We start from the raw sequence: 144,179 nt of genomic DNA, 5'->3' as shown, positions 1-144,179 counted from the left end.
AAAGAAATGAAATAAAAAGTGCAAAAAAAACAAAGCAAAAATATTTATACTTACACGCTGGTGACCGCCGCGTTGCTGTCGCCGACGACCCTGGGAGGCACTGCGAGGACCTCTTGGCCGAGCACCAGATTGGGAAGACTAGAGAAGAAAACAAAAAATGTTATGTCTTTGGATGTAGGCATTTGTTTGCTGTGTGTGGTCTGCAGAACATTGTTTTCAATGTGTTGTGTGTAGTGTGATGTTGTGTTTCTGCGTTTGATGCAAAAAACTTACCAATTGTGAGCCCACTCCAAGTGTCTGTCCACCCCTTCCTTCTTCTTCTGGGAGCTCCTCTTCATCTTGTGATTCCTGTTTTGAAATAAAAGGCAATGAATACACATATATTACAGAGATGATGGATTTTGGAAATAAAAACTTACCGTCAAACGCTGATGATGCGAGGGAGGGCTCCCAGAAGATGTGCTGTCTTCCTCATGGCCAGACTCCATGGCTGTGGGTGGTGTTTCTGCTGCTGCCATTGCTGCTGCTGCTGCTGCATCTATTGGGCGGCTGTTGAATAAAGAGAAACAAAGGGCCAATGAATATCTTGATATTCCATAGCCCTAGTTTTGAGGAATGGGGGATTTGATAATTACCGTCTCTCATCTGCTGCTGGACTCCCCTCCCGTTGTTCAGCATGCTGCTCCATTTGGGGTGGTGCTGATGGTGCTGCTGCTGCAGATGTCTGCTGCCTTCTCCTGCTCCTGGTTCTTGGCTTGGGTGGCATGTTGGGTGTGGCTGAGGGTCCCATTGTCTTGCTTTTATATATGTCCTGTGGGCAGAGCTACTGAGCATGCTCAGACCAAAGAAACCGGATCCGGCCGTCGCCGGATCCGGCGCATTGCAGCGCTCATAGGCTTTCATTGTATGAAAAAGCCGGACACGCCGGATCCGGCGTGTCCGGCTTTTTCGACGGATACAAAAAACGTTACAGTCACCGTTTTTTCCAGACGCCGGATCGCGACACATTGCCGGATCCGGCGAAAATCGGATGAAACGCATGGCCATCCGGCTCGATCCGGCTCTAATGCAAGTCAATGGGGGGGAAACCGGATCCGGCATTGCATTTCGACGGATCCGGTTTTAGTCAAAAGCGCCGGATCGCGCCTGAAGCAGAAAACCTGATGTGTGAAAGAGGCCTTAGACTGCCCTGCCATTATGATTCTCCAGGTCATTACAGGTTCATAGACACCAAACAGGTCTCAGTTCTTTTGTATTTAAGTGGTAAAAAAAATCCAAAAATTATTGGAAAAAAATTGCTCCATTTTCGTGATTTGGGGTTGGGTGAGGGCTTATTGTTTGTGTGCCCAGCTGATATTTTTATTGATACCATTTTGGTGCAGATACGATTTTTTGATCATCCGTTATTACATTTTAATGCAATGTAGCGGCGACAAAAAAACCTTAATTCTGGCATTTTGCCTTTTTTTCTCACTACGCCGTCTAGTGATCGGGTTGTTCCTTTCTTTATTGATAGATTGGGCGATTCTGAACGCGGCGATACCAAACTTGTGTATGTTTTATTTTTCTTTTGTTTTATTTTGAATGGTGCGAAAGGGGTGGGATCTGAACTGTTATTTTTTTTATTTTTTTTATATTTTTAAAAACTTTTTTTTAACTTTTGGCCTGCTTCAATAGTTTCCATAACTTTGCAAAGGAATACGTGGATTTCGTCCGCGCTGCCCAATTGATGACATTCCAGAAGGGTAATAAAGTTTGACAGTGGTTTATTCTACGCATTTCAAGGTTTTTTGAACCTCTTCTACAGGAAATACCACATGAAGCATACACAGGTGGTGCATTAAGTACACACAGATTTAAAAAAATGAGCTCCAGTCAGATGACAGATGTCAAAGTTCATAGTTAGCAGACAGTATAAATATCCATGGTAAGAGTTAGAAGCTGTTCTTATATTCACATGTCTATTATAATTTCACAGGTGGTGAACAAAAGGAAAAAAATAAGGAAAATTAAAAAACACATATATACTGAGCAAGAAAAGCAAATCTCGGACACGAACTCCTAGAGATCTGCCTCAGCTTCCTCCAGCTCTGCCGCCCGACAATCAGACCACTCGGATATACTAACAAGCTCCTGCAAGCGGATCCAATGTGGAAGAGACATAGGATGAAATAAACCATTAGATAGAAATTAAATTGTAAGGATCTAAATTTTAATCAATTAAAAATAAATGTTTTATTAATAAAAAAATAATATACATTTTTTTTAAATCTCAGGTTTGGCTTATTATAAAAAAAAAGGGAATCACTCATCTGCCAAAGCTCAGTGGCAGAGTGGGAAGGACGATGTGCTCCACACCCGCAATATTACACTCAGGATCGCACCGCAGGAGGAGCACACGGCGCTTCTCCCAATACCACACGGCTGTTACATCTCCCGCACAGAGTCATATTATACAGCGACTGGTGTAAGTCACATCCCAAAGTTTAAAAACTCACTCCTTCAGCAGTGTTATTAACACCTCCTGAGGATAGCAAATCATGTCAGGGGATGATTTCTTTAGGACAAAGGAATGATTGGTTCTATATAAATATTTCTGAGAGGAATATTAACAAACTTAGAAAAATATATATATATACCAGTAATCATTTTTATAATTGTACTGGGGTCCACAGACAGTCCGGAAAGAGGAGAGGGTTAATGCTCTGTAGAACTACTATTTCTCTGAGTGGAGATAGAGTAGAAAAAATTGATAAAACAGTGTTTCGGGCTTTCCCTTACCCGCTCTGCGGGAAAAAGAGAGAGTGACGCTCTATATGTAATTATGGTGTAAAATGTATCAGGAAGGACCAAGAACACCTAACAAGGGGGACAAATACTTACTTGGCGTTACTCATCCCATTTTCTAACCGCAGCACCATCGGTTTAATCCTATTACTGTGGAGCGCTTATAGTTAATAAGTCTCTAAATTTAAAGGGCTTACTAGTCATAAAGGAGTATGATGGAAATAATTATATTAAAAACACATTAAAAATACTTCCCTTATAAAACATGAATAAGATCTTTTATAACAATTAAATAATCATCAGGTATTTCATGGTGAAATTCCTTATAAACTCCCATTGAAAAATAAATATCAAAGGGCATCCATAAATGTCAAAAAAATATAAATAAATGCATATAACAACCTCCATTAGTAAATTAAATAAAAACCTCTGTGATCTCATGAAGACCCTGTGGTTTGAGGCTTCTTAATTTATAGATCCAATACACCTGTTTCCTGTTTAATTTCAGAATCCTATTTGGAATATGAGTAGGGATATGATCAATAGGAATAATTTGTAACTTATTAAAATCTTTATTATGAACTAAGGTATAATGTCTCGTAAGACCATGGGTAAGAAGTAGAGATGAGCGACTTTGCCTTTTTTCAGGTCGAGTCGGGTTTCACGAAACCCGACTTTCGCAAAAGTCGGGTCGAACGAAATCGGCCGATTATTGTGAAAAATCGAAGGCCGACTGAAACACGAAACCCAATGTAAGTCAATGGGGAAGAAAAGTCGGCAAGGAGTGGAGGACAGGAAACACACCTACAGTGCCCATTTTAATGCCAAAAGCATCAATTCTTATTCCTTAAGCTTGTGAACCTTAATTTACTTTATAATAATAGTTAGGCACTGAAAACTGGGGGTTATTTGGCTAAAGTTGTGGGGGGGTAGTGCTGGCTCCAGATTTTCATGGGCCCAGGGCCAAAGAGTGTCACTGGGCTCCTTTAACACATGCCACAATTCATGATCCTTTGACACGGCAGAGAAATAGCGGTACAGTACAATGAAAAATACTTCACTTCTTACATCACATGACTGATATCCATTTTAAATTCTCCAATAGCTCCAAAAACAGACAATATATTCCTCCATACAGTATTATGGCCACCGCATAGTCCCTCATACAGAGTAATGAGGCCCATATATTTCTCCATACAGAATCATTGGTCCCATATAATGTTCGATACAGTATATCATGAGCTCCACATAATGCTACAGTATATGTTGTTCACCATGGATGAAGCTCCAGTGTCTTATGGGCCCAAATAATGCTCCATATATAATGGGCCCCATTTCTAATGCTCCAGTGTATAATGGGCCCTGTAAATGCTGCTCCAGTGACTGATGTCCACCTTTGGAATGCTCCAGTGTATGGTGGGCCCCAGATATCATTCTCCAGAGTATCGTGCTCTCCAAAAATTGCTCCCAACCTTTAAAACAATTAAATAAGTCTCCTCGCTAGGGAATCCCTGTACTCTGGACTCCTCGTCGCCCCATCTTCCATCTCTCTGCACTTGGACTTTTTAGGTAGAGGGCGTACAGACGTGATGTCATCGCGCTCTTTGACCAGAATGTCACTGTCAGGAAAAGTGTTTGGTTTCCGGGGGCAGTATGGTTGCAAAGCTGAACCTTAAAGGAATGTCCAGAAGGGCACCACCAGGAGTGGAGCCTGCGGCTTAATTGGACTCAACATGGGCAACCTCAACCATGCCATCCACAAAAAAGCTGCACAGATTGCAAGCTTAATTCCGTTAACAAACAAGACTCAGGCATGCCCCCGCGGTCCGCGTCCAGCTTACTAGAGGGACACGCAAGGCTCTGGCATGCGAGATCGGCCAATAACAGGTCTGTCATGCCCTTACATGTCTGGGGCTGCACACGTGCTACAATGAAAGGACCAGCGTGTATCGCTTACAGGTGCGGATAACACGCTGAACCCCGTTAGTGATGGGGATCTGGGATTACAAGCATTTCCCAGTAAGTGCAGGTCAACCGTAATTCAGGAATTAGGCCTAAACGGCAATCCAGAAAGAATGTGAAAAAACTAAGTGCCCAAACCACAGGTGCTGTAGCTTGCTTAACAGCTGGGCTCCTCTGCTGAGTAGCACACAGTTCTTACATAAACAGGCGGCATAGCTTGGTTCACGGGTGCCCAACTCTGCTGAGTAGCGTACACAGTTACTAGGCCCAAAGTATTAAGTGGTGTAAATGCAGTCAAAAACTGGTTCTTTCATAAACAGGCGGCATAGCTCGGTTCACGGGTGGGCTCCTCTTCTGAGTAGCAGACACAGTTACTAGGCCCAAAGGGATTTTCAGGACAATATTAAAAAATTATTAGAAACACACACAGTGTAGCTCCTTCACAGGTGTAGTACACCGCTGGCTACCAGACACCGCTACTATGCCCTAAAACTGTCTATTATCATTGAAAACCATTATTAATGTGAAAAAAAAGATACACTTTTGTTTAACGAAACGTTCTCGAACGGAAACTCGAACAGCCGAATTTTAATCAAAGTGTTGTAGTTCGACGAACGGATCTAACACCGCCCAAAACAGCTAGAATTTGAACTTGGCCAACAGTTCCACTCAAACACCACTCATCTGTAATCAGGAGGCAGACTCAGATGGTCTCAGGCACAGTATGGATTCGACAAGATTGCAGAAAGTTGAGAAAGGGTACAGTATCTCCGGATAACAGGTATATATAGAATAGTTTAAACATTTAAAATCTCCGTGTTCTCAGTATGGATTAGACAACAATCTAAAAAGCAGAAAAAAGGAAATGTTTTTGAAGCATACACCAGTATACACTGTTGGGGTATTTTTAAATCTTCATGTATATTTCTGTCTCAGTAAGACAGTCCAGACTCTCCGCAAGAGGAAACGAGATGGATAAAAGTACAGACATAAAGTCGAGTGATTGCAGAAATTTAGGAATTACTAATCACGGGAAAAACTCCCAGGAGAATTCTCAGAGGCGATGCTGACCCTCAATTACTTTGTGTGTGGAGACAGCGAAAACAGTTCTTTGTGAAGAAAGTGTTGCTGTATCGCAGTACCGCTGATCCCATCAGCGTTACTCATCTCCATCAAATTTTGATCACAAGGAGAGATGTAGACATGGTCCTCACTGCCTATCATGATCTGTCAGGTAACTTTGGAGTGCAAAAGACACAAGCCACAGGCTGTAGACGATTCTATTGGATTGGCATGAGAGGGCACATTTAAAAATGTGGGCAGGAATGTCACACGTCTGTGAGTAGGAAAACTGTGAAAGCTGATGATAAACCAGCACTGCATCTCATTGTGAGTCGACGTCCATAACAAATGGAAGCCATTGATCATCTGAAGAAAGAGCCCAGCAGGACAGGGCATAGCTACGTCTTAACCATCATCTATCAGTTCACCAAATTTGTAGTGGCAGTCCCAGTGAAGGATTTAACAGCCCAGACTACACAGTGGTGGAGCAGGGAGAGGTAAGTATTGCAAGTGCTGGGGCCCTGAGCCAGCAGGGGGGGCCCACTCGTGAGCGGCGGTACTGGCACAGGGCCCCACATAGTATGCCGGTGTGTCTGACGGCGGGTGTGCACCCCCACCATCAGAGACACTTGATTGTACTATGAGGGAACCTGTGCCAGTGCCGTCGCCCAAGAGTGTGCCCACCCACCTGTCCAGGGCAACGGCACTCACATGGGTGTGTGCGCCAGGTGGTGACCCCGGCCCTGTGGGGGGAGGCAGCCCAGTTAGGGAGGTGGAAAAAATGGCATATGTTGATGTTGGACACTCAGCAGCTGCAAATGGAGGAATTGGAGAAGTCCGAGGAAGAGGAGGACAAAAGCGAGCCATTTTTCTGGCAACCTATGTGTCAGCAGGGGAAGGTGGGACAAAATCCTTTGAAACCCATGCATGGTTCATTTTAATGAAGGTTAGATCATCAACATTTTCGGTCGACAGACGGGTCCTTTTTTCTGTCAGGATTGATCCAGCAGCACTGAAGACTCTTTCGGATAGCACACTAGCAGCAGGGCAAGCGAGCTCCAGTAAGGCATATTGTGCCAATTCAGGCCAGGTGTCCAGTTTACAGGCCCAATAGTCAAAGGGGAATGACCTGTGAGGGAGAACATCGATATGGGAGTAGTTTGTAACCATAGATGACAACTGCTGTCTCCTGTCACTTTCAATCGATGCAGTATTATCAGTCGTGTGAGCGGTACTTGAAAAACCAGTCCACAACATGGTCATGAAACCCCTGTCTCCAACGCCACTTCGGATGTGTGCACCACGAACACCTCTTCCATGTTGCACCCTACGGCTCGTGTGAGAACCATCACCGCTGCTGTGCACTGGGAATGCCTTAAACAAACGGTTTACCAGAGTTGCTTGTTTGTTAGCCAATATTAGCTCTAGGTTCTCCTGTGGCATGATGTTTTGGAATTTGCCTTTATAGCGCGGATCCAGGATGCTGGCCAACCAGTAGTCGTCATCGTTCATCATTTTGGCAATGCGGGAGTCCCTTTTTAGGATCTGCAAGGCATAATCACACATGTGGGCCAATGTTCCAGGTGTCAATGATGCACTGCGAGTGCTGGGTGGAGGAGCACTTTCTGGCAAATCCACTTCCCTCCAGTCATGCACAAACCCTGTACCTGACCTTGCCACGCCAACATTTTCTCTTGCCCCCTGAGAAGCATCCTCCTCCCCTAAATAATCATCCCCATCATCCTCGTCCTCCTTCTCTTCCTCTTCTTCCTCCACCTCATCCAGGAGAGTTCCCTGAGCAGACAATGGCTGACTGTCATCAAGGCTTCACCCTTCCTCTTCCTCCTCGGCTGCAGACGCCTGCTCCTTAATGTGCGTCAAAGTTTGCATGAGCAGACGCATAAGTGGGATGCTCATGCTTATGATGGCGTCATCTGCGCTTACCAGCCATGTGCATTTCTCAGAACACTGAAGGACTTTACAGAAGTCTTTCAGCTTCGACCACTGCACATCAGACAACTCCATGTCTGCCCTCAAACTGCCTGCCCGTGTATCCTCCCACAAATGCATTACAGCCTGCCTCTGTTCGCAAAGCCTCTCAACCATGTGCAGGGTTGAGTTCCACCTTGTTGCAACATCGATAATTAAGCGGTGCTTGGGAAGGTGGAGAAATCGCTGCAGCTTCTGCATACGACTGGAGTGTACGGGCGACCGGCGGATGTGCGAGAACAGTCTTCGCACCTTATGGAGCAGGGCTGTTAACGCCGGATAATTATTGAGGAAGCACTGCACCACCAGGTTCAAGGTGTGAGCCAGGGCTATGGCTGCCACAAAATTCTGGCCTTTATCACTAACTACCTTGCCTGCCTCAAGATGTAGACTGCCCAGCCATGACTAAGTTTGTCGCTGCAAGTAGTCAGCCAGTACCACTGCGGTGTGTCTGTTGTCGCCCAAACACATCATCTTCAACACAGCCTGCTGACGCTTACCACTAGCTGATCGATAGTGGGACACCTCGGGTGCAACACTGGCAGCTGCGGATGGAGTGCTCGTGCGACTGCGCTCTGTGGATGACCTTTCGCTTCTGGAGGAGGAGGAGGAGGAGGGTTGAACGCCTACAGCCAACTGTTTACTATACCGTGGGCTAGGCAGCACTGTCCCACCGCCGCTGTCCCCTGTGGACCCTGCATCCACCACATTAACCCAGTGCGCAGTGATGGACACGTAATGGCCCTGGCCATGCCTACTAGACCATGCATCTGTTGTGAGGTGCACCTTTCCACTCACTGATTGCTTGAGTGCATGGACAATGCGGTCTTCCAAATGCAGGTGGAGGGCTGGGATGGCTTTTCGAGAAAAGAAATGTTGACTGGGTAGATCATAGCGTGGTACTGCGTAGGCCATGAGCTCGCGGAAAGCTTCACTTTCAACCAACTGGCAGGGCATCATCTCTAACGAGATTAGTTTGACAATGTGGGCGTTCAAACACAGTGTACGCGGATGAGAGGATGAGTACTTTCTTGTCCTACTCAGAGTCTCTGGTAGGGTGAGCTGGACTTGAGAGCTGCAAATGGTGGAACTAGCGGTGGACATGGCGTACTGAGAGAGGGTTGGTGATGGTGATGGTGTTAGTGGTCTTGCTGATGGCCTAGATTCAGTCTTTTGTAGCAATAACATTGTGATTCCCTGACTGCTTTGGCCTTGCGACGACACCTCAACATTTGCTGCTGGTGGTGTGCTAACCGGTGGGCTTACAGTGGGGGCAGCGATGTAGCATTGCTGACTACCTTCATTTGGAGCAGGTGCACATGTGGTACGTGAAGTTTGGTAGTCCATCCACGCTTACAAGTGCATGGTGGTTAAATGTCTAAGCATGCAACTGGTATTCAAATTTCTCAGATTTTTCCCTCGGCTAAAGGTCTTTGCGCACTTCTTACAGATAACCTTTGCCTGATCATTAGGATTTTGTTCAAAAAAGTGCCACACTGCACTCTTCCTACTGTGGAAGACTTTGTGAAGCCTTGCACGCTGTGCTAATTTGACCGTCTGGCCAAGCTGTCCTGCAACTCTTTTGGTTTTTGTAACCCATTTTTGGACTGCTACGGGCCTGCCAGATAACAGCTGTTGCAATGTCGATGCCTGCTGCGGATCCTCCTCCTCTTCTGAGCTATTGGCAGCGGCACCCTCTTCCCCCAATGGATGCCAATCTGGGTCAACAACTGGGTCATCCATCACCTCCTCTTCAATTGCATGTGCACCTTCCTCTGTGTCACCGTGTAAGGTGGTATAGTATGCGGGAAGGGGCACCTGAGTCTCATCAGGGTCAGATTCTGGCTCAGTACACTGCGAGGACAATGTAGTGTTCTGAGTGAATGTACCAGCAGAAAAATCTAGCAGTGGCTGTGCATCAGTGCACTCCATGTCAGATTCATCCTGGACTGGGGAATTCACGATTTGACTTGATAACCCAGGCATGGTATGTGAAAAGAGCTCCATGGAGAAATCTGTAGTGTGGCCTGCCGCATCCTTCACTTTTGGTAGGGGTGAAGGACACAAGGAAAGGTGTTGTTCCTGACCAGGAGCCTCCACTGACGACTCAGTGCTTTTATTTTTTGAAACTTCAGAAGAGGAGGCGATAGAGCTGGAGGCTGTGTCAGCAATGTTAGCCAAAACTTGTTCCTGAAGCTCCGGCTTTAAAAGCGGTTTACCTACTCCCAGAAAAGGGAGCCTTTGAGGCCTTGTGGAGCCAGACGATGACGCAGGCTCAACACCTCCTGCCTTAGGTGCTATTGTGCTTTTGCCACTACCAGCAGATGCAGCACCACCACCACCATCAGTACCAGCTGGCCACCCCCGCCCACGTTCACGGCCTCTTCCACCATACTTCCTCATTTTTGGGAAAATGTACCCAAAATACCACCAGCTATATGGTACTGTAAAACAAGGTACAAGGTGTATATAGTATTGGGGAGAATTTGAATCTCCCTACAGATGTTAATGAGGCTGACAATGATGCTCTCAGTCCAAGTATGGCGGCAGGCAGCCTAATAAGCAGGACTGCTGCACACAAATGTGTGGAAAAATGAACGCTTGGTAACTGTGCAGAAAAGAGGATGAAAAGTATTTTTGCTTTTAAAAAAGCAGTTTGCACAGCAGTGTGCAAACAGCAATGCAGCTATCAGGGAGCCTTATAAGGCAGCCTAATAACCAAGAAAGCTGATGCACAAAAATATAGCCTCCCCTGTCACTGCACACAGTGTTGTGTTGTAAGTGGAAATCGCTACCAGCAGAAGCAGTTTTTGGTTTGTTCTTCCCTGCCTAACGCTCTCCCTTATTCAGAATCAGCAGCAGCAACCTCTCCCTCCCTATGCTAAGATCGGCAGAAGTAAGATGGCGGTTGACGTGCACGCCCTTTTATAGCCCCTGTGATGCCACACAAAGCCAGCCAATCACTTGCATGCCCTTCTCAAAGATGGTGGTGACCGCTGCCCATGTCATCGCGTTGCCCACAGTGTGCGTCCTCCATCATTGGCTGAAAAAGGGTGCTGGAAGCATCATTTGAAATGCGACTTTGGCGCTCTGGTCGCCGACCTCATGGCCGACCTCACGCTATGGTCGGGTTTCGTTTCATGAAACCCGACTTTAGCAAAAGTCGGCGACTTATGAACTTGACCGACCCGTTTCGCTCAACTCTACCTATCGCATTATATTATGGGGGAGCATTATACCCCTATGGGGGAGCATTATACCCCTATGAGGGAGCATTATGGGGGTGCATAATACCCCTATGGGTTATATTATACCCCTATGGGGGTGCATTATACTGCTATATATGACTATGGGATGCATTATACAATTAGGGATGACTATGGGACAATATGCAGAGACATGAGGCAGAATGCGTGGACACGTGGGGTCCAGAATGTGGGATATTATTACTATAGGGGCTAATTAAAGGATATTATTTTTGAGGTTACTGTTTTCAGTGTGGGGGAGGAGAGGTCCTGTCACTATGCATGGTGACATGGTCGCTTTTTTCATCTGGCGTAGTATAGAAGTTGGGCAAAAATAGGGGAATGTACTATAGATTACTGTGTTATTTTATGCAGAGATGAGTCCTGGCTGGAAGAAGTGATCGTGGTCTGAACTGGATGAAGAAGAGAAGCGAAGATGAAGGACTTTAACTAGAGATGTCACCGGTGAGTCAGTGTGTTACCTGTACACTGACACTATGTAATGTATACTATATACATAGCTCCTGTGCATAATGTCACTAGTGATCACAGTATTACCTGTACACTGACACTATATACAGAGCTCCTGTGTATAATGTCACAGGTGATCACTGTATTACCTGTACACGGACACTGTATACTAAGTACAGATCCCCTGTGTATAATGGCATTAGTACTATGTTTTTATTTTATTAATGATCAGTATTGTAATATTCAATCACTATGTGGTGGTAATATGTGATCTGGTCATGATGTGGTGGCATTTGTTCCTTGTATGTGCTATTATTCGGTAACTATGTGGTGGTTATATGTGGTCAGGTCATGGTGTGGCAGTATTTCTTCCTTATATGTGCTATTATTCGGTCACTGTGGTGGTAATATATTGTCTAGTTATATTTTGGTGGTATTTATTCCCTGTATGTGGTAATATTTGGTCACTATGTGGTGGTAATATGTGATCTGGTCATGGTGCGGTGGTATTTTTCCCTTGTATGTGATGCTAATGGTCATTTTAAAAAGGGGGGAAGAAAGTAACAAAGTGATGAGACCACTGGAAAATTAGTGCAAGATGTGCCATTAATGAGGAAAGACTGCTATCTGCTGGCCAGCCAAAATCAAGCGGAACCAAAGTGCGCTAGAAGATTTGCAGGATTAAGGACCTTGCAGGGCCAGACTGGCCATCTTGCAATTCTGGCAAATGGCAGAAGTGCCTGTCTGGTTGTGGGCTGCCTTATCTGCTATGTTGCTAACAGAATCGGCTTCCTCAAGATGCGCATACTTTTAACAGTTGTGACGGAGCACAAAGTCACTGGCTTCGTCACTTACCCCAGCCAGCTGTGGGCGTCCCTTCTATCTTCGGCCTGCTGGAGTCCAGCACTAAGCAAGGAACATTGTCGGTGCAAAGATCCATTGCGAGAATGGCTAGAAGAAGAGACAGTCACTGCGGAGGATGAGGAATCTCGATTAGGTGAGTATAGGGATTATTTTTTCTTTTTTGGGAGCTCTGGGGTACAATCGCACTATATAGGGTGCTGAGAGTTGGACCATCATAGTATATAAGGGGCTGTATGATTCATCCATGAGGTCGAGACTGGGGACAAGGTCTATGTGAATGCCGGGTCCATTAGTTTTGACGGTCCTTTTCAGGAATGGGACCGAGTGACATTTATTAAAGAACAAGGGCCCCGTGGACAGTATGCTGTGGCGGTAAAAATGGTCTCCAGCATCAAAGAGAGACAGGCACAGGAAGCGCAGTATTGTGTGTAGCCGTCTGCAATGATCGTAGTCCCTACAGAAAGTCAGAGGCGCCCTTAAAGGAAGCGGTGGCCACAATTGGGTCACGGGAGCAGGAAGCTCCAGGTACCATGAATCTGCCGCTGACAGAGGAAAGGAGCAGGAGAAAGAGCGGAGAGTCCTCCTCCAGCGGGTCTTCGGGCAACACGTTTATAATAATTCAGGACCAGAATGCGGCCCATTATTCCAGTCGCAAGGAGAGCAAGGAGTGAAGGCAGCCCCTAAAATGAACTGGATGTGCTAGTTGCATGGATTGACGTGCAGGAGAGACTGTTCCGTATCTGTGAAAGGGTAGTGAGCCCTGGACAGGACCAGGACTTGGTGTCAGTGGTGGCCAGTATGGTCACAGTTGAAGGACTGTTTGTTTTTCTTCTACCCCATATCCAAGTTTATTTGTGCACGTTTGCACACCCCCTGCTGGATTACGGGACTAAAACCTGAAGGGGTTAATCACCCTTGGAAACAGTAATGGACTGTGTGTGGCTGCTTTATGTACTGGACTGTTTTAACCCTGAACTTTTCCTGTTTTAACCCTGTACTGTCCTCTGATAAAAGCAGCCCACTTGTTTTGTTAAGGGTCCGTACTCTGCTAAAGGAGGAAGGGGGGAAAATCTGAACAGGAGGACCCGAGGAGCAAGTCAGGTCAGGACTATATGTACTGTTGTTGTTAAAGGGAACCTGTCACCCCCCCAGGGCGTTTTTCACTTAAAGAGCCACCTTCAGCAGCACTAAGGCTGCATTCTGTGAAGGTGGCTCTTCTTTCTCTGATCCCCAGTAATGCCAAAATATTGACTTTTATAATTAGCTCCTCATACCTGTAATGTGTCCCACAGGTATGATGTGTCCCCCATATCAGTCGCCTACCATCCGTCAACCATGCCTGTGCGGCGCCTCGGCGCCGCCCACCATCTGTCCATCATGATGCCCTGTGTATCGCTGCCTCCTCTGGATTTGAATCCCGGCGCCTGCGCTGTGACAAGTGTTCTTGGGCATGCGCAGTGCGGGCTGCCTGAGAACGACATCAGGCTATTGCGTCTGCGCGTTGTGGAGGCTCCAGCCACGCAGTGTGAATATGTCATAACACATTGCAGGGCGGGATCTGGGGCCTCCACAACGCGTAGGCGCAATAGCCTGATATCGGTTCTAGGGCAGCGCGCACTACGCATACCCGAGAATGCTTGTCACAGCGCAGGCACCAGGATTCAAATCAAGAGGAGGTAGCGACGCATGAGGCATCATGATGGACAGATGGTGGGTGGCGCTGAGGCCCTGCTCAGGCATGATTGACGGATGGTAGGCAGCTGATATGGGGGACACATCATACCTATGGGACACATTACAGGTAAGAAGAGCTAATTATAAAAGTCAATATTTTGGCATTACTGGGGGTCAGAAAAAGAAGAGCCACCTTCACAGAATGCATCCTTAGTGCTGCTGAAGGTGGCTCTTTAACTGAAAAATGCCCCTGGGGGGGTGACAGGTTCCCTTTAAGATGAGTCCCAGGAGACCGAGGTCAGTCGGACCCACACTAAAGGAACTTGAATTCATTTCTTGGTGGGCTCTAACCAAGTGGAGCCAGGGTCACGATTGACCCTCAGCAGCATTGGACATAGGCTGTACCAACTGTATATATGTTTAAAAAAAAATTCTAACAGTTTTAAGCTTACAGGTACCGCCATGTTCAGGCATGACCATATTTTAGGAGGGAGGAGTGTAAGGAGGTGGCGGGGACCCTCACATTCCTCCTCTTCGCTGGACGCTGTTCTCATGGTTACATGTGGCACCTCATTGTTCACTAACATTATTTTACTTGTTATGTACTGTAATGTGATGTATGTGTCATGTACAATGTATAGGCTTAGGGCCAGGATAGGATCTTTGATAGTATAGGACCGTAGGGGGATTAGAATAGAGGGGGTCATCATAGAGAAAAGGAATAGAATAAAATAGATTAGGAGTGTTAGTTAGGTACAGTTAGCATAGAGGTTTGTCAGTAGGGTGGAGTCAGAGTTGAGCAGGGCAGAGCATAGGGATATAGTCAGGACACTTCCTGGATAGGCAGCAGAGCCCGGGCAGCCTTGCCTAGGGCAAGGTGCAAGGAGCAGTGAAAGAGACAGTCTGCCGGCTGTGGAGGTACAGCTGCTACAGCAGGAAGGGGTCCCAGGCTGAGGATCGTGCAGGTGGGCACCAGCTTAAGGACTGTCTCAAGAAGGATCCGGGGTCTACGACCGAGGCAGGAGTAGCTGAGATGTCTTTCCTAGAACCTTTCCGTATTGGAACCGGACAAGGGAATGGCAGGGAGTTGGTGACACTGAAGGCATTGGATAACACCCGAGCATGCTTGGATCAGACGTTATCAGAGCATGTTCGCTCAACACTAAAAACCATATACAGTGATTGACTTACAAGTTTAATTCGTTCCGTGGCCGAGCTCTTAACTCAATTTGCTTGTATATCAAATTTAATGTCCCCATTAAAATGAAATGAAATTAATCCGTTCTTCCAGCCCCCCAAAAACCACACCAATTATTTTATTAGGAGTTTTTAAAAAAGATTCATTAACAGCAAAATTAACAGAAGAATGAACCAAAAAATAACCATTATCCTATGAACAGCCCCATGTCAAATACATGCAGCATGCAGTGCTTAAAATAGAGTCCACCTGAGGAAAATGGCAACGTTGGTAATACCAAAAACCTGTGTGCAGCAAAAGATGGTAAGGTCCTGAATCACAAGAACAGGTAAAAAGAACTGACAGGGCAACTCACTTTTTTAGGACCCATAGTTGAAGAATGAAGCAATGACAGAGGTGCTTGCACGGCAGGGTAACCACGAGGTGAGTGGTGTAAGCTCGCTCGCTTGTAACTCAGATCTCGGCTCACATCATAAAGCAAAAATGGACGTGACGGCTCGCATCTCGCAAAATTCATAAGTAGATGCACTCGTTAGTCAAGGTATTACTATAATGTACTGCTTTTTATAAATTTTATAGAAAACAGAAACTGCTTCTGTCATTTAGCCTTAACCCAGAGGCAGGTCTAGGGGAGGGCAGGAGGGGTATCTTCCCCAGGTTCAGCTGGCAAGGGAACACTGTTGAGCTGACTCATCCGGCGGTCCGAGGAGATTTCCCGGAGGTTGCATTATGGGCCAGGCAGACTATGAGTCGGCTGTTCTCTGAGGCGGATGTCAAGCTCAGAGAAGATGAAGTGCGCCGGATCCCAGTGATCAATTGTACTTGCATTTTTCAGACGGACTAAGCACAATTGAAGTCCTGACCACCGGGATATGGCGATGTCAGCAACGTGATCAAGTCATGTGATCACCCTGTTGACGTCATTCGACGGCGCCTCAGAGGCGCAAACAGCATCGGTGCTAAGTGCTCCAATGGAACTGAAGAAACTGACGATTTATTGTAATGGGGTTGGGGAAGATTTGAATACACAGCTTGGGGGGCAAGGAAGAGATGTATGCGTATACAATATGGGGAGAGGGAAAAATCTGAGACAGCAAATAAACCCTAACTAAAGTCTACTAAAATATAACCTTTATTGAAAAATTATATAATAATAAGATTAAAGTGCAATTAGAAATACAATAGTTGCTGACAGTAGAGGGATAAATTTAGCCAGACCATTAGCCAGCAGGATAGGTATACTGTATAAAGCAGTAGAGCTATCACTACTGGGATACAATTTCCCAGGTCCTGGAATATAAGGTATTTATCTGGCCAATGGGACACAATTATCCAGATTTAGAGACAATGTATCAGTGACCATTCACTTACAGGATATAACTACACAGATTTAAGAGACAGAGGACTAAATAATAGTGTTAATAACAAGTCTCTACAGGGATACAGTTACCCAGGACAAAGCTCAACCTCTCTCTGTAGTGTTGTATATTGGTAATCGATGGTAATTGGTAATGCCGACTTGTCAGTAGTTATGTGCGGAGACTGATCGGAATACTGACGGGCATGTTGTAGCTCGTATTCAACTACTGCCCTCTGCTGCTCACAAACACTTGCCAACATATGTAATGTGGGGTTCCAGAGTATGGTCACGTCGCACACCAGTGTGTGAACTGGCACTTGCAAGAGCTGCTGAAGCACTGCTAGATCAGCGGCAGCTGTAGCTGTCTTGTGGAAATGTGCGCACACGAGGCGTTCCTTCACAAGTCGCTCAGGCATATCGGGGTGTTATGCCTGTGTGGTAACTCACTTGGGAAAATAGGTTATACAAAAAATAGCTGCAACTGACCCTGACGGTTCTTGTACAGAATAGATCTCTTGGCACCGCAGTCCCTAGTGGTGCCTACTGGGCAGAGCTAGCCTAACCACAGACTAGGAGATGGCAACTTGGACCTATCTGCCTAAAAGGCTCTCAAATTGCTTCATGTTCCTTCTAAAGAACTGGAGGGCAGAGCAGAATGTGAATTCAAGTAGTTATTCCTTCCAGATTAAATATTAGAACATCCATGGTACAAGATTAAAAACATGTTCATTCTGACGCGTTTCTGGCTGAAGACCTTAGTCGTAAAATAATCTTGTACCATGAATGTTCTAATTTTTAACCTGGATGGAATAAAAGTGACTTGAATTGTATATTCTTCTGTGATGCGCTTCCTTCTTTTCTTATGTATCTGTCACCAGTAGTCAACAGTTACTGGATTTAGTCATAACTGACTGACGAAGCGACGATACGCGTGGGGCCTCTTCCCACTCTCCCTTCTTGTCCCCCTCGGGACTTCTTGCCGCCCCCATGTCAGTGTCTGGCTTTCTCATTTTGGGTGATCATACTTTTATTTCATTATAGCATTCTCAGTCAGTTATGCCCATTTTTTGACGTCATCTGTATTGTTACAACTATTTTAGGGTGACTTCTTTGCATACATGCTTTGGTATATGTGGGAGTCTCTGTTTTCTGACTGTTTATACCTGTGCAATGGCAAATGATGTTGATTAGTTGCATCCTGCATGTACCATCACCCATTCTGTCTATATTTGTATTTATAGGTTCATTTATCATTATCACCGTATGACACATGTATTTTCTTTCTGCATATGCTGGGGGCTGCCATTCACCCATTACATGGGTTGTATTTAAGGCTTATGGGCCTTTTGGGGAGTTTTGGGCTATTGGCTTGTTGTGTATTTTAAATGTTTTTAAAGTTTCCATGTCCATGATGAAATAAAGGTTTTCTCACTTTTGTATATACGGAGGTGTATACCGTGTTATTTGCCCTTTCTTTTTCTCTGTGTCTTTTGGCTTCATTAGTTTATAGGCTAGGTGCTGCATTCTATTTGGGATCATTATTGACATTAGTGTACCCTTTTTTTGGTTAGCGTTGGTCTCATACTATATACAAAGCGCTATGTGAGGGCTGATATTGAATATAGAGAGGATATGTGGGGGGCTCATACTATATATAGAGAGGCTAGGTGGGTTCTTACAATGTATGTGGAGGGGCTATGTAAGGGCTCATACTGTATGTAGGAAGCTAGGTGTGAGCTCTTACAGTATATAGAGGTATAAAGGGGGCTGTATATGGGTTCACATGGTATGTAGGGGGTGTCAGCATATTTAATTCTACTCAATATTAAGTTATACAATTATTATTATTATAAAGTAATAATAGTAATTAATATGTTATGGTCTCTCATATAGCCCCTTGGGAAAATTAATAGCCCAATCCTGGTATATAGTAACATTGTCTATAGTGTCCTCCTCTATTTACTGGCCATTTATCCTACAGCAGCATGTCCACCTCCACATCCAACCATCCATATAATCTAATCTTCTGTAATACTGGGATATATGGGTTATTATTGTTGATTTATCACTGTTCACATCAGTGGAAACTACTCCGGAATTACAATGTATGGTAATAATGACATTGTGGCATTTTTTGAAAGTTTTAAGAGGTCAAGATGGATAATTAGAGTCAATTTCATTTATATGGTAATGAATGGGTTGTATGGCCTGCTCTGGTCTCTTTAAATAACTGCTGCTCCTGCTGCTGATGTCACGGAATGTTGAGGTTTCTGACTCCGCCCCCTTGCCTTATGACATCACACACATTGTGTATGGAGCTGCAGAGCCAACATTCCGTCTGACAGTTGCAGACGGTGGAGAGAGCGGTAAGTCGGCTCTATGTCATCTCGTGTTGTGTCCTTCATTCTCTTCTATCATCTATTTCTCATGTATTTTTTATTCATTATGGAGTCTTTATTCTATATAATACAAGCAGGTCCAAAATAATTAGTGAACCCCTCAGATTAGGAGCTGTCCAAGCATTACAGCTCTTCCACCAATAGTAAAGGGAGATATATAGGATGTGACGGGATTTATCTTCAAGCCCAGAAATGACAGCGATTTACCGATTATCCATCACATGATTCTGGCTTCTGACTTTCTTGCTCATCAGCTCCATAGATTAGTTATAATTGAGAGAATCCCCTCAGCCAGAACTGGAACATGACGACTTCTCGATTTTTAGGCCATGTATTGTTAGAGAATCATCCAAATCTGGGAGATTAAAGTTATATCCTGTAAAGGGAACACTTGTAACATGAAGATAACTATGTAATTGTCGGATGTTATTGAGACATATAGTAATATACAGTCCAGATCAAAAATATAAATCCAACCAATATTGGGAAATCCTTGCACAACACCGATGTATATACATATTAGCTCCATATGCAGTGAAGCTAGTCAGATCTTCCCCCACATTGGAGGATTCATAGCGTTTGATCTCTAGTATATTGGGCAATGTACTTCAATGGAAGGGAGGTTCTTGGCTCCGCCCACATTAGCTCTTATTTGTCATTTCACGGACTGTTTTGGTGGTTAGTTTTGCCCCCATAAGCTGCTACTTGTGATGTCACCAAATGTTTTGGTTGTTGGCGTCACCTCCATTAGCTTCTACTTGTGATGTCACTAATGAGGATAGTAGCCCTTCAGAAGACAATGGCGCTTGTCTGCCTGTTAGCAGGTGAAGGGGGCACTTGCGTTGTTATAGGTGAGCAATGCTGCTCCTAGAAGATGCACATGATTCAATAATGGATAAAGTAAAGGAGCTGCAGCAAAAAGCTGGAGATATATCCAAGGAGGGATGGAATCCCTTTTTCTGGATGGGGTCTATCAGAGTTGGGTTAAACAATTTACTCTCAACTTTTCAAAAGCCCACACAGGATTGGTAGTGATAGGATTGATTGTATTGAGCTTGATTGCCTGGAAATTATTAATGTGATGTGATTCTCACTGCAGGAAATTAATTATATATTGGAGCCACTGTTAGACACAGGTGGAAGAGGGACACTGTGCATGAACAATATATGGATACTTTGCAGCCCAATAACTCATCATAGCGCCCAATTTCATCTGCTTTGGAGGTGGAAATGGGTCGCCTTACCTCTTGGCCCGTGGGCAGTTGCACAATTTGCACCAATAACATGTCCAACCCTGTCCACCCCTGAATGGAACCACAGCTACAGAGGTGACCGTCTGATAGCCTAGCTCGACTACCCACCTCTCCTGAAGACCCTTTCAGCTTTTTGAGACTTGGGTGGAGGACATCATCTCTGAAAATAGGGTCCCACAGCTGCACCCCAACAGTTTGAGCAGACACTCCTAAATGAGTAAATAGCCTGAGATCAGAAGGGGGTGCTGTTAAATATTAATAATCCGTTAATTTCTTATAAGACCCAGTTCTGTAGAATGCTTTAGCTTACATGACATAGGCTATTTTTAAGCTTGGCTCATGGTAGAAAGACAGCTCCATATATGTAGAGACCACGTGCTTTAGGAGACGTATATAATTCATGGCTAACTGTAGAGGTCGCTCCTCTTCTTCCCTCACCATCATGAGAGACAGACGCAAGATGACATGACATAACAGCTGGTATATTACTTGACGGCGATGTGAGAAGCCGAACTGAGACACAGCAGCCATTTGCTATTCAGGATCTCGGAGAGAAGAAGAATACATGTTGCTTTTGCCATGTGGGATCTCAGAACATGATCTAATGGACAATTTCTCTTTCACCTATTTTTATTCACCTGTTTTTCTGTAATAACCTTTCTTTGATGGAAGAAACCAAATAAACCACTATATTTTTATCTGGTAACTAGTCCTGAGTATTTTACAGGATATGCATTATTTTACATTGGAGAGCCAGCCAGATCTGAATTTTTGTACTTTTTTGCGGATTTCCCTCAACTTGCACACACGGGGGATTGGACTTTGCTAACGTCAAATCATATGTGCAAGTTATCGGGAATTCCACTACTTACAAGAATCACATAGAACCTAGAAGTAAGAAGTACCAGATAGATTGAGAAGTACTACAAGTGCCAAAAGTACCAGACGTAAGCCAGACGTGTAAAGACAGGAACCCAGCGTTGTCCATCAAAGGGAACAAGCTGAGACATTTCAAGGTAAGAGAAATGGATGTCATTAATTGTCTTGCTAAGCAGAGTAAATTGAAATTTAAGTCTTTAGACAATTCTAATTCAGAAGTTTTATGGTTAAGTTTATATGCCGAGTGTGAACTCGAGAATCAGAGGTTAGATTCTAAGTTTTTCAATAGAGAAAGAGAGAGATTAAAAAATATTCTACAGATGGTAGATATATTTCATAGATCTGTGTCAGAGAAATCTAAAAATGATTGTGTAGAGGATAGTGATATTCCCGAGATTCACTGTAATGTGTAGAAACAGTTACAAGTAGTAGCAGCTATTGAAGGTGACCTTGCAGACGTGGAACAAGATGGAGAAGTAGGAGGAGACTTCAGAACTGACGTAGAGGACGTACAAGGGAAAGACGTACCACTAAAAATAGAAGACTCACAGGCCCAAATCCGAAGTAGCGTGAGGAAGAATTTGATAAAAATATGCCAAATAATTCCTGCTTATGACAACAAAATAGATGTTTATAGAAACTCTGAGATCTTTGAAAGTTGTTCTGGAAAATTTGATTTATCTAACGAGGAGAAGAATCAGTTGTTCAAAATGTGGATCCCTGTAAATTTTGCTAGGAGATTGTCTTTAAAGTTATCTGGTGAGACACATGAGAATTTAACTGATAAGGACAGATTAAAAATTCTCATTTTTTGTTCATCAAATGAAAATCATCCAGATATTGATATTCTTCAAAAATTAAGGATTGGTCGGAAGGAATGTATTTTTACGTTCATGTCCATATATGAACGTTTGTATAGAATGCTGAGTGAGAATGTCAAAACACCGTCCCTCATAAGGAGTTTTGTAAGCAAATGTTGGTTTCTAAATCCTGCATCTCGTGTTATTGCGTCACAAAAAGATTCTTTGTTTGAATGTGCGCAATCCCTTGATTTTGCCAGAAAACACGAGAATCGTGAGAGGAAAGTAAATTGTGCTAATTTTGTAAAGACAGGCAGAGTAAAATCTTATCAGAAGCCTGTATTAGCAAAGCCTTCTAAAATGAGATTTCCCCAAAATCAAATCTACGAAGAAAGAAAAAGAAAATCACATGTTTGTTATAAACCATATGGAATGATGCAAAAAAACACCGAAAAGACACAAATTGAATTAAGAAAAATGATGAGTTCTGATTTTCTTTCTGTAACAAAGATGGCCGAATTTAACAGACAGAAACAGGTGGTGAGTGACATCATGGCCTGTAAACTGAATACTCTGCTCCAAGAATCTATCAGCTTTAAAATGGCAAGAACCTTTCAGGATATTTTTTGCAGAGAAATAAGTATGGGTGTAGGAATTGGCTAGGAAAAAAGTAATATATATTGTGTAACAGTGTTATACAATTAGTGAGTTATAGAGTATAATCCTGTAGTTTTATGGTTTGTGGATATATACATAGTCATACAGTATATATAGAGTGTTTGTAGAAGTAGAAATAGTAGAACTGTATTTTTTAATGAAAATCAAAATCTACATCAGTAATAATATTTAGAATTATATGATATTAACCTTATTTTTTATGTTTCCTTAGAATTTTCATTTCAAAGCAGGACTTAATCGAGAAAAATTCTCTTCCAAGGATTTATGCCTTTATTTACACAGGAAGTTGCAATATTGCATGATTTTATATATCTAACCCTTAAAAGGAAATAACCAATTGCTTTTTAAAATGTTCTGGGTGTGTGCTTTTTTACTGCATGGTTTGAATGACAACCACAGCAGGGGAATTTGAACCTTGTTCTAATAATACAAGTATACCAGTATACTATGTCCCTGTTCCTTAGGAAAAGAATTTTAAAGGGGGTCTCAACTTTTGCAAAGCAATGGAATTTTTTTTCCAGGCCTAAATGTCAAGTATAGCTATACATATATATTTATGTCATGTGTATTTGGGGAATATTCAAAGAAATATTAAGAGACTAAATTGAAATAGTTTACAATGCATTGATAATTAGGATAATTTGGGTTAAAATACGTGTATTCATCACACCTTCATATGTGAGGTATTTGGTTTAAAGTTAATATGTGACACAGTCTGAGTGACAGTGACTGAGTGTATGAGCAGCTGCTGAGCGAGTAATGTGATATGTTTGTGAGACCTCAGGATTCTATAAGAGAGAAAAAAAAAAAAACCCCAAAAGCTTTTATCTTTAGGAGGAAATATGCAGATCAGTTAAATTATTAGAATATTAAGATACATAATGAAATATTATCTATACAACATATATTTCTATATTTCTATAGTAATTATTTCTTGATTTAGTTAATTGTGGATAAGTGCAATCGCACAACAAAATAGAAAATAGTTTAGGAAGAAAATCTATTCTTTCCTTATCAGCTTTAGCTCTTTTAAACAGGCACCAGCACAGAGCCTGGTATTCACCAGCTGCATCTGGGAATAGTGGACCTTCCTTCTCTGTCCAAGTGTGTTAATCTTAAACTACATTTAAATTAATTTTTCCAAAGGATAATTTTATGATATTCAAATTAATTTTGATGGTTACACATCTTCAGACAAATAATGGTATAAGCAAGTATAAATTCACATAATTTATACATTAATTATTTTTAATTTTGGTTTTGATAAATGAATTATTTCATGAAACAATATTTTTTGGTATTAAGGGGGAAATATGTTTTTTATCCTGACTACATAATCACATTTGATTAATACCTCTTCTTCACACATTTTAATAGGAAAAAAAAATATTAATAAGGTACAATGGTATAAGTATTGGGTATAATAACAAGTATTATAAAGAGTCATTTCTTTACACTAAGAGGAATTACATGCAAAGTTGCATAATTTGAATATTTTGGTAACACAAGTTTATGACAATTCTTTTATTAAATAATCCAGATCATGGAAATATTAAGGGTATATGTTACTGAAGACATAACTACTCTGCATCAACATAAAGGCCTTATTCTTATTCTTATTTTTCATTCTTATTTTTCATTATTTTTAATTTTTTCACCAATATTTAGTAAAGTAATATCTATTGAGAATATTGCTTCATTAAATATAGCAATTATATGGTTCTATTACTAAGGAAAATGTTTCACTTCTGAGTTATATGCAACAATTCTTTTATTCATTCATTCGCTCACTCATATATTCTTATTTTGGTTCATGGCTATACATTCCTACATATTATTAGTATAATAAATATATTCCTTATTAATAAAGATGATAACACTGGTTACATAAAACACAGTGACACCTATGGGTTGAAAAAGGTAATTACACCTATGACATAAAAAATGTTCTATCACATGAAAAATGCGGATAATAATGTATTATCACTTATTATTGGTTTATTATTTCAAATATTGAAATCCATATATGGTACAAATTCTGATAATAATTATATGGATATTACTGATTGCTATGGTACGCTGTGATATTATGGGATAGGGAAATTACCAGATTTGGTATAGAATAGGGAATGAAGACTTCAAGCAAGATACTGAAATTATGTTAATAAAGACTTTTCACATTTCTAAACTTCATTGATTTTTATCAGTTGCAAGAAGAAGAATGCCGCGATCCAGAAGTCCCAGAAGGTAACAAAGCTATGATTACTGAGTAATAGACTGTTAATTACAAATGCAGTATCCACCACTGACAGTCACAAGTGCAGTATCCACCACTGACAGTCACAAGTGCAGTATCCACCACCGACAGTCACAATTAAAGTGTCTAACCTGACAACCAGAGGACGATGATCCTATGATGCTGAGATGAACGGTGTTATCACGTTCTTATCAAGTTCCAGAGGTTTTCAATCACCTGAAAAGCTTCGATGAAAGCTGGTGAACAATGAAGGTAATTATCAGGAAGCTACAACCCTGACATATGTCCTGTGCATTAGGACAAGGACTGGTTATGGTGCTATGTTTAGCAAGGAAGAGTCATTTTAACCCTTGCTTTGCTGACCAAAGACGTCACACCTGTTCAAAGACCAGTACCGATGGAGGATTCCAGAATATCCAAGGCGAGCCAATGTAAGCCCAGGTTTTTAAAGATGACACTGCACAGATATTAAAGCTGCATTTCATCTATAGACTTTGTTTCTTATCAACATTTGAATTTATGGACTTTGATTTGATACACCACACAATTCCTACAACATCTATATGCTATAAGAAAACTGTATTTTTAAAAGAACCAAGAAGAAGACAGAAGACATCAAAATGAAGACCAGATGACACCAGATGATGATGACTGGACCTGAGATGCTTCAATTTAGACTTAGGGAAGTATAATTATACATATTTTATATGAATATTGTTCACGGCTTACCATAACATGAATTCACATCAATTATGTCATTGAGTACTTATAACGGTAATCTAATATTATTATTATTATTATTATTATTATTGATATTAAATTATTTTGTCAAAGAAGAAGAAAAGAAGAAAAAAGATCGTTATATTTGAGGGTTCCAATTAATGTCTGTCTCCCTCAAAAGGGGGAATTGTTAAATATTAATAATCCGTTAATTTCTTATAAGACCCAGTTCTGTAGAATGCTTTAGCTTACATGACATAGGCTATTTTTAAGCTTGGCTCATGGTAGAAAGACAGCTCCATATATGTAGAGACCACGTGCTTTAGGAGACGTATATAATTCATGGCTAACTGTAGAGGTCGCTCCTCTTCTTCCCTCACCATCATGAGAGACAGACGCAAGATGACATGACATAACAGCTGGTATATTACTTGACGGCGATGTGAGAAGCCGAACTGAGACACAGCAGCCATTTGCTATTCAGGATCTCGGAGAGAAGAAGAATACATGTTGCTTTTGCCATGTGGGATCTCAGAGCATGATCTAATGGACAATATCTCTTTCACTTATTTTTATTCACCTGTTTTTCTGTAATAACCTTTCTTTGATGGAAGTAAGCAAATAAACCACTATATTTTTATCTGGTAACTAGTCCTGAGTATTTTACAGGATATGCATTATTTTACAGCAACCTCAACCATCCAGCAACAAAAAAGATGCACACATTGCAAGCTTAATTCTGTTAACGAACGAGACTCCGTCATGCCCCGCGGTCCGAGTCCGGCTTACTAGAGGGACACACGAGGCTCTGGCACATGAGATTGGCCAATAACTGGTGTGTCATGCCCTTACATGTCCGTGGCTGCATGTGCGCTACACTGAAAGGGCCAGCGTTTGTCGCTTACAGGTGCAGATAACCCGCTGAACACCGTTAGTGATGAGGATCTGGGATTACAATTATTACCCGCGAACGATGATTTCCCAGTAAGTGCAGGTCAACCGCAGTTCCGGAATTAGGCCTAACCGTCATTCCTAAAAAAATGAAAAACTTAAGTGTGCAAACCACAGGTGCTGTAGCTTGCTTAACAGCTCGCCAGCTGTTCTCAGGCCCAGTATGGATTACACGTGATTGCACAAAGGTGAGAAAGGGTACCGTATCACCGGATAACATGTATGGATAGCATAGTGTACACATTCAAAATATATGTCTATAGATCAGGAGGCAGGCTCAGACGGTGTCAGGCCTAGTATGGATTACACGTGATTGCACAAAGGTGAGAAAGGGTACCGTATCCCCGGATAAAATGTATGAATAGCTTAGTGTACACATTCAAAATATATGTCTATAGATCAGGAGGCAGGCTCAGACGGTGTCAGGCCCAGCATGGATTACACGTGATTGCACAAAGATGAGAGAGGGTACCGTATCACCGGATAAAATGTATGGATAGCATTGTGTACACATTCAAAATATATGTCTATAGATCAGGAGGCAGGCTCAGACGGTGTCAGGCCCAGTATGGATTACACGTGATTGCACAAAGGTGAGAAAGGGTACCGTATCACCGGATAACATGTATGGATAGTGTACACATTCAAAATATATGTCTATAGATCAGAAGGCAGGCTCAGACGGTGTCAGGCCCAGTATGGATTTGACGGCCCAGACTACACAGTGAAGGAGCAGGGAGAGGTAAAGATTGCAAATGCTGGGGCCCTGCCCAAGCAAGGGGGGTCCACTCGTGGGCATCGGTACTGGCACTGGGCCCCTCATAGTACGGTGGTGTGTCTGACGGCGGGTGTGCACCACCACCGTCAGAGACACTTGATTGCACTATGAAGGACCCTGTGCCAGTGCCCGCGCCCAAGAGTCGGCCTACCCACCTGTCCAGGGCAACGGCACTCGCACGGTTTCATGCGCTAGGTGGTGACCCCGGCCATGGGGGGGGAGGCAGCACAGTTAGGGAGTTTTAGAAAGTGGCATATGTTGATGTTGGACATTCAGCTGATGCAAAAGGCGAAATTGTTCAAGTCCCAGGAAGAGGAGGACCAAAGCAAGCCATTTTTCTGTCAACCTATGTGTCATCAGGGGAAGGTGGGACAAAATCCTTGGAAACCCATGCATGGTTCATTTTAATGAAGGTTAGATCATCCACATTTTGGGTCGACAGACGGGTACTTTTTTCTGTCAGGGTTGATCCAGCAGCTCTGAAGACTCTTTCCGATAGCACACTTGCAGCTGGGCAAGCGAGCTCCTGTAGCGCATATTGTGCCAATTCAGGCCAGGTGTCCAGTTTAGCGGCCCAATAGTCAAAGGGGAATGACCTGTGAGGGAGAACATCAACATGGGAGGAAAAGTAGTTTGTAACCATAGTTGACAAGTGCTGTCTCCTGTCACTTTCCATCGATGCAGTATTACCAGTCGTGTGAGCGGGACTTGAAAAATCAGTCCACAACATGGTCATGAAACCCCTGTCTCCAACCCCACTTCTGATGTGTGCACCACGAACACCTCTTCCAAGCTGCCCCTGGCCCCTACGGCTCGTGTGAGAACCATCACCGCTGCTGTGTGCTGGGAATGCCTCAACCAACTGGTTTACCAGAGTAGCTTGTTTGTTAGCCAATATTAGGTCAAGGTTCTCCTGTGGCATGATGTTTTGGAATTTGCCTTTATAGCGTGGATCCAGGATGCTGGCCTACCAGTAGTCGTCATTGTTCATCATTTTGGCAATGCGGGGGTCCCTTTTTAGGATCTGCAAAGCATAATCTGACATGTGGGCCAATGTTCCCGGTGTCAATGATGCAGTGCGACTGCTTGGTGGAGCAGCACTGTCTGGCAAATCCACATCCCTCCAGTCATGCACAAACCCTGTACCAGACCTTGCCACGCCAACATTTTCTCTGGGCACATGAGAAGCATCCTCCTCCCCTAAATAATCATCCCCATCATCACCCTCCTCCTCCTCTTCCTCTTCTTCCTCCACCTCGTCCAGGACAGGTCCCGGAGCAGACAATGGCTGACTGTCATCAAGGATTTCCTCCTCCTCTTCCTCTTCGGCAACCTCGGCTGCAGATGCCTGCTCCTTAATGTGCGTCAAAGTTTGCATGAGCAGACGCATAAGTGGGATGCTCATGCTTATGATGGCGTTGTCTGCGCTTACCAGCCGCGTGCATTCCTCAAAACACTGAAGGACTTTACAGAGGTCTTTCAGCTTTGACCACTGCACACCTGTCAACTCCATGTCTGCCCTCAAAGTGCCTGTCCGGGTATCCTCCCACAAATGCATTATGGCCTGCCTCTGTTCGCACAGCCGCTCAACCATGTGCAGGGTGGAGTTCCACCTTGTTGCAACGTCGATAATTAGCCGGTGCTTGGGAAGGTGTAGCAATCGCTGCAGCTTCTGCATACGACTGGAGTGTACGGGCGACCGGTGGATGTGCGAGCACAGTATTCGAACCTCCTGGAGCAGGCCTGTTAACTCTGGATAATTATTGAGGAAGCACTGCACCACCAGGTTCAAGGTGTGAGCCAAGCAAGGTATGTGTCTGAGTTTTGAAAGGGCTATGGCAGCCACAAAATTACGGCCGTTATCGCTGACTACCTTGCCTGCCTCAAGATGTAGACATCAACAAACTGGAGCAAGTTCAGAAAAGAGCGACCAGAATGGTGACCGGTCTGCAAACCCTGTCTTATGAGGAAAGGTTGCAGGATTTGGGAATGTTTAGTTTGCAAAAGAGAAGACTGAGAGGAGACTTAATAGCTGTCTACAAATATCTAAAGGGCTGTCACATTGTAGAAGGATCAACTTTATTCTCATTTGCACAAGGAAAGACTAGAAGCAATGGGATGAAGCTGAATGGGAGGAGACACAGATTAGATATTAGAAAAAACTTTTTGACAGTTAGAGTGATCAATGAGTGGAACAGGCTGCCACGAGAAGTGGTGAGTTCTCCTTCAATGGAAGTCTTCAAACAGAGGCTGGACAGACATCTAACTGGGATGATTTAGCGAATCCTGCTTTGAGCAGGGAGTTGGACCAGATGGCCCAGGAGGTCCCTTCCAACTCTACGATTCTATGATTCTAGACTGCCCAGCCACGACTCAGTTTGTTGCTGAAAGTAGTCGGCCAGTACCTCCGCGGTGTGTCTGTCGCCCAAACACATCATCTTCAACACAGCCTGCTGACGCTTTCCACTAGCTGATCAATAGGGGGACACCTCGTGTGCAACACTGGCAGCTGCGGATGGAGTGCTGCTGCGACTGCGCTCTGGGGACGAGCTTTAGCTTCTAGAGGAGTAGGAGGAGGAGGGTCGAACGCCTACAGCCAACTGTTTCCTATACCGTGGGCTAAGCAGCACTGTCCCACCACCGCTGTCCCCTGTGGACCCTGCATCCACCACACTAACCCAGTGCGCAGTGATGGACACGTAACGGCCCTGGCCATGCCGACTGGACCATGCATCAGTTGTGAGGTGCACCTTTCCACTCACTGCTTGAGTGCATGGACAATGCGGTCCTTCACATGAAGGTGGAGGGCTGGGATGGCTTTGCGATAAAAGTGGCGACTGGGTAGTTCATAGCATGGTACTGCGTAGGCCATGAGTTCGCGGAAAGCTGCGCTTTCCACCAACCGATAGGGCATCATCTCTAACGAGATTAGTTTGGCAATGTGGGCGTTTAAACCCAGTGTACGCGGATGAGAGGATGAGTACTTTCTTGTCCTAATCATAGTCTCTGGCAGGGTGAGCTGGACTTGAGAGATGCCTATGGTGGAACTAGCGGTGGACAGGGCGGACTGAGAGAGGGTTGATGATGGTGATGGAGTTGTTGTTCTTTCTGATGGCCTAGATTCAGTCTTTCGTTGATATAACATTGTGATTCCCTGACAGCTTTGGCCTTGCAACGACACCTCAACATTTGCTGCTGTGCTAACCGGTGGGCTTACAGTGGGGGAAACAATGTAGCGTTGCTGACTACCTTCTTTGGGAGCATTTGCACATGTGGTACTTGAGGTTTGGTGTTCCGTCCACGCTTGCAATTGCATGGTGGTTAAATGTCTAAGCATGCAACTGGTATTCAAATTTTTCAGATTTTTCCCTCGGCTAAAGGTCTTTGTGCACTTCTTACAGATAACCTTGGCCTGATCATTAGGACTTTGTTAAAAAAAGTGCCACACTGCACTCTTCCTACTATGGAAGACATTTTGCGTCCTTGCACGCTGTGCTATTTGACCGTCTGGCCAAGCAGTCCAGCAACTTTTTGGCTTTTTGTAACCCGTTTTTGGACTGCTCCGTGCCTGCCAGATAACAGCTGTTGCGATGTCGATGCCTGCTGCGGATGCTCCTCCTCCTCTCCGGAGCTATTGGCAGCGGCACCCTCTTCCCCCAATGGATGCCAATCTGGGTTAACAACTGGGTCATCCATCACCTCCTCTTCAATGTCATGTGCACCTTCCTCTGTGTCACCGTGTACGGTGGTATAGTATGCGGGAAGGGGCACCTGAGTTTCATCTGGGTCAGAATCTGGCTCAGTACACTGCGAGGACAATGTCGTGCTCTGAGTGAATGTACCAGCAGAATCATGTATCAGTGGCTGTGCATCAGTGCACTCCATGTCAGATTCATCTTGGCCTGGGTAATTCACCATTTTACTTGATAACCCAGGCATGGTATGTGAAAACAGCTCCATGGAGTAATCTGTTGTGTGGCCTGCCGCATCCTTCAATTTTGGTTGGGGTGAAGGACACACAGAAAGGTGTGGTTCATGACCATGAGCCTCCAAAGACGACTCAGTGCTTTTATTTTTTACAAGTTCAAAAGAGGAGGCGATAGAGCTGGAGGCCGAGTCAGCAATGTAGGCCAAAACTTGTTCCTGAAGCTCCGGCTTTAAAAGCGGTTTACCTACTCCCAGAAAAGGGAGCCTTCAAGGCCTTGTGGAGCCAGACGATGACGCAGGCTTAACACCTCCTGCATTAGGTGTTATTTCGCTTTTGCCACTACCAGCAGATCCAACACCAACACCATCATTAACAGCTGGCAACCCCCGCCCACTAACACGGCCTCTTACACCACACTTCCTCATTTTTTTGAAAAATGTACCCACAATTCCACCAACGATATGGAACTGTAAAACAAGGTACAAGGTGTATATAGGACAGGGGAGAATTTAATTCTCCTACCACTTCTGGACACTGATGTATTGTGTGAGGCCCAATGTATATCACACCGCTGTATGACAGACTGAATTAGGCTGGTGTGAAAAATGTGACATAGGACGGCAGAAATGGATTGTCCTTACACACTTCTGGACACTGATGTATTGTGTGAGGCTTAATGTATATCACACCGCTGTATGACAGGCTGAATTTGGTTGGTGTGTAAAATGTGATATATGACGGGAGAAATGGAATGTCCTTACACACTTCGGGACACTGATGTATTGTGTGAGGCCCAATGTATATCACACCGCTGTATGACAGGCTGAATTTTGCTGGTGTGAAAAATGTGACATAGGACGGCAGAAATGGATTGTCCTTACACACTTCTGGACACTGATGTGTTGTGTGAGTCCCAATGTATATCACACCGCTGTATGACAGACTGAATTAGGCTGGTGTGAAAATGTGACATAGGACGGCAGAAATGGATTGTCCTTACACACTTCTGGACACTGATGTATTATGTCAGGCCAGTGTATATCACACCGCTGTATGACAGGATGAATTTGGCAGGTGTGAAAAATGTTATATAGGACGGGAGAAATGGAATGTCCTTACACATTTCTGGACACTGATGTATTGTGTCAGGCCCAGTGTATATCACACCGCTGTATGACAGGATGAATTTGGCAGGTGTGAAAAATGTTATATAGGACGGGAGAAATGAAATGTCCTTACACACTTCTGGACACTGATGTATTGTGTCAGGCCCAGTGTATATCACACCGCTGTATGACAGGATGAATTTGGCAGGTGTGAAAAATGTTATATAGGACAGGGTAGGATTGGAATCTCCCTAGAGTGTAGGTCTGTAAGAACGGAACAACTCCTTGACTTATCCTTACAGAGTCACACCCTTAGCTTCACTGTGGCCATGATAACAGCCGTTACACGGCACTGAGAGAGCAGCATGCACGTACATCGCTGTCCGGTGTATGTTAAATTGTCAAGCTCCATGTTTTTTTAGTATACGGACTGACACACGCTGTCTCTCTATAGTTTTGAATGTAATCAAACAGCAAATAGACTACACTGTTTGAAAAACAGACAAAACTATAATGAAGTCTGTAAGAACGGAACAACTCCTCGACTTATCCTTACAGAGTCACACACAGATAGCTTCACTGTGGCCGTGATAACAGCCGTTACACGGTACTGAGAGAGGAGCGTACACCGCTGTACGGTGTGTGAAAAATGAACGCTCAGTAACTCACAAGGACAAAACAATAAAATCTGGATTGCTTTGAAAAAAGCAGTTTGCTCAGCAGTGGGCACACAGCAATGCAGCTACCAGGTAGCCTTAAAAGGCAGCCTAATAACCAACAGAGATGATACACCAAAATATAGCCTCCCCTTGCACTGCACAGTGACTGGTGTGTTGTACAGGCAAAATCGCTAGCAGCAGCAGCTGATTTTTTTTTCTTCTTCCCTGCCTAACGCTCTCCCTACAGAATCTGCAGCAGCAGCATCTCTCCCTATACTGAGATCAGCAGATGTAAGATGGCGGTCAGCGTGTACGCCCTTTTATACCCCCTGTGATGCCCCCCCAAAGCAAGCCAATCACTTGCATGCCCTTCTCAAAGATGGTGGGGACCGCTGCCTATGTCATCACGTTGCCCACAGTGTCCGTTCTTCCTCATTGGCTGATAAAGGGCGCTGAAGCATGTTTTGAAACGCGACTTTGGCGCTAAAGACGCCGACCTCGTGGCCGACCTCACGCTGAGGTCGGGTTTCGTTTCATGAAACCCGACTTTGGCGAAAGTCGGCGACTTTTGAATTTTTTCGACCCGTTTCGCTCAACTCTACTGCAGAGTTATACTGTCAAAAATTCCGAAAGTGGGCGATCCTTACTACATGCAATGATGGTGCATTGGCAGCTCTCTTTCGGCAGGGTTTATCAGAGACCGTAAAACATGTTATGGTGGGATTTCCTGTTCCCTCTGGTCTTGATGAGTCTATGTCATTACCCATTCCAGTTGATCGGCGTTTAAGTGACTGTAAAACTACACGGGAGGCGCTGCCACCTTTTGAACAAACGTCTGAACCTATGCAATGTGATAGGGTTTTGTCTAGGGCGCAATGTCAGGAGTTTAGAAGGCATAATAAGCTGTGTTTTTTCTGTGGAGACGCCTCTCATACTATTTCTGTCTGCCCTAAACGAGAGAAACATTTTGCACACACATTTCCGGTGGGCGGTGTACAACCTAAGTTTCTTTTTGCAATTACTCTGATCTGCTCCTTATCCACATTTTCCGCTAAGGCTTTTGTAGATTCAGGAGCTGCTTTGAATCTGATGGTTTTGGACTTTGCTAAACATTGTGGTTTTCCCATGATACCTCTGTGGACGCCTATTCCTTTGAGGGGTATTGATGCTACTCCTCTGGCGGAGAATAAACCCCCGTTCTGGACCCAGGTGATAATGCGAGTTGCCCCAGACCACCAAGAAAATTGTAAATTTTTGGTGCTGCACAATTTGTGTGATACTATTGTTCTGGGTTTCCCTGGTTGCAAACTCATAATCCAGTTTTGGATTGGAAATCTGTGTCTGTGGTGAGTTGGGGTTGTCACTGTGTCCTTAGGGACATTCCTGTTTTCTCCACCTCTCCTCAGTCTCATGATATTCCTGATTATTTGGCTGATTTTTCTGATGTATTTAGTGAGAGTAAGTCTGCGTCTTTGCCTCCTCATAGGAGTTATGCCTGTGCAATTGAGTTGATGCCTGGGTGTAAATTTCCCAAGGGTCAGCTTTTCAACTTATCAGTACCCGAACATGATGCTATGCGATCCTATATTAAGGAGTCGTTGGAGAAGGGTCATATTAGACCATCCTCTTCACCCTTAGTTGCTGGGTTTTTTTGTGGCTAAGAAAGATGGTTCATTAAGACCTTGTATTGACTATCGTTCCCTTAACAAGATGATGGTTAAATATCAGTATCCGTTACCCTTGATTTCTGATTTATTCTCCAGAGTTAAAAGTGCCTGCTGGTTTACTAAGCTTGACCTCAGGGGGGCGTATAATCTTACTCGCATCAAGCACGGGGATGAATGGAAGACGGCGTTTAATACTCCGGAGGGACATTTTGAGTACCTGGTGATGCCTTTTGGGCTCACTAGTGCCCCTTCTGTCTTCCAATTCTTTATGAATGATATTTTCCGTGACTTTGTGGATAAGTTTTTGATCATCTATCTGGATATTTTGATCTTTTCCAGTAATTGGGATTCTCATGTGGAACATGTCTGGACTGTGTTCCGGATTTTGAGGGAGAATTCCCTGCTTGTTAAGGGATCGAAATGCCTCTTTGGTGTACAGAGGATTTCATTATTGGGATTTATTTTGTCTCCGTCGACTATTGAAATGGACCTGGCCAAGGTACAGGCCATTTATGATTGGGTTCAGCCCACTTCTTTGAAGGCTCTCCAGAAGTTTTGGGGTTTTGCTAATTTTTATCGTAAATTTATACCTAATTTTTCTGGTATTGTCAAACCATGGACTGATTTGACCAAGAAGGGCGCTGATGTGCTGAATTGGTCTCCAGAGGCCGTCTCGGCATTTCAGGAGCTTAAGCGGAGATTCACTTCTGCTCCAGTTTTACGGCAACCTGATGTCTCACTTCCATTTCAGGTGGAGGTAGATGCTTCTGAGATTGGTGCTGGAGCTGTTTTGTCCCCAAAAGATCATGTGACTTCTAAGATGAATCCCTGTGCCTTCTTTTCTCGAAAGTTCTCCCCATCTGAACGTAACTATGATGTGGGGAATCGGGAATTGTTGGCCATGAAATGGGCATTTGAAGAGTGGAGACATTGGTTGGAGGGAGCTAGACATCAAGTTGTCGTCCTCACTGACCACAAGAATTTGATTTATCTGGTGCCGAATGCTTGAATCCTAGACAGGCTAGGTGGGCCTTGTTTTTCGCGCATTTTAATTTTGTGGTCTCTATTCTTCCGGGCACTAAGAATATTAAGGCAGACGCCCTTTCTAGGAGTTTCTTTGCTGATTCTCTTATTGTGACCGAGCCTACTACCATACTAGGTGAGGGGGTAGTTCTTTCTACCATTTTGCCCGATTTGAGATGCACCCTGGAGGAATTTCAGGAGGATAAACCAGAGCGTTGTCCTATGGGAAAATTGTATGTTCCTGACCAGTGGAGGAAGAGAGTGATGTCTGAAGTTCATTGCTCCACATTGGCTGGTCATCCAGGTATTTTTGGTACCAGAGATTTGGTGAGTCGGTCTTTTTGGTGGCCTGCCTTATCTCTTGATGTCAGGAATTTTGTGCAGTCCTGTGGGACTTGTTCTCGGTCTAAACCGTGTTCTCGTTCTAGGGGGTTGTTGATGCCCCTGCCGGTGCCCAAGAGGCCATAGACCCATATCTCAATGGATTTTATTTCTGATCTTCCTGTCTGTCACAGAATGACTGTTATCTGGGTGATTTGTGATAGATTTTTAAAGATGGTCCATCTTGTACCACCCCCAAAGTTGCCATCTTCCTCAGAGTTGGTGCCTTTGTTTTTACAACAGGTGGTTCGGTTGCATGGGATTCCTGAGAACATTGTGTCGGACAGGAGTCCAGTTTGTTTCCAGATTCTGGAAAGCCTTTTGTTCCAATCTGGGAATTCAGTTATCTTTCTCCTCTGCGTTTCATCCTCAGACCAATGGACAGACAGAGAACAAACCAGACTTTGGAGTCCTATTTGAGATGTTTTATATCTGCTGATCAGGATGACTGGGTCTCATTTTTGCCCTTGGCCGAATTTGCGCTAAACAATAGAGCTAGTTCTGCCACTTTGATGTCGCCCTTTTTCTGTAACTTTGGGTTTCATCCTCGATTTTCTTCAGGGCAAGTGGAATCTTCAACCTGCCCAGGTGTGGACACTGTGGTAGAGAGAATGCAGCAGATTTGGGACCAAGTGGTGGATAAGTTGTCACTCTCTCAGGAAAAGGCCCAGTGGTTTTCCAACTGGCATAGGACCATTGGTCCCCAGTTTAAAGTGGGTGATATGGTTTGGTTGTCGTCAAAGAATATCTCTATGAAGGTTGCGTCTCCAAAGATCAAGCCAAGATTTATTGAACCTTATAAGATCTTGGAGATTCTTAATCCTGTTTCATTTCGATTGGCTCTTCCAGTTATGTTTAAAATCCATAACGTGTTTCATAAGTCTCTGTTGAAGAGGTTTGTTGAGCCAGTAGTTCCTGTGGCGGCGCCTCCTGACCCTGTATTGGTTAAAGGCAATGTGGAATATGAGGTAGAGAAAATATTGAATTCTCGTTTGGTTAGACGGAGACTCCAGTATTTGGTCAAATGGAAGGGTTATGGCCAGGAGGATAATTCTTGGGTCTCTGCCTCTGACATTCATGCCAATAGATTGGTTTGTGCTTTTCACCGGGGCCCATCCTGAACGGCCTGGTGGCATCGATGAGGGTTCGGTGACCCCTCCTCAAGGGGGGGCACTGTTGCGAACTCATTTTCTGGTCTGCCTCTGGTTTCTGGTGAGGGAGCTGGTTGTGCTGACAGAGGAGTTGTGAGTTCTCTTTCCGGGCTCCCTCTGGTGGTGGCAGGAGGTAATGAAGCTGATCTAATTAAGAGACCTGCCACCTGATAATGAGGATGAGGATTGGACATCTGGAGTCTCAGACTGGATTTAAGACAGCCGACTCCCTATTCCCAAGCTGGTGATTTTTTTCCTGCCTCCTGAGGTCTTGGTTTCCAGTTCAGTTCCTGCCTTCTCAAGCTAAGTGTTCACTGCTAATGTTCACATTTGTTTTGGTTTGGTCTATTCAGTTTTTTGTGTGGTCAGCCAGCCCAGGCTGGGGCTGTGCTGAAGTTCCATTCTTTTGTCACTGTATGTGCCAGTTTGCTTTTTGTCCCTTATTAGATTGGCCTCTTTTTGCTCTGTTCTCAGAATATGCCAGAGTGCTGATATAGCGGGAGAAGTCTAGTGACTTCAGGGTATTTTTTGCTATCAGAAGTATTCGACATTTTTGCAGGGTTTTTTGGCATGAATGTATCTTTCCTTTCCTGTCCTTTCTATTTAGTGTGGGCCCCATCATTTGCTCAGCCTATTTTCCTGTTTGTGCTTTCATCTTGTCTCACCGTCAATACATGTGTGGGGGCTGTCTATTCCTTTAGGGCCTGCTCTGGGGCAGTTTAGATTTCCCCTTTTCTTGTTTTTGGCTTATTTAGTCCTCCGGCTGTGACGAGGCGTCTAGAATCATCGTAGGTATGCTCCACGGCTGCTGTTAGTTGTGTGGTTAGGCTCAGGGTTCTGCAATCCGCGGTTACCAACCTCTCTGGTTTTCTGTGACTTAGCTTGGTCTTGTTTTCCTCCTCGGTGACCCATTCATAACAGGTACATTCTGTCTCCCATGCGAAAGACTGTGTGTGCTGTTCTGCCAGCACTGGAGAGGGGAGGGCTGTTTTCCTGTACATGTGTGCTGAGCTGAAGCTGCTGCAGGAAGCTGGCGTGCCTGGATCTGTGAAAAGATGCGCAGCCTGTGTCTGACTAAACTTATGAGATTGTGTAGACTCTTCTGGGGATAACAAAGGTGGCTGTCCTGTGTTATTGTGAGGAGCCACGAAGAAATACAAGAAAGGAATGTCATTTTCAAGGAGCATCTCCAGGACCCTCACGCAAGTAGAAGACCACGTTTCAGAGTTTCCAGAAAGACGTGCGCACCATCTTACAGTACTGTTGGGGGACCCCGAGACTAGACTGAGACTTCAACGTTACTGCGAGTTTTAACCCCTTGTGTGTAACCCCTTGTGTGTATATGTTAGGGCTTAGGATAGGCTGCAATAGACAGAGCATGGCAGCTGTGTGGCCTGCGTAGCAGAGGCCAGTGAGGCTATAGTTAAAGTAGCATCATACTGCGTTTACTGTGTTTTGCCTGTTGGAAAATATATTGTTCTGTAATAGTTGGAGCACCATGCTATTTGATGGCCCAGCAAAAAAAATATCACTCTTGTAAATTGTCTTGTGTCATTGCATACCTCAGCTTACACCTCTCTATCACTTCATTCCTTGCCTGTCCATAAATTAACCGTGTTGTTTGCACATCATCTTGTGTACCGTAGTCTCCCCAGCCATTGCTTCACATACACAACCTCCATATGCCAGCTCACTGCTGTATATGCCATGCACAACCTACATATGCCAGCTCACACCTGTATATGCCACGCACAACCTCCATATACCAGCTCACCCCTGTATATGCCACGCACAACCTCCATATACCAGCTCACCCCTGTATATGCCACGCACAACCTCCATATAAAGTAATGAAGATAAATGTCCAGCTCCACGATATAGTGAAATATAATTCTTTATTCACTTAGTCCATACAAGTGAGGTTAAAAGCCAGCATAAATTACAAGGCATGCGATCAGATCATCACCTTCTCATTAATCTCATTTCCACCTTGACAGTGACACTCTCTTAGGATACATTTTACTCTTTGATGGGACTTTTGCACAGTCACTAGATGGAGCTCCATTTGCCTGTATTTTTATATCTACACATGGTTTACACAAATAATATTTTCTTGTCTTAACTATATACTATTTAACATTAGAAGCTGTTATTTTTGTAATTATTTGTAAGTATACATGTTTACCAAACAATCCCCTTTAACCCCTCTCTGACATCAGGCGTAAATGTACGCCATTGTCAAACTCCCTCCATTTGATGTGGGCTCCAGCGCTGAGCCCACATCTTTTCTGGCACGTCAGCAAGCGTGCCGGAAATCCCGCCCTTCAGTGACCCCGTCATGATTGTGGGTCACCGATGCGTTGGCCTCCAGCAGACGTCTATGGTTGTCACTGCCGAATTGCTATGAGCGCCGCCCACTAGCCGAAAACGCATGGACCATGGATCGTCCTGCCGAACTCCCGCTCTCCTTATAACATGGGCAAAATGTTATTTAGGCAACACAGGGTGAGGGTAAAACAGAGTGGCAATGCTTTATTGTACCACAGAACAGGCCCAGCACAGTACCCAAGATGATGCACATTACTGAGTCTCACCCTTCCACTGACTCGCCAGGGTGGTAGCAGCTGTGACTACAGATCTTCCAGGGTCGCTACCTCACCTGTGGCACAGACACAAAGAGGAGGTAATGACAAGCGTAGGAAGATGACAGTCCATACAAGGCCAGTTGATTTGAGGATCACAATCTGGCTTCACCAAATGTATCCAAGTTCAGTGATGGTCAATGGAGATCTGTATTCTTCCAACTGAGGCTGGAAACCCCTAGGTTGTTTCCTATAGAATGATACATCCGTGTCCCTCGTAATGGAGTCATGCTGTAAAATGGCTGCTGTCCTGTCTCTGGTCCTTTTAAGATATATGGATGTCTTGGCAGAATCTCTGGCTGTTTCTCTCTCTCTCTTTATACAGAGGCATGTAACCTATTTTTAGACTTAACAAGTGTCCCTCATTCAGTATTTACATGAAGGGTAAGAATGGAGATGAGAACAAGTAGCATTACTTGATTATTTAAACTATTTGCATAGTTTTTCCCTTTCTGCTTTAGAAGTCAACAAACTGGCTCCATAACACAATGTATAATTAGCATATCAGCAATCATCACTAGTGACCAAGGAGAAGCGCACAATAAAAGTCAATATTACGGGCTTACACAAACAAAAGTCTGTTTTCTTGACCAACCAGAAATTTACACTTAAATTTGAAAGCCAACATACAGATAACATTCTATTATTCTTCTTTTGCTAAAAACAGTCATCTGGTTAATTAAGATACAATGCTGTATGTCTTCGCAATGCCAAAAGTTGCAAAAAAAGTATTTAGAAATATAGAAAAAAATATATAAAAGTTCAAATCACCCCTCTACCCCATTCAAAATAAAACAATACAAAGAAAATAAAACATGCACATATTAAACCAATCGCTAAACGGCATAATGAGAAAAAGCCAAAACGCCAGAATTATGTTTTTTTTGATCGCCGCAACATTGCATTAAAATGCAATAACGGGCGATCAAAAGATCATATTTGCACCAAAATGGTATTCATTAAAAGCGTCAGCTCGGCACACAAAAAATAAGCCCTCACCCAACCCAAAATCATGAAAAATGAAGACGCGACAAGTATCGGAAAATGGCGCAATTCTTTTATACATTACCTAATAAAGAGGAGTTATTTTTACTGAAAAATATTTGTTTTGGGTCATTTATTTTCTGTTGGTATTTCATTTATGCTATAAAAGTATTAAGTTACGTACCAGTAACGGTATTTTTCGGAAGCCCATGCCAGCACCACGAGAGAGGGGATCCGCCCTTCGGGAACAGGAAACCTACAAATACAAAAGGGCGGCACCTCTCCCACACATCAGTTGGATTACAGAGCTTGAGAGGCTACCATGGTTTGTACTCCGCATATACACAATATATACAACCTATCTATCCTATTTACAATTTTTTAAACCATCTCCCACATAAGGTGAACTCGCGAAAACCCTCCTCTAAAGGAGTGCACCCCTATATGTGAACAAGGGAGGGAACTAAGGGTGCTGTCATGGGCTTCCGAAAAATACCGTTACCGGTACGTAACTTAATACTTTATTCGGACTCCCATGACAGCACCACGAGAGAATTACAGAGATGTAAACTAATTTAGGGAGGTACTACAGCCTGCAGCACCCTTAGACCGAAGGTGAGATCTGAGGAGGCACCCATGTCTAACCGATAGTGGTTAAAAAAGGTGGAAGGAGATGACCAGGTGGCCGCCTTACATATCTGGTCAATTGATACTCCTGATCTCACTGCCTAGGATGATGCCATGGCACGAGTGGAATGCGCCCTCAGGTTCTGTGGAGCCGGACCGCCACCTGCTGTGTAGGCAAGAGAGATAGCCTCCCTAATCCACCTTGCTAACGTGCGCTTTGACACTCTATACCCTTTCCTGGGACCTTGGAAGGATAAAAATAATGCATTCTCCTTCCTCCAAGGATCTGTGGCTGCTAAATATTTAAGTAGGCATCTCTTAACATCTAGAGCCTGAAGTTTTTGTTCTTTAGGATTGGTTGGATTAGGGAGGAAGGAAGGCAGAACTATCTCTTGTGTCCTATGAAAATAAGATGCTACCTTGGGAAGGTATGCCGGGTCTGGCCTTAGGATTACTCTATCCTGTAAGAATTCTGTGTAAGGGGGCAATCTGGAAAGTGCCTGTATGTCGCTTATTCTACATGCAGATGTTATTGCTACCAAAAAGGCTGTCTTAAGTGATATCATTTTTAGTGAAGCAGAATCCAGAGGTTCAAACGGTTTCTCTGTCATGGCTGTCAGGACTAAATTTAAGTCCCAAGGCATACACCTATCTTTGGGTATGGGTCTCGATCTGGTAACTGTCTTAATGAATCTCGCTACCCAATGGTTACCGGCAATGTCGCATGCAAATAGGGCCCCTAAAGCTGAAACTTGTACTTTCAAAGTACTAGTGGAAAGGCCCAACTCGAGACCCCTCTGGAGGAATTCTAGAATCTGTTTTACGGGTATTCCATCCCTGATATTAAACTCACAGGTGGACAGGAATCGCCTCCAGGTTCTAGCATATATACCTGTGGTGGTTTGTTTCCTACTTTTTAGGAGTGTATCGATTACATTTTTTGAGAACCCTCTATCCCTCAATAGTGTCCTCTCAAACACCATGCCGTCAAAAGTCCCGCTACTTGTGGGTGGTTGACTGGCCCCTGGTAGAGGAGATCTGTAGGTTCGGCAGTACCCAAGGATCGCTTACTGACATGGTCCTCAACCATGCAAACCAGGTCCTTCTGGGCCAGAAGGGGGCAATCAATATGACTTTTGCCCCGTCTTCCCTGATCTTCCTCACTACCAGAGGTAGAAGGTTCAAAGGCGGAAAGGCATAAGCCAGCGAGAAGTCCCATTTTATTAGGAGGGCGTTCACGGCCAGTGGATTTTCCCTGGGATTTAGGGAACAGAAAGTTTTTTCCTTCCTGTTTTCCTTGGTGGCAAAGAGGTCCACCTCCGGTTGACCCCATTTGCGGACAATCTGGTTGTAGATGTCTGAGTTTAAGGCCCATTCTCCCTGCCTTAGGGCCCTGCGGCTTAGAAAGCCTGCCTTCATGTTGTCTTTTCCGCTGATGTGGAGCGCGGTTAAAGATAGAAAATTTTTCTCTGCTATCTGAAGGAGACGTTCCGTTATCCGCATCAGGGCATTGGAGCGGGTTCCACTTTGGTGGTTGACATAGGCTACCGCTACCTGGTTGTCCGAGAGTATCCTCACATGATGGCCCTGTAGATACATAATGAGTTTTTTAATGGCCAATTCAATCGCCAGCAGCTCCCTCTGGTTAGATGAGATCTCAGCATCGGAGTCCCACTGTCCCTGTACCACTATGTCCCCCATATGGGCCCCCCAACCCCAAGGACTAGCGTCTGTGGTTATTACGTGGGTTATCTGTATCACCCAGGGCACCCCTGAGGCTAAATTTCCGACATCGAGCCACCACCTAAGAGATGTAATAGTTGAGGGGCTTAGCAATACCTGACCCTGCAAGAAGCCCTCTAAGGTTCTGCTATTAACCAGGACGTCATTCTGAAGGGCCCTAGTGTGGAATTGTGCCCACTTGACCGCTGGGATACATGAGGTTAGGGAGCCTAACAGGGACATGGCCTGCCTGAGGGTCATGGAGGGTCTATCGATTGCCCGAAGAACCTGCTGCTGTATCTGCTGTAATTTATCTACGGGTAACAGACACTGCTGAGTTTCTGAATTTAACAGCAAGCCTAGAAACTTCTGGACCTTTAAGGGCTGAAATCGGGACTTCTCGTAATTTATTATCCATCCAAGGTTCTCTAATCTGGACTTAGCTTTTTTTATCTGAGATAGACAATGGTCCACTGAATTTCCCACAATCAAAAAATCATCCAAGTATGGGATAATTAAGATGTCAACTTCCCGTAAATGAGCCATAACTTCGGCCACTATTTTTGTAAATACCCGGGGCGCTGCTGAGAGACCAAAGGGAAGAGCTCTATATTGATAATGACGGATTATACCGTCTATTGATACCGCCACTCTCAGGAACTGCTGGAAATCTGCGTTGATGGGCACATGATAGTATGCGTATTTTAAGTCCACTACTGCCATAAAACACCCTTCAAACAGCATCTTTATTGTAGAACTAATGGATTCCATTTTAAAGGTGCGTTTAACCAAAAATTCATTAAGGAAACGCAAATTAATAATCGTTCTGAATGTTTTATCCGGCTTTTGGATTAGGAATAAGGGAGAGTAGAATCCTCTTCCTCTCTCAGACTCTGGAACCTCTATCAGAACGTTTTTTACACACAGGTTCAAGACCTCTGCTTCTAAAGCCGCTTGCTCGAAGGGTGAAGACCTTAAGGGTGTTGGTTTAAAGGTATCCCGTGGGACTTGAGTGAACTCCAACCTGAGTCCGGTGGATATCACATTCCGCACCCAGTCACTATTGGTGACCTGTAGCCATGCTGGGAGGAAGGATGACAGACTACCCCCCACGGGAATTGCTAGTCATTGGTTCTGTCTTTTTCGCTCTCTCGACGAGCGTCTGAACATGAAGCCTGTACCTCTTCTCCTTCTATCCTCCCATCTGGGACGGTCTCTATTAGGTGAAGGGTTACGCCTTCTCCCTTGACCGAATCTCCTTCTATTAAACGGACGTCGGTAAGATGCGTACCAAAGATTTGGGAATTTCTTTTTATCATCCCCGGCCTTCTCCAGTAGTTTGTCTAGGACTGCTCGGAATAAATATTCCCCCTCACACGGGATAGTACAGAGTTTCGCCCTGGACTGAATATCTCCCGGCCAGCACTTCAACCACAGGGCTCTCCGAGCTGCATTAGAGAGTCCTGCTGCCCTGGCGGCCATTCTGACTGCATCAGCCGAGGCATCCGCTAGGAAGGCTGTGCCATCCTGGATTATTGGTAGGGCCCCAAGGATTGCCTGTCTAGATGTTCCTTGTTTTAACTGCGACTCTAACTGGTCCAACCAGACCATCATGGATCTGGCCGTGCAAGTCGATGCTACTGCTGGTCTTAAGGAACCGGCTGCCATTTTCCTGGTATTTTTAAGGAAGGTATCTGCCTTCCTGTCTAGAGGATCTTTAAGGGACCCCATGTCCTCAAAGGGTAGAGAGGATCTTTTCGATGCTTTCGCAATAGCTGCATCTAATTTGGGGGCCTTGTCCCAAGTATTCATTGCTGAATCGTCAAAGGGATATCTCCGCTTGAGGGCTGGTGGTAGAGACCCTCTTTTATCTGGCTTTTTCCACTCTCTGCGGATGAGATCCTGGATCTTTTCGTTTAGTGGGAAGACCCTACGCTTCCTCTGCTTCAGCCCCCCTAACATCACATCCTGCATGGATAATTGAGGCTTCAGCTCCTCCACCTCCATTGTTCCTCTGACCGCTTTTACCAATTTGTCTACTCGGTCGAGCGGCAGGCAAAACCGACCAGAGTCCTCTTCTGAGGAGGACGAGGGAGATGAAATATGGGAGCCCTTACTTCTCATAGAATCATAGAATCGTAGAGTTGGAAGGGACCTCCTGGGCCATCTGGTCCAACCCCCTGCTCAAAGCAGGATTCGCTAAATCATCCCAGTCAGATGTCTGTCCAGCCTCTGTTTGAAGACTTCCATTGAAGGAGAACTCACCACTTCTCGTGGCAGCCTGTTCCACTCATTGATCACTCTGTCAAAAAGTTTTTTCTAATATCTAATCTGTGTCTCCTCCCATTCAGTTTCATCCCATTGCTTCTAGTCTTTCCTTGTGCAAATGAGAATAAAGTTGATCCTTCTACAATATGAAAGCCCTTTAGATATTTGTAGACAGCTATTAAGTCTCCTCTCAGTCTTCTCTTTTGCAAACTAAACATTCCCAAATCCTGCAACCTTTCCTCATAAGACAGGGTTTGCAGACCGGTCACCATTCTGGTCGCTCTTTTCTGAACTTGCTCCAGTTTGTTGATGTCTATTTTAAAATGTGGTGCCCAAAACTGGATACAATATTCCAGATGACGTCTGACCAAAGAGGAGTAGAGGGAAATAATGACTTCACATGATCTAGACAGTATGCTTCTGTTAATACATCCTAGAATTGAATTTGCCTTTTTTGCTGCTGCATCACACTGTTGACTCATATTCAGTCTGTGATCTATTAGTATACCCAAGTCTTTTTCACATGTGCTGTCACATAGCCCTATTCCACCCATTCTGTATATGCTTTTTTCATTTTTATTGCCCAGATGTAGTACTTTGCATTTCTCCCTGTTAAAAACCATTCTGTTAGTTGCTGCCCACTTCTTCAGTTTATTTAAATCTTTTTGAATCCTTTCTCTCTCTTCTCTAGTATTAGCTATCCCTCCTAGCTTTGTGTCATCAGCAAATTTAATCAGTTTACCCTCAATTCCTTCATCTAAATCGTTGATAAAGATGTTGAACAATACAGGGCCCAGGACAGAGCCCTGTGGTACCCCACTTGAGACATTCTTCCAACTGGATGTGCAGCCATTTACGACCACTCTTTGGGTCTGATCACTAAGCCAGTTATGAATCCACCCAACAGTTGCCTTGTCCATTCCATACTTAGTCATTTTTTCAATAAGGATTGTATGAGAGACTTTGTCAAATGCTTTGCTGAAGTCAAGATATACTATATCTACAGCATTTCCTTGATCCACCCAATCAGTGATACCGTCATAGAAGGAAATTAAGTTAGTCTGACATGACTTATTAGTTACAAACCCATGCTGACTCTGTTTAATCACTTCATTCTTATCCAGGTATTGACATACATGTTGTTTAAAAATTTGTTCAAAGATCTTTCCTGGTATAGAAGTCAGACTCACCGGCCTATAGTTGCCTGGGTCCACCTTCTTCCCCTTTTTGAAGATAGGAACAACATTTGCTCTTCTCCAGTCTTCTGGCACTTCTCCTGTTCTCCAAGAATTTTCAAAGATTATGGAGAGGGGTTCAAAAATTTCTTCTGCTATCTCCTTCAGTACTCTGGGGTGTAATTCATCTGGACCTGGAGACTTGAATTCATTTAGGTTAGCTAAGTGTTTCCTCACTATCTTTCTGTTTATAGATATCCTGGATTCTTCTATTCCCTTAATAGGACAGTGAAGAACAGTTGATGTTACATTTCCTTTCTGAGAGAAAACAGATGCAAAATAGGAATTTAAAAGTTCGGCCTTCTCAACATCCTGTCTTACCATTTCAGCATTTTAATCCTGTAAAAATCCTATAGCATCTTTGACTTTTCTTTATATCCCCAAAATCCTTTATTATTGCTTTTAACATCTCTTGCAAGCCTCAATTCATTTTCAGCTTTAGATAATCTGATTTGTGCCCTGCAGGTTCTGCAGACAGCATTATATTCTTCTTTAGATATGCCTCCCTCTTTCCATTTTATAAACATTTTTTTCTTCCTTTTTAGCATGTGCTTAAGTTCTGTGTTCATCCATCCTGGTTTCCTTAAATGCTTCCTATTCTTCCCTCTTTTCGGAATTGTTAACAATTGTGCTTTGAGAATTTCATTTTTCAAGATTTCCCATCCTTCCTGGACATTTTTGTCTTTAAGGATATCCAGCCATTGGATCCCTCCAATTCTCTTTCTGAATCCCTTAAAATCTGCCTTTCTGAAATCTAACCTTGACGTCTGAGTCTTCACAGGTCTTCCGCCTCTAGTTATCCAAAATTCTAAAATAGCATGGTCGCTACCTCCTAGGGTCCCAGCCACTTTTACCTCCTCAACCATTTCCTCCCTGTTTATAAGGATTAGATCCAAGGTAGCAGTACCCCTTGTTTTCTCCCCTACCTTTTGGAAGATAAAGTTGTCAGCAAGAGAGGATAAGAATTTCCTTGACCTGTTAGTTTTGCCTGAGAGAGATTCCCAACAAATGTCTGGATAGTTGAAATCTCCCATGACAACTATGTCATATTTTTTGGAGAACTTGGCCATTTGATGCATAAAGAGTTCATCCATATCTTCAGCTTGCACAGGCGGCCTGTAGTAAATGCCTACAATGGTGTCCTTTCCATTGTTCTGTCCTTGTATTCTTACCCAAACAGTTTCCACAGAACTCCCAGTCTCTGAAGCTTCAATCTCTGTGCAGATATACGCGTTTCTAACATACAATGCGACACCTCCTCCTCGTTTATCAAGTCTGTTTCTTGCAAATAAGTTGTATCCTTCTAGTCTTGTATTCCAATCATGTGTATTGTCCCACCAAGTTTCAGTGATTCCAATGACATCATATTTCTTTTCCTGTGTTAGTAGTTCCAATTCTCCTTGTTTGTTGCCCATGCTTTGTGCATTAGTATAGAAACATTTTAGTTTGTGATTGGTTTCTCTTTCTCCAATATTTTTATTAATTAGATTCTTTCGTCTTTGTTCTTCCTTTCCACTTCTAATAGCAGAGTTCTCAATAGCATTTGTCAGGTGTATGGCTTTTTCTGGTCTTTTGCTTCCCTTCCCATGTTGTTCTAGTTTAAAGCTCTCCTTACAAGTGTAGCAAGGCGACTTCCAAATACATGCTTTCCAGTCTTCGTAAGGTGCACCCCATCTCTAGCAAGTGGTCCATCGTATAAGGAGTTCACTCCGTGATCCAGAAATCCAAATCCGACTCCACCAGGTGCTCACCCCTTACACTCTCTGGTTGGGACAGGGATTTTAGGGTTTCCTTCATCTCTGCCCTTACTATATCCCTTAAACACGCCGCTACTGCGGGCGACTCCTCTGCCACTGTCTGCTGGATACAAGGGAGACATAACTTTTTGGGGCATGAATCTGGTAACGGGCATGCACAGAGTGCGCATTCCCTGTGTCTGGTTTTACTCGTAGCTTTCTTCCCCTAGAATAAAACACAGAAGGAGGCCCCGTCACTGAGTGAACATTCACGAAGATCACTTACCAGTGCCACAATCAAGTACCGGAGAATGAGGGGGTTTTTCTCAGTTGCTGCTCCTGACCGCCTAGAGGAGCTTTTATGACTGGACTGGTCACTTCGTCCCGAACGATCCTGTCACGGGCCTCTTTCTTCTTCTGCTTGACCTGCCTAAGGTCATCCAGGGGCGGCAGTGAAGATTGTCACTGTTGCCGCCGTTGCTCCTGATCGCTCTCCATTACTGGCTTGCAATAATGTGGCCAAGGCAAGGCACCCATCTAGGGTCCTGCCTATATACCCCTCCTCCGGACAGCAGATTTCCTCTTGCCACGCCCTCCCCCCTAATAGGGCCCCCCTCCCCAGCTGGCGCCGCTTTGGGCAGGGGAACCGGCGCTTACCGGCGTCCTCCAGATGAGCGCCGCCATCTTGGGTCCCCGCGCCTGCGCAGTGGCACCGCTGACCCGGAAGCGCCCCGAGGCTCCTCCCCCTGATGTGACCGCGACTCCGACGTGACCAGAAGTCACACGGGACGCCCGGGCGCTCCACCATGGAGCGCTCCCCGGCCCCAGCGCCCTGCAGCTGCACCGGCCCCCCTCAATCCACCGCGATCACGCCGCCGGAGCTGGGAGCCCCCGGGGGGCATACTTACCGGCGGCGCACATATGGAGACGGACCTCCTCCGGATGCCACTCCCTGCTGTATCCACCACCGCCGTGCCACCCATCCTGGGCCACCGTGGCGTCCTCCAGGAGCTCCGCACCAGGCCGAGGTAGGAGACCCCCTCGCTACCTGTACCGGCTGGCCTGGGATCCGGTCTGTAGGATCCCGTCCCCTCAGGAACTGGAAACCAACTGATGCGTGGGAGAGGTGCCGCCCTTTTGTATCTGTAGGTTTCCTGTTCCAGAAGGGCGGATCCCCTCTCTCGTGGTGCTGTCATGGGAGTCCGAATAAACTCCCATATAATATTCATCCTTGAATTTATCCTATAAAATTTCCATACAATATTCCATCCTTGAACGCACGCCGCGTGCATCATGTTTTTGTACAATTTGTGAATAATATATATAGGTTCTCCTCATCTGAGTTATTTTTGAAGGTCAACAAAAAATGATTTTCCTGTAATTCATTTCTCACGCTCTAGGTATAATAATGAGTTTTCCCTGTGTGGGATTTTTGATAAAGAGGTTGACAACTAGTTGGACAACCTCTTCTCATTCCTCATGATTGGTCCTGTTAAAATAAAAACTCTTACACAAACCTCCCATGCTGGCTCCGTCTCAGTGGTCTGGGCACTTGTGTTCTTGGGGCTCTTTTGAGGTTTTTACATCATGTGAGCCCTGTGCCCAATCAGCGCTGACGTCACTGTCCCCACCTTCAGACAAATCAAGCATCATGAGGCTGTCAGAGAGCAGCCGCAGCCCTGGCTTCATGTTGATGTTCAATACGTGTGAAGGAACAGTGAAAGCTGCTGCTGATTGGGTGCAGGGCTCGTGTGATGTGACAACCTCACATAAGCCCCGGGACAGTGAGTCTCGACACCGCTGAAGTGGAGCCGGCACGCCAGCGGAGTATGAGTGTTTTTATTTTAATGAGGCCAAACATGAGGAATGAGTTCGCTGAAAAAAAAAAATATATACCGTATTTTTTGGACTAAAAGATGCACCTAGGTTTTAGAGCAGGAAATTAGGAAAAAAATTAACGCAAAAAATGTGGTCAATTCTGTACTTAATATCCCCTATCCTGGTATGTATGGTCCCCTCACCCCCATCCTGATACACATGGCCATCTCATCCTTACCTAGTATGCATGGATCACTCATCCCTATCCTGGCAGGAATGATCGCCCTCATCCCTATGCTAGTATGCATGGTCACATCCCTATCCTGGTGTGCAGTGCCCCATCCTTATCCTGGTATGCAGGGCCCCATCCCGGTCCTGTTATGCATGGCCCCATCAGAAAATATTTAAAAAAAAATTACACTTACCTACCCAGGGCTCCCTCACAGCATCCTGCTCCGATGCCAGCAATTGTTTTAGGCTATGTGCCCACGCTGCAGAAATGCTGCAAAATTGTCTGCAGCATTTCCACAACTCCCCGCCGTGGGTAAAATGCATGCGGAATTTGCAAGCGTTTTCCGGCAAAACACAAGCATTTTGCAAGCGTTTTTAGCTTCCATAATGCTAGCGCTTTCCAACCGATTTGAAGCATCGCTTGAAAAAGTGATAAACAGGTTGGTCCCACTTGTCAAGCATAGTGCTTGACAAGTGCAACCAACTTTTTACTATTGATGCTGCCTATGCAGCATCAGTAGTAAAAGATAGAATGTTAAAAATAATAAAAAAATGTGTATACTTACCCTGTCGGCCCCCAAAGTCCTCCAGGTCCTTAGCGACGCTGCCAGCAACTTCCGTTCACAGAGATGCATTGCGCGAATGACCTCTGATGACGTAGCTGTCACGCAACCGTGACATCACAAAGGTCATTCGCGCAATGCATCCCTGGGAACGGAATTTGCTGGCAGCGTCGCTGAGGGCCGGGAGGACTCCGGGGGCCGACAGAGGGTAGATATATCCATTTTTTTTTTTATTTTAATTCTATTTTTTACAGAAATATGGTACACAGGGCATGGACTAAAGTCTCCTCCAGACCCTGGGTACCATCCGCACATGAAGCACTCACTTTACGTATAGTGGGCATAGCCACATGTATAAAGTGAGCGTTTCAATGCAATCCTATAGCAGCGGAATCGCCGAGATTCCGCAAAATTAATGGACATGGTACGGATTTTACCGCGATGCGATTCTACAGCGGAAAAATCCACGGCATGGGCACAGCAATTGCGGATTCCCATAGGATTGCATAGGAATGCGTTATAGCGTTATTTGCACAGCTGCCGGAGTGCTCACCGGGACTGTTCATCGGAGATAGCGGTGAGTATTCATTACTCTTCAGTAGCGCGCAGTGTCAGCCACCGGCTTCCTGCTGCTGCTGGCGGTCACGTGTGCCGCTACTTAAGAGAAATGAATATTCATTGGATTCATTCATTCATCAGGAGACTATTTGATATTGAACTATATTCAAGCGGGACTAGATGAAGAAAACCCTAAAATCATGTTATCCGAAACAGTCAGAAAACTAGCCACATATTGGCAGATCCCAGACCTCAGACTATATACTGTGTAAGTTTATAAGTCACTCCAGTGTCAGGAATAGTGTGTGAAAATACCGTATATACCACTCCGGGAACACTTACCTTTCAGAGATAATTTCCATATTCATACTAAATAATGGCACAGATCTCCCAGACATTATGACTGCACATATCCCTAGTCTCTATAACGATATTGCACTCATTCCCTGACAGACCGCAGCATGGCCATTAGTTAGAAGCTGCTAATGATCTTTGGAGCAGGTAAGTTTTCCCTGAATGGTACATATTGGGCCGTCTGAAAACAGCGTTTAGTCTAGGATAATTTGTCTGCACTACTAATTATCAGCAGTTACAATACCAAACTAGGGCAGTCCCTATAGGAGGAAAACACAAGAATTATACTGTATTTTCACATACTATCTGTTCCTGACACTGGAGTGGCTTATAAACTTACAAAGTATATAGTCTGAGGTCTGGGATCTGCCAATATGTGGCTAGTTTTCTGACTGTTTTGGATAACATGATAAATCATTTTAGTTTTTTTTTGTCTTGTCTCGTTTGAATATAGGTCAATATTAAATAGTCTCCTGATGAGTCATCTTTGGTGAGGATGATAAAACCCATAGAAATGAGAGGCTTGGAGAGTGAGTGTGTATACATCACCTCACCCTATGTACTGTACTGAACTGTGGGGTACATGTTTTTTCTATTAGTCACCTATTGACTAACCTTCAGGGGATGAATTATGGGTATAGTTTTATATTTGGAATTAATAAAACTTAGTTTTATCCTTTTGTCAGCAAACATGAGGAATGACAAGAGACAACTCATTTAAGAAGATTCAATTTTGGCTAAAACTATTCCAACATTATGAACACAAAAAAGACTTCTCCCCTATGTGACATCTCTGATGTTTATTAACAGTTGATTTCCAAGTAAAACATTTCCCACATTAAGAAAATGAAAAAGGCTTCTCCTCTGTGTGACTGCTCTGATGTCTAACAAGAAGCGCTTTCTGGTTAAAATATTTCCCACATTCTGAACATGAATAAGGTTTCTCCCCTGTGTGAGTTCCATGGGTGATTAACCAATTGTGATTTTCGGATAAAACATTTCCCACATTCTGAACATGAATATGGCTTCTCTGCTGTGTGGGTTTTTTGGTGCTTAACACAATCTGACTTATTGTTAAAACATTTCCCACATTCTGAACAGGAAAAAGGCTTCTCCCCTGTGTGAATTCTCTCATGTTTAACAAGACTTGAATTCTGAGTAAAACATTTCCCACATTCTGAACATGAATATGGCTTCTCTGCTGTGTGGGTTTTTTGGTGTGCATCAAGATTCCCTTTCTGGTTAAAACATTTCCCACATTCTGAACAGGAAAAAGGCTTCTCTCCTGTGTGGATTCTCTGGTGCTTAACACGATCTGATTTACTGTTAAAACATTTCCCACATTCTGAACAGGAAAAAGGCTTCTCCCCTGTGTGAATTCTCTCATGTGTAACAAGACTTGAATTCTGAGTAAAACATTTCCCACAGTCTGAACATGAATATGGCTTCTCTGCTGTGTGAATTCTTTGATGTTTAACAAGACTTGAATTCTGAGTAAAACATTTCCCACATTCTGAACACGAAAAAGGCTTCTCTCCTTTGTGAGTTCTTTGGTGTTCATCAAGATTCCCTTTCTGGTTAAAACATTTCCCACATTCTGAACAGGAAAAAGGCTTCTCCCCTGTGTGAGTTCTATGGTGACTAATAAGAGTCCCTTTGTGGTTAAAACATTTCCCACATTCTGAACAGGAAAAAGGCTTCTTCCCTGTGTGAGTTCTATGGTGACTAATAAGAGTCCCTTGGTGGTTAAAACATTTCCCACATTCTGAACAGGAAAAAGGCTTCTCTCCTGTGTGGGTTTTTTGGTGCTTAACACAATCTGACTTATTGTTAAAACATTTCCCACATTCTGAAGAGGAAAAAGGCTTCTCCCCTGTGTGAATTCTCTCATGTTTAACAAGACTTGAATTCTGAGTAAAACATTTCCCACATTCTGAACATGAATATGGCTTCTCTGCTGTGTGGGTTTTTTGGTGTGCATCAAGATTCCCTTTCTGGTTAAAACATTTCCCACATTCTGAAAGGAAAAAGGCTTCTCTCCTGTGTGGATTCTCTGGTGCTTAACACGATCTGATTTACTGTTAAAACATTTCCCACATTATGAACAGGAAAAAGGCTTCTCCCCTGTGTGAATTCTCTCATGTGTAACAAGACTTGAATTCTGAGTAAAACATTTCCCACAGTCTGAACATGAATATGGCTTCTCTGCTGTGTGAATTCTTTGATGTTTAACAAGACTTGAATTCTGAGTAAAACATTTCCCACATTCTGAACATGAAAAAGGCTTCTCTCCTTTGTGAGTTCTTTGGTGTTCATCAAGATTCCCTTTCTGGTTAAAACATTTCCCACATTCTGAACAGGAAAAAGGCTTCTCCCCTGTGTGAGTTCTATGGTGACTAATAAGAGTCCCTTTGTGGTTAAAACATTTCCCACATTCTGAACAGGAAAAAGGCTTCTTCCCTGTGTGAGTTCTATGGTGACTAATAAGAGTCCCTTGGTGGTTAAAACATTTCCCACATTCTGAACAGGAAAAAGGCTTCTTCCCTATGTGAGTTCTATGGTGATTAACCAATTGTGATTTTCGGTTAAAACATTTCCCACATTCTGAACATGAATATGGCTTCTCTTCTCTGTGAATTCTCTGATGTGCAATAAGAGTTGAATTCTGAGTAAAACATTTCCCACATTCTGAACATGAATATGGCTTCTCTGCTCTGTGAATTCTCTGATGTGCAATAAGAGTTGAATTCTGAGTAAAACATTTCTCACATTCTGAACATGAATATGGCTTCTCTGCTCTGTGAATTCTCTGATGTGCAATAAGAGTTGAATTCTGAGTAAAACATTTCCCACATTCTGAACATGAAAACGGCTTCTCTGCTCTGTGAATTCTCTGATGTGCAATAAGAGTTGAATTCTGAGTAAAACATTTCTCACATTCTGAACATGAATATGGCTTCTCTGCTGTGTGAATTCTCTGATGTGTAACAAGACTTGAATTCTGAGTAAAACATTTCCCACATTCTGAACATGAAAAAGGCTTCTCCCCTGTGTGAATTCTCTCATGTTTAACAAGACTTGAATTCTGAGTAAAACATTTCCCACATTCTGAACATGAATATGGCTTCTCTGCTGTGTGGGTTTTTTGGTGTGCATCAAGATTCCCTTTCTGGTTAAAACATTTCCCACATTCTGAACAGGAAAAAGGCTTCTCCCCTGTGTGAGTTCTATGGTGACTAATAAGATTCCTTTTGTGGTTAAAACATTTCCCACATTGTGAACATGAGAATGGCTTCTTTGCTTTAGGAGAAGTTTGTTTTTTAATGCCTCTTTTGTGACTTTGATTTTCCTTAGTAGTCAGTAATGAATCAGAAGATGGGACCTGTTTCATAGGATCAGATGACAGACCTTTGCTGTGAATGGATGATGATATATCTGGAGTAATGGCATTCACTTCATCTGTCAATGGAAAAACAGATAAGGCAGGTTACAGTTAATGCAAAAGTTAGGGTTACTGTTAGGCTAAAGTAAGGGTTATTGTTAGGGTTACTGTTAGGGTTAAATGGTCCGTCAGTATTATAGTGCAGAGGAGGCTTATGCACTTTTATGCTCTGACAGTGAAGAAAGTGCAGTGTCAGATGGTGATGTGGATTTTGAGGGCTTTAGTAGCAGTGACAGTGATAGCTCAGAAATGAGCAGTGATTCTGGTCAATCCTCACACACAAGGACCAGTACAACAAAAAGGAGAAATACCGCTTCTGGAGAAATGTCTCCAACTAAGGGAACAATGCCCAGTACTAGCGCTGTCCCTAGTGCTCTTGAATTGGCGCACACCAATGACAAATTGCACTACAACTTTTGGGGTCCAATTTCTCCTGTTACCCTTTGTAAAAAAAAAAAATGGAGGGCGAAAAGATCATTTTTTGTGGAAAAAAAAAAGACTTTATTTTCACGGCTCTACGTAATTAACTTCTAAGAAGCACTTGGAAGCTCAAAACGCCCATCACACATTTCCTTGGGGGGGGGTCTAGTTTCCAAAATGGGGTCACTTGTTGTGGGTTTCCACTGTTTAGGCACATCAGGGGCTCTCCAAACACGACATGGCAACCGCTAATTATTCCAGCATATTGTACATTCAAAAAGTTAAATGGCGCTCCTTCCCTTCTCAGCCCTGCAGTGTGCCCAAACAGTAGATTTCCCACACATATGGGGTATCATCGGCATGCTCAGGAGAAATTGCAAAACAAAATGTATAATCCATTTTCTCCTGTTACCCTTGCGAAAGTAAAAAAAAAAATTAGGTCTAAAGGAAATTTCTTGTTATAGAAATGTTTATTTTTTCCTTCCACATTCCATTCATTCCTGTGAAGCACCTGAAGGGTTAATAATCTTCTTGAATGTGGTTTTGAGCACGTTGAGGGGTGCAGTTTTTTGAATGGTGACACTTTTGGGTATTTTCTGTCATATTGACCCCCCAAACTCACTTCAAATGTGAGGTGGTGCCTAAAAAAATGGTTTTGTAAATTTTGTTGTAAAACTGAGAAATCGCTGGTCAACTTTTAACTCTTATAACTTCCTAACAAAAAAAATTGTTTCCAAAATTGTGCTGATGGTAGACATGTGGGAAATGTTATTTATTAACTATTTTGTGCGATATGACTCTCTGATTTAAGAGCATTAAAAAAAAGTGAACATTGCAAAATTTTCAACATTTGTGAAATTTCCTTTTTTAACAAATAAACGCAAGTAATATCAAATAAATGTTACCACTATCATAAAGTACAATATGTCACAAGAAAACATTCTCACAATCGCCAGGATTCGTTGAAGCATTTTAGAGTTATGACCTCATAGAGTGACACTGGTCAGAGCTGAAAAAATTGGTCACAAAGGCAAAAACAGGCTTTGGCATGAAAGGATTAATATTTTGTTGTACAACCTTTTGAGGCAATCACTGCGATCAAACGATTCCTGTAACTGTCAATGAGACTGATGTGGTGCTCTGATTACATATTCCTCTGTATTGGCTTATGACAGGTCGCTGAGCCCTCACTGACCTGCCCCCATTATTACATAATGCATATAATAGCATTGATATTATTGGTGATAATGCCTATAATATTGTGGCTATTGTGAGGCTTAGAAAAAAATTACATCCAGCAAATTGTCACCGGCGATGGCGGCGCCTGCGTAGTAGCGTCTATAAGAGACTACACTCATCACTGTCCCCAATCTCCTCTTTTTCCTGTACTGATCTGGCTGTTCATCACTACAACGACATTCTTAGAAGCACCCTTGACCAAGTAGCGCCCCTCACCCTCAGAACTTCCAAACACAGAGTAAAACAACCCTGGCTCACATCGCAAACTCAACTTCTCCAGCGATGCTCTAGGAGTGCTGAACGCCTATGGAGAAAAACCTGCACACCAGAAGACTTCATCCACTTCAAATTTATGTTAAGAACCTATAACGCTGCCCTTCACCTCGCCAAACAGAAATACTTCACCACCCTGATCTCCTCACTAGCCAACAACTCCAAGAAACTTTTTGACACCTTTCACTCCCTCCTCAGGCCAAAAGCACAAGCCCCTATCACAGACATTTGTGCTGATGACCTGGCCTCCCACTTGACAGAAAAAATAGATAATATCCATCAGGAAATCTGCACCCAACCACCAAGTGCTGTGATTCCCATGGCTCACTTTCCACATTTGATCCCATCACAGAAGAAGTCTCCAGACTCCTGTCTTCTTCTCGTCTGACTACATGCACGACTGACCCCATTCCCTCACATCTCCTCCAGTCTCTCTCTCCAGTCATCACAACTCACCTAACTACAATCTTTAACCTCTCCTCGGGCATTTTCCCATCCTCCTTCAAACAAGCCATCGTTACTCCTTTACTAAAGAAACCCGCTCTCAACCCATCCTGCACTAACTACAGACCAGTCTCCAATCTCCCCTTCATCTCTAAACTTTTGCAGCGCCTAGTCTACTCCCGGCTTACCCATTACCTCTCCACTCACTTCCTCCTAGACTCATCACAGTCCGGCTTCCGCCCCTACATTTGACTTAAACTGCACTCAAAGTGACCAATGACCTTCTGACAGCAAAACGTAATGGTCACCACTCTCTGCTTATTCTTCTCGACCTTTCTGCATCTTTCAACACTGCTGATCACCGTCTCCTACTCTCTAGGCTCCAATCACTGGGCATTAAGGACACTGCTCTCTCCTGGTTCTCTTCCTATCTTTCCAACTGCTCCTTCAGAGTTTTGTTCTCTGGCTCCACGTCATCTCCTCTTCCTCTCAATGTCCGGGTACCTCAGGGCTCAGTCCTTGGCCCTCTTCTCTCTCTACACCGTCCCAATTGGACAAACCATCAACAGATTTGTCTTTCAGTAACATCTTTATGCTGATGACACACAATTATACATGTCATCCCCCCACCTTAGCTCCGCTGTACTACAGAACGCCAGTGACTGTCTGTCCGCAGTCTCCAACATCATGTCCGCTCTCTATCTGAAACTCAACCTCTCAAAAACTGAAATTCTTCTGCTCCTGCCGTCTACTAACCTCCCTAAATCTGACATTTCCCTCTCGTGGGTGGCACCATAATAACGCCCTGGAAGCAGGCGCGCTGTCTGGGTGTTATGTTTGACACCAATCTCTCCTTGACATCCCACATACAATCTCATGCCCGCTATTGCCGCTTACACCTAAAGAACATCTCTAGAATCTGCCTTATCACCATGGAAACAACAAAAAACCCTCACTGTAGCATTGATCCACTCCTGCCTGGATTATGGGCAGCATGGTGGCTCAGTGGATAGCACTGCAGCCTTGCAGCGCTGTAGTCCTGGGTTCGAATCCCACCAAGGACAACATCTGCAAGGAGTTTGTATGTTCTCCCCATGTTTGCGTGGGTTTCCTCCAGGTACTCCGGTTTCCTCCCACATTCCAAAGACATACTGATAGGGAATTTAGATTGTGAGCCCCATTGGGGACAGTGATGATAATGTGTGCAAACTGTAAAGCGCTGCGGAATATGTTAGCGCTATATAAAATATAAAGATTATTATTACTGCAATGCTCTATTAATTGGCCTCTCCGTTACTCTACTATCCCCTCTCCAGTCCATCCTTAATGCAGCAGCCAGGGTCATCCATCTGGCTAATCGGTACTCGGACACGTCCGCTCTTTTCCAATACATTGGCTGCCCATTCATTATAGGATCCAATTCAAAGTACTTGTTCTCACCCACAAAGCTCTCCACAGTGCGGCACCCCGCTACATCTCCTCCCTCATTTCTGTCTATCGGCCTGACTGTTGCGCTCTGCAAACGACTTTCGACTAGCATCTGCACTAATCTGCACCTCCCACTCCTGACTCCAAGACTTCTCCCGCGCTGCGCCAATCTTTTGGAATGCTCTACCCCAAGAAATGACTATCCACAATTTGCATAGTCTCAGGCGTTCCTTTAAAACACATTTATCAGAGCGGCCTATCACATTCACTAATCAAAGTCATTGTATGTGTGCGTGTGTATCCCATTCACTATCTCCATCCATCCCTCACTCCCACAAGATGGTTGGACCATCATTGTAAATACACCATTGTAAATACACACCTGTACTCTGTATCTCCCCCACCTCATTGTAGATTGTAAGCTCTCACCAGCAGGGGCGGCTTATTTTGCTTTAATTATTGTATTGTTAACATTGTTACTCAGGACTTGTGTTTTGAAACTGTTAAACTGTAAAGCGCTGAGGAATATGCTGGCGCTATATAAAGATTATTATTATTATATAAAAATGGGGGGCAGGTCAGTGAGGGATCAGCGACCTGTCATAAGCCAATACAGATGAATATGTAATCAGAGCACCACATAAAGCCCCGCCCACAGCCCCACTCACAGGCACGCCCACAGCCCCGCCCCAGAGCACGAGAATCTCATTAACTGAAAGCTACAAATACAGATTAAACAGTAAACCAGAGTTGCCCTCATTTATGGTGGACCATTGGAGCTACTATGGATCCTGAGCAGAAGATTAGAGATAATATTGCTCCCCATTTCAGGAGAGATTGTGCAGTAATCTGAATTCCTTAGGATCAAAAACAATGTAATGTATGACATGGAGTGAATCCATGACACCAGGGCTGGAGCCAACACATCTCCTGCAGGCGGGAATAAATGTATATTACAGCCACCAGCCACGCACAGCTTAGAGATCTATCATGGCACAGGTGGAATGTTTGTCCTGGAGATTATCACAATCCTCCTGGAAGTTAGTTGGTTTTAATACAAATTGAAAAGTCAGGATAAAGGGAAACTCTGCTGTTATTGGACAGAAATTCACACTTGGCCTCACTGCACATTTACTGGTGTCGCTCATAAAAGGGAAGTTTGGCCAGAAAAACTTGACCTGGTCTTGTTGGGACCATGAGACATTGAGCAGCACAGAAGGGAGAGAAGATTCATCCGATAAGATCTCAGGGATCTAGGAAGCCAACAGCATCATTACCCTCCGCTTTCTCTTACAGGCCCAGCATAATACTTTTCTTCAAGTGATTTTCTATCTTCTCAGCACACTCTACGTACGCTGTAATTTGGCTTTAGTTACAGATCTGGGCAGGTAACGGTCAGCGTCTCCTAATGTGAAGGAGAGAATGGCTAATGAAATCAATTATTAACCCTTATACAAGTCAGTTCACATATGGTGTACCAAGATGGCATCTGTGTCTTCAGAGAACACCCTGGAAGGAATCCTTGGAATGCAGAAGCTGAGATACTGGATACCATATATGGAAGTGAAGCTGAAATGGACCTATCATAGACTGACACTGGCTCCTCAGAAGATTGTGTGACACCCATTTCCTGTCTCTTTGTCTTGAGAATAAACTTCAGTTGTGTGCGAGCCTTTACTGAGAAAGGAGTAGACATCTAACTCTGTGCTCGGTGTGACTCTTGAAGTGCGCACTCAGCCTATATTGGGTCAGGTACAAGCAATCATATAGATCTCGCTTTAAGGGATCACCCTCACACTAATCCCAGGGGTTATGTGGATCCTCCAGGTTGTAAGTTCTATAGAAAAGGGCTTTCAATGCCCAAAGTCATTTGAACAGTTTTGGGTGGAGGAGAATGTTGTGGTCTAGAGGCAAAATGGTGATCATGGTAATACGGCCGGACTACACCACCGATAAAGCAGCCACAGCCGGTGACTGAGAGGAATCTGTGACTTCTCTGCATTCAGTGGTTACTACTCACCTGGGTAGTCATATGTGGGAATCTCCTCTTTACACCACTCATCATCTCTCACATATGTCTCTGTAGGATTAATATGGGTCAGATCTTCACCCTGAAACAAATACTGTAAAAGTCACAGACAGATGGAGAAGTCCCATCTATGATCAGCTCTAATCCTGCCATCTCCACCGCTCTCATTACACAAGTATAAAACATATAATACTGGTGGATAAAACAAGACTGAGCACAAGACCTTCACAGCCGTCTACACATCATAGGGGAGATCTCCTGACACCTTCTCTCCATCTACCTGATGATCCTGAGGAACATTGGGATCTTCTTGCTTACAGTCCTGTGGAAGAAGAGGACGGGGACATCTCTCTGGTGTTGTCCTTTTACTGGATAGATCTGGAGGAAACACATACAGGGACTGAATTCATTCTCTACATACAGATAATTATAGGCCGTGTGTATTTAGTCCTATTTATTACCTGGAGATGTGAGGGGCTGGGGAACCTCCATTATGACGTTCTTGTACAGATCGCTGTGTCCTTCTAAATACACCCACTCCTCCATGGGGAAATAGACAGCGACATCCTGACACCTTATAGGAACCTGACACATACAATGATACCGTCATCCCCCGATCCCTTCATAGCGTTACTGTATAATGTCCCAGCATTCCCAGCAGTGTCACCTCTCCAGTCAGCAGCTCAGTCATCTTGTAGATGAGTTCTAGGATCTTCTGGTCATTGATGTCCTCATGGATCAGGGGGTGAGGTGGAGGCCCCGTGAATGGGCTCAGGGGTCTTCCACATCCCTCAGACACAGGGTCCTGACAGCGATCACTAGAGGTCTTCTTCACCACTGTGTAATCCTGGTTATGGAGAGACACATTAATAAATCTCACTACAGACATTTCCAGAGTCCTCACCTCTCCAGTTCTGTCCATCTGTTATTCCCATAGATAAGAATGATGTAATGTGACGTCATCAGAATCTCTCACCTCTCCAGTGAGACGGAAGAGGATCTCTAGGGTGAGGTGTAATATCCTCTCCGCCATCTTGTCTCTGTCCATATCCATCCTTGATGGGTAAATCAGGAAAATTCTCTTCTGTAGAAGATCTTCACTGAGAGGATCCGATATTGTAGAGACCTGAATGAGAAGAAGATGATCCGATGTAACATCATAAGAATCCTGTGTAATAATACAATTACTGGAGATAATAAGGGAAACATATGAGGAGATTTATTATCTTACAGGGTTTAGTTTTCTTCCCTGACATCTACTAATAAAACCTATATATTTAGGCCACAGACAACAAGCAGTTTCCTCCTCGGAGTCAGCAGCTGAACACGTTCCTCATAGACTCATCTTCCATAACGCTAATTCTCGTCTCATTACCGACACTGGAATCGGCATTAGCAATACTGCAGGAGATATTCATTACACGCGACATGAGAAATAACTCCTTCATGATGAGGACGACATCTTCATCTTCTACTGCGGCTCTAGAGACAGATTTGGCCAGAGTCGGTCACTGCCTCCATCCCCACCGGCCGTCTATATGAAGGTTTCCCGTCTTCCCCGCACTGGAATCTTCTATCACGTTAGATCTCAGCTCTGAGTCACACACAGAAGTTTGAGGCTTTTAGAAAAGATTTTTTGTTTCCACAATCAACGCGGACAGAAATGATCTGATCCCAAAGTCTCCATGTACAGTGATTTATGGGGATTATTTCTGGCCTTAGGCTTTCCTATATTACAAGAAAAACTCCAGAAAAAGCCAATATTAAAACGTTTCTAATGAAAAATTGGCTCCAACAATTCTTGTAAAAAGAAAAACATAAAGCAGAAGACACGTTTTACTATTTTTTAACAAGTGAAACATTTTTTTTTTTTTTACAAATTAATTCTTTTTGGAACCACAACATAGATGAACACCGCAGGGACGGCACAGGAGCGGCTGCAACAAAAACCATGGCAGTTTAAAGGGAAGATGCCATCAAAGCCGGATGTGGCCTTGGCGTGCGTTCCACATGCCGCATGTGGCCTTGGCGTGCATTCCACATGCCGCATTGGCGTGCGTTCCACATGCCGCATTGGCGTGCGTTCCACATGCCGCATTGGCGTGCGTTCCACATGCCGCATGTAGCATTGGCGTGCGTTCCACATGCCGCATGTGGCATTGGCGTGCGTTCCACATGCCGCATGTGGCATTGGCGTGCGTTCCACATGCCGCATGTGGCATTGGCGTGCGTTCCACATGCCGGAAATAAAAGGCTGTGGACCGCGCGTCATCAAGCCAAATTGGTTGCATATTCTACTTCTATGTGGTTCAAGAAACCACAAGTTATTTTGGCGTGCGTTCCACTTACTGGAAACACTAGGTTGTGGAGTGCACGCCTCTGCCTCATGGGACACAATTAGTAGTTCGTCTTCATTTGAGTGTCGCAGATTTTTTCCTTGCGGCTCACGCACCTTTATGGCACCCTGGCGTGCGTTTCAACCACCGGAAGTACTATGGTATGTATTTCATACCCCCCCTTTAGCTCAGCACTATGGCCCCTCACCTCCTATCACAAGGATAAGTCCCCTGATGACTCAGCATGGAAGAAACGCGTTGGGCCCTTCCATGGGGGTGTGCAGGGCTTGTTTAGCACAGGGGGAGCTGTGGACGGTCAGGGGGGAGTCTTGGGGATAGACTACTGTTAGCCCTTTAGGGTCTTGTAGGATATTTTCTTCCCCTTGTCCTGTATGGATCATCCTGGACCCAGGATCTCCTTTTCCTCCAGCACCCCCTTCATGAATTGCTGAGCTTGTGCCTTTCCTCACTTATTCCTCTGGCATATTCCGGGTGGTAACTCTATTAATGTCATCCAGATTCCAGTCATTATTGTTATATGCAGCCAGAATCTGTCAGTCGCTGTTTGCGGGATTCTGTGGGATTCTCCCAGATCCACAACGTGAGATTCTGGGACTTGCTGATTGCAGTTCGGCCATTGCAAGTGGGAATCATTCCTCCTGATCGGGCTGTGCTCCTTACGCCCCTTTGTGACTTCACTGATACATTTATATTCACTCTGGGGGACACAAAATTGTTTTTATCCTACTATCTTACTAAAGGTTATGTTTTATCTCCCGTCCACCACACTCCAGCTGTGATGGAAATATATACATTTCATACAGATCTCACTTGCATATATCCTTATATACTGATAGACACATTTTCATAGCTATCTTGAACCTTATAATCAATTGCTGAAAATGACCTACTAACCCCATGAGCCAGTCTGGAGAACCAGCATAGTCTCGTGGTAGCATTGTCTTTTGATATATCAGCCAGCCATGGGAAAGCAGGAAGTTGGACCAGATGCACTAGCTGATATCGGAGGTTTGCTGACATTGCAAGACAATGCATAAGAGTAAATCATATGATGCTAAATCACCCTCATGTCGGACACTGCCATATAAGTTCATTTACTCAAATAGCCAATAGCATTAAAACACAAGCCTTATGTTAATTGACTAACCACTCCTTTCTGCATGTAATGATAAAACCATATATGTGCAATAAACCAGCAGAGTCCTGCTGGAAAGAGATACTGCTAACAAGGTGTTTAGGGTGTCTTTTCTGTTGAGCGCTCAATGAGACTCTGTTCTAATTAGGACAGGCCGCAGTACACACACAGATATATCTATCCAAATTTCCATATCATCTGGCGCAGAGACGCGGGGCTGTGGACGAAACGCACGGGGACCCTGCTGACCAGAGAGACGGAGGTGCCGACTAAGGCCTTGGCTCATGGGGACGGAGATTTGCGCAACTCCATAAGTAAGGTAAGAAAATCTGGTTATCTTACCTGAATGTCCCCTGTGCCCAGTCCGGGTCTGTACCTCTAGCCGGTCAGGTGTGGTCACCACCGCATTCCCAGGTAGTGTAAAAGTCCACACCCTTATCCAAACCCTGGGATAAGCCAAGGTGTCTGCTTTGGGTCCTGTATGTGTCAAGATCCGGGAGAGAGCTGGTGGAACGGTGATTGATTGTGCATGTGGTTGCTGGGAAACCGATATCTGAGAGATTCAACTTCCCCTGCTAAGTCCTCACAAATAAACCTGTACACAGGGAGGACAGGAGAGGCCTATCCAGGTATGGGTTGTGGGGGCTTAGAGAGATATCACTAGTCGAATCTCCTATCAAGCTATCACATATACACCCATGCATCGGAAGGGACAGGAGCACCCAGATCGCCAGGCACGTGGTGGTGTTTAGCTTGGGGGAGATATCGCAAGCCAAATCACTTGACAGGTTGCCACCGATTCACCTGTACATCGGAAGGTAAGGAGAGGCCGGCCAGGTACAGATGGTGGCAATTTTGTGGAAGTTATCACGGATTCCTGCTACTGGCGGGACGACCGGTACAGTGTGTTAACATTCCCGGGTGACCGAGCGCAGTACACCCAGTGTGATTGGCAGTTGTCGGTTACCAGAGCTGCTTGTGCTACGTGTCACTAAAGAGGGCCTCGATTTCTCCCCGGACCTCTATATGTGCATCAACCTGTAAATTCACTGCTGTTCTCCATGAAGATCTGAAGCAGAAAGTTTTTTCTTTTCCTTTTACACTTCCTCTTTTTCCCGTGGGGTGCGTCTCTGATATTTTTCATATTGTCACATTTGTTCTGTACTCTGCTTTTACCTTGTTTTATCTTGCATTTGGTGGAAGTTTTTTACTGTAGTGTGAGAATTTTTGGGAATGCTGGGTTGTTGAATATATACCATTGTCTCAGTTTGCTCTTTTGTTTGCATTGTTCTCAAAAGATTTTACTGAGAGACGCAGGCAGAGGAAAGGGGAAGTGTGTGTATCCTCCATTTGTGCACCGACATTTTATTGTTGGAAGATTGTTCTTTTTGTTTTCTTTTTTCTCCATCTTCTGAGTTTTTATTAGTTTTCCATTTTCTTTTGAAGTTTTTATAAATATTTTGTTTTTTTTGCCTTTTTCTTTCCTTTTTAAGCAAGTTTAAAAAAGGGTTGTGAAGTTTTTGAAGTTTTAATCACCTTTTTTTTGAAGTTTTTGGAATAGACATAGTAAGTGCTATTCAGAAAGTTAAGTATGTAGATTTACAGGGGCAGCTTTTAAGCTGCAGCATGGCATAATGTATTGAGAAGAAAAAAGGGAAGTTAGTTAGTTGAGCTGAATTGAAGTCCGCATTTTATAAAGTGGCAGCGGATTTACAGCATAGAAGTACTGAGAGTTAGGTGAACAGGAAAGGATTATTTTTACATGTACAAGAGAGAAAAAAGTGTTTTTAGCGGAATTCTAAGCTGTGCCGTCTGTGAGGCACCCCGCTTCCCCCCCGGGAGAAGGCACAAGTCCAAGCATGCCTTCTCTGACTGCAGAAAAGGGGAAGGAGTGCGCTCCTCCTTTCCTCTCCTCCCTCCATCTCCACTCTCATCTATTTTTCCTCCTCACTCATCTTTTCCCTCTGTCTTTCCTCCTCCTTCATCCCCCTCGTCTTCTCTCTCCCCTCCTCTTCTATCACCTTCCTCCTCCCTCTTTCTTTTTTCATCTCCCCACCTTTCCACTCTCTCCTCTACCCCTCCCTGCTCCTCACCCTCTCAGTTCATTGTCCCCAGCTGGGCCAGTGCCAAATCCAGAAAATGAGGTGTCCTTATCTCCACAGGGCACCCTCTCTAAAGAGCCAGCTATGATACCAGGAGAAGAAAGTGAAACACTCCCTACACATAACACCACAGGTGCCCCCCCCCAATACAACAGCTAGCAGAAGGGAGGTGTGAGTCATCAGCGTCTGCTGCTGCTGGGTCTTACAATGAGGATCCTAAGTGCCAGGCAGACCTGCAACCTCAGAAGGGGGGAGCACCCACACTAGTGATGGGTAAAATGCGTTTTTTTGGTGAGCCGGCTCTTTTGGATCGGCACACCAAAAAGAGCCGGCTCTTTTGGCTCCGAAAACGGCTCTTCATTTCCTATTACCTTTGGCTTTAAATTTGAAGCCAAATTCTGGTATGTGTTAACCCATGATTGTATACCTTTTAGTAAAAATCTACACATGTGCCAATTTATGACATAAAACAGAATAGTTTCCAGAATAACCAGATTTTATATTTGCTGTAAAAGCTTTAACAAACACAAAATGAACATGCAAAATAGCAACAAGATCCTAATTATCAGTGCCACATTTTAAAGCTACCTTCACACTTCGCAAGTTCGCTGTGGGCTGTCTGCTGCAAACAGTCTGCAGCGAAACTGCAGCGTCACATGTCGCATCTGCATCCAGGCGGATTTAGATAAGGAATTTGTGCTGTTGTGGGTCGGGCGGTGACAGCACGGAGCTGTGCGATCGGTCCCCGGAGGCCAATCACGGAGTTCTGTGCGCATGTCATGCGTGCGCACAGAACTGCCTGTCGCATCTCCGGCCCCGCCCCCTGAGGCAGGGGCATAAGAGAAAATGCAGCGCTGGAGCCGGGAAAGGTAAGAATTGAGCCTACCCCTTTAAACCTGATAATTTCCAAAATAACAGCGTGTGTGTGTTAACTTAAAAACAATCACAAGAGGGCAAGGAATGCTTGTCACAGATTGGAGGGGGGCGGGGCTGTGAGTCAGTGCTATGTGCGGCAGCAGGAGGAGCATGCATTCTTTCTCAGTCTCCTGGATAAGATCAGAGTGACTACTGCCGGGAGGAGCGGGGCAAGAGGGGACTGACTGTGGAACGTGAACTGGCAAAGAGCCGTTTAAATTTCAATTGGCTCCCTGCCAGGAGCCGGCTCCTTCGGGAGCTACCCATCACTAACCCACACAATGTCACAGTTTCTCCTCTGATGAATATGAAGAGGGGACATCATACATGCTGCCCAGTACTAGGCGAAGAAACCCACAGACACCAAGTAGGCAGGGGCAGATAGAGCCAGAACTCTTACATTATGTGCCCTTCACCCCTAGTCAGGTGTTCAGTATTCTGAAAAATCTGCCAGACCCAGATATGGACCCCATGCCATTTTACCGAAGAATGCAGCAGAGCCAGCAAACATCTGCAATCTGGATTGATCTCTGGTCCATAATGGAATTAAAAGCAGGTGAAACACTCTGGCCAATCATGAAGGAACACTTCAAGCTTCCATCAGAATTAGATGTGCACTCCTGGGAGTCAGGATCAAAGCTAATTGAGCAGCTCAGAGAGTGGACCAAAGCCAGACAAGCACTCAGCCTACATAACATGAGCCAGGCAGAGACAGAGTCTGTAGACAAGTTTCATGGCAGAGCGAGGCAAGTATTCCAAGACTTAGGCTTCACTATTCATGATCAGATACACAGACAAATGTTGGCAGAGGCCTTTAGGCATGGACTAAGAGAACCAATCAAGAAGCTGCTGACAGTGACCAGGCCTGAGTACAGGTCAATAGTTGTAGATGCCCTGCTCGCAGTATCCAGAAGAATTCAGTCCCACCCAGGAGTGCGCAAGATAGCCCCTCCTATGGTGGCCACCGATGTGGAAGAGCACCCACCCTGCAGGGACGGGAGACCCATCAGGTGTTACAACTGTGGCAACCTTGGTCATTTCTGGAACCAGTGCACAGCACCCCGGCAGCCCAAGACATCACGCAGGGGAATAGGCCAAGCAAGAAACACAGGAAACAGTGAAGAACCCTGTCTATAGGACAGAGGCAAGCCTGGTCCGCAAGACATCACGCCCCTGACATGTAAAACTCCATCAGCGGACCCAATACCTCAAATCTCCGGGGGTTGTAATATCTTTCCTGCCCCCGTCCGCCACTCCGCCCCGTCCGCCACGCGCCAGCTCCGCCCCCGTCCGCCACGCACCAGCTCCGTCCGCCACGCGCCAGCTCCGGCTCCGCCCCCGTCCGCCACGCGCCAGCTCCGGCTCCGCCCCTGTCTGCCACGCGCCAGCTCCGGCTCCGCCCCCGTCCGCCACGCGCCAGCTCCGGCTCTGCTCCCGTCCGCCACGCGCCAGCTCCGGCTCTGCCCCCGTCCGCCACGCGCCAGCTCCGGCCCCGTCCGCCACGCGCCAGCTCTGCCCCCGTCCGCCACGCGCCAGCTCCGGCTCCGCTCCCGTCCGCCACTCGCCAGCTCCGGCTCCGTCTGCCACGCGCCAGCTTCGGCTCCGCCCCCGTCCGCCACGCACCAGCTCCGCCCCCGTCCGCCACGCGCCAGCTCCGCCCCCGTCCGCCACGCGCCAGCTCCGTCCGCCACGCGCCAGCTCCGGCTCCGCCCCCGTCCGCCACGCGCCAGCTCCAGCTCCGCCCCCGTCTGCCACGCGCCAGCTCCGGCTCCGCCCCCGTCCGCCACGCGCCAGCTCCGGCTCTGCCCTTGCCGCCACGCGCCAGCTCCGGCTCTGCCCCCGTCCGCCACGCGCCAGCTCCGGCCCCGTCCGCCACGCGCCAGCTCCGCCCCCGTCCACCACGCGCCAGCTCCGGTCCGCCACTCGCCAGCTCCGGCTCTGCCCCCGTCCGCCACTCGCTAGCTCCGGCTCTGCCCCCGTCCGCCACGCGCCAGCTCCGGCTCTGCCCCCATCCGCCACGCGCCAGCTCCGGCTCTGCCCCCGTCCGCCACGCACCAGCTCTGTTCCCGTCTGCCACACTCCAGCTGTGGCTCTGCCCCCCCACGCTCAGCCTCTCCCCCTCCACACACCGTCTCCCTTCTGTCCTCTGCGGCGTGTCGGCCGCTCCCTCCTCCGGGCTCCTGTGCTGCGCGCTCTCCACACTGCTCTCCTGTCGCTCCACAAGAGCGATGATCTGTGATACCGGAAGTGAGCCGCTTCTACTTCCAGTTACAGCTGTTAAAAAAAAAAAAAGTAGAGGCTAAATCCAAGTCGGCTTGGAGCTGTGCTGACGTCATGCCCATGTGACCAGAAGGGGCGGGGCCTCCTCCTCCATAGAGCAGAGCAGCAGACAGGAAGCTGCCGGAGTCATGGCAGGTAAGTGGATGTTTATGCACGAGCTGGGAGGGGATGATGTTGCTTGCATGGGGCTGCATGCTGGAGGAGGGTCTGCCTGGGGAGAAGAGGGTGATGTTTGCATGGGGCTGCATGTGCATGCTGGAGGGGGGTCTGCCTGGGGAGAAAGGGGTGATGTTTGCATGGGGCTGCATATGCATGCTGGAGGGGGGGTGTGGTGAGTTCATTTTCCCCTTCACCATTGAGGTCTGATGAACTCCCTCTTCTGGTGAAGGAAGGTAGTGAGGCTGATTACCAAGCACCTGGGCAGGATGATGACTGGGTGACGGGAATTACTGACTGGATATAAGGCAGCCGATGCCCTTCTGCCTTGCTGGTGATTTCTCTGAGGGATTCTAGGAGACCAGTCTGATTCCTGCTCCTCAAAAGCTAAGTTTTCTGCTCTGCTTTTTGCATTTGTGTTTTGGTTTTGTTTTGCCTTGTTTTCCTTGACTTCTGCCATTCCATGCTGGGGTGTGATGAATTCCTTTTTGCTCTGTCTTCAGAAAATACCTGAGTGCTGATATAGTCTTTTTGAAGCCTAGCGTCTTCAGGGCTTTTATCCCTATCAGCTGTTGGCTCTTGTTTTGATAGGGTTTTTGCGGATTGCAGACAGCAGCTTTCCTATCCTGTCCTGTCTAGTTAGCTTGGGCCCCATTGTTTGCTCAGCCTATCTTTCTATCTGTGTTAGTGTTTTTTCATCTTGCTTCACCGTCATTATATGTTGGGGGCTGCCTATTGCTTTGGGGTCTGCTCTGGGGCAGTTTAGATTTCCCTTTCTGTCTTTAGGCTATTTAGTTCTCCGGCTGTGATCGAGGGGTCTAGGGCACCGTAGGAACCCCCCACGGCTACTGTTAGTTGTGTTGATAGGTTCAGGGGTCTGCAATCTGATAGTTGCCAACTTCTCTGGTTTTCTGGACGTAGCGCCTATTTTTGTGTCTGCCTCCTACGGTGACTCGTTCATAACAGAATCACCAGCCATACCGCAGATCCTAGGGTACTCAATAGCAGGAAAGAATTGTGTAAAAAAAAAAAAAAAAAAAGTGTATATTTTTTCCTCTATATCTCTGAGGCCGTAGGGGGAATTTTTTTTCTCTCAATGGAGATAAAGCAATTGTCTGATCGTGTGGAGCAGCTCGCTGCGGAAGTGCGGGGAATTTCCGCCTACCTTGCTCATTCACATGCTGCTGAACCACAGATCCCTACTCCTGATGTGTTTTTTGGGGAACGGTCTAAATTTTTGAATTTCAAAAATAATTGTAAATTATTTTTTGCCTTGAAGCCTAACTCGTCAGGGAGCTCCGCGCAGCAGGTTAAAATTGTCATCTCTTTGCTGCGTGGCGATCCCCAGGATTCTGCGTTTTCTTTGAAACCAGATGATCCTATTCTGACTAATGTGAATGCATTCTTTCAAGCCTTGGGGTTGTTCTATGATGAACCTAATGCCATTGATCAGGCTGAAAAGACCCTGCTGGCATTGAACCAGGGTCGAGATTCTGCAGAATTGTACTGTCAAAAATTCCGAAAGTGGGCGGTCCTTACTACCTGGAATGATAATGCCTTGGCAGCTCTCTTTCGGAAGGGTTTGTCAGAAGCTGTAAAATATACTATGGTGGGATTTCCTGTTCCCTCTGGTCTTGACGATTTTATGTCATTAGCCATTCAGGTTGATCGGCGTTTACGTGAACGCAGGACTGCACGAGAGGTGTTGCCACCTGTTGAACAAGTGTCTGAACCTATGCAATGTGATAGAGTTTTGTCCAGGGAGCAACGTGAGGAGTTCAGAAGGCGTAATAAGCTGTGTTTTTTTTTTTTTTGTGGAGATGCCTCGCATATTATTTCTGTCTGTCCTAAATGAGAGAAACGTTTTGCACACACGTTTTCTGTGGGTGGTGTTCAACCTGTTTCTTCTGGCAATTACTCTGATCTGCTCCCTGTCCACATTTTCCGCCAAGGCTTTTGTGGATTCGGGAGCAGCCCTGAACCTAATGGACTTGGATTTTGCTAAACGTTGTGGATTTCCGATGACACCTCTGCGGACGCCTATCCCTTTGAGGGGGATTGATGCTACTCCTTTGGGGAAAAATGAACCTCAGTTTTGGACCCAGGTGGTAATGCGGGTCACCCCAGACCATCAAGAAAATTGCAGATTTTTGGTGTTGCATAATTTGCATGATACCATTGTTCTGGGGTTTCCCTGGTTACAAATTCATAATCCAGTTTTGGATTGGAAATCTGTGTCTGTGGTGAGTTGGGGTTGTCGGTGTGCCCTTAGTGAGGCTGTTTTTTTCCATCTCTCCTCAGTCGCATGATGTTGCTGACTATTTGGCGGACTTTTATGATGTATTTAGTGAGAATGAGTCTGCGTCTTTGCCTCCTCATAGGAGTTATGACTGTGTAATTGAAGTGAGCCCAGGGTGTAAATTTCCCAAGGGTCGGCTCTTCAATTTATCTGTACCCGAGCACGAGGCTATGCGATCCTATATTAAGGAGGCGTTGGAGAAGGGTCATATTAGACCACCCTCTTCACCCTTAGGTGCTGTTTTTTTTTTTTCGTGGCCAAAAAGGATGGTTCATTAAGGCCTTGTATTGATTATCGTGCCCTCAACAAAATTACTGTTAAATATCAGTATCCGTTACCCCTGATTTCGGATCTATTCTCCAGAGTTAAAGGTGCTTGCTGGTTTACCAAGCTTGACCTCAGGGGGGCGTATAATCTTATCCGCATTAAGCATGGGGATGAATGGAAGACGGCGTTTAATACTCCGGAGGGACATTTTGAGTACCTGGTGATGCCTTTTGGGCTCACTAATGCCCCTTCTGTCTTCCAGTGCTTCATGAACGACATTTTCCGAGACTTTGTGGATAAGTTTTTGATTATCTATCTGGATGATATTTTGATCTTCTCCAAGGATTGGGATTCTCATGTGGAACATATTCGGACTGTGTTCCGGATCTTGAGGGAGAATTCCCTGTATGTCAAAGGATCGAAATGCCTTTTTGGGGTACAGAAGATTTCATTTTTGGGATTTATTTTGTCTCCATCAACTATTGAAATGGACCCGGCCAAGGTACAGGCCATTTATGATTGGGTTCAGCCCACTTCTTTGAAGGCCCTCCAGAAGTTTTTGGGTTTTGCTAATTTTTATCGGAAATTTATAGCAAAATTTTCTAGTATTGCCAAGCCATTGACTGATCTGACTAAGAAGGGTGCTGATGTGTTGAATTGGTCTCTGGAGGCTGTTTCTTCCTTTCAGGAGCTGAAGCGATGATTCACTTCTGCCACGGTTTTGTGGCAACCTGATGTCTCACTCCCGTTCCAGGTAGAGGTGGACGCTTCTGAGATTGGTGCAGGAGCTGTTTTGTCCCAAAAGGATCCTGTAACATCTAAAATGAATCCCTGTGCTTTCTTTTCCCGAAAGTTCTCTCCATCTGAACATAACTATGATGTGGGGAATCGGGAACTGTTAGCCATGAAATGGTCATTTGAGGAGTGGAGACATTGGTTGGAGGGAGCTAAACACCAAGTCGTGGTCCTCACTGACCACAAGAATTTGATTTACCTGGAGTCGGCCTAACGCTTGAACCCTAGACAGGCTAGGTGGGCCTTGTTTTTTACACGTTTTGATTTTGTGGTCTCTTTCTTCCTGGCACTAAGAATGTCAAGGCAGACGCCCTCTCTAGGAGCTTCTTTGCTGATTCTCCTGTGGTGACCAAGCCTGCTACCATCTTAGGTGAAGGGGTAGTTCTTTCTGCCATCTCGCCTGATTTGAGACGTGCTCTGGAAGAGTTCCAGGAGGACAAACCTGAGCGTTGTCCCAGTGGAAAGTTGTATGTTTCTGACCAGTGGAAGAAGAGAGTGATGTCTGAAGTTCATTGCTCTGCATTGGCTGGTCATCCAGGCATTTTTGGTACTAGAGATCTGGTGAGTCGGTCTTTTTGGTGACCCGCCTTGTCTCGTGATGTCAGGAATTTTGTGCAGTCCTGTGGGACTTGCTCCCGGTCTAAACCTTGTTCTCACTCTAGTGGGTTGTTGATGCCTTTGCCGGTCCCCAGGAGGCCATGGACCCATATTTCAATGGATTTCATCTCTGATATGCCTGTCTCTCAGAGAATGACTGTTATTTGGGTGATTTGTGATAGGTTCTCTAAGATGGTTCATCTTGTACCACTCCCTAAGTTGCCATCTTCCTCTGAGTTGGTGCCCCTGTTTTTGCAACAGGTGGTTCGCTTGCACGGGATTCCTGAGAACATTGTATCTGACAGAGGAGTTCAGTTTGTGTCTAGATTTTGGAGGACTTTCTGTTCCAAGCTGGGAATTCAGTTGTCCTTCTCCTCTGCTTTTCACCCTCAGACCAATGGGCAGACGGAGAGAACAATCCAGACCTTGGAGTCGTATTTGAGATGTTTTATTTCCGCTGATCAGGATGATTGGGTTTCGTTTTTGCCCTTGGCCGAATTTGCTTTAAATAATAGAGCTAGTTCTGCCACTTTGATGTCCTTTTTTTTGTAACTTTGGGTTTCATCCTCGATTTTCTTCAGGGCAGGTGGAGCCTTCTTCCTGCCCAGGTGTTGACACTCTGGTGGAGAGAATGCACCAGATCTGGGACCAAGTGGTGGATAAGTTATCTCTCTCCCAGGAAAAAGCCCAGAGGTTTTCCAACCGACATAGGACCATTGGTCCCCAGTTTAAGGTTGGTGATATGGTTTGGTTATCATCAAAAAATATCCCTATGAAGGTGGCTTCTCCTAAGTTTAAGCCTAGATTTATTGGACCTTACAAGATTTTGGAGATTCTTAATCCGGTCTCTTTTCGTTTGGCTCTTCCTGTCACATTTAAAATTTATAATGTGTTTCATAAGTCCTTGTTGAAGAGGTTTGTTGAACCAGTTGTTCCTGGGGTGGCACCTCCGGACCCTGTATTAGTTGAAGGTAACATGGAATATGAGGTAGAGAAGATACTGGATTCTCGTCTGGCGAGACGGAGACTCCAGTATTTGGTTAAGTGGAAGGGTTATGGTCAGGAGGATAATTCCTGGGTCTCTGCCTCTGATATTCATGTCAAAAGATTGGTGCGTGCCTTTCATCAGGCTCACCCTGATCGCCCTGGTGGTGTGGATGAGGGTTCGGTGACCCCTCCTCAAGGGGGAGGTACTGTTGTGAGTTCATTTTCCCCTTCACCATTGAGGTCTGATGAACTCCCTCTTCTGGTGAAGGAAGGTAGTGAGGCTGATTACAAAGCACCTGAGCAGAATGATGATGACTGGGTGACGGGAATTACTGACCGGATATAAGGCAGCCGACACCCTTCTGCCTTGCGGGTGATTTCTCTGAGGGATTCTTGGAGACCAGTCTGATTACTGCTCCTCAAAAGCTAAGTTTTCTGCTCTGCTTTTTGCATTTGTGTTTTGGTTTTGTTTTGCCTTGTTTTTCTGGATTTCTGCCTTTCCCTGCTGGTTGAGCTGAATTCCTTTTTGCTCTGTCTTCAGAAAATACATGAGTACTGATATAGTCTTTTTGAAGCCTAGCGTCTTCAGGGCTCTTTTTCCTATCAGTCTGTTGGCTCTTGTTTTGAGAGGGTTTTTTACGGATTGCAGACAGCAGCTTTTCTATCCTGTCCTATTTAGTTAGCTTGGGCCCCATCATTTGCTCAGCCTATCTTTCTATCTGTGTTTTTTCATCTTGCTTCACCATCATTATATGTTGGGGGCTGCCTATTGCTTTGGGGTCTGCTCTGGGGCAGTTTAGATTTCCCTTCCTGTCTTTAGGCTATGTAGTTCTCCGGCTGTGATCGAGGGGTCTAGGGCACCGTAGGAACCCCCCACGGCTACTGCTAGTTGTTGTTGTTAGGTTCAGGGGTCTGCAATCCGATAGCTGCCAACTTCTCTGGTTTTCTGGACTTAGCTTGTATTTCTGTTTTTGCCTCCTACGGTGACTCATTCATAACAGGCTGATATATGAAGAGAAATACTCTTGTGAGCATACTGTGACGTATGCACTGGCTGATATATGAAGAGAAATATTCCTGTGAGCGTACTATGAAGTATGCACTTGCTGATATATGAAGAGAAATACTCCTGTGAGCATACTGTGACGTATGTGCTGGCTGATATATGAAGAGAAACACTCCTGTGAGCATACTATGAAGTATGCGCTGGCTTATATATGAAGAGAAATACTCCTGTGAGCATACTGTGACGTATGTGCTGGCTGATATATGAAGAGAAATACTCCTGTGAGCATACTATGAAGAATGCGCTGGCTGATATATGAAGAGAAATACTCCTGTGACCATACTGTGACGTATGCGCTGGCTGATATATGAAGAGAAATACTCCTGTGAGCATACTGTGAAGTATGCGCCGGCTGATATATGAAGAGAAACACTCCTGTGAGCATACTGTGAAGTATGTGCTGGCTGATATATGAAGAGAAACACTCCTGTGAGCATACTATGAAGAATGCGCTGGCTGATATATGAAGAGAAATACTCCTGTGACCATACTGTGACGTATGCGCTGGCTGATATATGAAGAGAAACACTCCTGTGAGCATACTGTGAAGTATGCGCCGGCTGATATATGAAGAGAAACACTCCTGTGAGAATACTGTGAAGTATGTGCTGGCTGATATATGAAGAGAAATACTCCTGTGAGCATACTATGAAGAATGCGCTGGCGTTAACACAACATCACAGAAGTTATGCGTCCATAAAGCCTCCTGGAAACGTCCCTCCCTACCAATGAAAGTCCCCTTTGTTTTATATTATTTATAATCAGATATCAGTTCAAGCATGCGCAGTACTTTCTGCAAGTAATGCTTATATAACACGTTCATGCTTGGCGCCTGCGTGGTTAATCTTTGAGCTCGTGGCCAGCTCGTGTTACGCAGGCGCATTGTGGTTGTTTTTCACTGAAAACACCGTGTTCCTAACAGGTCATGTATCGGTCAAGTTCAGCTCTTCTAAACTTGTGCTGAATTAAATGCAAAAAGTGTACAATAAGACTCGTGATCACCTAATCTGGAATCTGGATACCTATCTTCTTCATGCACACACCATACATATCACATAGGTATCACAATCGGTCCTTGATCACGGGAATTATTTTCCACTTCTATAGGTCACCATCAGCACTTTTGGTTTCCTACAGAAGACTTTATATGCCATGTAGCAATTCCATATGGATAGAATTATTACTACAAGGACAAGCACCAACACTGGGTGAATGATCCAATTTAACATCCTTTGAGCCGAAGGAGAATGACCCATGAAAATATCATACCAATGATGAGAAGTGGCATCAGCAATTGCCGATCCCATTTTAACAATTTTCCCTGCCACTATGGTGGTACTAACAACATGATATTGTATTGTTTTATTTAACATTTGAATTATTCTACTCCCTTCTTCAGATGCCTCCATAATATTCCTGAGCCGGGTCATATTCAATTCCCAGTTGTTTACCTGCAATTTGGTCGGTTGCCACTGCACTGTTTTCTGTACTGCCCGGTCATGAGTGAGAAGGAAGGTTTGGTCTTCCCACTGTAAAGCGGAAACATTCTGTAAACACCCCACGTAAGGAACTTTCATCCCAGGAACAATAGGGACATCAGTTATTACACAAATTTCTTGTGAATCTATTTCCACCAACATCTTATAGGATATTGGTAGAATGGTGAACTCACAAATATTCACAGTCTCTTGTAGCAAACATGGTTCATATACAGCAGAATGCAACCTACAAATTTTACCTTCTAATGTGTCTTCACATAAGCTTAAATCATGCGTGCGATTATTGTCATCAATATATAAGCCATTCATTTTAGGCATCCACAACCATTGATCCCCTGGGGGTCCCAATAATAGTGGTAAAACCACATATCTACACATTACTTGCTGGTTGGTTACATTATATATTCAATATCCCTTGACATACTGTGTCATTGCAAACCATTTTGGGAGCTTCAATTTTAAGCCATGAAACTCCAGGAATTGTGTTATTAAACATAGTCCTCCATACCCATTCATTTCCTGTCATAAGACGAGTCTGCATTGTTGCCTTCTGCTGCATCTGATAAATAGCCTGCATTGTACACATAGTCCAATTAAGAATCGCACTAATATTTGATCCTTCCTTGAATATAAAAGAATTTGAAATATTCTGCATATGTAGTAAAAATGTATCTGCTTGCCAAGCGTGTGTCAGTGGGTGCCATATTGTAGGCATCCATTTACCTTGTAAAGTTAAAACATCTTGTATTCCTGCACCTGCTTTACTCATGCGATCTGCTAGAGTTTCAATATCAAAAGAATTCAAAGTCCCAGTAACAGTTCCCACTCCCACCAGCAACGTATCATACCATGCCCTTTTTTGTCTTATAGGGCAGAGAACATTAGATGGAAATATCACTATAGCTGTTACTACAGTCTTTTGTGATTGAGTTCCAGTCTTTACACAGGACGAGGGGATCCTCTTCATATGTCCCGGTTCCGTTTTTGACGAATTCATATTAACAAACGTTATACTTTGTGCCCAAGTACCTCTATTTGTTATACTAGTAGCATTATGACAAAGTAAAGTCTGTAGGACACTAATATTGAATACTAATTATGTTCCATTTCCAATGGTGGGGGTGCAGTTCTTATACATCCGTGTTTGTTGAGTTGAAGACAAAGACTCAAAACCCCCACCGGCGTTACAACATGTTAAGTTCACCTTAGCGGTAATATTCACAGTTCCGTGCATATTGTGTAACATATATGCTACTTGAAATGAGGTGGTCCCACGGGGGCCTATCCATACATATCCTTCCACTGTTACATTAGCTATGTTACAGTTCTGTCCTTCTGGGCAAATAAAATCCTCTTGTTTTCGTTCTTTTGTGCTTTTCTTCCACAACCACCTTATCCGACTGGTGTTTTGACTTTGGATTTGAGTACCCGGTGTCCATCCTTCAACTTTCACCAAACACTCGCTTCCAAGGATTCCAATAATTCCACATATTCCCAGAAATATCTGTTAAAGGGAGAAGGAAAAAAAAAAATTTATTCACGCAAATAACATTTTTCCTGGGGAACATATTCCCATTTTTCCACTCCTGGTCTCATGATTAGCAAAGTACGATCCTTGCCCACAGCAATAACTTCAGCCGCCGATGGCGGTCCTTGAGGACTCTGTACCCAAATTCTAGCTCCTACAGTGGTCACATCTGATGACCCAAATGCTTTATCCCCCCGTAAGGAGAGTTCTAGTGGAGCTTGTCCTTCGATGGCTTGATCTAAACTAATAGGTATTACCAACATTTGAGCCATCTTCTGTCCTTTAGAAATAACTAGCGGCTCTTGTCCTAAATTGGACATAATAACTTTGATTTCTCCTTGATAATCAGCATCAATTACTCCTCCCACCACTATGGCCCCTTTTAAAGCAAAACTAGACCGAGTTGCCAACTGACCATAATGTCCTTTAGGCATTTGACATCCCAATCCTGTTAGTATAGGAACGGTCTTACCTGGAGGTACAATAGTCACTTCTATTGCACTGAGATCCAATCCCGCAGATAGGGGAGTTGCTTTTTCAGGTATTTTAGCCTCTTGATTCGTCTTCCACCAAGTAATTGTATGTACAATATGAGTTTCGTGTATGGTAAGATTGGGTGTCAGCATTCTCATCAATGGTGTCATGGAATCAGTAATTGGCCTATTGTTAATAATTTATAAAGCCTCACTTAGATTGTCTCTCCACTGGCCATATCCTCCTTCCGCATTGTGTATCTTTTTCAGAGTGGACTTCAAGAGTCCATTCATCCTTTCCACTAACCCTGCAGCTTGGGGATAGTAAGGCATATGATATACCCATTGAACATTATGCTCATTAGCATAATCCTTTATCTGTTGACCAGTGAAGTGTGACCCATTGTCAGTCTGTATCTGCAGTGGAACACCATAGTATTGTGTGATAATCTCTAATGTATGTAATGTGCTCCATTGTGTGGCTGCTTTGCAAGGGAATCCTATCATAAGTCCTGAGTAGGTATCTACTCCTGTGCAGACATATTTACATCCCCTACTCTCAGTGAGTGGACCAATAAAATCCATTTGCCAAATTTGAGCTGGTAATTGCCCTCGAGCTATGTGTCCCATTACTGTATGTGGAACTTCCCTTCTTTGTGAATGTTGAGATACTGGACACTGTGCAATGACTTGTTTTATAATGTCCATGGTTAGTGGAACACCTCTTTCTTGGGCCCACCTGTAAGTGGCTTTTTCTCCAAGGTGTCCACTCTTGTTGTGCGCCCAAACAGCTGTACCTTGCAGCCATTTTTCTTTTTCTTGATCAACCTCAGAAGTCTGTCTAATAGCGGCGGCTTTATCTGCTTCAGAATTAAACAAACGATCAAGTGAGTCAGCAGGCATATGTGCATCAACATGAAAAACAGTAGTAAGTGTGATTCGAACCATTTCTTCTATAAATTCCCACACCTCTTTTCCCCACACTTCCTTACCATGTATTAACCAACCATATTTCTTCCATCCCATCATCCAAGTTGCAAGACCATTAGCCACAGACCACGAGTCTGTGAAAAGGTGACACTCCTTCCCTTGTTCAAAACTCAATGCCAGAAAGATAGCATATAATTCTGCATATTGGCTACTTTTACCGTGACCTTCCATAATCAAATGTTTTTCTAGTTTTGGGTTATAAGCCACACTCTTCCTGTTTCACTTTCCATTGACATATCGAGCTGACCCATCAGTGAACCAAGCATGTTGCTGTTGTTGTTCTGTTAAATCTTCATAAGATTTTCCCCATTTTACAGGGGACTCTTCCAGGACAGTTGGTTTCATAGGGGATTTGATTTCTTCCCCTATTTCAGCTATTTTCTCATGGAGGGAGGCGATCCCGCCTTCTCCTTTCTTTGCTCTTTCAGAAATGTACCATTTCCATTTTATGATACTTTGTTCCTGTGCATGTCCTACCCTATTGGTTTTAGGGTTAGACAATACCCATTGCATTATAGGTATTGCTGGTCTTAATAAGACTTCATGTCTTAAAGTTAACTATTCTGTTTCTACCAATGCCCAATAACAAGCTAGCAATTGTTGTTCTAATGGAGTATACTTTTCTCCAGCATCAGGGAGTTTTCGATTCCAAAATCCTAAGGGAACTCTTTTTCCCCCTTGTTTTTGCCATAGTGACCAATTGGCATACATATTTTGTCCTGATACATGCAATTCTACACTCCCCGCTGCCATTGGCCATAAATCTACAGCTTGTTGTATGGCCTCTTTCACCATCTCAAAAGCAGTTTGTTGTTCTTCCCCCCAATGAAATTCATATTTCTTCCTCGTCACTTTATACAAAGGAGACAGCATTTGTCCTAAATGAGGTATATGCTGTCTCCAAAATCCAAATAGCCCAATATAAGATTGAGTCTCTTGTTTAGACTTTGGGGTAGGGAAATTAATGATCTTCTGTTTAGCTTGTGGCAAAATTTCCCTATGTCCTTTATTCCATTGGATTCCAAGGAATTTTACAACTTGGGCCGGTCCTTGGACTTTTGCCTCATTTATTTCCCATCCTTTGCTCCTCATATGCACCAAAAGTTTTTCCAATTGTGATTTCACTGCCTGCTCTTCATTTCCTTGTATCATTATATCATCAATATAATGTGAAATTTGCATATCTGAGGGCAAGGAGAACTGATCTAGATGTTCTGCCACCGTCCGGTGACAAATAGTAGGGCTATGAAGCCATCCTTGAGGCAATCTGGTCATTGTATACTGTCGCCCTAACCAGGTAAAAGCAAATTGATCCTGCGCCTTTTCCTCTATTGGAATTGTAAAGAATGCATTAGCCAAATCAATCACTGCATACCAAGTTCCATTATGACTCTGTATATTTTCTATTATAGTGATAGTATCTGGCACTGCATCTGTTAATGGAGGGGTACATTTGTTCAATTCCCTGTAATCCACTGTCATACGCCAGGAGCCATCACTCTTTTTAACTGGCCAGACTGGATTATTCCATGCAGTAGTAGTGGTACGCATGACTCCTGCCTCCACCAGATCTTTAATTGTTTCAGTAATCTCTTTGTGTCCCCCTGGTATTCGATACTGTTTCATTGCCACCATTTTAGTAGCAGGAGGGATATGTACAGGGGGCATTTTTACTTTTCCTACCGTTACAGGTCTCATTTGTATTTCTGCCCTTTTTACTCCAAAGGAGAATTTTCCAGCCGATAAATTTAAAGTCATTCCTTTTAAAACATCAATTCCCAATATATATTCTGGAATGGGTACTACTAAAACACGGTAATTTCTTATCGGTAAGTTTCCTATTTTCAAAGCAACTTGTGTTTGTACTCCGGTGATTACCTGTCCTCCTAGTCCAGCAATTTTAATTTTTGGACCTTTGAATTTCGTGGGGTTTCCATATATTAGAGTAGCCTCCGCCCCAGTATCAATCAAAGCAGGGACTCTCTGCACATTGCCCCCTTTCCAATGGATACTTAAATTTACATATGGACGCTGATCAGCTTTTATCCATACGGGGGCTTGGCTGGCTACCTATGGGATCTCCTCATCGGAGTCCACATCCTCCTTCCCGGTAGCTGCCTCATAGGCATTCCTACCCCATCCATCACTTACTCGAGTGACTACTGCTGCAGCTAATTCTTCCCACGGATAGACATTTTTAAAGTCCTCCCAAGACACTTTCTCAGGTGCTGTGGGGGTCTTACCCTGATCTTCAGCTTTATTTGTTTTGATAATTCCTTTTTCCGCATTAATTTTCTTTGCCGACAGCACCTTTTGTTTATACAACCTCCATAATTCACCTGTCTGTTTTCCATCTATAGATTCTCTGCTCATTCCAGCCTTTAAGAGTGTCTGAAACATCTCTTTCCTGGACACTCTATCTGTTTGATTTGTAGTATTTCCATCTTTTTTCCACTCAGGGTTATACGATTTACTGTTACCTGGATGTTTTTGAGAGGAACTCTGAGAGGAGGCTAAACGATCTGTTTCCTTCCAATCACCCATATCCTGCAATTCCCTCATACGTGTGATTACTTGACTCACTGGGTTCCCTGTCATAACCACAGTTAACGTCAATATAATGGCTTTATAGGCAGGAGGGGCGGTTTTCACTAACCTACTCCTCATACTAGCTGTCTTTGGAAATTCCAAGTAATCATCATCCACATTAAGTACAGCCACTACACCTCGCATCGCTTCCTCCTTTAGTCTATCAATTCCATCTTGTAAAGCATACCATGGTTTATCATTAGCTGGGATATCAGCTTCAGTGGGATATTTATCCATAATTGCTCGAGCCAAAATGATCACTAAATTCTGCATGTTATCCTGTGCATTTTCTCTAAAGCAATTTTTGAAATATCTTTGGATCACTGGATCCCGGGACAATGTAACAAATTTAGAAATATTCTGTGGATCTACATTTATTCCTATTCCTCCATAATCATGCATCCTGACCAGCCAGGAGAGTTCAGATTCTCCCGACCGCTGTTTAAATTGCGTCAAAATGCTATCTATTTCATTTTGGGTGTAATCTTCCACAGAAACTCTAGTACGGGTGTGGGGAAATGTTCGCTCCACCATAATAGGCTGTCCGTGCTCATCTATTTGGAGCCGGCCACCTGCATCACGGACCTGCTCTCGAATAATTTCATTTTCTGTCCGTTCCATCCGTCTCTGAATTGGATTGGCTTTTACCTTAGATCCTTTTGGGGGATCAATAACGGGATCAGGTGGATTCTCCCAATCATCTGATGAGGAAGTATCCCATACATCCCCGTCCCACTTATCTGGGTCCCAATTTACAGATGCAGTGGCTATACTTTTATGTACTTTTTCTCTATTGATTTTTCCTCTTCTCTTACGATATTTATTTTGAGCAACTTTGTTAGCAGCTTTCTCTGCTACACTCTGGTAATGTTCCAACTTATCTTTGAGCAGACGGGTATTGCAATCCAGCACCACTTTCTGCCCTCCTAGCTCTGCAACTTTTTGTTCCAATTGAGAGCACTTCCTCTGCATTTGTTGATTCAGCTCATGCATCGCGCGATATGCACTGAGCAGAATCCAAGTTCGTCGCTCTAGCGACACAACATCACCCGCCTTGGCGGGGATACCCCTGAGTACATTAACTACATCAGTGGGTTCACTACCTTAAGCTTACTAGACCACTGTTCCGCCAGTCCAGAACTGCTCAACTCATGTGCCAATATATTATGCGGTGCCTCAGTCCAACCGGGCACATCCACTACATCCTCCTGCTTTTCCTTTCGTTTCTTAAACATATTGAAAAAGATCCTGCCGACTACGCCAATTTATGTCTTACCGAATTTTTACTTTGAGAGGGGCAAGCCCCTTACTTACATAGCGCTCACTAATATACTAATTAGGCAAAAAGACTACTAGGTCTTTATTTCGGTAAAACAATTTATATTTTATTAGTAATGAGAAAACATTTAAGTAATTAATGACTTAGGTAACACTTTGATATGTGTGTTATAGGCACATGAATTATAGCAGCACTAGTCTAACATTACATTGATCATTATCATCATCTATAGAATAGAGAAAAATAAGCATCAATTCGTTTTTTTACCGGATATTGTAGCATCACTCCTCCCTCGGGGGACTCGACGGATAAAGAGGTAACATCCAGTTAACACAACATCACAGAAGTTATGCGTCCATAAAGCCTCCTGGAAACGTCCCTCCCTACCAGTGAAAGTCCCCTTTGTTTTATATTGTTTATAATCAGATATCAGTTCAAGCATGCGCAGTACTTTCTGCAAGTAATGCTTATATAACACGTTCATGCTTGGCGCCTGCGTGGTTAATCTTTGAGCTCGTGGCCAGCTCGTGTTACGCAGGCGCATTGTGGTTGTTTTTCACTGAAAACACCGTGTTCCTAACAGGTCATGTATCGGTCAAGTTCAGCTCTTCTAAACTTGTGCTGAATTAAATGCAAAAAGTGAACAATAAGACTCGTGATCACCTAATCTGGAATCTGGATACCTATCTTCTTCATGCACACACCATACATATCACATAGGTATCACAGGGAGACTGGAGGTGCTCGTCACAAAAGAAGAGATAGAAATGGCTATTACATCTATGGCTAATAATAGGGCCCCAGGGGCAGATGGTATCCGAGTGAAATTTACAAACAATTAATTGAGATGGTAACACCCAGACTGCAAAAGGTTTTTGAAGAGGCTCTTCAGCAGAGTGAATTACCGGTGTCCATGAGGGAGGTGGTGGTGGTGGTCATTCCGAAAGAGGGAAGAGATCCGGGGTTGGCAGAATCTTATAGGCCCATCTCGTTGCTGACGGTGGATGTAATGATTTTGGCTAGCCGTTTGGCGAGTGTGGTTCAGGATCTTGTCCATCCGGACCAATCCGGTTTTATGCCAAATAAGTCTACGGCGATTAATTTGCGTAGACTTTTTATGAACTTGCAGCTGCCGTCGGACAATAGGGGCAGTAGGGTTGTGGTATCATTGGATGCGCGTAAAGTATTTGATAGTGTTGAGTGGCAGTATTTTTGGAGGGTATTGGAACGCTTTGGTTTTGGGCCAGCCTTTATTTCATGGATACGGTTGCTATATACTTTCCAGACCGCTAGGGTCAGAGTTAACGGGCAAATGTCTGGGAGTTTTTCGCTTCATAGGGGGAATACGCAGGGGTGTCCGCTGTCCCCGATACTTTTTGCTTTGGCAGTGGAGCCCCTGGAGCAGACAATTAGGAGGACGGCTTCGGTTAAAGGGTTCAGATATGGCTTAGTAGAAGAAAAAGTATCACTGTATGCAGATGATTTGGTTGCTTTATTTGGAGGATTCCGGAGAGTCGTTGTTGAGAGCAATGGAAATTATTAAAACATTTGGGTCCATAACGGGATTAGAAATTAACTGGGTAATATCCACTGTCATGGCTGTAGATGATTGTGTTGTTGCTTTGCCAGTGTCGGGGGAGGGTAGTAGGTTAGCAGTGGCGAGACAGTTTAAATACCTGGGCATTCAGGTGGCACTTCTGATTTTGAGCTATGCAGATTTGAATCTGATTCCATTGCTGAGTAAGTTTGGGAGTAAAGTAGGGGCGTAGTGTAAACTGTATCTTTCAGTAGTGGGAAGAATTAATCTGATTAAGATGATTTTGATGCCCCAACTGCTATACGCCTTGCACAATGCCCCTATCTGGTTCCCTAAGCGGTGGTTTCTTACTATTGACTCTATATTTAGGAATCTTGTGTGGGAAAATAGCAGCCAAGGATCAGACTTGAGATATTACAGAGGCCCAAGGATGGAGGGGGACTGGTGCTTCCGAACCCTTGGATTTATTACTTAGCTGCTCAGGGCCAACAGATGAGGGAGTGGAGGGATGTGTCTAGGGTTGGTTCAATACAAAGGGTCTTGGTCCAGGTGATGAGGAGGGATCCCTTGGTTCAGGGGTTGGAGGCAGGAAGGTTTAGGAAGTTGGGTTTGATGTATCCTACTTTAGCGCTGATACATAAAGTCTGGGAGGCAAATAAAAAGATTAGGGGTTTGGAACACTTGACAAATTTTTCTCCAATATGGCAAAATGAGACTCTACCGGAATTTGTTAAAATGGGAGAATTTAAAAATTGCATGAGACTGGGAATACAGTACAAGGTTCAGGTGCAGGACGCGCAGGGACTGGTGCCCTTTGGAAAGTTCCAGGAAGATTACGGGCTACGGGAGGTCTGCAGATTTCAATATGGGCAGTGTAGGCATGCTTATGTTACGCAGAGTAGGACGATGAATATGGAGATTCACAAGGATATATTGATTATGTCTGTGCAGAGGGGGGAACAAAAGGGGTAGTGTCGGGCATTTATAAGGATCTAATGCATACTTTTTTAAATAATTGTCCTATTTGAGCACAGGGGAAATGGGAGTAGGAGTTGGGTAGGATAGAGGAAGATAAATGGGAAGTGATTATGGAATATATACCCCAATTATCGCTGAGTGAACCGGGCAGACTCTCGCAGATATATGTACTCCATAGAGTATATAGGACTCCTGGATGGCTGTATAGAGCGGGTCTGAGACAGACTTCTGAGTGTCCTCAGTGCCGAATGGAGGGGGCTGGAGTTCTCTATATGTTATGGCAGTGTCCAAATCTGAACCCATATTGGACGGCGGTGCTTAATGCCATAGGAGGCGCGTATGGTTGTAGGATTGAGAGGGATCCTGTGGTGTGTATACTGGGATATGTGGAGGAGGTCCAGGTACATAATAAATATAAGGTGGCTATAGCTAGATTATTATATATTGCGCAAAAACTGATCGCCAGACACTGGATAAATGAAGATCCGCCAACATTGAGGGAATTTTTCAGACAGTCTGACTATATTGTGAATATGGAAAAAAACATTTACATTAAGAGAAAAGGCAAAAGAACATCTGAGACACTGTGGACACCTTGGGTGGAGAGAAGATGACCCTGAACTTAGGTTACACCATGCATTATCTGCTGCTCTTGTATGTAATGGGGGGCGGAAGGGGAGGGGAAAGGAATTTCTGAAACTAATGACCATTGTTAATGCTGTTCTCATTGCGATTTTTGTTCTTTTGTACCTTGAATTTGGTTAAATAAAAATTTATCTGATTTAAAAAAAACTATATGGGCCCACTCACCCTGATAGTGCATTTGTTTGGAGGCCTGGGCAGGTAAGCATCTCTGCCTCTTTGCTGAGTTTTTGAACATTTGACATTTGCCTGAATTTTTATATCTACACATGATTTACACAAATTATATTTTCTTGTCTTAACTATATACTATTTAACATTAGAAGCTGTGTATTTTTGTAATTATTTGTATGTATACTTGATTGATTACCAATTCTGTCTCTGTAAAAACAATCCCATTTAACCCCTTTCTGACATCGGGTGTAAATGTATGAGGATGTCGGACTCTTTCCTTTTGATGTGGGCTCCGGCGCTGAGCCCACATCTTTTCTCGCACATGATGGGCCAGAAATCCTGCACACCGGTGACCCTGTCACGTGATCGCGGGTCACCGATGGGTTGGCATGACAACCAGAAGTCTCCAGCCGACCTCTATGGTTGTCACTGCTGGATCCTATGAGCGCTGCCCAGTGGTTGGCGCTCATAGCATAGAATCATAGAATCATAGAATCATAGAATCGTAGAGTTGGAAGGGACCTCCTGGGCCATCTGGTCCAACCCCCTGCTCAAAGCAGGATTCAGTGATTCAGCAAGTGAGCAACTCTGCTACATACAGGTGATCTGATCATTGCCTGTATGTAGTAGAACCGATCGGGTTATAGCAGCTTCTAGCCTCCCATTGAGACTATTGAAGCATGCCTGTGGTGACATGGGGTGGTCAGCGGGTGCCGCGGTCCGCTGGCTCAAACCACATGGATCAGGGATCGTTCCACCGAACGCCAGCTCTCCCTTTAACACGGGCATAACGCTACTCAGACAACACATAGGATGAGGGTAAAACAGTGTGGCAATGCCTTACTGAACCACAAAACAGGCAGATAACACATAGAACAGTCCCAGCAAAATACCCAGCAGAGTGCACATTACAGAGTCTCACCCTTCCGCTGATTAGCTCCCAGGGTCACTACCGCACCTGTGGCACGCGCAGAGAGTAGGTAACGACAAGCGTAGGAAGATGACAATCCATTCAGTCCATACAAGGTAAAAGGCCAGTTGATCCTAGGATCACAACCTGGCATCTCCAAACGTATCTATGGTTCAGTGATGGTCAATGGAGCAGATCTGTGTTCTTCCAACTGAGGCTGAAAACCCCTAGGTTGTTTCCTATAGAATGATAGATCCGTGTCTCTCGTCTCGTGATGTAAAAACTATATGAAGTATATAGTTTGAAGTCTGGGATCTGCCTATATGTGGCTACTTTTCTGTTTCGTATAACATGATTTTAATTTTTTTTGTCTAGTCTCGCTTGAATATAGATCTGGTGAGGTGGCTCAGTAGTTAGCTCTGCAGCCTTGCAGTGCTGTAGCCCTGGGTTCAACTCCCACCACGGACATCATCTGCAAGGAGTTTGTATGTTCTCCCTGTGTTTGCGTGGGTTTCCTCCTGCATTTCAAAGACATACTGATAGGGAATTTACATTGTTATCCCCATTGGGGACAGTGATGATAATGTGTGCTAACTGTAAAGGGCTGCGGAATATGTTAGCAGAATAAATAAAAATAAATAAATAAATAAATAATATAATAAAATAAAGATTATTATTATTAGTAAGATTCCATTTCTGGTTAAAACAGTTCCACATTATGAACAGGAAAAATGGCTTCTCTGATGTGATCAAGATTTATTTTCCATTTAACATGAAAGAAGTTTCTCCGCTGTGTGAGTTATTTGGTGTGGAACAAGACTCCCTTTCTGGTTAAAAATTGTTCCACATTCTGAACATGAAAAAGGTTTCTCCCCTTGTGAGTTTTATGGTGATTAACCAAATCTGATTTCTGGTTAAAACATTTCCCACATTCTGAACAGGAAAAAGGCTTCTCCCCTGTGTGAGTTCTATGGTGCCTAACACATTCTGATTTAGTGCAGAAACATTTCCCACATTCTGAACAGGAAAAAGGCTTCTCCCCTGTGTGAGTTCTCTGGTGTCTAACAAAATGTGATTTATGTGCAAAACATTTCCCACATTCTGAACATGAAAAAGGCTTCTCCCCTGTGTGAGTTCTATGGTGAGTATCCAAATGTGATTTCTGGTTAAAAGATTTCCCACATTCTGAACAGGAAAAACGCTTCTCCCCTGTGTGATTTCTATGGTGATTAACCAAATCTGATTTTTGGTTAAAACATTTCCCACATTCTGAACATGAAAAAGGCTTCTCCCCTGTGTGAGTTCTATGGTGATTAACCAAATGTGATTTCCGGTTAAAACATTTCCCACATTCTGAACAGGAAAAGGGCTTCACCCCTGTGTGAGTTCTCTGGTGAGTAATAAAATGTGATTTCTGTATAAAACATTTCCCACATTCTGAACAGGAAAAAGGCTTCTCCCCTGTGTGAGTTCTATGGTGATTAACCAAATCTGATTTCAGTGTAAAACATTTCCCACATTCTGAACAGGAAAAAGGCTTCTCCCCTGTGTGAGTTCTTTGGTGTGTAACAAAACGTGATTTCCATGTAAAACATTTCCCACATTCTGAACATGAAAATGACTTCTTTGCTTTAGTAGCAGTTTGTTTTTTAATGCCTCTTTTGTGACATTGATTTCCCTTATTAGTCAGTAATGAATCAGAAGATGGGACCTGTTTCATAGGATCAGATGACAGATCTTTGCTGTGAATGGATGATGATATATCTGGAGTAATGGCATTCACTTCAATTGTATCTTGTAGGATCTCAAGATCATCAGATTTAAAAATTGAAGATGTCAGCTGTCCATCTGATCTCCTGGTACAGTCATCTGCTAAGATAAAAAACAATTATTATTTCTTAATAAAATATCCTTGAGTGTTATATTTTTGAACATTTCTACTTAGCTTGCCATTTTTATGGACAGTTTATGTAAAAAACTTTAATTATTTACCAAGACAATGACTGTTCACAGTCTAGTAGAAAACTTTGTTGGATGAACCAGTAGTGTTTGGTAGAGATGAGCGACACTTCCTTTTTTCGGATCGAGTCTGGTTTCATGAAACCCGACTTTCTTAAAAGTCGGGTCGAACGAAATCGACTGACTATAGGGAAAAGTCGGGGTCCGACTGAAACACGAAACCCAATGCAAGTCAATGGGGAAGCAAAGTCGGTAGGGATTGGAGGACAGTAAACACACCTACAGTGCCCATTTTAATGGCAACGACATCATTTCTTATTACTTAAGCTTGTCAACCTTAATTTACTTTATAATAATACTTACGCATTGAAAACTGGGGCTTATTTGGCTAAAGTTGTGGGGGGTAGGGCTGACACCAGGTTTTCATGTGCCCTGGGCCAAAGAGTGTCAGTGCGCCCTTTTAACACATACCACAATTCATAATGCTCCGATACGGCACAGAAATATAGGTATAGTACAATGAAAAATATTTCACTGCTTACATGACATGACTGATATTATCTATTTTAAATTCTACAATAGCTCAAAAAGTACAGTATATTACTCCATACAGTATTATGGCCACCACCTACTGCGCCATATACAATAATGAGCGCCATATATTTCTCCATACAGAATAATTGGTCCAATATAATATTCCATACAGTATATGATGAGCTCCACATAATGCTACAGTATATGTTGGTCCCCATGGATGATGCTCCACTGTCTTATGAGCCCAAATAATGCTCTATATATAATGGGCTCCATTTCTAATGCTCTAGTGTATAATGGGCCCCGTAAATGCTGCTCCAGTGTCTGATGTAACCCATTTGGAATGCTGTAGTATATGTTGGTCCCCATGGACGATGCTCCAGTGTTATGGGCCCAAATAATGCTCCATATATAATGGGCCCCGTTTCTAATGCTCCAGTGTATAATGCTCCCCGTAAATGCTGCTCCAGTGTCTGATGTCCCCCATTTGTAATGCTCCAGTATATGTTGGTCCCCATGGACGATGCTCCAGTGTGTTATGGGCACAAATAATGGTCCATATATAATGGGCCCCATTTCTAATGCTCCAGTGTATAATGCACCCCGTAAATGCTGCTCCAGTGTCTGATGTCCCCCATTTGGAATGCTCCAGTATATGTTGGTCCCCATGGACGATGCTCCAGTGTGTTATGGGCCCAAATAATGCTCCATATATAATGGGCCCCATTTCTAATGCTCCAGTGTATAATGGGCCCCATAAATGCTGCTCCAGTGTCTGATGTGCCCCATTTGGAATACTCCAGTATATGATGGGCCAAATGGATAATGCTCCAATGTATGATGGGCCCCATATCTAATTCTCCAGTGTATATTGCTCCCCCAAAAATGCTCCCAACATTTAAAAAAATTAAATAACTCTCCTCGCTGGGCACTGCTGTACTCTGGACTCCTCAGCTTTGCCGTCTTAAATTTCTCTGCACTTGTACTGTTTCGGTAGAGGGCATACAGACGTAATGTCAACACGCTCTCAAACCTGAATGTCACTGTCAGGAAACGTGGAAGACGTCACGGCGGTGGAGCAGGGAGAGGTAAATACTGCAAGTGCTGTGGCCCTGAGCAAGCATGGGTGGCCCACTCGTGGGTGACGGCGCTGGCACAGTGCCCCTCATATTACAACGGTATGTCTGACGGCGAGTGGGCCCTCCCACCGGCAGAGACACTTTTGCGTGCTATGAGGGGCCCTGTGCCACTGCTGTTGCCCACGAGTAGGACCCCCATCTGCTCAGGGAACCGGCACTTTTATCTGCACCTTCCTCTGTGTCACCGTGTAAGGTGGTATAGTATGTGGGAAGGGGCACCTGAGTTTCATCAGTGTCATATTCTGGCTCTATAGAGTGCGAGAGGAATGTAGTGCTGTGGGGGAATGTACCAGCAGAATCATCTAGCAGTGGCTGTGCATCAGTGCACTCAATCTCTGCTTCATGTTGGACTGGGGAATTCAGGATTAAACTTGATAAAACAGGCATGGCATGTGAAAAGAGCTTCATGGAGTAATCTGAATTGGGGGCTGCCACATCCTGCAATTTGGGTGGGGGTGAAGGAGACAAGGAAAGGGGTGGTTCCTGACCAGAAGCCTGCACTGACGACTCAGTGCTTGCATTTTTGTAAACTTCTGAAGAGGAGGTGATAAAGCTGGAGGCTGTTTCGGCAATGTAAGGCAGTTCCTGATGCTCCAGCTTTAAAAGCAATTTACCTGCTCCTATAAAAGGGAGCCTTAAAGGGCTTCTTGTGCCAGACGATGATGCAGGCTCAACACCTCCTGTCTTAGCTGCTATTGTGCTTTTGGCACTACCAGCAGATGCACCACCACCATCAGTACCAGCTGGCCCCCCACACCCATGTCCGCGGCCTCTTCCACCATACTTAATAATTTTTGTGAAAATAAACTCAAAATACAAGCAGATATATGGTACTGTATCAGAAGCAGACAGCTCTATACTGTCTAGGGATAATTGTAAATCTCCGTATATATTTCATGAGTCAGACACAGACGGTCACAGGCTCAGTATGGATTAGACAATAATATAAAAATTTGCAAAAGGGTACAGTATCACTAGATACAAGGTGTATATATAGTATAGATTAAACATACTGAATATCCGTATACTTTTCAGGAGGCAAACACAGATGCTCTCAGGTCCAGTATGGATCCGACAACAATATAGAAAGTTGAGAAAGGGTACTATGGCGCCCCTGAGGGTATGGTCGCCACAGAGGTACTGCACCTCATCCAAGGGTGTGGTATCCCACCCTCAGGTAAGGAGGGATCACCACTCAGGACTCCTAAACCTGCACTCAACACACACACTAGTTAGTCAGGGCATCTGGGTGTACCCGGCGGGAGGATGGCCTCATCCCAGACTAACTAGGAAAAGGTGTTGGGGGTTAGTGTTGAAGGTAAGTACAGTGGGAGGAGCTTAGGTAGTGGAGTGATTGTGGCCATCCAATGAGAGCAAGGTGACAGTTGGTGGGTGTAGCTAGTCTGAGGTAAATGGATCTTTCTAGAGAGTTGTCAGTTGGTGACAGGACAGAATAAGAGCAGGATTGCTGTGAGAGGGCTGAGGGTCAGAGAAGAGAGAAACACCTTGTCCAAGCTCCTAGATTGGAAGGAAGGCATCTTTGGGGCACGGGAAGTGCAATAAGCCACCTGTGAAGCTCGCTTCTGGAGAAGGAAGAACCAGGCCTCGTTCAGGAAGGTGGCTCCTGAAGGTAGTGGAGAAATACAGGGCTCAGCTAGAAAGACGGAGGCTGAGGTAACTAAGTGCCTCAGTCGCAGCCGCATTCAAAACTCAAAAAGGCAGCAGATGGAATAAAAGACTGACCCACGTAGCCCAGTGTGATCCGTGGATGCCCGCTTGGGACACTGTTTGCGAAGGCGCACAACAGGAAGGAAGGGAGAGGTCAGCGCAGAGGCACTGCCTAGAAAGGATACACAAGGAGGAGTCTTGAACAGGTGTTCCTGATTTACCTTGGAGTTTGCCGGACTCCTCCCTCGGAGGACACAGTACCAAGAGGGTCATCTTGTGCACAAAACTTTTGAGGAAAAACTCAGAAACTGCACCCAGCTGTGTCCTTGATGTCTTTTACAGCTCGCCTGCTACACACGCTACACTCACCATCACCGTCAACGGCTCACAAGCACCATCTCAACTGCCCTGGGATACAGCTGTGCCCGTGGAGAGCTTTAACACCATCCCAGAGGATATGCATTGCAGTGTAGGCTACCCAAGCTGAGTACCATGGGTGGCGTCACGATCCCCCTTTTCCAAATTAATTATCATACCATCTTCCCCCTCATCTGAACTGTCATCTTCTTTATTGGACACCCAAGGGCCACGGACCGTGTCCCAATCACCACCGTGACATAATTCCCCCTTAAAAGAGCCTGAAAGGCCCGGTACTGAGTAACCCCCAGCCCTGCGTGGCATTTAATTTTAACACCAGATACCAGGGATATATAGTATAGTTTCAACATTCTAAATCTACGTTTATATTTTTGGAGGCAGACACAGACGCTGTCATGGCCAGTATGGATTCAACAACAATCAAAAAAGGAGAAAAAGGGTACAGTATCACCAGATACAAGGTATATTGTTATGAATGAGTCACCGTAGAAGGCAAAAACAGAAATACAAGCTAAGTCCAGAAAACCAGAGAAGTTGGCAACTATCAGATTGCAGACCCCTGAACCTATCAACACAACTAGCAGTAGCCGTAGGGGGTTCCTACGATGCCCTAGACCCCTCGATCACAGCCAGAGAATTAAATAGGCCTAAAGAAATAAAGGGGAAATCTAAACTGCCCCAGAGCAGACCCCAAAGCAATAGGCAGCCCCCAAAATATAATGACGGTGAAGCAAGATGAAAACACTAACACAGACAGAAAGATAGACTGAGCAAAGCCGGGGCCCAAAACTACCTAGATAGGAAAGGACAGGAAGGCTGCTGTCTGCAATCTGCCAAAACCCTATCAAAGACATAAGCCAACAAGCTGATATGAAAAAGACCCTGAAGCAGCTAGGCTTCAAAAACTAAATCAGCACTCAGGTATTTTCAGAAGACAGAGCTAAAGGAATTCAGCACACCCCAGCAGGGAATGGCAGAAATCCAGAAAAACAAAGCAAAACAAAGTCAAAGCACAAATGCAAAAAGGCGAGCAGCAAACTTAGCTTTAGAGGAGCAGGAATTCAGACTGGTCTCCAAGGATCCCACAGAGAAATCACCCGCAGGGCAGAAGGGCGTCGGCAGCCTTATTTCCAGTCAGTAACTCCACTCAGCCAGTCATCATCATCAGCCTCAGGTGTTTGATAATCAGGCTCACTACCTTTCTTTACCAGAAGAGGGAGTTCCTCGGGCCTCAGTAGTGAAGGGGAAAATGAACTCACAACAGTACCTCCCCCTTGAGGAGGGGTCACCGAACCCTCAACCACGCCACCAAGGCACGCACCAATCTTTTAGCATGAATATCAGAGGCAGAGACCCAGGAATTATCCTCCTGACCATAACCCTTCCACTTAACCAAATACTGGAGTCTCCGTCTAGCCAGACGGGAATCCAGTACTTTCGCTACCTCATATTCCATGTTACCTTCAACCAATACAGGGTCTGGAGGTGCCACCCCCGGAACAACAGGTTCAACAAACCTCTTCAACAAAGATTTATGGAACACATTATGGATTTTAAATGTGACAGGAAGAGCCAAACGAAAAGAGACCGGATTAATAATCTCCACAATCTTGTAAGGTCCAATAAATCTAGGCTTAAACTTAGAAGCCACCTTCATAGCAATATTTTTTGATGATAACCACACCATATCACCAACCTTAAACTGGGGACCAATGGTCCTATGTCGGTTGGAAAACCGCTGGGCCTTTTCCTGGGAGAGAGATAACTTATCCATCACTTGGTCCCAGATCTGGTGCATTCTCTCCACCACAGTGTCAACACCTGGGCAGGCAGAGGGCTCCACCTGCCCTGAAGAAAATCGAGGATGAAACCCAAAGTTACAAAAAAAAGGTGACATCAAAGTGGCAGAACTAGCTCTATTATTTAAAGCAAATTCGGCCAAGGGCAAAAATGAAACCCAATCATCCTGATCAGCAGAAATAAAACATCTCAAATATGACTCCAAGGTCTGGTTTGTTCTCTCTGTCTGCCCAGTGGTCTGAAGGTGAAAAGCAGAGAAGGACAACTGAATTCCCAGCCTGGAACAGAAAGTTCTCCAAAATCTAGACACAAACTTGACTCCTCTGTCAGATACAATGTTCTCAGGAATCCCGTGCAAACGAACCACCTGTTGTAAAAACAGGGGCACCAACTCAGAGGAAGACGGCAACTTAGGGAGTGGTACAAGATGAACCATCTTAGAGAACCTATCACAAATCACCCAAATAACAGTCATCCTTTGACAGACAGGCATATCAGAGATGAAATCCATTGAAATATGGGTCCATGGCCTCTTGGGGACAGGCAAAGGCATCAACAACCCACTAGAGCGAGAACACGATTTAGACCGGGAGCACGTCCCACAGGACTGAACAAAATTCCTGACATCACGAGACAAGGAGGGCCACCAAAAAAACTGACTCACCAGATCTCTAGTGCCAAAAATACCTGGATGACCAGCCAAAGCAGAGCAATGAACTTCAGACATCACTCTCTTCTTCCACTGGTCAGGAACATACAACTTTCCACTGGGACAACGCTCAGGTTTGTCCTCCTGGAACTCTTCCAGAGCACGTCTCAAATCGGGTGAGATGGCAGAAAGAACTACCCCTTCGCCTAAGATGGTAGCAGGTTTGGTCACCACAGGAGAATCAGCAAAGAAGCTCCTAGAGAGGGCGTCTGCCTTGACATTCTTCGTTCCAGGAAGAAAAGAAACCACAAAATCAAAACGTGTAAAAAACAAGGTCCACCTAGCCTGTCTAGGGTTCAAGCGCTTAGCCGACTCTAGGTAAATCAAATTCTTGTGGTCAGTGAGGACCACGACTTGATGCTTAGCTCCCTCCAACCAATGTCTCCACTCCTCAAATGCCCATTTCATGGCCAACAGTTGCCGATTCCCCACATCATAGTTACGTTCAGATGGAGAGAACTTTCGGGAAAAGAAAGCACAGGGATTCATTTTAGATGTTACAGGATCCTTTTGGGACAAAACAGCTCCTGCACCAATCTCAGAAGCATCCACCTCTACCTGGAATGGAAGTGAGATATCAGGTTGCCGCAAAACCGGGGCGAAGGTGAATCTTCGCTTCAGCTCCTGAAAGGAAGAAACAGCCTCCGGAGACCAATTTAACACATCAGCACCCTTCTTAGTCAAATCAGTCAATGGCTTGGCAATACTAGAAAATTTTGCTATAAATTTCCGATAAAAATTAGCAAAACCCAAAAACTTCTGGAGGGCCTTCAAAGAAGTGGGCTGAACCCAATCGTAAATGGCCTGTACCTTGGCCGGGTCCATTTCAATAGTTGACGGGGACAAAATAAATCCCAAAAAAGAAATCCTCTGTACTCCAAAAAGGCATTTAGATCCTTTGACATACAGGGAATTCTCCCTCAAGATCCCGAACACAGTCCGAATATGTTCCACATGAGAATCCCAATCCTTGGAGAAGATCAAAATATCATCCAGATAGGTAATCAAAAATTTATCGAAAAAATCTCCGAAAATATCGTTCATGAAGCACTGGAAGACAGAAGGGGCATTAGTGAGCCCAAAAGGCATCACCAGGTACTCAAAATGTCCCTCCGGAGTATTAAACGCCGTCTTCCATTCATCCCCATGCTTAATGCGAATAAGATTATACGCCCCCCTGAGGTCAAGCTTGGTAAACCAGCAAGCACCTTTAACTCTGGAGAATAGATCAGAAATCAGGGGTAACGGATACTGATATTTAACAGTAATTTTGTTGAGGGCACGATAATCAATACAAGGTCTTAATGATCCATCCTTTTTGGCTACAAAAAAAAAAAACCGGCACCTAAGCGTGACGAGGATGGTCTAATATGACCCTTCTCCAACACCTCCTTAATATAGGATCGCATAGCCTCGTGCTCGGGTACAGATAAATTGAAGAGCCGACCCTTGGGAAATTTACACCCCGGGCTCAGTTCAATTGCACAGTCATAACTCCTATGAGGAGGCAGTGACGCAGACTCATTCTCACTAAATACATCATAAAAGTCCGCCAAATAATCAGGAACATCATGCGACTGAGGAGAGGTGGAAAACACCGGAGCCTCACTAAAGGCACACCGACAACCCCAACTCACCACAGACACAGATTTCCAATCTAAAACTGGATTATGAATTTGTAACCAGGGAAACCCCAGAACAATAGTATCATGCAGATTATGCAACACCAAAAATCTGCAATTTTCTTGGTCTGGGGCGACCCGCATTACCACCTGGGTCCAAAGCTGAGGTTTATTTTTAGCCAAAGGAGTAGCATCAATCCCCCTCAAAGGGATAGGCGTCTGCAGAGGTGTCATCGGAAATCCACAACGTTTAGCAAAATCCAAGTCCATTAGGTTTAGGGCTGCTCCCGAATCCACAAAAGCCTTGGCGGAAAATGTGGACAGGGAGCAGATCAGAGTAATAGCCAGAAGAAACTTAGGTTGAACACCCCCAACAGAAAACGTGTGTGCAAAGCGTTTCTCTCGTTTAGGACAGACAGAAATAATATGCGAGGCATCTCCACAGAAAAAACACAACTTATTACGCCTTCTGAACTCCTGACGCTGCTCTCTGGAAAAAACTCTATCACATTGCATAGGTTCAGACATTTGTTCAACAGGTGGCAACACCTCTCGTGCAGCTTTGCGTTCGTGCAAACGCCGATCAACCTGAATGGCTAATGACATAGAATCGTCAAGACCAGAGGGAACAGGAAATCCCACCATAGTATCTTTTACGGCTTCTGACAACCCCTTCCGAAAGAGAGCAGCCAAGGCATTATCATTCCAGGTAGTAAGTACTGCCCACTTTCGGAATTTTTGACAGTACAATTCTGCAGAATCACGACCCTGGTTCAATGCCATGTCTTTTCAGCCTGATCAATGGTATTAGGTTCGTCATACAACAACCCCAAGGCCTGAAAAAATGCGTTCACATTAGTCAGAATAGGATCATCTGGTTTCAAAGAAAACGCCCAATCCTGGGGATCGCCACGCAGCAAAGAGATGACAATTTTAACCTGCTGTGCGGAGCTCCCTGACGAGTTAGGCTTCAAGGCAAAAAATAATTTACAATTATTTTTGAAATTCAAAAATTTAGACCGATCCCCAAAAAATACATCAGGTGTAGGAATCTTTGGTTCAGCAGCATGTGAATGAGCAAGGTAGGCGGAAATTCCCCGCACTTCCGCAGCGAGCTGCTCCACACGATCAGACAATTGCTTTATCTCCATTGAGAGAAAAAAATTCCCCCTACGGCCTCAGAGATATAGAGGAAAAAATATACACTTTTTTTTTTTTTTTACAATTCTTTCCTGCTATTGAGTACCCTAGGATCTGCGGTATGGCGAGTGATTCTGTTATGAATGAGTCACCGTAGGAGGCAAAAACAGAAATACAAGCTAAGTCCAGAAAACCAGAGAAGTTGGCAACTATCAGATTGCAGACCCCTGAACCTATCAACACAACTAGCAGTAGCCGTGGGGGGTTCCTACGATGCCCTAGACCCCTCGATCACAGCCGGAGAATTAAATAGGCCTAAAGAAAGAAAGGGGAAATCTAAACTGCCCCAGAGCAGACCCCAAAGCAATAGGCAGCCCCCAACATATAATGACGGTGAAGCAAGATGAAAACACTAACACAGACAGAACGATAGACTGAGCCCAAAACTACCTAGATAGGAAAGGACAGGAAGGCTACTGTCTGCAATATGCCAAAACCCTATCAAAGACATAAGCCAACAAGCTGATATGAAAAAGACCCTGAAGCAGCTAGGCTTCAAAAACTAAATCAGCACTCAGGTATTTTCAGAAGACAGAGCTAAAGGAATTCAGCACACCCCAGCAGGGAATGGCAGAAATCCAGAAAAACAAAGCAAAACAAAGTCAAAGCACAAATGCAAAAAGGCGAGCAGCAAACTTAGCTTTAGAGGAGCAGGAATTCAGACTGGTCTCCAAGGATCCCACAGAGAAATCACCCGCAGGGCAGAAGGGCGTCGGCAGCCTTATATCCAGTCAGTAACTCCACTCAGCCAGTCATCATCATCAGCCTCAGGTGTTTGATAATCAGGCTCACTACCTTTCTTTACCAGAAGAGGGAGTTCCTCAGGCCTCAGTAGTGAAGGGGAAAATGAACTCACAACAGTATATATAGTATAGTTTAAACATTCGAAATCCCCGTAGACATTTCAGGAGGCAGACACAGACGCTCTCAGTCCCAGTATGCATTAGCCAAGAATATAAAAAGTAGAAAAAGGGTACTGTTTCACCAGATACAAGGTAGATATACTGTAGCATTGTTTAAACATTGCAAATCTCCCTATTTATTTCAGGAGGCACACACAGATGCTCTCAGGGTCAGTATGGATTACACAATATAAAAAGCAGTAAAAGGGTAAGGGATTTGAAGCGTACAGCTGTATACAGTATAGGGGGCATTGTAAATCTCAGTATATATTTCCAGAGTCAGAAACAGACTGTCACTGGCTCAGTATGGATTAGACCACAATATAAAAAGCATTAAATGGGTAAGGTATCACAAGCGTACAGCTGTATACAGTGTTGGGGTAATCTAAAATGTACAAATATATTTCTGGAGTTACAGACAGATGTTCACAGGCTCAGTATGGATTACACAAGAATATAAAAATGAGAAAAAGGGAAATGTATTCGAAACGTACACCATTATACAGTGTTGGGGTACTTTGAAATCTTCGTATATATTTCAGTCTCAATAAGCCAGTCCAGACTCTCCACTACAGGAATCTAGATGGATAAAAGTACAGATGGAAAGTCGAGTGATTTCAGAAAAGTTTGAATTACTACCGTATATACTCGAATATAAGCCGAGATTTTCAGCCCATTTTTTTTGGCTGACAGTCCCCCCTCTCGGCTTATATTCGAGTCATATACACCAGGGGGTCGGAGGGGGGTGGGGGTGTCAGGTCATACTTACCCGTTCTGACGCTGTCTCTTGAGCCCCCAGCTTCTCCGCGCTCTCCCTTCCTGCCTTCAGCGGTCACGTGGTACCGCTCATTAAAAATATGTGCATATTCATGAGTTTTAATGAGCGGTACCATGTGAACACTGAAGGCAGGAAGGGAGAGCGCGGAGAAGCTGAGGGCTGAAGAGACAGCGTCAGGACAAGTAAGTATAGCGATAATCACCTGTCCTGCGTCCATGGCTGCTTGCTGCTGTCTGGCACATCATCTGTCAGTGACTTCAGACAGCAGAGGGCGCGGTGACGTGGTTAGTGCGCGCCACGCCCCCTGCAGTCTGAATGTCACTGACCGATGACGTACCAGACAGCAGCAAGCAGCCATGGACGCAGGACAGGTGAGTATCTCAGGTGCCAGCAGTTACACCGGCACCTGACACCCAGCGACGGAGAGGTGAGTATGTCTTTTTTTTATTTTTACATGCAGCAGCGGCAGCAGCACATGGGGCCATAATCTATTGAGCATCTTATGGGGCAGCATATGGGGGAATAATCTATGGAGCTTCTTATGGGGGCAGCATATGGGTGAATAATCTATGGAGCATTTTCCACCCTAGGCTTATACTCGAGTCAATAAGTTTTCCCAGTTTTTGTGGCAAAATTTGGGGGGTCGGCTTATACTCGGGTCAGCTTATACTCGAGTATATACGGTAATCAAGGGAAAACCTCCTGGGAGAATTAGCAGAGGCGATGGTGACCCTCAATTACTTTTACTGTGGATACAGCTAAAACACAAATTAGTGAAGAAAGGGTTACTGTATCGCAGTAGCGTCGATCCCATCACCGTTACTCATCTCCATCACATTGTGATCGCAGGGAGAGCTGTAGACATGGTCCTCACTGCCTATCATGATCTGTCTGGTCACTTTGAAGTGCAACACACAGAAGCCACAGGCGTAGGGGATTCTGTTGGATTGCCATGAGAGGAGACATTGAAAAATAGTGGCAGGAAGGTCACACATCTATGACTATGAAAACTGTGAAAGCTGATGATAAACCACCACTGCATCTGATTGTGAGTTGACGTCCATTGCAAATGGTAGCCATTGATCATCTGAAGGTAGAGGCCAGCAGGACAGGCCATAGCTACATCTTAACCATCATCGATCAGTACACCAAATTTGTAGTGGCCGTCCCTGTGAAGGATTTAACTGGCCAGACTACACAGCGGTGGAGCAGGGAGAGGTAAGTATTGCAAGTGCTGTTTCCCTGAGCAAGCAGGGTGGTGCCAGTCGTGGGTGCCGGTACTGGCAAAGGGCCCCTCATCAGGCCCGGCGTCAGCACCCGGCGTACCCGGGCAAGTGCCGGGGCCCTGGCGCGACGGAAGGGCCCACACACACTGTCTGGCTGCTGGGGAATGCGACCTAATCTGATTCAGTGGCTCCGGCAGGAGACGCGCGCCTTAGCCAATCACAGTCCAGCAGCCCAGGAGTGTCTTCCTTTGATTGGTGGGAGAGCTCCCCTCCCCTGTCTCTTGTCACGTGTGCCACGGCCCGCAGGGAGGAAGTGACGAGGCGGAAACAGGACAGGGCGGACGGAGGACGCAGGCAGGAGCTTTGTGAAGCGCGCTGCGCGCCTCTCTCTGGAAATGGAGGGACCGGGCGGCGACCGGACACTGGCGACGGCGAGAGTCAAGACACATCTCCTGACCTGCCTACCACCCGCCAGGCTGCAGTGTGGTCCAGAGCCGCCGGTGTCAGGGAGGCACTGCAGGTATGTGACGGGCCCACCGCAACAAGGGTGTCTCCCCCATGCCTCACAAATATCAGGCCCGAGCAGCCATGTTAGTGGTGGCAAACTCTCCTCAGAGTTCCCTGCATTCCTCACTTTCCCACTACCAGAGAAACACACTGACGCTGTTCATGCTCTGTGGAGCCTTTATTTCAGCCTGGCAGCATGCCCGCCACACTAAGCTTGTGGGAGACTTGTTGGGATTGGCAGAGGATTTTCCACGACGTATCTGCAGTAAAATCCATTCCCAGTGTGTCACATGCGGATTTTATCAGGGATTTTCTCATATCCGCACAAATCTGCCTCACAGGTCAATTACCCTTCAGTATGAATATACACCATTAGACATTAGTCTCAAGCACCTCACTGTGGTACGTGCAGTCGATGCCACGTTTACTGATGGAGACGCGCCTATGCTAGGAAGCTGCCGAAACAGATGTTACCAACCTTCCATACTGGCGGAAATATGATGAAAGCAAACCCGCTAAAGGTTAAGCAGAAAGTGGACACAATTGCAGAACCGTGTACACTGCCAATATTCAGCACAGAAACCCATAAGGGAAATCTGCACCGCTACTGCGGGGACGCTGGTCCGGTGGTGATGTCTTATTGCCCCCCTTATGATATGCTGCATTTTCAGATTATATTGTCCACAGCGAATTAGATATCAGTGGGGGTCATACTCATTGCCACAGCACTATAGATTCATACTGCCAGGGTCTAGTGCCATAGACTTCTGTGGATTAACTCTTTCAGTGCAGACTCCCCAGCACTTTTTACCCGCACTAATCCATTTCCCTTACAAAGGGCCTGAGTGCTTTTCACATGATAACAAATTTATTTGTTGCTGATTTGTCTGTCTCAGTGGGCTCCGGGCATTCATTTATTGCCTTTTTATTATACTATCATGATTGTTCTGTTACTCTATATGTGCCTGTTTTTTGTCAATAAAATTTTGCACTGCTTTAGATAGATCTGGACTCCAGCATTCTCTTGTTTCTTTCCAATTCAGTGGGAGCCGTCTTTGTCGATTGAGACTTCATGAGGCACAATTCTTGTATTTACAGTAATTGACTAAGAATGCTTCTTTGGAGAATTTTCTTTATATACGGTACTTGAGAAATCAGACCACAACATGGTCTGGAACCCCCTGTCTCCAACGCCAGTTCGGCTGTGTGCACCACGAACACCTCTTCCATTTTGCCCACTACGGCTCGTGGGAGATCCAGCACCGCTGCTGTGTGCTGGGAATGCCTCAAACAAATGGTTTACCAGAGTTGCTTGTTTGTTAGCCAATATTAGCTCTAGGTTCTCCTGTGGCATGATGTTGTGTAGTTTGCATTTATAGCGTGGATAGAGGATGCTGGCCATCCAGTAGTCGTCATCCCTCATCATTTTGGCAATGCGGGGGTCCCTTTTTAGGATCCACAAGGCATAATCACACATGTGGGCCAATGTTCCAGGTGTCAATGCTGCACTGACAGTGGTGGGTGGGGGAGCACTTTCTGGCAAATCCACATCCTTCCAGTCACGCACAAACCCTATATCTCACCTTGGCACGCCCACATTTTCTCTTGCCCCCTGAGAAGCATCCTCATCCCCAAAATAATCATCCCCCTCATCCTCCTCTTCTTCCTCCACCTCGTCCATGACAGTTCCCTGACCAGACAATGGCTGAATGTCATCAAGCCTTCCCTCCTCATCCTCTTCCTCCTGTTGCTCCTCCGCTGCAGACACCTGATCCTTAATGTGCGTCAAAGTTTGCATGAGCAGACGCATAAGTGGTATGCTCATGCTTATGATGGCGTCATCTGCACTTACCAGCCATGTGCATTCCTCAAAACACTGAAGGACTTTACAGAGGTCTTTCAGCTTTGACCACTGCACACCCGACAGTTCCATGTCTGCCCTCAAACTGCCTGCCTATGTATCCTCCCACAAATGCATTACAGCCTGCCTCTGTTCGCACAGCCTCTCAACCATGTGCATGGTGGAGTTCCATCTTGTAGCAATGTCTATGATTAGGCGGTGCTTGGGGAGGTGGAGTGATCGCTGCAGCTTCTGCATATGACTGGAGTGTATGGACGAGCGAAGGATGTGCGAGCAGTCTTCGCACCTTATTGACCAGGGCTGTTAACTCAGGATAATTATTTAGGAACCACTGCACCACCAGGTTCAAGGTGTGAGCCAGGCAAGGTATGTGTGTGAGTTTTGCAAGGGCTATGGCTGCCACAAAATTCCGCCCATTATCACTGACTATCTTGCCTGGCTCAGTCATGACTCAGTTTGTCGATGTAAGTAGTCAGCCAGTACCTCCGCGAAGTGTCTGCTGTCGCCCAAAGACATCATTTTTAAAACAGCCTGCTGATGCTTACCACTAGCTGCTCGATAGTGGGACACCTCGTGTGCAGCACTGACAGATGTGGATGAAGTGCTTGTGCGACTGCGCTCTGTCGACGAGCTTTCACTTCTGGAGGAGGAGGAGGGTCGAACACCTACAGCCAACTGTTTCCTATACCGTGGGCTAGGCAGCACTGTTCCACCGCCGCTGTCCCCTGTGGAGCCTGCATGCACCACATTAACCCAGTGCACAGTGATGGACACGTAACGGCCTTGGCATGCCTACTGGATCATGCATCTGTTGTGAGGTGCACCTTTCCACTCACTGATTGTTTTAGTGCATGGATAATGCGGTCTTTCACATGCCGGTGGAGGGCAGGGATGGCTTTGTGAGAAAAGAAGTGCCGACTGGTTAGGTCATAGCGTGGGTCAGCGTAGGCCATGAGCTCTCGGAAAGCTTTGCTTTCCACCAAACGGAAGGGTATCATCTCTAATGAGATCAGTTTAGCAATGTAGGCGTTCAAAGCCAGTGTAAGCGGATGAGAGGATGAGTACTTTCTTGTCCTACTGAGTGTGTCTGGTAGGGTGAGCTGGACTTGAGAGCTGCATATGGGGGAACTAGCGTTTGACCGGACGGACTGAGAAGGGGTTGGTGATGGTGAGGGTGTTGATGGCCTAGATTCAGTGTTTCCTCGCGAAAATATTGTGATTCCCTGACTGCTTTGGCCTAGCGACGACACCTCAACATTTCTTGATGATGGTGTGCTAAGCGTTGGCTTTACAGTGGGTGAAGTGATGGAGCGTTGCCGGCTACCTTCAGTCGGAGCACGTGCGCATGTGCTACCTGAGGTTTTGTAGTCCGTCCACGCTTACAAGTGCATGTTGTTTAAATGTCTAAGCATGCAACTGGTATTCAAATTTCTTAGATTTTTCCCTCTGCTAAAGGTCCTTCGGCACTTCTTACAGATAACCTTTGCGTCAACAGTAGGATTTTGTTCAAAAAAGTGCTACACTGCACTCTTCCTACTATGGTACAAATTTTCAGGGCTTGCACGCTGTGCTAATTTGACCATCTGGCCAAGCTGTCCTGCAATTCTTTTAGTTTTCTTAACAAGTATTTTGACAGCTACGAGCCTACTGGATAACCGCTGCTGCGATGACGATGCCTGCTGCGGATCCTTCTCCTGTTCTGACCTATTTTCACCGACACCCTCTTCCCCCAATGGATGCCAATCCGGGTCAACAACTGGGTCATCCATGACCTCGTCTTCAATGTCATCTGCACCTTCCTCTGTACCTTCCTCTGTGTCACCATGTAAGGTGGTATAGTATGCGGGAAGGGGCACCTGAGTTTCATCAGGGTCTGATTCTGGCTCAGTAGACTGCGAGGGCAATGTAGTGCTGTGGGTGAATGTACCAGCATAATCATCTAGCAGTGGCTGTGAATCTGTGTACTCCATGTCAGATTCATCTTGGACTGGGGAATTCAGGATTTGACTTGATAACCCAGGCATGGTATGTGAAAAGAGCTCCATGGAGAAATCTGAAGTGTGTGCTGCGGCATCCTTCACTTTTGGTGTGGGTGAAGGACACAAGGAAAGGTGTTGTTCCTGACCAGAAGCCTGCAGTGACGACTCTGTGTTTGCAGTTGTTGTAACTTCAGAAGAGGATGCAATAGAGCTGGAGGCGGTTTCGCCAATGTAAGCCAAAACCTATTCCTGAAGCTCCGGCTTTAAAAGCGGTTTACCTACTCTCAGAAAAGGGAAACTTAAAGGCCTTGTTGTGCCAGATGATGATGCAGGTTCAACACCTCCTGCCTTAGCTGCTATTGTGCTTTTCCCAGAACCAGCCGATGCACCACCACCACCATCAGTACCAGCTGCACTCCCCGCCCACGTCCATGGCCTCTTCCACCATACTTCCTCATGTTTGGGAAAATGTACCAAAAAGACCAGCAGAGAAATGGTACTGTATGAGGAGCGTACAGCTGTGTAAGGTGTGTGTAAAAAGTGAAATCTCCGTATATATTTTGTGAGTCACAGACGTTCACCCAGTATGTATTTCACAGTAATCTAACAAGCAGATATACAGTACTGTATCAGAAGTGTACAGCTGTATACGTTGTTGGTGAAAATGTCAATCTCCGTATATGTATTTACGGAGTGTCTCACACACACACGCTGACTCTGTGTAGATGTGACCGTAATAAGAACACCAGATATCCGATACTGTTTGATAATCGGACAGCAGTCAATACGGTGCATGGAGAAATGGAAATGTCCGTATATGTATTTACGGAGTGTGAAACACACACACGCTGACTCTGTGTAGATGTGCACTGACCGTAATAAGAACACCAGATATCCGACACTGTTTGATAATCGGACAGCAGTCAATACGGTGTATGGAGAAATGGAAATGTCTGTATATGTATTTACAGAGTGTCACACACAAACGCTGACTCTGTGTAGATGTGACCGTAATAAGAACACCAGATATCCGATTCTCAAACAGTATCGGACACCTCTATACGGTGTATGTATGGAAAAATGTTAATCTCCGTGTATTTTTTTACGGAGTCACACACACATAGCATGTATTTGTTCGTGATACCAGCCGGTACACGGTAGTGTGTGAGGAGCGTACACCTCTATACGGTGTCTGAAAAAATTTACGCTCAGTATCTACTGTGCAGAAAAAAAGGAATAAAAGGATTTTTGCTTTTAAAAAAGCAGTCTGCACAGCAGTGTGCAAACAGCAATGCAGCTATGAGGGAGCCTTATAAGGCAGTCTAATCACCAACAGAGCTGCTGCACACAAATATATCCTCCCCTGTCACTGCACGCTGTACTGTTGTGTTTTACAGTGACATTCGCTATCAGCAGAAGGAACTTTTTTTTTGCCTGCCTAAACACTCTCCCTATTGAGAATGATCAGCAGCAACCTCTCCCTATGCTAAGATCGGCAGAAGTAAGATGGCGGTCGGCGGTCACAGCCTTTTATAGGCACTGTGACGTCACACAAAGCCAGCCAATCACTTGAATGCCCTTTTGTAATATGGTGGGGGCCGCTGCCTACGTAATCGCGTTGCCCACAGTGTGCGTTCTTGATGACTGGCCGAGAAAAGGCGCTGGAAGGATTGTGGGAAACGCGACTTTGGCGCTCAAGTCGGTGACCTCACGCTATGGTCGAGTTTCGATCGGCGAAACCCGACTTTAGCCAAAGTTGGCGGATTCTAAATTTGGCTGACCCGTTTTGCTCAACTCTAGTTTGTGGTGTTCAACGGTTTGTTCATTCTGCCTCCCAAATATCGAATAAAAAGAAACCAATCAATGTTATGTAGGCGAAAATAATACCAATTCTCATCTCAGAAAAAACAAGTCCCCACTCAGGTCCATCATCTGTCTATGGAAAAACAGAGGTTCCCACACTATTAGTGGCTCAAAGGCTGATGAAAAGTAACAGAGTTTCCATAAACCAATCCAGCAAAATCCGCTCTCACTTCGGAGTCTTGCAGTGTGCGCAAACAACATTTAGGATCCCTGTATTTAGCAATATTATAGTGAAAAGAATCCACTTAATTTTTGGTGTGCGTCTCCTGGAGCACAATCTGGGCACTATGTGCTTGGGTAAGAAAATGGCAAATGTGTAATTTTCACTCTCCAACATCCACTGTGTGTTAATTTCCGGAAAGTTGCTGTGGAGTCAAAATATTCACTCCTCCTACACACGTGGTCAAAATTGTTGGTACCCCTCGTTTAATGATAGGATAACCCACAATGGTCACAGAAATAACTTGAATCTCACAAAAGTAGAAATAAATAAAAAATCTATGAAAATTAACAAATGAAAGTCAGACATTGCTTTCCAACCATGCTTCCACAGAATTTAAAAAAGTAAAACTCATGAAATAGGCCTGGACAGAAATGATGGTTCCCTTAACTAAAATATTTTGTTGCACAACCTTTTGAGGCAATCACTACAATCAAACGATTCCTGTAACTTTCAATGAGACTTCTGCTCCTCTCGACAGGTATTTTGGCCCACTCTTCAAGAGCAACTGCTCCAGTTGTCTCGTGTTTGAAGGTTGCCTTTTCCAGACGGCATGTTTCAGCTCTTTCCAAAGATGCTCATTAGGATTTAGGTCAGGGCTCATAGAAGGCCATTTCAGAATAGTCCAATATTTTCCTCTCAGCCATTCTTGCATGTTTTTAGCTGTGTATTGTGTGTCATTATCCTGTATGACCTGCGACTGAGACCAAGCTATCTGACACTGGGCAGCACATTTCTCTCTAGAATCCCTTGATAGTCTTGAGATTTCATTGTACCCTGCACAGATTCTAGACACCCTGTGCCAGATGCAGCAAAGCAGCCCCAGAACGTAACAGAGTCTCCTCCATGTTTCACAGTAGGGACAGCGTTCTTTTTGTGATATGCTTCATTTTTCCATCTGAGAACATAGAGCTGATGTGCCTTGCCAGAAAGTTCCATTTTTGTCTCATCTGTCCATAGGAAATTCTCCCAGAAGCTTTGTAGCTTGTCAACATGTGGGTTGGCAAATTCCAGTCTGTTTTTTTATGATTTTTTTTCAACAATGGTGTCCTCCTTGGTCGTCTCCCATGAAGTCCACTTTGGCTCATAGAATGACGGATGATGTGATCTGACACTGATGTACCTTTAGCTTCAAGTTCACCTTTAATCAGTTTACAAGTTATTCTGGGCTATATTACCATTCATATTATCTGTCTCTTTGATTTGTCATCAATTTTCCCCCTGCGGCCATGTCCAGGGAGGTTGGCTACAGTCCCATGGATATTAAATTTCTGAATAATATGTGCAACTTTAGTGACAAGAATATGAAGCTGCTTGGAAATGGTCTTATAATTTTTACCTGTAACATGTTTGTCTATAATTTTCTTTCTAATCTCCTGAGACAACTCTTTCCTTCGGTTCCTCTGGTCCATGTTGAGTGTGATACACACCATGTCACCAACAGCACAGTGAGTATCTGTAGCCTCTATACAGGCCACTCACGGATTCCAGGATTGTAGACACCTGTGATGCTAATTAGTGGACACACCACGATTTACACATTCTGTAGAAGCTTGGTTGAAAAGCAAAGTCTGACTTTCATTTGTTCATTTTCATAGATTTTTTACTTATTATTACTTTTGTCAGATTCAAGTTATTTCTGTGACCATTGTGGGTTTTTGTCATTAAACGAGGGGCACCAACAATTTTGACCACGTGTGTATAGTTTATAACCATCAGTGAATTAATTAATAACATGGAATCACTTTATGGGGATTTCGACTATTCTGGTTTTCTGTCATTTAGTTATATTTGGGCTTCTGCATATGGTGTGTCCAATCTCATCTGGGATCTGTTCCTGCTGTCCAGCTGCAGTAATCTGCTCACTACTTCAGCTAATTGGAAAGTACCACACCCTACTAAAGCTCAAAACACATGGCGGAACCTGCCAGATATAGCATTGTTCTCCTCTGGTTCAGTCCTCTGTGCTCAGCTTGTGGATTAAAAAACTGGAGTCTGAACTGAGAAAGTAAGTTAATGTGTATGCACAATGTAAGTGCATATTAACACATGACCATTAACCAGAGAAAACAAAAAGCAAAAAACACAAATATCCTAAACTAAAAAGTAAAAAATAAACTGCAAATAATGCATTTTTTACTTTTTAGTTTCAGATATTTGTGTTTTTTGCTTTTTGTTTTCAGCTTGTGGCTTGTGTATTTATCCCCTGTTGTGACCGTGGCCCGTTTACTGACTACTCTTGCGTCTTCTGATTCTGTATTCTGTCCTTCTGGTTCTGACCCAGCTACCTGACTATTCTTCTCACCATCTAAAACCACATAATAGCAGGTAACACCATGGTCCAAGCCTAGGAGTCCCAGTGTAAGTCCAGATCCATGTAATGGTGTTAAAGGGCGATGAGCAAGGCAATCCTTGGGATATGGAAAGCAGAGAAGATAGAGCCAAGAATGTTCATGGTGGACATCTTTTGAGCTGCCAGGTGACCACGAACAGTGCTCCCAATACATTGTGTCTGCAAACTATTCCAGCTAGATCTGCATTCAAATAGCTAAATGGCGCTCCTTCCCTTCTGAACACTGCCATGTGCCCAGACAGTAGTGTACAACCGTATGTAGGGTATAGTGCGAAGCTGGAAAATAATTTGTAAGATCCATTTGTTTCCAATTATCCTTTGTGAATAATTTATCACCACATAAAGTGACACACGTCAGATATTAATAATGGAGCCTGATTAGGAACTACTGAAATGATCAAACTCCACAGTCTCCATCAGTAATAAATGAGTAACTAGTGGTGAAACCTCTCTGGGGTAATTAGAGTATGGGGCTCGGTGACCTCACAATCTAAACTATCGTAAGCTCCAATATTTTCTGTCAGATGAGTTTCAAGAAGAAATATTACACATTTATAGAGAACTGTGTATAATAGTGCAGAGCGGAGAGGTCTTAAAGGGAACCTGTCAGCAGGATTGTGCTCAGTAACCTACAGACACTGTCAGGTCACTGCCGTTATACTGATTACATTGATACCTAGTGATGAAATCCGTCTTGTGGTTGTTGTTTAATCTGTATTTGTAATTTTCAGTTAATATTATCGTATTCAGGGCGGGGCTGGGGGCGGGGCTTTATGTGGTGCTCTGATTACATATTCATCTGTATTGGCTTATGAGAGGTTGCTGATCCCTCACTGACCTGCCCCCATTATTACATAATGCGTATAATAGCACTGATATTATTGGTGATAATGCCTATAATATTGTGGCTATTGTGAGGCTTAGAAAAAAATTACATCCAGCAAACTGTCACCAGCGGCGCCAGCGCAGTAACCTCTGTCGCTTACTTATAGATGTTACTGTGCAGGCGCCGGATGTAATACAGATGAATATGTAATCAGAGCACCACATAAAGCGCATATTTTTCTTCAAGTGATTTTCTATCTTGTCAGCACACTCTACGTACGCTGTCATTGGTCTTTATAGGGTAGGTAACGGTCAGTGTCTCCTAATGTGAAGGAGAGAATGGCTAATGAAATCAATTATTAAATCTTACATAAATCAGTTCACATATGGTGTACCAAGATGGCGTCTGTGTCTTCAGACAACACCCTGGAAGGAATCCTTGGAATGCAGAAGCTGAGATACTGGATACCATATATGGAAGTGAAGTTGAAATGGACCTATCATAGACTGACACTGGCTACTCAGGAGATTGTGTGACACCCATCTCCTGTCTCTTTGTCTTGAGAATAAACTTCAGTTGTGTGCAAGCCTTTGCTGAGAAAGGAGTAGACATCTAACTCTGTGTTCAGTGTGACTCTTTAAGTGTGCACTCGGCCTATATTGGGTCAGGTACAAGCAATCATATAGATCTCACCTTAAGGGATCACCCTCACACTAATACCAGGGGGTAGGTGGATCCTCCAGGTCGTAAGTTCTATAGAAAAGGGCTATCAACACCCAAAGTCATTAGAACAGTTTTGGGTGGAGGAGAATGTTGTGGTCTAGAGGCAAAATGGTGATCATGGTAATACGGCCGGACTACACCACCGATAAAGCAGCCACAGCCGGTGACTGAGAGGAATCTGTGACTTCTCTGCATTCAGTGGTTACTACTCACCTGGGTAGTCATATGTGGGAATCTCCTCTTTACACCACTCATCATCTCTCACATATGTCTCTGTAGTATTAATATGGGTCAGATCTTCACCCTGAAACAAATATTGTAAAAGTCACCGACAGATGGAGAAGTCCCATCTATGATCAGCTCTAATCCTGCCATCTCCCCCTTTCTCATTACACAAGTATAAAACATAATACTGGTGGATAAAACAAGACTGAGCACAAGACCTTCACAGCCGTCTACACATCACAGGGGAGATCTCCTGACACCACCTCTCTGTGATGTACAATGTCTGCAAGATATGTTTTCTGTTGCAATGTGCTAAAAAATCCTCCATTTTGTAAGAAGCTGCCTGCCAGTGTCTCAGTTACATTGCACACCGCAGCAGCTTCCCTTCCCCCCAGGTGTTATCCATCAAACTTCCTGCCACACCATTTGGCTTCTCTCAGCCTCAGCTGAAAGAGGGAAAAAAAGTGCGGGAAAGGAAAAAGGTCTTTGTTTGAAATAAAGGTTAGCAGTAAACCTTTAAGAGCCTGCCCTGCGAAAACCGTACAACATAGAGATATAATAACCATATCTCTGTGATCCGAGCGGTCCCAGCTCCGCTACAGTGTCACTTCCCAAGTCCTAATATGTCGAGAACCTGAGATATGATTTGCGCCCAAATGGACGGTCATATCACATAGATGTTTGAGGTTTTCTTGATAGTCTCATTACGCTGGGAAACATGATACCACTGATGAGTCCATACCAGCTTCTCCCATAAAGTTATAGCTAATCTAAGTTTTGTAGCCAAAACATAACTTGGATGAGAGAGGTGGGATCAACCCAGAATGCATCTCTCCGTGATGTCACATAGGAAAGTCTATAAGGCATTCCCTGGCAAAACCAGCTGAGAAGAGCTCCAATCCTTGTGCTGAGCAGAACCCAGATGAGTGGAGACGTGCAGCTCCGCCTCCACCCCCCTTAAAGCCACATGGGATGCCTAACAACAATTGACTAAATGTGAGTGTACCTTCTTCTTTCATCCACTTTGCTTTATACTTGTCTGATGTACATATTTTATGTCTCAATTTTATAGCAACTTTTATCTGTAATCACTGTCCTCTTTCGGAAAATAAATGATATAATTATTTAGATCTGTCTCCATGCTCTAAGAATCGAACTATACGCCTTTGATAGATAATCGCTACTAATTCAAGGGGTTTGCCACGGACCCTCTTAATTTAACACTGTGAATTAAGTAACCGTGACTGGTGGCAGCGCGTTGTGTACGGCTATTGCGGCTTGCTGGCAGTTTAGAAGGGTCTTATATTGCTGAATAAGCGGCTGCGGCCACAGCATTGATAATTCCCTTACTGCAGAAGCCTGATTGCCGGTTCACAACAGGCAGCCCGTCCGGCGACTAATTATCCTAGGTGCAGTTCCCTGACTGACCTGAGGGTAAGGGGGGGGCGCCGGAGAGCTGCGAGTTCCAAAGTGGAACTGAGAAAGTGGGATATACATAAATCCCCGCAGTACTTGGAAGATTGATAGCAGTGGTGGGGCATCCAAATTAAACTCCCCCTGCGGCAAATTGTAGAGCGAGAGTAGCTTGCTGGATATTTTGGTCACATGGTGCCAGTGGTGGGATAACTAAGATAAGCCCCAACTGTGCCTGTGATAGCCGTGTGCCGGCAGTGTGTCTCGTCCCTCCGTCCGCTGATACACCCGTGTCAGTGGTGGGACTGTGACATAGTCGTGACACAGGGTCCGCTGTCCGTCGCGTTTTGGTGGCAGCGGGACCCCCGTCAGTCACCCGTAAGTGGACGAACGGCCGTGGGCTGTTCGTCACATATTGGTGGCAGCGGTGGGATAATCCTAGAGCATTAGTGATTTGGTTTGAGCAATCATTCCTCTCACTAAAAACCTGCACGGTTCCTGCGGGAATCCTGCATCATAGGTTTTGGAGAACAGACTCAGTGGTTACTAGTCCTGAGACATTAGTGTGTACTTGCAAGTATCCCCCTCCCGTTTCTTCGTTTTTCTTTTTCTATCTTTTATTTGGCAACCATGGCGGCAAAAGGAGAACCTTGGTACAACCGGCAGACAAAGGAAGTTCTTGCTGGGTTATGCACGTACCAAGGCCTTGACGCCACGAACAAAAACAGAGCTCAAATGATCGCGGCTCTAGTGCAGCTGGACAACGACCAGAATCCAGCGAGCGCAGAAGTTGGCCCAAGTGGCAATGGGGCTGCAGCAGAGGCTCCACTCATGAGCGCGGGCCCCACATTCAATCAGAGCACGCTGGACCCCTACCTGCAAGTGGCCTTGGACGCACTCCCTGCCGAAGACCGTGACGGACGTCTGCAGCTGATCCAGCAAGCTCGAGAGAGAGCAGAGCAGCGAGCCGAGCACCAAGCGGAGGCTGAGAGAGCCGAGCGCCAAGCTCAGAGGGCCCATGAGCTGGAGATGCTCCAGCGGGGGTGGAATGCCCCCACAGCCCGAACCAGTGAGCCCAGCAGCGTCCAGACTCCTAAACCCCGGACAGAGCATTTTCCCGTGATGGAAAAGGACGGGGACTTGGACACGTTTCTGCGAGCCTTTGAGAAAGCCTGCAGACAGTACCAGCTGCCTAGAGACCAATGGGCAAGGTACTTGACCCCAGGGCTAAAAGGCAAAGCCCTGGAGGCATTTGCTTCTCTTCCGCCAGAAGCCGATGACGACTATGACGCCATAAAGCAGGCGCTGATCGCCAAATACCGGCTGACACCTGAGGTATACCGAAAGAAGTTCCGACACCTCCAACGTGGCCCACACGATAGCTACAGTGATGTGGTGCAAGGACTCAGGACCCACTTTGACCAGTGGATCCATGGACTGTCCGTTGAATCCTTTGAGCAGCTACGGGACCTGATGATCAAAGACCAGTTCCTGCATCTCTGCCCAGCTGAGGTCCAACAGTTCATCCTGGACCGCGAACCAACGAACGCGGACAAAGCGGCGCAGATCGCTGACAACTAGGAGGCCAACCGGAAGCCCGAGACGCGGAGGCCAGTCACCACCAGCTGGAGAGGGGGTAAGCCGGCAACCAACCCCAGTGCCCCAGCTAGCCGTCCCTCCGGAGGCCCTGTCCCTGTTGCCAACAACAGGCCGGCTACTGACAGTCGCCTGTGTCACCACTGCAAGCGGCCTGGTCACTTCTCTTACACCTGTCCGGATAGGCCGAAGAACCCCCCAGCCAAGGCCCCCGGGCCCAACGCCTCTGTTCTTTTGGTGGGAGGTGTGGTTGGGAGGGCTAACGACAACGTTCAACCTGTTCAGGTGGGGGCCCGTCTTGCTACAGGCCTCAAGGACACCGGGGCTGAACGAACCCTCATCCGTCCTGGACTGGCGGCCCCTGAAGAGTTTGTCGAAGGGAAAACCCTGACTGTCACTGGGATTGGAGGCAACCGTTGTCCCTTGCCAGTGGCCCGGGTTTATCTCGATTGGGGTGCTGGGAGCGGGTTGAGGGAGGTGGGAGTGTCTGAAAACCTGCCCACTGATGTTTTATTGGGGACTGACTTGGGGAGGATGGTTGCATACTATGTCCCTGACACCCCTCCCCAAACTGATAATAAGGGTAACGTTAACCCTGATGATGATGATGAGGGGAAACTGAATGTGTTACCTGCTAATGCCTTGATGAGTATTGATGCAACTAACAACCATTCTTTCCCCAGGTATGATGCTGATGTGAATGTGAAGGATGATGATGATGTTGATGTATCTGTGCCGACTGAACCCGTTAACCCTTTCTTTGAAGCGGTAGATGTGTCCACAGGTACCGAAGTGCTCAGCCCCGTCACTCTGAGGAGTAAGACGTCTGAGGAACCCCTGGCAGGAGCAAGCAACGGTGCTCAAGGAAATGGGGAGGTGCATGGGGACCATGAGGAAGGTAATGCCATGCAGCTGACCAGTGCCACCGAGGAAGGTAGCTGGCCCATAAGTAGCACTGCTCCTGAAGTGTTGGGGGTGGATGGGGAGGTAGAGCCCAGGGCAGCACCGGCTGGTGGGTCTGTAGAAATCCCCAGGGAGACAGCATACATAGCAGCTGTCACACGCAGTCAGAGTGCCCAGATCGCAGGTAACACACTGTCTTCTGGATCCTCTGCTGCTACAGGAGAGACTGAACCAGAGGTGAACCCAGAGCCGGTTCCAGGGGGTCCCAGTAAAGAGGGGACCCTGACCTCACTTCTGGCAGCCTCCAGCATGGAGTTCCAGGCTGCTCTGCACTCAGATGCCAGCCTGGAGAAATTGAGAGGTCTCGCCGAGACGCACACCTCCGAGTCTGTTAAGGAGAGGGTGTTCTGGGAGCGAGGAAGGTTGTACCGGGAGACAGTACCCGGAGATCCTAAAAAGGAGTGGTTGAGGGAAAGACAGCTGGTCGTCCCCTATCAGTTCAGAACTGAGTTGTTGCGGATTGCCCATGAGATTCCACTCGCTGAACACTTGGGGATCGGCAAAACAAAGGCACGGCTGTCTCAACACTTCTATTGGCCCAAGATGGGGACAGATGTAACACACTACTGCCGCTCCTGTGCCACCTGTCAAAAAGTGGTTAAGGCGGGGCCTGCTCTTAAGGCTCCCCTTATTCCTTTGCCGGTGATAGAGGAGCCTTTCCAGAGAATCGCGGTGGACATTGTAGGACCGCTGTCCGTCCCCAGCAGCTCCGGAAAGCGATACATTCTCACCGTGGTAGACTACGCTACTCGGTACCCAGAGGCAGTAGCTCTGTCTTCAACCAGGGCAGATAAGGTGGCTGACGCTCTGGTGACCATCTTTTCAAGGGTAGGATTTCCCAGGGAGATGCTTACCGATCAAGGGCCCCAATTCATGTCTCGCCTAATGGAGGCTCTCTGTGAGAAAATGCAGGTGACGCACCTGGTATTGAGTCCGTATCACCCACAGACTTATAGTTTGTGTGAACGTTTCAACGGTACCCTCAAACAGATGCTCCGCATACTGGTTGAGACCCAAGGGCGCGACTGGGAGCGGTACCTCCCACACCTGCTGTTCGCTTACAGAGAAGTTCCGCAGGCCTCGACCGGGTTCTCCCCCTTCGAGCTCCTGTAAAGCAGGCGAGTTCGGGGACCCCTTGGGTTGATAAGAGAATCCTGGGAAGATGAGCCAAACCCCACAGAAGTGTCCATCGTGGATTATGTCATGCGCTTTCGTGACAAGATGCAGACCTTGACGCAGTTGGTGCATGACGCAGGCTCAGGCTGACCAGAAGTGCTGGTACGACCAGAACGCCCAGGAGCGGACCTTCCAGGTGGGTCAAAAGGTGTGGGTGCTGGTCCCTGTACCAACGGATAAGCTTCAGGCAGCCTGGGAAGGCCCGTACGTCGTTCACCAACAGCTCAACCCGGTCACATACGTGGTCACGCTTGACCATGCTCGGGGTAGGCGCAAGGCCTTTCACGTCAACATGCTGAAGGCGCACTACGAACGTGAAGCTTGCGTCCTACCGGTCTGCAATCTGCCAGAGGATGGGGAGGAAGATCCCCTCCTGGACATGCTGGCTCAGGCCAAGGCCGATGGGTCCATTGAGGACATGGAGATAAGTGGTTTGCTAACCGTACCCCAGCGGTTGCAGTTGATGGCCACCCTGGAACCCTTCCGGGTCGTGTTCACCAACCAACCAGGGAGGACGGAGTTAGCGGTTCATGAAGTGGACACCGGGAATCACGCCCCATTACGGCGAACACCTTATCGGATCTCTGAGACGGTGCAACAAGTCATGCGCCAAGAGATCGATGAGATGTTAAGGCTGGGGGTGATTCGACGGTCAAAAAAGCGCGTGGGCTTCACCTGTAGTCCTCGTGCCTAAAAAGGATCAAACCACCAGGTTCTGCGTGGACTACAGGGGGCTCAACGCCATCACAACCTCTGATGCCCACCCGATGCCGCGCGTCGAGGATCTGCTCGAGCGGTTGACAAACGCCAACTACATATCCATCATGCATTTGAGTCGGGGATACTGGCAGATTCCCCTGAGCCCGGAGGCGCAGGAGAAATCCGACTTTATCACCCCCTTTGGACTGTACGAGTCCACAGTCATGCCCTTCTGCATGAAGAATGCCCCTGCCACTTTCCAGCGGATGGTCAACCACCTGCTTCGGGGACTGGAGGAGTACGCGGTGGCGTACTTAGACGATATTGCCGTCTTCAGTTCCACCTGGGAGGAACACCTTCAGCACCTCCAGGAGGTGCTCAAGCGTCTTCACCAGGCAGGCCTGACCATCAAGCCGGGGAAGTGCCAGATAGGCATGCGCAAGGTCCACTACCTGGGGCACCGGGTAGGCGGGGGTTCCATGAGTCCGGAGCCAGAAAAAGTGGACGCAATCGTGTCCTGGCCCACCCCCAGGACCAAGAAACAGGTGAAGTCCTTCTTGGGCACTGCAGGGTACTATAGGCGGTTCGTACAGGATTATAGCGCCCTTGCCAAACCCTTGACTGACCTCACCAAGCAGAGGCTACCCCAAACAGTCAACTGGACAGATGACTGTGAGGCGGCTTTCCAAGCTTTGAAAGCAGCCCTGTGCAACTCTCCAGTGTTGAGAGCAGTCGACAGCAGTCGCCCGTTTCTGGTACAGACCAACGCCAGCGAGTTTGGCCTCGGTGCTGTGCTTAGCCAGGTCGATTCGGGGGACCAAGAGCACCCCGTGTTGTATCTGAGCCGGAAACTTTTGCCGAGGGAAGTGGCATACTCGACCATCGAGAAGGAGTGTCTGGCCATGGTGTGGGCACTGCAGTGTTTGCAGCCCTACCTGTACGGGCGCGCCTTCACGGTGGTAACTGACCCCAACCCTCTGAGCTGGTTGCACACAGTGTCCGGAACCAATGGAAGATTGCTCCGCTGGAGCCTTGCCCTTCAACAGTACGACTTCACTGTAAAACACAGGAAGGGCAGTGAAAACGGCAATGCCGATTGATTGTCCCGCCGGGGCGAACCCGCTGAGGTGCGCATGGCCAATTACCGAGAGGTAATGCCTCCTTAGCGCCCTCTTAAGGGGGGAGGTGTGATGTACAATGTCTGCAAGATATGTTTTCTGTTGCAATGTGCTAAAAAATCCTCCATTTTGTAAGAAGCTGCATGCCAGTGTCTCAGTTACATTGCACACTGCAGCAGCTTCCCTTCCCTTCCCCCCAGGTGTTATCCATCAAACTTCCTGCCACACCATTTGGCTTCTCTCAGCCTCAGCTGAAAGAGGGAAAAAAAGTGCGGGAAAGGAAAAAGGTCTTTGGTTGAAATAAAGGTTAGCAGTAAACCTTTAAGAGCCTGCCCTGCGAAAACCGTACAACATAGAGATATAATAACCATATCTCTGTGATCCGAGTGGTCCCAGCTCCGCTACAGTGTCACTTCCCAAGTCCTAATATGTCGAGAACCTGAGATATGATTTGCGCCCAAATGGACGGTCATATCGCATAGATGTTTGAGGTTTTCTTGATAGGCTCATTACGCTGGGAAACATGATACCACTGATGAGTCCATACCAGCTTCTCCCATAAAGTTATAGCTAATCTAAGTTTTGTAGCCAAAACATAACTTGGAAGAGAGAGGTGGGATCAACCCAGAATGCATCTCTCCGTGATGTCACATAGGAAAGTCTATAAGGCATTCCCTGGCAAAACCAGCTGAGAAGAGCTCCAATCCTTGTGCTGAGCAGAACCCAGATGAGTGGAGACGTGCAGCTCCGCCTCCACCCCCCTTAAAGCCACATGGGATGCCTAACAACAATTGACTAAATGTGAGTGTACCTTCTTCTTTCATCCACTTTGCTTTATACTTGTCTGATGTACATATTTTATGTCTCAATTTTATAGCAACTTTTATCTGTAATCACTGTCCTCTTTCGGAAAATAAATGATATAATTATTTAGATCTGTCTCCATGCTCTAAGAATCGAACTATACGCCTTTGATAGATAATCGCTACTAATTCAAGGGGTTTGCCATGGACCCTCTTAATTTAACACTGTGAATTAAGTAACCGTGACTGGTGGCAGCGCGTTGTGTACGGCTATTGCGGCTTGCTGGCAGTTTAGAAGGGTCTTATATTGCTGAATAAGCAGCTGCGGCCACAGCATTGATAATTCTCTTACTGCAGAAGCCTGATTGCCGGTTCACAACAGGCAGCCCGTCCGGCGACTAATTATCCTAGGTGCAGTTCCCTGACTGACCTGAGGGTAAGGGGGGGCGCCGGAGAGCTGCGAGTTCCAAAGTGGAACTGAGAAAGTGGGATATACATAAATCCCCGCAGTACTTGGAAGATTGATAGCAGTGGTGGGGCATCCAAATTAAACTCCCCCTGCGGCAAATTGTAGAGCGAGAGTAGCTTGCTGGATATTTTGGTCACATGGTGCCAGTGGTGGGATAACTAAGATAAGCCCCAACTGTGCCTGTGATAGCCGTGTGCCGGCAGTGTGTCTCGTCCCTCCGTCCGCTGATACACCCGTGTCAGTGGTGGGACTGTGACATAGTGGTGACACAGGGTCCGCTGTCCGTCGCATTTTGGTGGCAGCGGGACCCCCGTCAGTCGCCCGTAAGTGGACGAACGGCCGTGGGCTGTTCGTCACACTCTCCATCTACCTGATGATCCTGAGGAGCACTGGGATCTTCTTGGTTACAGTCCTGTGGAAGAAGAGGACGGGGACATCTCTCTGGTGTTGTCCTCTTACTGGATAGATCTGGAGGAAACACATACAGGGACTGAATTCATTCTCTACATACAGATAATTATAGGCCGTGTGAATTTAGTCCTGTCTATTACCTGGAGATGTGAGGGGCTGGGGAACCTCCATTATGACGTTCTTGTACAGATCGTTGTGTTCTTCTAAATACTCCCACTCCTCCATGGAGAAATAGACGGCGACATCCTGACACCTTATAGGAACCTGACACATACAATGATACCATCATCCCCTCGATCCCTTCATAGTGTTACTGTATAATGTCCCAGAATTCCCAGCAGTGTCACCTCTCCAGTCAGCAGCTCAATCATCTTGTAGATGAGTTCTAGGATCTTCTGGTCATTGATGTCCTCATGTATCAGGGGGTGAGGTGGAGGCCCTGTGATTGGGCTCAGGGGTCTTCCCCATCCCTCAGACACAGGGTCCTGACAGCGATCACTAGAGGTCTTCTTCATCACTGTGTAATCCTGGTTATGGAGAGACACATTAATAAATCTCACTCCAGACATTCCCAGAGTCCTCACCTCTCCAGTTCTGTCCATCTGTTATTCCTATAGATAAGAATGATGGAATGTGACGTCATCAGAATCTCTCACCTCTCCAGTGAGACGGAAGAGGATCTCTAGGGTGAGGTGTAATATCCTCTCCGCCATCTTGTCTCTGTCCATATCCATCCTTGATGGGTAAATCAGGAAAATTCTCTTCTGTAGAAGATCTTCACCGAGAGGATCCGATATTGTAGAGACCTGAATGAAAAGAAGATGATCCGATGTAACATCATAAGAATCCTGTGTAATAATACAAGTACTGGAGATAATAAGGGAAACATATGAGATTTATTATTTTACGGGGTTTAGTTTTCTTCCCTGACATCTACTAATTAATCTTTAATTAAAAATTAAAGATGTGTCTGACAGGATATCAGGACTCTTCAGACCTACAGATGACTACCCATTCCTGCTACTACATGTGGGGACAAATGACACCACAAGAAACGACCTGGAAACCATCTGCAGAGACTTTGAAGACTTAGGCAAGAAAGTGAAAGAACTGGGAGCGCAGGTGGTCTTCTCTTCCATCCTCCCAGTGGATGGCCATGGAACAAGGAGGTGGAATAAGATTCTGCAGGTGAACAACTGGCTACGTCAATGGTGCCGTCAGCAACGGTGTAGATTTATGGATCACGGAGTGAAATACCTCTATGATGGACTACTTGCTAGAGATGGGGTGCACCTTACGAAGACTGGAAAGCATGTATTTGGAAGTCGCCTTGCTACACTTGTAGGGAGAGCTTTAAACTAGAACAACATGGGAAGGGAAGCAAAAGATCAGAAAAAGCCATACACCTGACAAATGCTATTGAGAACTCTGCTATTAGAAGTGGAAAGGAAGAACAAAGACAAAAGAATCTAATTAATAAAAATATTGGAGAAAGAGAAACCTATCACAAACTAAAATGTTTCTATACTAATGCACAAAGCATGGGCAACAAACAAGGAGAATTGGAACTACTAACACAGGAAAAGAAATATGATGTCATTGGAATCACTGAAACTTGGTGGGACAATACACATGATTGGAATACAAGACTAGAAGGATACAACTTATTTGCAAGAAACAGACTTGATAAACGAGGAGGAGGTGTCGCATTGTTTGTTAGAAACGCGTATATCTGCACAGAGATTGAAGCTTCAGAGACTGGGAGTTCTGTGGAAACTGTTTGGGTAAGAAAACAAGGACAGAACAATGGAAAGGACACCATTGTAGGCATTTACTACAGGCCGCCTGTGCAAGCCGAAGATATAGATGAAGTCTTTATGCATCAAATGGCCAAGTTCTCCAAAAAATATGACATAGTTGTCATGGGAGATTTCAACTATCCAGACATTTGTTGGGAATCTCTCTCAGGCAAAACTAACAGGTCAAGGAAATTCTTATCCTCTCTTGCTGACAACTTTATCTCCCAAAAGGTAGGGGAGAAAACAAGGGGAACTGCTACCTTGGATCTAATTCTTATAAACAGGGAGGAAATGGTTGAGGAGGTAAAAGTGGCTGGGACCCTAGGAGGTAGCGACCATGCTATTTTAGAATTTTGGATAACTAGAGGAGGAAGACCTGTGAAGACTCAGACGTCAAGGTTAGATTTCAGAAAGGCAGATTTTAAGGGATTCAGAAAGAGAATTAGAGGGATCCAATGGCTGGATATCCTTAAAGACAAAAATGTCCAGGAAGGATGGGAAATCTTGAAAAATGAAATTCTCAAAGCACAATTGTTAACAATTCCGAAAAGAGGGAAGAATAGGAAGCATTTAAGGAAGCCAGGATGGATGAACACAGAACTTAAGCACATGCTAAAAAGGAAGAAAAAAATGTTTATAAAATGGAAAGAGGGAGGCATATCTAAAGAAGAATATAATGCTGTCTGCAGAACCTGCAGGGCACAAATCAGATTACTAAAGCCGACAATGAATTGAGGCTTGCAAGAGACGTCAAAAGCAATAATAAAGGATTTTGGGGATATGTCAAAAGTAAAAGAAGTCAAAGATGCTATAGGATTTTTACAGGATAAAAATGATGAAATGGTAAGACAGGATGTTGAGAAGGCCGAACTTTTAAATTCCTATTTTGCATCTGTTTTCTCTCAGAAAGGAAATGTAACATCAACTGTTCTTCACTGTCCTATTAAGGGAATAGAAGAATCCAGGATATCTATAAACAGAAAGATAGTGAGGAAACACTTAGCTAACCTAAATGAATTCAAGTCTCCAGGTCCAGATGAATTACACCCCAGAGTACTGAAGGAGATAGCAGAAGAAATTTTTGAACCCCTCTCCATAATCTTTCAAAATTCTTGGAGAACAGGAGAAGTCCCAGAAGACTGGAGAAGAGCAAATGTTGTTCCTATCTTCAAAAAGGGGAAGAAGGTGGACCCAGGCAACTATAGGCCGGTGAGTCTGACTTCTATACCAGGAAAGATCTTTGAACAAATTATTAAACAACATGTATGTCAGTACCTGGATAAGAATGAAGTGATTAAACAGAGTCAGCATGGGTTTGTAACTAATAAGTCATGTCAGACTAACTTAATTTCCTTCTATGATGGAATCACTGATTGGGTGAATCAAGGAAATGCTGTAGATATAGTATATCTTGACTTCAGCAAAGCATTTGACAAAGTATCTCATACAATCCTTATTGAAAAAATGACTAAGTATGGAATGGACAAGGCAACTGTTAGGTGGATTCATAACTGGCTTAGTGATCGGACCCAAAGAGTGGTCGTAAATGGCTGCACATCCAGTTGGAAGAATGTCTCAAGTGGGGTACCACAGGGCTCTGTCCTGGGCCCTGTATTGTTCAACATCTTTATCAACGATTTTGATGAAGGAATTGAGAGTAAACTGATTAAATTTGCTGATGACACAAAGCTAGGAGGGATAGCTAATACTAGAGAAGAGAGAGAGGATTCAAAAAGATTTAAATAAACTGGAGAAGTGGGCAGCAACTAACAGAATGGTTTTTAACAGGGAAAAATGCAAAGTACTACATCTGGGCAATAAAAATGAAAAAAGCATATACAGAATGGGAGGCATAGGCCTAAGCAACAGCACATGTGAAAAAGACTTGGGTATACTAATAGATCACAGACTGAATATGAGTCAACAGTGTGATGCAGCAGCAAAAAAGGCAAATGCAATTCTAGGATGTAGTAACAGAAGCATACAGTCTAGATCACGTGAAGTCATTATTTCCCTCTACTCCTCTTTGGTCAGACCTCATCTGGAATATTGTGCCCAGTTTTGGGCACCACATTTTAAAAAAGACATCAACAAACTGGAGCAAGTTCAGAAAAGAGCAACCAGAATGGTGACCGGACTGCAAACCTTGTCTTATGAGGAAAGGTTGCAGGATTTGAGATTGTTTAGTTTGCAAAAGAGAAGACTGAGAGGAGACTTAATAGCTGTCTACAAATATCTAAAGGGCTGTAACATTGTAGAAGGATCAACTTTATTCTCATTTGCACAAGGAAAGACTAGAAGCAATGGGATGAAACTGAATGGGAAGAGACACAGATTAGATATTAGAAAAAACTTTTTGACAGTTAGAGTGATCAATGAATGGAACAAGCTGCCACGAGAAGTGGTGAGTTCTCCTTCAATGGAAGACTTCAAACAGAGGCTGGACAGACATCTGACTGGGATGATTTAGCGAATCCTGCTTTGAGCAGGGGGTTGGACCAGATGGCCCAGGAGGTCCCTTCCAACTCTACCATTCTATGATTCTATACTAATAAAACCTATATATTTAGGCCACAGACAAGCGGTTTCCTCCTCGGAGTCGGCAGCTGAACACGTTCCTCATAGACTCATCTTCCATAACGCTAATTCTCGTCTCATTACCGACACTGGAATCGGCATTAGCAATACTGCAGGAGATATTCATTACACGTGACATGAGAAATAACTCCTTCATGATGAGGATGACATCTTCATCTTCTACTACGGCTCTAGAGACAGATGTGGCCAGAGTCGGTCACTGCCTCCATCCCCACCGGCCGTCTATATGAAGGTTTCCCGTCTTCCCCGCACTGGAATCTTCTATCACGTTAGATCTCAGCTCTGAGTCACACACAGAAGTTTGAGGCTTTTAGAAAAGATTTTTTGTTTCCTAAGAAGGTGTGACAGAGTTTGGCTGAATGCCCCCCGCCCCCAAGTACTCGATAGCATGGGGCGGCCTAGTTACTGCGATACTTACATGCCTAATAATGGGGTCTGGGCTGCAATGTATGAAGGTCTATTAGGCCGGGCCAGAGGCAGCGTTCAATAAGTTACCTTATAACGCCTCCATACACATTAGGCTAAAGTTCCATGAAAGCACTGATTTTGGGGGGTTTGGCCGACCATATAATGTATTTGGGGGCCTCCCGACAGATGATGTCAGGGCAGAGAAGGATCCGGCATCCTGAATTTCAGAGGATAATCCGTTTGTTCTTCCTGTAGATAATCCTCCTCTAGAGGAGTCTGGAGGCGACTCTCTCATACAGACCACAGGAAAGCTGGAATATTTGTGTGTATGGGGGAGTCGGGAGAGATCGCCGTCTGCCAAATGACCGTTCAGCCAACTCTGATCTCATGTGTATGGGGCCGTTAGTATTACACTGACAGGCAGTGATGATACACGGCACTACAGTAGTACAGGGCATCACCGGAGCCATCAGATGCTTGTATGTTGTATGATCGCACTGATCAGAGGGGTTTAAAAAAGGTTTAAAGTGGAAAAAAATCACAGTTTCAGCAACAAGAAATATCCATCACTATTTGGAAAGCAGAGTCACTGCACAATGTTAGTTACATCACGTCCATAACTACTTTATTACACTCTATTATCCTGTACACAGTGGAGTAGATAGAAATCACAGATCCCACAGCAATAGCTGGAATTGGACCCTCCAACACAAAGAAAAAAAATCTCTCTATCTATATACCCTGTTTAAAAAATAAAGGGAACACTTAAATAACAGAATATAACTCCAAATAAATCAAACTTCTGTGAAATCAAACTGTCCACTTAGGAAGCAACACTGATTGACAATCAATTTCACATGCTGCTGTGCAAATGGAATAGACAACAGATGGAAATTATTGGCAATTATCAAGACACCCTCAATAAAGGAGTGGTTCTGCAGGTGGGGACCACAGACCACATCTCAGTACCAATGCTTTCTGGCTGATGTTTTGGTCACTTTTGAATGTTGGTTGTGCTTTCACAGTTGTGGTAGCATGAGACGGACTCTACAACCCACACAAGTGGCTCAGGTAGTGCAGCTCATCCAGGATGGCACATCAGTGCGAGCTGTGGCAAGAAGGTTTACTGTGTCTGTCAGCGTAGTGTCCAGAGGCTGGAGGTGCTACCAGGCGACAGGCCTGTACAACAGGAGATGTGGAGGGGGCCGTATGAGGGCAACAACCCAGCAGCAGGACCGCTACCTCCACCTTTGTGCAAGGAGGAACAGGAGGAGCACTGCCAGAGCCCTGCAAAATGATCTTCAGCAGGCCACAAATGTGCATGTCTGCACAAACGGTTAGAAACTGACTCCATGAGGACGGTCTGAGGGCCCGACGTTCACAGATGGGGGTTGTGCTCACAGCCTAACACTGTACAGGACGCTTGGCATTTGCCACAGAACACCAGGATTGGCAAATTCATCACTGGCGCCCTGTGCTCTTCACAGATGGAAGCAGGTTCACACTGAGCACATGTGACAGACGTGACAGAGTCTGGAGACGCCGTGGAGAGCGATCTGCTGCCTGCAACATCCTTCAGCATGACGGGTTTGGTAGTGGTCAGTAATGGTGCGGGGTGGCATTTCTTTGGAGGCCGCACGATGTTGGGCTGTGAGCACAACCCCCATGGAGACACAATTGTGCCTTTACCTGGAGATAAATTCCCAGTGGGGGCAATTTCCAAAATGCAATAACTTAAGTGGGGAATTCAGCTCTTTTTGCACTTAAGGGATCTGTATATGGAGTCTACAAACTACAGTGGGGAAAATAAGGATTTGTTACGCTGACAATTTTGGGGCTAAAGTCACATTTTCGTGAGGAAAAAAGTAAAATTGTCATTTTTTCCTTCCACATTGATTAAATTCCTGTCACACTGTCCGAATTCAGATATTGTCCTGGTCAGAAAGGAGAATACAGGGAGCGAAAGGGTTAATAGGACTCACAGGAGGAAGCGGCCAAGAAAGCAGAAGATCCAGGAGTGTCCGCCACATATATGACTGCTCTGTGCACAGGACCTGTGATGAGGTCACAGGAGGGGAGGAGTCAGGGGTCACATGATCAGGGGCCTCAGTGTGTGCAGGACTCAGTGTGCTGGAGCGCTCCCGATAATCAGCTGCGTGTGTCGCGCTGTGTGATAGTCACAGCACCTGCATGGAGGGCGACACATGCAGCTGATTATCGGGAGCGCTCCAGGGATCCGGGGTCCCGATGCAGCTATTCGGTAAGCGATATTAGCCAATAACAACTTCTCCGACGATATTCGCTCATCTCTAGTAATAACAGCTCAAAGAAATTCACCAAACTTTTCATTAAGTTTAATAGTAAGACCCTATTAAATATTGAGCACCAGCGGGACGAAGCATTGACAGCGGCATGTAAAAGTGTGGGCGCCCCGGGTCAAAATGACCGTTATTGTGAGCAGTAGTAAGATGAAGATGAAATGATCTCTAAAAGGCCGAACCTCTAAGATCACACATGGCCTTTGTATTTTAGGCAAAAATAATAATAAAAAAAATATATATATATATATATATATAAATATATATATATGGACTTTTTAAAATTTCATAATTGCAAAAAGGAAAAAGGGGCGATGCAAAACTTTGGGCACCCTTGGAGATTTGTGTACTGAGATAATTTTGATCAAAGTTTCACACCTTAATTAGCTTGTTAGGGTTATGGTGAGATCACATGGTGACCAGGAGCTACAGTCTGAGGAAAGGGCTAAAAAGCCTTCACTAGACCCCTGTACAGCTGTATAATGAGGCCCAGGCTTTATAGTGAAGGGACAGGAGTGAGGGCCTGATCCCAGGAGCTACAGTCTGAGGAAAGGAGTAAAGAGTCCTTACTAGACCCCTGTACAGCTGTATAATGAGGCCCAGGCTTTATAGTGAAGGGACAGGAGTGAGGGCCTGATCCCAGGAGCTACAGTCTGAGGAAAGGAGTAAAGAGCCTTCACTAGACCCCTGTACAGCTGTATAATGAGGCCCAGGCTTTATAGTGAAGAGACAGGAGTGAGGGCCTGTTCCCAGGAGCTACAGTCTGAGGAAAGGGCTAAAAAGCCTTCACTAGACCCCTGTACAGCTGTATAATGAGGCCCAGGCTTTATAGTGAAGGGACAGGATTGAGGGCCTGTTCCCAGGAGCTACAGTCTGAGGAAAGGACTAAAAAGCCTTCACTAGACCCCTGTACAGCTCTATAATGAGGCCAGGCTTTATAGTGAAGTGATAGGAATGAGGGCCTGTTCCCAGGAGCTTCAGTCTGAGGAAAGGAGTAAAGAGCCTTCACTAGACCCCTGTACAGCTGTATAATGAGGCCCAGGCTTTATAGTGAAGGGTCAGGAGTGAGGGCCTGTTCCCAGGAGCTACAGTCTGAGGAAAGGGCTAAAAAGCCTTCACTAGACCCCTGTACAGCTGTATAATGAGGCCCAGGCTTTATAGTGAAGGGACAGGAGTGAGGGCCTGTTCCCAGGAGCTACAGTCTGAGGAAAGGGCTAAAAAGCCTTCACTAGACCCCTGTACAGCTGTATAATGAGGCTCAGGCTTTATAGTGAAGGGACAGGAGTGAGGGCCTGATCCCAGGAGCTTCAGTCTGAGGAAAGGGCTAAAAAGCCTTCACTAGACCCTTGTACAGCTGTATAATGAGGCCCAGGCTTTATAGTGAAGGGACAGTCATGAGGGCCTGTTCCCAGGAGCTACAGTCTGAGGAAAGGGCTAAAAAGCCTTCACTAGACCCCTGTACAGCTGTATAATGAGGCCCAGGCTTTATAGTGAAGGGACAGGAGTGAGGGCCTGTGCCCAGGAGCTACAGTCTGAGGAAAGGGCTAACAAGCCTTCACTAGACCCCTGTACAGCTGTATAATGAGGCCCAGGCTTTATAGTGAAGGGACAGGAGTGAGGGCCTGATCCCAGGAGCTACAGTCTGAGGAAAGGAGTAAAGAGCCTTCACTAGACCCCTGTACAGCTGTATAATGAGGCCCAGGCTTTATAGTGAAGGGTCAGGAGGGAGGGCCTGATCCCAGGAGCTTCAGTCTGAGGAAAGGGCTAAAAAGCCTTCACTAGACCCCTGTACAGCCGTATAATGAGGCCCAGGCTTTATAGTGAAGGGACAGGAGTGAGGGCCTGTCCCCAGGAGCTACAGTCTGAGGAAAGTGCTAAAAAGCCTTCACTAGACCCCTGTACAGCTGTATAATGAGGCCCAGGCATTATAGTGAAGTGACAGGAGTGAGGGCCTGTTCCCAGGAGCTACAGACTGAGGAAAGGGCTAAAAAGCCTTCACTAGACCCCTGTACAGCTGTATAGCGAGGCCAAGGCTTTATAGTGAAGAGACAGGAGTGAGGGCCTGTTCCCAGGAGCTACAGTCTGAGGAAAGGACTAAAAAGCCTTCACTAGACCCCTGTACAGCTGTATAATGAGGCACAGGCTTTATAGTGAAGGGACAGGAGTGAGAAAAGTGGGGGAAGGAGCCAGAAGAGCCGGACTGCCCATCACTAACCTGCAGAGCCGCACTCCACATATATGGCTGCTCTGTGCACAGGACCTGTGATGAGGTCACAGGAGGGGAGGAGTCAGGGGTCACATGATCTCCGGAGTGAAGACGCTCCATGGAGCCTCCTCCTCAGTCAGTGACATTCCCGCCATTATTCGCCCCTCACTACTGGCACAATTACCCCGCGCCGCCTTCTCTACACAGTGTTATGTGTGGAATGTAACGTGTGGTTTCTCTGGAGGGAAATAGACCCCACACATGAGGGAATTCTCCCCGGTTACCGGCCGTCTACTATATGGCGGCATATGATTGTGCTATCGACTCCACACCAGGAGCTAAAATGCCCAAATCTCTAATGTAACCGCTATAAGAGAAGATATAACAAATTTCCCCTAAACTCACACAGCGGAGGAGGCCTCACTTGGAGCAATGTGACTCGCGCACAGAAAATCTATTCCCGGTTCTGTGATTAAGTTAGCGGCCGACAGGAAGAAGAAAGGTCTGAATTACAGCCCAGACTGGAGGAGAAACTGCAGGAGTGAGAATTGGCCAATCAGCGCTCTTCACCCCTATACTTATCTACACAAATACAAGACATGAAATGACAATTAGACGCCATTCTCACCACCAGAACGGAGAGGCGCTAACTTGGAGTAAAGCCGCGTTTTATCACCATGCCAATAAGCCTAATAAGATGCCGCTCGTAAGCTCAGAATGAGAGAGTCACTGCATATAATCTCCTCTATAAAAGACCCTAAGGGTCAGATCTCAGCCCACCCCGATGTCATGTATAGCACTTATAATGAATACTCCCAGAGTTTGTATTCGCCCCACAATCCCCCCCCTCACTACTGGAGTCATTCCTTCACACACTACATCTACCTAACCTGACTGAGTCCGCGGCACAACAACTCCATTTACACATCTCTGAGGAGGAAATAGTTTCACCGATCAAAAAACTAAAAAGAGGAAAGGCCCCGGGGCCGGATAGTCTTACAGCAATATATTATAAAAAATGCAGCGATGTGCTGACACCACATATAAAAACCTCTGTAATTCACTGCTAAATGGCTCACAGCTGCCCCCTGAGCTCTACGTGGCGCATGTAACCGTAATCCCTAATCCTAAGAAAGATCATCTCACAACAAATTATAGACCTATATCCCTCTTATACATTGACTTCAAAATCTTTACATCTATTGTGACTAACAGGATCAATAAAATCCTCCCTCACCTCATCCATCGGGATCAGGTTGGTTTTATACCAGCGCGACAGGCCCCAGATAATATTAGGAGAGCGTTAAATATTATTCATACAACTAACCTACAACGAAAGCGACTTCTCCTGCTTGCATTAGATACTGAGAGGGTTTTCGATTCGGCGTCCTGGACATATCTCTTTACGGTTCTATCGGAAGTCGGATTCTCCCCTAAACTTATAAAGTGCCTCCAATTGTTATATGATAGCCCTATCGCTTATGTAAAACTCCCGTCACCACATCCCCCTCCAATTAATATTCAGAGGGTACCAGGCAGGGCTGTCCTCTATCTCCGGATCTTTTTGCACTTGTAATGGAACCCATTGTGGAAGCAATAAGGAGAGATCAGAATATCCTGGGCCCTGAGAATATGGGAGACCAATATAAAGTCAGCCTCTTTACGGATGATCTCCTGCTAACATTAATAAGTCCCCACACTACACTCCCTCACTTGTTTTCTCTCCTTCACGAATTTGAGAAGATCTCAGGGTCAAAGATTAACAATGATAAATCCGAAGCATTATTTGTAAATTTTCCTAAGAGCAAACTAATATAGCCTCCCATTTTGGGTTTATACACAAAGAACATTATCTAACATATCTGGGTATCAACTTAACAGCCAACAGGTCACCTCTGTTTAGGTGGAATTACATTCCACTGATCCAAAACTTCCAGAGGGACCTGGATAGATGGGCTTCCTCAAAGTTATCCTGGCCCGGCAGAATACATGCATTAAAAATGGTGTCACTGCCTCGCTTCTTATATCTATTTAGGTCCCTCCCAATTATGGTACCAGCCAGAACGTTCACTCAGTTACACTCTGTGATGTCTGTTTGTTTGGCTAGGAAAACAACCCAGAATTGTGCAAAAACTTATGTTCCGTCACAGAAAAGAAGGGGGTTTATCCCTCCCTAATTTTACACTTTATTACAAGTCGGCACAGATTGCTCCATTAATAAGTGCGTGTTCATATCCCAATAGTCCGAGATGGGTTATTCTGGAATCATTTCTCTCCAAACCATTCTCTTTATCAGGCCTAATGTGGACCACAGACCGACTTCCACGGGGGGTTAATGAATGTGGCTCCTTTTACAGTCCACTCGTTGCTTCTTTGGAGGAAAGTCCGGTTTAAATATAACTTACAATCAAGCCCTTCTCCCCTGACAGCTATATTACAAAACCACATGTTCCCGCCAGGCCTTGAGCCACAAATTTTTTCTTGGTGGAAGCTGAAAGGTATTCATATACTAAAAAATTTGTGTCCCCATTTAATATCTTACTTGACAGACAGGAATTTGCTCAAAAATTTGACCCTCCAGTTAGGGAGGTAATGCAATTGAACCAGATCTCCCACTTTGCAAAGCAGATCCTCCCGAGCGGTACTACTCTCAGGGCAAGGACTTTTGAAAATAAATGTCTAAATGACCCTTTGGGCAGGGGAACGATCTCATTGATCTACTATGCTATAAATTCTCCACAAGATGATAAGAAATTGAAGTATATGTTACAGTGGGAGGAGTATTTGGGGTTCGAACAGTCAATTGATGAATGGTATCGTAGCTGTGACACCATATCAGAAGGTAGTCACCAGACTTCCCTTGTGGAGACCTCCTTAAAACTATTGCAGAGTCTATTATGTACCGGAAAAAATTCACAGCATTTTCCCCAATATCTCAGGAGACTGTTTTAGGGGCTGTGGAATATCTGGTGACATGAGACATATTTGGTGGTCTTGTACGGTGGTTTCTGGGCTTTGGGAGAAGGTGAAGCGTCTGATAGCACAGATGTATGGTGGACCGGTTGTTCTGGAACCTTCTACCCTTTTACTGGGAACCAGGCCTTCCCGGCTTCCAAAAAGCTTTCAGAAGCTAGTAAACTACTTATATATGGCCACTAAAATCCACATTGCGGCAAAGTGGAAGTCGCCCTCACTGTCATTATCTATGGTGAAAGAGAAGATGAATGACATTATGTTATATGAAAGAATAGAAGCAACTAGAACCGACAGGTAGGATTCTTTCTTCAGGGTTTGGCATCCCTGGATGGAGCTTCACTCAGATACTCGACTGGATCAGGCACGGAGGCTCTCTCTGTAGCCAATTGAGAACTGGTCACGGCGTGGGATGGGATTCAGATATGATCCTACAATAGTGGGTTGCATAACCGCTTTAATCACCCTGGATTGGTTATTGATGACACCATTATAGATTATTGGATATTGTATAAATAAATCCTTTGTGCCTTTCCCTACCCTGTCTATGTCCTGTCTCCCTTATATTATTTGAAGTTTATTGAATGTGTGGTAAATTGTTAGTTTACGCTCCCTTGCATGGGAGATCATAACTTGGACTTGGTTTAATAAGTTTCTAAATAAAAATTTAGTGAAACCAAAATGCCCAAATCTCATTTATTTCTTCCCTTCCGGAGTCCGACTGAGGCTCATAAACGGCCATGCTCCTCTCCAGTCACCGTGGGGGGTTTGGTAGAAGGATGGAGGGCTGTGCCTGTGAGTCACGGGTCACCTTCCCTATCCTTTACCCCTTATACCTGACCTGTTTATCCAATTATCCTGAGCTAAATGGTTTTACAAACTTACCATGACACACAGGGCCGGTTTTAGGCAAAGTTTAAAAAGGGGTCCAAATGCTGACATATGGCACATCACAGAGGAGCATTTCGGTTGTAGTTGCATGCGCTGAGTTCAGGATGCTAAACAAGCGTGATCGACAATATTGAAATCGTTCCACACTTGTTTCCCGGCCTCTTTACACCGGCTGAGGAATAATGATGGGAACAGAACAATCACTATTAGATGAATCTGTCCCCATACAGTATCATGTTATCAGCAGCATATCTACAGTTTACACCGGCGATGTGCTGCCGAGAACAATGATTTTTCTTCCAGCATAAACAATCCAATCACTCGATGAATAAACAGCATTTTGCTTGTTTAGTATTATACACACCATAGTCCGCCATACATTATAATGTGTACCACAGTCCTCCATATTGTAAAATGCACACCCCATAGTCCTCCATATATTATTATGTGCCCCATAGTCCTCCATATAGTATAATACACTCCCTATAGTCCTCCATACAGTAAAATACACTCCTCAGTCTTCCATATAGTGTTATACACTTCCCATAGTCCTCCATATAGTATAATATACTCATCATAGTCTTCCATATATGAAAATACACTGCTCAGTCCTCCACATAGTATAATACATTCTTCATAGTGCTCCATATAGTATAACGCACCACCATAGTCATCCATGTAGTACAATTCACTTCCCATAGTATAATGCACCCCATAGTTCTTCATATAGTATAATGTATTCCCCCATAGTCCTCGATACAGTATAATGCAGCCCACAAATAGTATAATGCAGTCACCCCATAGAGCATAATTCAACCACCCCACAGAGTATAATGCAGCCACCCCAGAGTATAATGCAGCCACCCCACAGAGTATAATGCAACCACCCCACAGAGTATAATGCAACCACCCCACAGAGTATAATGCAACCACCCCACAGAGTATAATGCAACCACCCCACAGAGTATAATGCAACCACCTCATAGAGTATAATGCAGCCCCCCTCATATAGTATAAAGTAGCCCCCCTCATATAGTACAATGTAGCCCCCCTCATAGGGTATTATGCAATCACCCCTCAGAGTATAATAAATATAATACATCCCCCATAGAAAATAATGTAGACCTGAATAGAATATAATACAGCCTACCTCCCCATAGAATATAATGTAGCCCCAAAGAGTATGATGCAATCCTACCTCATAAAATCTAATACAGCCCCCAATAGAATATAATGTAGCCCCCATAGTATATAACACAGCCTCCCCCATAGAATATAATATACCCCCCAATAATATATAACACAGCCCACATAGTATAGCACAGCCACGTTGTATATAACACAGCCTACATAGTATATAACACAGCCCACATAGTATATAGCACAACCCATATAGTATATAGCACAGCCCATATAGTATATAGCACAGCCCACATAGTACAGTTGTGGCCAAAGGTATTGACACCCCTGCAATTCTGTCAGATAATACTCAGTTTGTTCCCGAAAATGATTGCAAACACAAATTCTTTGTTATTATTATCTTCATTTAATTTGTCTTAAATGAAAAAACACAAAAAGAATTGTCCTAAAGCCAAATTGGATATAATTCCACACCAAACATAAAAAAGAGGGTGGACAAAAGAATTGGCACTGTTCGAAAAATGATGTGATGCTTCTCTAATTTGTGCAATTAACAGCACCTGTAACTTACCTGTGGCACCTAACAGGTGTTGGCAATAACTAAATCACACTTGCAGCAAGTTGACATGGATTAAAGTTGACTCAACCTCTGTCCTGTGTCCTTGTGTGTACCACATTGAGCATGGAGAAAAGAAAGAAGACCAAAGAACTGTCTGAGGACTTGAGAAACCAAATTGTGAGGAAGCATGAGCAATCTCAAGGCTACAAGTCCATCTCCAAAGACCTGAATGTTCCTGTGTCTACCGTGCGCAGTGTCATCAAGAAGTGTAAAGCCCATGGCACTGTGGCTAACCTCCCTAGATATGGACGGAAAAGAAAAATTGACAAGAGATTTCAACGCAAGATTGTGCGGATGTTGGATAAAGAACCTCGACTAACATCCAAACAAGTTCAAGCTGCCCTGCAGTCCGAGGGTACAACAGTGTCAACCCGTACTATCCGTCGGCGTCTGAATGAAAAGGAACTGTATGGTAGGAGACCCAGGAAGACCCCACTTCTTACCCCGAGACATAAAAAAGCCAGGCTGGAGTTTGCCAAAACTTACCTGAAAAAGCCTAAAACGTTTTGGAAGAATGTTCTCTGGTCAGATGAGACAAAAGTAGAGCTTTTTGGGCAAAGGCATCAACATAGAGTTTACAGGAGAAAAAAAGAGGCATTCAAGGAAAAGAACACTGTCCCTACAGTCAAACATGGCGGAGGTTCCCTGATGTTTTGGGGTTGCTTTGCTGCCTCTGGCACTGGACTGCTTGACCGTGTGCATGGCATTATGAAGTCTGAAGACTACCAACAAATTTTGCAGCATAATGTAAAGCCCAGTGTGAGAAATCTGGGTCTCCCTCAGAGGTCATGGGTCTTCCAGCAGGACAATGACCCAAAACACACTTCAGAAAGCACTAGAAAATGGTTTGAGAGGAAGCACTGGAGACTTCTAAGGTGACAAGCAATGAGTCCAGACCTGAATCCCATAGAACACCTGTGGAGAGATCTAAAAATGGCAGTTTGGAGAAGGCACCCTTCAAATATCAGGGACCTGGAGCAGTTTGCCAAAGAAGAATGGTCTAAAATTCCAGCAGAGCATTGTAAGAAACTCATTGATGGTTACCGGAAGCGGTTGGTCGCCGTTATTTTGGCTAAAGGTTGTGCAACCAAGTATTAGGCTGAGGGTGCCAATAATTTTGTCTGGCCCATTTTTGGAGTTTTGTGTGAAATGATCAATGTTTTGCTTTTTGCCTCATTTTCTTTTGTGTTTTTTCATTTAAGACAAATTAAATGAAGATAATAATACCACAGAATTTGTGATTGCAATAATTTTCAGGAAGAAACTGAGTATTATCTGACAGAATTGCAGGGGTGTCAATACTTTTGGCCACAACTGTCTATAACACAGTCCACATAGTATATAACACAGTCCACATAGTATATAACACAGCCCACATAGTATACAGCACAGCCCACACAGTATATAACACAGCCCACGTAGTATATAACACAGTCTACATAGTATATAGCACAGCCCACATAGTATATAGCACAGCCCACATAGTATATAGCACAGCCACATAGTATATAGCACAGTCCACATAGCATATAACACAACCCACATAGTATACAGCATGGCCCACATAGTATATAGCACGGCCCACATAGTATATAGCACGGCCCACATAGTATATAGCACGGCCCACATAGTATATAGCACGGCCCACATAGTATATAGCACGGCCCACATAGTATATAGCACAGCCCACATAGTATATAGCACAGCCCACATAGTATATAGCACAGCCCACATAGTATATAGCACGGCCCACATAGTATATAGCACAGCCCACATAGTATATAGCACAGCCCACATAGTATATAGCACAGCCCACATAGTATATAGCACGGCCCACATAGTATATAGCACAGCCCACATAGTATATAGCACGGCCCACATAGTATATAGCACAGCCCACATAGTATATAGCACAGCCCACATAGTATATAGCACAGCCCACATAGTATATAGCACAGCCCACATAGTATATAACACAGCCCACATAGTATATAGCACGGCCCACATAGTATATAGCACAGCCCACATAGTATATAGCACAGCCCACATAGTATATAGCACGGCCCACATAGTATATAGCACAGCCCACATAGTATATAACACAGCCCACATAGTATATAGCACGGCCCACATAGTATATAGCACAGTCCACATAGCATATAACACAACCCACATAGTATACAGCACAGCCCACATAGTATATAGCACGGCCCACATAGTATATAGCACAGCCCACATAGTATATAGCACAGCCCACATAGTATATAGCACAGCCCACATAGTATATAGCACAGCCCACATAGTATATAGCACAGCCCACATAGTATATTGCACAGCCCACATAGTATATAGCACAGCCCACATAGTATATACCACGGCCCACATAGTATATAGCACAGCCACATAGTATATAGCACAGTCCACATAGTATATAGCACAGCCCACATAGTATATAGCACAGCCCACATAGTATATAGCACGGCCCACATAGTATATAGCACGGCCCACATAGTATATAGCACGGCCCACATAGTATAAAGCACGGCCCACATAGTATATAGCACAGCCCACACAGTATATAGCACGGCCCACATAGTATATAGCACGGCCCACATAGTATATAGCACAGCCCACATAGTATATAACACAGCCCACATAGTATATAACACAGCCCACATAGTATGTAGCACAGCCCACATAGTATGTAGCACAGCCCACATAGTATATAACACAGTCCACATAGTATATAGCACAGCCACATAGTATATAGCACAGCCCACATAGTATATAGCACAGCCCACATAGTATATAACACAACCGACATAGTATATAGCACAGTCCACATAGTATATAGCACAGCCCACATAGTATATAGCACAGCCCACATAGTATATAGCACAGCCCACATAGTATAGCACAGCCCACATAGTATATAGCACGGCCCACATAGTATATAGCACAGCCCACATAGTATATAGCACGGCCCACATAGTATGTATCACAGCCCACATGTATATGGAGTCCACAAACTACAGTGGGGAAAATAAGTATTTGTTATGCTGGCAATTTTGCAAGTTTTCCAACCTACAAAGAATGAAGAGGTCTGTAATTTTTGAAGAGGTCTGTAATTTTTATTGCAGGTACACTTCAACTGTGAGAGACTAAATGTAAAAATAAAAAACAGAAAATCGCATTTTATATTTTCTAAATAATTAAATTACATTTTATTGCATGAAAAAAGTATTTGATCACCGACCAATTAGCCAGAATTCTGGCTCTCACAGACCTGTTAGTTTTTCTTTATGAAGCCTCCTCTGCACTCATTACCTGTATTAATTGCATCTGTTTAATCTCATTACCTGTACACTAGACACCTTTCCACACACTCAATCACACTCCCAACCTCTCCACAATGGCCAAGACCAAAGAGCTGTCTAAGGACACCAGGGAAAAAATTGTAGACCTGTACAAGGCTGGGATGAGCTACAGGACAATAGGCAAGCAGCTAGGTGAGAAGGCAACTGTTGGTGCAATTATTACAAACATTGAAAAAATACAAGATGACTGTCAATCTTCCTCAGTCTGGGTCTCCATGCAAGATCTCGCCTCGTAGAGTAAGGATGATTCTGAGAAAGGTCAGGAAACATCCCAGAACTACATGGGAGGACCTGGTCAATGACTTGAAGAGAGCTGGGACCACAGTCTCAAACGCTACAGTTAGTAATACATGACGCTGTCGTGGATTAAAATCCTGCAAGGCACACACGGTTCCCCTGCTCACACCAGCACATGTCCAGGCCTATTTGAAGGTCGCCAATGACCATCTGGATGATCCAGAGGAGGCATGGGAGAAGGTCAAGTGGTCAGATGAGACCAAAAGAGAATTTTTGGGTGTCAACTCCATACATATGTGAGGAGGAACAAGAAGGATGAGTACAGCCCCAAGAACACAGTCCCAACCGTGAAGCCCAGAGGCGTATCTAGGCTTTCTGGCACCCGGGGCAAGAATTTGGTTCGGCGCCCCCCCCCCCCAAGTACATATGCGACTTGCACAGTTAGTCATGTACCCACGAGCTGCTCTCCCTAATGCTCTCAATGTTCAGTAAAAAACTGAAAGCAGGAAGAGAAGCTCGTTGTCACAGGATCATAAGTATGAAAATCGCATATGAGTGAAGTGTCCATGTGATGACTACTGGAACCTGCAGAGCTGAATCCTGACATTGCAGCTTCTGAATTCTCACAACGAATGCATTGCACACTTTTAGGATTCTCACTTGCCGATGTACAGTCATGTCAGCACAAGTATGTGATTTATATACTTCTGGCCACATTCCGACTAGACGTGCCCGCCCTCGCTCCGTTCATTTTCATGGAGTGAGGCCACACATGTCTAGTCAGCATGTGACCGCATGGATGTAAATTTCCGGCACGAGAGAATCCTGACAGCGTTCAGTGAGCACTGTGAGAATTCAGAAGTCTGCAGTCACATAGAATGTCTGCAGACTCAGCACAAACCTGGACAACCCCTTTAATGCTCCTAACAAATAAAAACATGAGACTTAGTCAGTGTCACAAATAACATTTACATCCAGGTACCTTATAGATGACGTCATCTCTGCAGTCGTTCTCCTTTTCTTCATCTTGTCCAGACCCCATGATGAGTTTTCTCATCCACAGCCATCTCTGCAGACTTCCATCTTCTCCGGTCTTCTGCAGCAAATCTCCACACGATGCCCTTAAAGATAGAAGTGTCATTATAATGCTCCCAAATAAAAATATCTGCAATATACTGTCACCTCACACTATTCCCCTCCCTCCTCTAACATCCCTCTGTTCACCATACTGTCTCCTCATATATTTACCCCCTCACTCTCTATACTGTCTGCTCACACATATCCCCGACTCCCCATACTGTGTCCACATACATTCACCTGTTCGCACCCCTTACTGTCTGCACCCATCCCCCATACTGTTTCCTCATACTCTTCATTTTGTGTCCTCAAATCTCCCCACACATTAAATACCATCCCCACTCCAAATCCCCCATCACTAATCCCCCGCACACATTAAGTACCCCCCCATCCCCACTCAATAACCCCTCATCCCTACTCCCAAATCCCCCCACACATTATGTACCGCCACTCCAAATCTCCCCACACATTATGTACCCCCACTCCAAATCCCCCCACACATTAACCCCCATCCCACTCATTAATCCCCATCCCCACTCATTAATCCCCCCACTCATTAACCCCCATCCAACCCCCATCTCCACTCATTAACCCCCACAGTCATTAACCCCATCTCCACTCATTAACCCCCCAATCATTAACCCCCATCCCCACATTAACCCCCATCTCCATTCATTAACCCCCCACATTAACCCCCATCACCACATTAATCCCATCTCCACTCATTAACCCCCATCCCCACATTAATCCCATCTCCACACATTAACCCCCATCCCCACATTAATCCCATCTCCACACATTAACCCCCATCCCCACATTAATCCCATCTCCACTCATTAACCCCCATCTCCACACATTAACCCCCATCTCCACTCATTAACCCCCCACTCATTAACCCCCATCCCCACATTAACCCCCATCTCCACCCATTAACCCCCCACTCATTAACCCCCATCTCCACTCATTAACCCCCATCCCCACATTAACCCCCTTCCCCACATTAAGCCCCATATCCACTAATTAACCCCCATCTCCACTCATGAACACCCCCATCTCCACCCATTAACCCCCCACTCATTAACCCCCATCTCCACTCATTAACCCCCATCCCCACATTAAGCCCCATATCCACTCATTAACCCCCATCCCCACGTTAAGCCCCATATCCACTCATTAACCCCCATCTCCACTCATGAACACCCCCATCTCCACCCATTAACCCCCCACTCATTAACCCCCATCTCCACTCATTAACCCCCATCCCCACATTAACCCCCTTCCCCACATTAAGCCCCATATCCACTCATTAACCCCCATCCCCACATTAAGCCCCATATCCACTCATTAACCCCCATCTCCTATCTTCGGTGGTTCTTCAACTCCACAGTGGAGCACACTTACCACCAGGGTTCTCTCTGGGCGCCGGGGAGTGACGTCAGCAGCGTGATCACATGACCTGATCACTCTGCTGACGTCGCTCTGACCCGGCGGTCAGAGCTTCAATTGTACTGGTGTCTGTATAGACGCCAGTACAATTGCTGCCTGGGAGTCGGCGCGGCCTCCTTCTCTGCGTCGGCTGTCAGCTTGACAGCTGACACAGAGAACCGCCGACACACAGGACGGGGGGCGGCAGAACGCAGCCGCCGGGGGAGAGACACTGCCGACCGCTGCATTAGGCGGCCGGGCAGCCCGACTGCGCCCCCCTGCTGCCTGCGCCCGGGGCAACTGCCCCGGCTGCCCCCCCCTGGATACGCCACTGGTGAAGCCTAGTGGGGGAAACATCATACTTTGGGGGTGCTTTTCTGCAAAGGGGACAGGACAACTGCAACATATTGAAGGATGGATGGGGTCATGTATCGGAAGATTTTGGTTAACAACCTCCTTCTCTCAGTAACAGCATTGAAGATGGGTGGAGGCAGGGTCTTAGAGCAGAACAACGACCAGAAACACACAGACAGGGAAACTAAGGAGCGGCTACTAAAGAAGAATGTCAGGGTCCTGGAGTGGCCTAGCCGGTCTCCAGACCTGAACCCAGCAGAAAATCTTTGGAGGAGCTGAAACTCAATGTTACCAAGTGACAGCCCCGAAAACTGAAATATCTGGAGAAGATCTGTATGGGGGAGGGATGGGGGCCAAAAATCCTGTTTCTCTATTGTGTCAAATACTTATTTCATGCAATAAAATTCACATTAATTCCTTAGAAATCATAGGATGTGATCTTCTGTTATTTATTGTTAGATTCTGTCTCTCACAGGTGAAGTCTTCCTACAATAACAATTACCGACCTCTCCATTCTCTGTAGGGGGAAACCTGGAAAATCGGCAGAACATCAAAGACTTATTCTCCCCACTGTACCCTAAGAAAATGTGTTCTCCAGGAATCCAATAGCGTCTTCCCTCCCAAGCCTCGCCGGGTGGGCATGAAGCGCCGGACAGTCATCGGGAATTGTCGGACACATTTTGGGGCCATTTTTACCTATTTCCCCTTTTATAAAGGTAAACTCTGGGGAGAAAACTATTTTTGTGGTAAAATGTAATTATTTTTTCCTCATCGCCCAATGGTATAAAATTCTGGGACACAGATGAGTAATTGAGAGGTGGCGGGTG

The 144,179-nt window shown here is 45.1% G+C and overlaps 1 protein-coding gene and 1 pseudogene across 1 annotated transcript; both read right to left on the bottom strand.

Moving 5' to 3' along the window:
- Nucleotides 1–52,674: 52,674 nt before the first annotated feature.
- On the bottom strand, nt 52,675–135,268 carry LOC141077977 (uncharacterized; annotated as a pseudogene).
- LOC141077975 (uncharacterized) lies at nt 77,484–84,095 on the bottom strand. Its single transcript, XM_073564760.1, has 2 exons — nt 80,451–84,095; nt 77,484–79,214 (listed from the first exon to the last, which is right to left on the bottom strand). The coding sequence occupies exon 1, from the start codon at nt 83,909–83,911 to the stop codon at nt 82,772–82,774; it is 1,140 nt and encodes a 379-aa protein (XP_073420861.1). The 5' UTR covers nt 83,912–84,095; the 3' UTR covers nt 77,484–79,214; nt 80,451–82,771.
- Nucleotides 135,269–144,179: the final 8,911 nt, after the last annotated feature.

Source organism: Dendrobates tinctorius, unplaced genomic scaffold (genome assembly GCF_039654945.1).
Source record: "Dendrobates tinctorius isolate UK_male_01 unplaced genomic scaffold, ASM3965494v1 ptg000485l, whole genome shotgun sequence".
Taxonomy (NCBI): Eukaryota; Metazoa; Chordata; class Amphibia; order Anura; family Dendrobatidae; genus Dendrobates; species Dendrobates tinctorius.
This window is presented reverse-complemented; position numbering and strand designations above follow the sequence as displayed.

Excerpts from the sequence above, each read along its gene's own strand:
- LOC141077975 (XM_073564760.1), bottom strand. The coding sequence starts at position 83,911 with ATGGAACGGACAGAAAATGAAATTATTCGAGAGCAGGTCCGTGATGCA.